The sequence below is a fragment of the Saccopteryx bilineata genome, chromosome 4 (assembly GCF_036850765.1).
Source record: "Saccopteryx bilineata isolate mSacBil1 chromosome 4, mSacBil1_pri_phased_curated, whole genome shotgun sequence".
In the NCBI taxonomy this organism is placed as follows: domain Eukaryota; kingdom Metazoa; phylum Chordata; class Mammalia; order Chiroptera; family Emballonuridae; genus Saccopteryx; species Saccopteryx bilineata.
This window is the reverse complement of record NC_089493.1, coordinates 37,136,389-37,263,565: the sequence shown is the minus strand read 5'-3', so window position 1 is coordinate 37,263,565 and position 127,177 is coordinate 37,136,389. Positions and strand designations below refer to the sequence as shown.

General features: G+C 41.8%; 1 protein-coding gene, 1 non-coding gene and 1 pseudogene across 3 annotated transcripts; 2 read left to right on the top strand and 1 right to left on the bottom strand.

The window, feature by feature from the left end:
* Positions 1-30,763: 30,763 nt before the first annotated feature.
* Positions 30,764-31,279, top strand: LOC136334137 (small ribosomal subunit protein eS25 pseudogene; annotated as a pseudogene).
* Positions 31,280-46,947: 15,668 nt separating this feature from the next.
* Positions 46,948-47,024, top strand: TRNAA-CGC (transfer RNA alanine (anticodon CGC)). Its single transcript has one exon. It is a non-coding gene; the product is annotated as a tRNA-Ala (tRNA).
* An 11,842-nt stretch (positions 47,025-58,866) lies between these two features.
* SGPP1 (sphingosine-1-phosphate phosphatase 1) lies at positions 58,867-114,878 on the bottom strand. Of its 2 annotated transcripts, XM_066274259.1 has the most exons (3): positions 114,031-114,878; positions 75,631-75,720; positions 58,867-61,560 (listed from the first exon to the last, which is right to left on the bottom strand). In XM_066274259.1, the coding sequence occupies exons 1-3, from the start codon at positions 114,724-114,726 to the stop codon at positions 61,009-61,011; spliced, it is 1,338 nt and encodes a 445-aa protein (XP_066130356.1). In that variant the 5' UTR covers positions 114,727-114,878; the 3' UTR covers positions 58,867-61,008. The 2 variants fall into 2 exon arrangements, with proteins under 2 accessions (XP_066130356.1, XP_066130357.1); XM_066274260.1 differs by lacking the exon at positions 75,631-75,720.
* Positions 114,879-127,177: the final 12,299 nt, after the last annotated feature.

Genomic DNA, 127,177 nt, shown 5'->3' with positions numbered 1-127,177 from the left:
GCTGAGGTCGCCGGTTCAAAACCCTGGGCTTGCCTGGTCAAGGCACATATGGGAGTTGATGCTTCCTGCTCCTCCCCCCTTCTCTCTCTCTCTCTCTCTCCTCTCTATAATGAATAAAATAAAAAAAATCTTAAAATATATAAAATTACTGATAATCATTTCCCATCTAAACTTGTGGCATGTAATAATTTTTCCAATAAATCTTCCACATTTAAAAAATTACATTTGAAAATAATTTACTTGACAACTGCTTAGAACAGCATGAGCAGTTCTAAGAAAATGTTTCTTTCAAAAAGCAAAATCAGCTTGACCAGATGGTGGTGCAGTGGATAGGGCATCAGGCTGGGACGCTGAAGACCTAGGTTCAAAACCCTGAGGTCGCTGGCTTGACCCTGGGCTCATCTGGCTTGAGCATAGGCTCACCAGTTTGAGTGCAGGGTCACTGGCTTGAGTGTGGAATCATAGACATGACCCCATGGTCACTGGCTTGACCCCAAAGGTCACTGGCTCATCTACTCCCCCCACCCACCCCCAGTCAAGGCACTTTTGAGAAAGCAATCAGTGAACAACTAAGGTGCTACAACCATGAGTTGATGCTTCTCATCTCTCTTCCTTCCTGTCTGTCTCTCTTGCGTGCGCACAAAAAACAAAAAAGCAAAATCGTAAATAAATTGTACCCTTTGCTCCACCTCTGTGATAATGCTCTGGGTAGGGGAAAAACAATCCTCTTTATTTTCCCCAAATAGAGGCCTTGACTGTTTATTGGATATTGGATAAGGAGAAGCAATCATTTCAGTTTTACTGGGTCTTTCAAACAACAGATGATAGCCTTAAAGGTAGATGATGCTGTAACATGAAATGGTCACTGTTTTGGTAATTGCTTACACCCAGGAGGCCTCTGGGCATGTCTGGGAAAATAGAAGATAAAAAATGAGAAACAGAAACCACTCTGCAAAAATAACAAGTACTACATCTAATTTCATAAAATGTGTTTTATTTAGAAAATGTTTTTCCTTAATATGAATTGATTCATTCATATAACAAATATTTTTGATCACCTATTATGTGCCTGGTATATTTTAGGTCTGGGAGATCAAATGTTAAAGAAAGTCCCTGCTGCCTGACCTGTGGTGGCGCAGTGGATAAAGTTTAGACCTGGAACACTGAGGTCGCCGGTTCAAAACCCTGGCCTTGCCTGGTCAAGGCACAAATGAGAGCTGATACTTCCTGCTCCTCCCCCCCTTTTCTCTCTCTCTACTTTAAAATGAACAAGTAAAAAAAAATCTTTAAAAAAAGTCCCTGCCTTCATACAGCTTACTTTATATTGGCAGATAAACTATTTGTAATTTACATTAAAAAGTATATAAAGTAATTTTAGCTAATGATAAGTACTATACAGGGTGGAATATATATATATTCCAAAAATATATATATATTTTTTATTTTTATAATATATATATATATATATTTTTTTTTTTTTTTTAAGTGAGAGAAGGGTAGAGAGAGAGATAGACTCTCACATGCCTCCCAACCGGGAACCCTTGTCTTGGGACAATGCTTGAATCAACCGAGCTATCCTCAGTGCCTGAGGTTGATGCTTGAACCAACCAAGCTATCCTCAAGTGCCCAGGGCCCACTGGCTGAGAGAAGGGAAGAAAGAGAGAAGGGGAAGAGGGAGGGAAAGAGAAGCAGATGTTCGCTTCTCATGTGTGCCCTGACCCAGGATCAAACCCTAGATGTCCTCACACTGGGCCAATGTTCTATCCACTGAGCCAACTAGCCAAGGCTATAAAAATATTTAACACTGGTATGGCCTGCATAACATCCTTTTTTCTCCTTTGTATTGCTCACTTCAACTTCCTTGACACTGAACTTACCAATAAAGTGTTAGTATGATATATAGGCTTTAGCTTGTGTCTATATTCCCACATCCTTCGCTCCGCCCTACTACCAATCAGAACATAGGCCAGCCTTAGCCTTGCTGTGACTCCCGTTAGTGCCTGTAGTTGTTGGATCATGGGAAGGCCTGGGAGATGATGAGATAACAAGAGCAGAGGATGGATGCAGGGCCTGGGACAGCAGTTATTTACTTACCAGCATAGATATAGGGCATTTCAATATTATTATTATTTTTTTTTACAGGGACAGAGAAAGAGTCAGAGAGAGGGATAGATAGGGACAGACAGACAGGAACGGAGAGAGATGAGAAGCATCAAGCATCAGTTTTTCGCTGGGACTCCTTAGTTGTTCATCGATTGCTTTCTCATATGTGCCTTGACCGTGGGCCTTCAGTAGACCGAGTAACCCCTTTCTCGAGCCAGTGACCTTGGGTCCAAGCTGGTGAGCTTTTTTTGGCTCAAGCCAGGCCAGATGAGCCCGCACTCAAGCTGGCAACCTCGGGGTCTCGAACCTGGGTCCTTCCACATCCCAGTCCGATGCTCTATTCACTGCGCCACCACCTGGTCAGGTGGGCATTTCAATATTAGAGCAACTGATGTAACTATGCCAAAGTATATTGGCTGAAAGTTGGCCCTGGTGCTAGGAAGAAAAATAAAGCTGGCTAAGAGTGAAGAGTGATAGAACAATAACTATATTCTTTCTAAGAAATACTGTATCCTTGGGACACTGTATTCTCTCAGACAAGTGTGTGTTTGTCTGTGTGTGCCTTTGAATGTATGTGCACACATACACACTGTGGATATTTTATTTTATTATTATTTTCACTCACACTGTGGCTATTTTAGACAACAGTTATTTCTTGTATGACCGAAAAGCATCTCTTTACTCCACACTAATGGAGAGACTTTGGTGGGGACAAGAACTAGACACACCAAAGCCAACTTTAAACTCTTCTGATAATGCCTCTGTTGTGTTGTTGTAGACCGAATAATTGATGTTTTAGGATATACATTACAATGAGTTATTGTTTCCTATAGAATGAACTGGGATGTGTGTGTGTGTGAGAGAGAAATATCCTAGTGCAACACAAAAAGCTTGTGGATAGGTGTTTGTGTGTGTGTTTTAAGGGGCATGGGGGTTGCTAGGAGATCCTAAGAGACCCCAGGAGTGCCCTTCTTTCTGAGGTTAACGTTTGTTCATTAACTTGATCGCATGTCCTATGAGGTCGTGAATCATCAATTGTATCCTCACTCTATTTTCAATCTCTTCCTCATATATCTTTTCCTTCTTTCTACAACTATATGTCTTTTTCATTCTATGAAGTGTGGATGGAGCGCAGAGCGCATTCCTAACAGCTGGGCTGATGCAATGCTGTGAGAATACTCCAGCACCTGAAACCCTCCTAGGCACACCCAGGAGGGAGCTCGCCCGCTTTAAGGAAGTGACTCAGCGCTAACCACGCAGCTCCCTGATCTTTTCAGCCATTGGCTTTGAAAAACACGCTGTAACACTCTATATAGGCTGAACCCATGTATATAAGCTAGCTTACTTCCTGAATAAAGCGGATCTGCGTGACTGAACCTGGTCCTCGGAGTAGGGTCTTTGTGTCTCCGTCGTCCTCACCCCTGGCAGGACTTGTCCACAATGAAGAACTTTCCTGTTGCTCTGGCCAGAAAGCTCAGTTGGTTAGAGCATCATTCTGAAGCACAGAGGTTGCCGGTTCGTTCCCTGGCTAGCGCACATAGAGGAACAGATCAATGTTCCTGTTTCTCTCTCTCTCTCCTCTCTTCTCTCTCTAAAATCAATAAAATGAACATTTGAAAAAAAGAAAAGAACTTTTCTGTGACCCTGACTACACATTGATTTATTCCATTTTCTCTAATACCTTATATTCTGCCTCTGTTTCATCATCTCACCATCTCATTCTTCAATCTGCTGGAATATTGCTTTAGTCCCCAGGCTTCCGTGAAAACCGTTCTCTCAAAGGTCACATGCCAACTCTTAATTGCCAAATCCAAGGGCTTTTTCTACTTTTTTCTGACAGGACCTGCCTACACTTGACAACATCGGCCCCACCCCCATCTTGTGAAACACCACTGTCCTCTGGTTCTGTCCTCCCTGTCCTCTTTCAGTCCTTCTGCGACCTCCTAAACCTAAATTCTCCCAAAGTTACACAAAAAATTTCCTCCCTCTCCTGTGCTTTCCTCACCAGTGGTTCCACTGTCCCAGTCAACCACACTGAAAGCCTTAAGGTGATTTTTGACCCTCTTCATTCAGTTGCAAGTTGATAGCTCCTGGGAAGGAAAGAAAATCCCTCGTTTTCATACACTCTTGCCTTCCCCAGCGCTACTACTCTAACTCACGATCTGCTTGGACGTTACAATAGCTTTATACCAACTTTGTTTGCCTCCATTTTCTCCCTACTCCTGCCTCTTCTCTATGAACTCACCAATGTTTTATCTTCTAAAAAGACAAGAAACCCTCTCCTATTTAGACCTTCAGTGGACTTTTGATTTTAAAGGTGGAGTAACCTACAAGTTTCTCTCCGCTTCCTCCCATTTTCTAAAATGATCATACAAGAATGGGGGAAAAGTTCACAGCCCAGAAAGACTAAGCAAACAAAAGAAAGAAAATTGTTAATGGATATATAAAAGTATGAAAATTAAATGGAAGAGTGTTCATTGATTTAGCAGGGTGGAGGAAGTAATAATATAAGGGACAAAAATCAGAAATGTTAAAGAAAAGCATGCTAGTTAGCTCTGAAGACCTCTCTGTGCTGAGCCTTGAAGAGGTTCATTGCCAGTAGGCACCAAGCCGTGGGATGGCATCAGACATGGACCAAAGCCTGTCAGCGGACTCCCAGCTCCCTCTGCCGTCCCACTGAACCTCACCTCTGAAAATGAACTGACAGCCTAAAGTCCCAGATATTGGAGGAAAACCTCCAGCATAAAACAAGTAGGACCTGGGGAAAATAGGGTCAATGTAGGGAAAATGAATGATTATACTCACAAAGAGAAGAATGTGCACATATAATAACAGGTATGTGTGCATATTATACTATACTATACTATATACTATATTATATACTATATTATATTATATTATATTAGTAACAAGCTTTTTCGTTAACATATATATCATACTAATTATGTGTGTAATATATATCAGTTAACAAAGAAGAACTTGACAGATATTATATATAACATATATATTAGTTAACAAGAAAGAGCTCTTAGAAATGCCTGGCCTGTGGTGGCCCAGTGAATAAGAGCATCAGCCTGGAATGCTGAGGTCACTGGTTCGAAACCCAGGCTTGTCCAGTCAAGGCACATAGGGGAGGTGATGCTTCCTGCTCATCCCCCCTTTCTCTCTCTCTCTCTTTCTCTCTCTAAAATAAATAAATAAATAAGAAAGTAAGTAAATAAATAAATAATGAAGTCAACAAAAACTAAAGGTTTCTTATTTAAAAAAAAAAGGAAATATGGCTATAAATTTAGGTAAATAGAAGATTTGAGGACGTGTGCCTCGTGAATAGCATTGGGGGCAGAGCAGGGAACTACTGGGTTTTTTGTTTGTTTTCTCTTCCTTTCCAAGTAAGAGGGGGGAAGATAGAGAGATAGACTCCCTCATGCACCCCAACCAGGATCCACCCAGTAACCCTCTTCTGGGGCCATGCTCACAATGGAGCTATTTTTAGTGCCTGAGGCGAGACTTCATGGAGCCATCCCCAATGCCCCAAGCTGATGCACTCAAACCAATCAAGCCATGGCTGAGGTAAGGGAAGAGAGAGAGAGAGAGAGAGAGAGAGAGAGAGAGAGAGAAGGGTAAAGGGGAGGGGTGGAAAAGCAGATGGTCACTTCTGTGTGCCCTGATCAGGAATTATACCCAGGACACCCACATGCTGGGCCAACACTCTACCACTAAGCAAACTGTCCAGGGCAGGAACTACTGTTTTTAATTGTAAGTCTTGGCCCTGGCTGGTTGGGTCAGTGGATAGAGTGGCATGTAGACGTTTGGGGTTCAATCCCTGGTCAGGGCACACATGAGAAGCAACCATCTGCTTCTCTCCCCATTTCTCTACCCTTCTCTTCCTCTTTCTCTCCTTCAGCCAATGACTCGATTGGTTCAAGCATCGGTCCTGGGCGCTGATGATGGTTCAGTCGGTACAAGTATCAGCCTCAGACGCTGAGGATAGCTCAATTGATTCGAGGATCGGCCTTGGACAGGGGTTTCAGATGAATCCGGTTGGAGGGCACACAGAAGTCGACCTCCCCTCCTCTCACTGGAAAACAAAACAAAACTGTAAGTCTTTTAGTACTATGTTGTTGTTTTTTACAGAGACAGAGAGAGAGTGTCAGAGAGAGGGACAGACAGAGACAGACAGACAGGAACAGAGAGATGAGAGGCATCAATCATTAGTTTTTTGTTGCGCATTGTGACACCTTAATTTTCATTGATTGCTCTCCCATACATGCCTTGACCGCGGGCTTTCAGCAGACCGAGTAACCCCTTGCTGGAGCCAGCGACCTTGGGCTTAAGCTGGCGACCTCAGGGTCTCGAACCTGGGTCCTCTGCATCCCAGTCCGATGCTCTATCCACTGCGCCACCGCCCGGTTAGGCAGTACTATGTCTTTTTAGAACTATAAACATATATTACTTTGGAGAAGAAAGGTAAGCACTATTAGCAGAAAACCTTACTAGCTTCCCTGCTCCCTGTTGCCTACATAATAAGCCTTAAATCTCCACAGCATGCTCTTTAAAATCAGGCCTCACCCTGCCTTCTTTTTTTTAAGACCCTTTATTTTACTTTATTTTCTTAGATTTATTCACTTTTACTGGAGAGAGAGAGAGAGACAGAGAGAGGAAAGAGAGAGAGAGAGAGAGAACAAGGGGAGGAGCAGGAAGCATCAGCTCCCATATGCACCTTGACCAAGCAAGCCCAGGGTTTTGAACCAGCGACCTCAGCATTCCAGGTCTAAGCTTTATTCACTGCACCACCACAGCTCAGGCTCACCTTGCCTTCTTATCTTCTCTATCGCCCTCCCTCCCAGCCTCACACTTCCTGTACACCAGTCAATTATTCCTTTAGGAACATGTATTGTGTTCCTACTGTGAGCTAGTGAATATGGAAAGATGTTTAACCATTTTCACAGAACTGTGTAATGGCAGAAGCAGATGCACAAAAAACTGACACACTCCAGTGAATTTGATGTATAGATGAAAGCATGGACAATGACCTATTCTATGAGAATCCCAAACAGAGCAGAGTGTTGCCCAAATTTGTCTTTCAATGGTGACTCCATGCCCTTGATAATGCTTGTTTGTGTGTCTGGGGCTTTTTGTGTATATACAGAAGGACAACATGGTGCTTTCTCTTTCGAGTCCTGCCCCCCCCCCCCGCCTCCTCCAAGAAACAAAGGCTTTTTCTTCCTTGCTGCCCAGTTACTTTGCCCATTGTGCTCTGGTTTTATTTCAGTCAAAAAGTATTCATTATAAGATATTAAGAACTCCAGCTTTGGTGTCAAGGCACTCCCTAGACAGGTGACAGAGCAGGCTACATATCTGCTTAGCATCCAGTTGCTTCATTTCTTAGATGGACAGTAGAATTACCGGTATAATAGGGTTTGTTTGCAGATTATGTGAAACTGCATTTGAAGTGCTTGGCATGTAGTATTTATTATGGTCATGTCAGTCTCCCCCATCAGATACGTTCCTGAGGGCAACAGGCAGTGTGTTTGATTCAACTTTCCAACTTTCTGTCACCAATGTCTGGCCCAGAGCTTAACCCAGGGGTAGTCAACCTTTTTATACCTACCGCCCACTTTTCTATCTCTGTTAGTAGTAAAATTTTCTAACCGCCCACCGGTTCCACAGTAATGGTGATTTATAAAGTAGGGAAGTAACTTTACTTTATAAAATTTATAAAGCAGAGCTACAGTGAGTTAAAGCATATAATAATAATCACTTACCAAGTACTTTATGTCGGATTTTTGCTAAGTTTGGCAGAATAAGTCTTTATAAAACAACTTACTATAGTTAAATCTATAAATCTATCTTTTAATTTATACTTTGGTTGCTCCGCTACCACCCACCATGGAAGCTGGAATGCCCACTAGTGGGCAGTAGGGACCAGGTTGACTACCACTGGCTTAACACCTACCAAATAGATTGCTGTGATGATGTGAGAAGAGAGAGACTGTGGAATCTTCATGAAGACTACAGGATCTGAACTGGGTTAAAGTATGGATAACATCTGGCCATGTCATGGGCGTGGCCAGTAAACAAAGTGCATCATTGGGAAAGAGCATGTGGTAGCCAGTGAGGCCATCTGTCCTTCTGTGGAGAGGGCGTGTGCTGGGTTAATGGGAGATAAGGTTGGTAGGTGGCATCACATTGTGAGAATGAACACAGGCAGAGGTGTTTATATCTCAGGTGGTAAACAGGGACTCTGTAGGCTCTTGAGCAAGAATAATATGACACTAGCAGAATGCAAGACAATTCCTGACCTGTTTCTTTCCCTCACTCAACACACCAGATGAGTCACCACACTTGGGATGGAGCTAAAGGAATAGCGTGCAACTGAGAAGTTTTGCAATAAAGGAAAAAGAGAGATGAGTCAGCACTACCTATAAAAAGCAGCATAATCAAGCAAAGATGAATTTGAAAAGGAGAGCAGATTTAGAATTAAACTGGGAGAGCAACATTCATTTTTTAATTCAGCAAATACCAAGAAGTACTGTGATGAATGCAGAGAGTTCTTCTCTCTTTACGTAGAGGGAATGATACAGGTATACATATCTCCATGTACAAAAGAAAACATTCGTGCTGGGAGAGAGAAGATGAATGAAGGAGAGAGCATTTTAAAACAGTAATTCTCAAACTTTTAGGTCTCAGCACTTCTCTTTCACTCTTAAAAATTACTGAGGGCCTGACCAGGCGGTGGTGCAGTAGATAGAGTGTCGGACTGGGATGTGGAGGACCCAGGTTCAAGACCCCGAGGTCACCAGCTTGAGCGCGGACTCATCTGGTTTGAGCAAAGCTCAGCAGCTTGGATCTAAGGTCACTGTTTTGAGTAAGGGGTTACTCGGTCTGCTGTAGCCCCACGGACAAGGCACATATGAGAAAGCAATCAATGAACAACTAAAGTGCCACAACAAAAAATTGATGATTGATGCTTCTCATCTCTCTCTGTTCCTGTCTGTCTGTCCCTATCTATTCCTCTCTCTGAATTTCTCTCTGTCTCTGTAAAAAATAAAATAAAAAATTACTGAGGGACTGCCAGACTGGTGGTGATGCAGCAGGTACAGCATCGACCTGGGACGCTGAGGTCCCTGATTCAAAACCCTGAGCTCTTCAGCTTGAGTGCAGGCTTGTTGGCTTGAGTGCAGGGTGGCTAGCTTAAGCCCAAAGGTCACTGGCATGAGCCCAAAGGTCGCTATTCCTCTAACCCTATACAGCACAATGTATTATAAATTATTTTAGGCCCTGGTTAGTAGGTTCAGTGGTAGCGCATCAGCCCAGCATGTGGATTTTCCAGGTTTGATTCACAGTCAGGACACACAGGAGAAGCAACCATCTGCTTCTCCACCCCTTCCTCCCTCTCTCTCTCTCTCTCTCTCTCTCTCTCTCTCTCTCTCTCTTCCTCTCCTACAGCCATGGCTCCATTAAAGCAAGTTGGCCCCAGGCATCGAGGATGACTCCCTGCCCTCTGCCTCAGGCGCTAAGAAGAGCTTGGTTGCTGAGCAATGGAGTAATGCCCCAAATGGGCAGAGCATCACCCTCTAGTGGGCTTACCAGGTGAATTCCAGTCGGAGTGCATGTGGGAATCTGTTTCTGCCTCCCCTCCTCTCCCTGAATAAAAAATAATATAAAATAAAAATAAAAAAATTTAGTTTTGTCATCTCATAAAGTGCTATTGCTTTATAGTTTTTATTTGCATTTCTATTTTTATAAAGTGGTTTCCCTTTCAATGAGCTATTTTATTTCTTGCTTGTTTCCCTATTTGATCATTGGTTTTACTGATTTGTCAAAACTTTTTACATAGGAAAGCAATGCTGAGATGGATTCTGGCAAGCCTGGAGATATATAGTTCATGCTTGGCAAATGTGGGACAGGATGTCCCCATAATGGAAAAAAAAAACAAAACAAAACACTGAAAGGGGCAGTGAAAGGATGTATAAGGACAGCCTTTTCTCTTTCACACATAGTATAGGCCTGTGCTTCCTAATGCAGTGATCTCCAAGATGGAGTTTATAAGGTTCGGGAAGGTTCACTGATGTTTAGGAAGAAAAATATTAGAATTTGTAAATTAAATTTATTTTTTATGTAAAAACAGGAAATTAATTTTTACTAATATTTAAATGTGGAATGCCACTAGCATCTTTACTCAGCCCAAAGGTTAGACAGACAGTCACATAAGGCAGTGGGCATCCAGGAATAAGAATAGGAATTCCACACGTGTCATCTTCATGTATTTGCTCCTTTTCCACACATACTGACACACTGTATAATTGGCAAAGTAAAAGATTTACCAGTTACCTACTTATCTTCTTTTTTTTTTTTTTACAGGGACAGAGAGAGAGAGTCAGAGAGAGGGATAGATAGGGACAGACAGACAGGAACGGAGATGAGAAGCATCAATCATCAGTTTTTCGTTGCAACACCTTAGTTGTTCATTGATTGCTTTCTCATATGTGCCTTGACCATGGGCCTTCAGCAGACCAAGTAACTCCTTGCTCGAGCCAGCGACCTTGTGGTCTTGAACCTGGGTCTTCCACATCCCAGTCCGACGCTCTATCCACTGCGCCACCGCCTGGTCAGGCTACTTATCTAGTCTTAACTGAACTAACCTCTCAAAATGGGTGTTGATACCCTGCCACGCCCCTCCGTACTGGTCACTGTACCCATTCTCCATATGCTGTGAATCTTGGCTGCTAACAGCTCGTAACTGGACCCTTTTGCTTGGGAGAGTAGCTCTTAAGTGGGGGGAGCTACCAAATCAGGGAGGTTATACACTACCGCCACCCTCCCACGCTGACCCCAGGCAGCTGGTAGCCAATGACTGAATGATGAAGGGGTACAAAGCAAAAGGCCTGCCTCTTTTCCTCAAGCTGAGACAAGTCCCGGTGCCATCCACACTCCAGAGCACCTGAGGATAAACTTGAGCAGAAAACCTATCTTAACCATTTCCTTCACCGCCACACAAATTTCATCTGACATCACCCTGTCAGAAAACCACTGGCACAAACATCCTTGTCTCAAGCTGCTTTTTGAGAAACCTGGCCTAAGACAACAACCATATGATTTTAATTTAAAACAGGCATGCAAAAAAGAATTGAAAAGGTCAATAATAAAAGCAAAAGCAGCAACAATAAAATGGCAGAACTAGATTTTCCCAATTTCCATTGCACTCTCTTCTCAGCTAAAATCTGTGATAAAAATGACAGTTTAATGAGATCCAACAAGAAGTCAACTAAAAGTATTAGAAACTATAAAGAAGAACACTTGAAATACGGGTTTCTATCCATTTTTCTAGCAAATGCATCTTGCCGTAGTGGCTTACAAAATTAGCTAATGATAACATTGAAATGCTAGTAGCAAGGTATTTAATAACTATGCACCCAGAATATGAAGCTAAATCTCAACAATCTTTCAGTGATATTTAAAATTATGTGACAGGCAAGCCCTGCCTTAGAAAGATGAAAGAATCAGAGTATTATTTGGTCACACAATGAGCCCTTAAAAGAAATAAAAATATTCCTGACCAGGCGGTGGTGCAGTAGATAGAGCATCGGACTGGGATGAGGAAGGACCCAGGTTCGAGACCCCGAGGTCGCCAGCTTGAGAGCTTGAGTGTGGGCTCATCTGGCTTGAGCAAAAAAAAAAAAAAGAAGAAGAAGCTCACCAGATTGGACCCAAGGTCACTGGCTCGAGCAAGGGGTTACTCGGTCTGCTGAAGACCGGCAGTCAAGGCACATATGAGAAAGCAATCAATGAACAACTAAGGTGTTGCAATGAAGCATTGATGCTTCTCATTTCTCTCCTTTCCTGTCTGTCTATCCCTCTCTCTCTGACTCTCTCTCTGTTCCTGTAAAAATAATAATAATAAAATAAAATAAAATTATGTGACAGGCAAGCCCTGCCAGGCAGCTCACTTGGTTAGAGCATTGTTGGATATTCAGAGGTTGCGGGTTCAAACCCCCCGTCAGGACACATATGGAAACAGGTCAATATTTCTGTCTCTCCCTCTCTCTCTTTCCCTTTCTCTCTCTCTCAAATCAATAAATTTAAAAAAAATTAATTATGTAACATGTACTACTTCATGCAGTTTCACTAAATTAAGTGATAAATATGAAGAGTTGTAAGATTTCTTCTGCAGTTTCTTACTTACCAGTGAAAGACAAAACAAAAGTAACAAAAGATTCCACTGGGGAAAAATTTCTTTCCTGCCACAGTTAAAGTGGCTAAAATAATTTAAAGAATTTTACCAAAGGGACAAACTAAAACACATTCTTTAGAGACTATGCATAGAAAATATTGTGGGAAGTTGAAGAAACAAGTGTTAGAACAAATAATGCTGTGTAGGAGGTTCTGATTAATTTGGATGAAAGTATAGGTGTTTCTAATATGTCTCAGCTTATGCTATTTGTTAAATTCTGGATGGCTTCTTTTTTTTTCTTTTTCTTTCTTTCTTTTTTTTTTTTTTTTTTTTTTGCAGGGACAGAGAGAGTCAGAAAGAGGGACAGACAGACAGGAACGAGAGAGATAAGAAGCATCAATCATCAGTTTCTCATTGCAACACCTTAGTTGTTCATTGATTGCTTTCCCATAGGTGCCTTGACCGCGGGCCTTCAGCAGACCGAGTAACCCCTTGCTCAAGCCAGTGACCCTGGGTCCAAGCTGGTGAGCTTTTTTTACTCAAGCCAGATGAGCTCGCGCTCAAGCCGGCAACCTTAGGGTCTCGAACCTGGGTCTTCCACATCTCAGTCCGACACGCTATCCATTGCTCCACCGCCTGGTCAGGCATCATGGCTTCTTTAATAAAAACTTTTTCAGGGAAAACAAAACTGATTTCATTTTTTAGTGGAGCAACTAAATTTCATGAGAATAAATAAATTTTCTGGAATACCCTTACAGTACTAATAACATAAAATCAGATCACTGAATTCTTTATTGGCAAGTAATAACAAGAAAGTTGAACCAGATTGTACAGACTTCTACAGAATATCATAATAAAATTATAATAAAAGCAAGACTTTAAAATTTTGGTGTAGACTCTTTACAGTACTTTTCAAGTATCTATAGAATAGGCATAAAATTGTTTTCATACAACAGAGAGAAGTTCACTGATATTTTGTGGGAAAATAATTTTAACAGCTGCCAAAGTGAAGATGAGTCACGGATTTTCCTTTTACAAAAAGGAAAGTGTTTCAGATTTCCTGTTCTTTCCTGCACTGACAAGTGGCTCTCTGTTAAATACAATGTTGACAGATATTTTGAGAAACAGAAAAAGGAACACTTTATCTGTTCCTTCAAGGTAACAGTGACCTTTCAATAATGAATGGAAAAGTAATTGCTTATCAAAAGCAACTATAGTTTGAAAACAAGTTTTGAAATGCTTCTATCATTCTGTGATTTTTATTGCTGAAAATGACATAAGTCTCATCTTTAACATTTCAAATATGCTGAAATTTGGAAACAGAATTATCAAATTTGTTTAAAATTTTTCCAGATGAAGAGTACATATAATTTATTAGAGATTGGTGATCAATACTTAAAAATTTTTATGATGAATGTATGATCAACAAAGTTTGGTACTACTGGTTATACTTTAATCAGACTCTTCAAGCTACTACAATTAAATATTTTAATTGCATTCTAAAATAGGCAAAAATCCAATGAAAATTTTTCCATTTTTTTTCTTGGCCGAGCAACCTGAAATTTTACGTGAAGTAACTCAGTGTGTGTAACTCAAACATCATTCCTATAATGGGGGAGTTATGTCAACAGCCTGATGCATGGTGGGTTGGGGTCTGCCATACTTGTTGACTATAGAAAGCCAAAAGAAATGAACAACAGATGAGCCTTGCCCTTTCACACATTAATTCTACCCAGTACAGAAAGGTGATTCAATAGATGCCATATTCTCACCATTTCATCAAACAGACAAATTACTCTTACATTTACAGTGGTAGAGAGAAGACAGCAGCAGCAACCCCCTAGAGTTCCCTAAAGAATGAAAGTTTTGGTTCGATTCCTGGCCAGGGCACACAGGAGAAGCGCCCATTTGCTTCTCCACCCCTCCGCCGCGCTTTCCTCTCTGTCTCTCTCTTCCCCTCCCGCAGCCAAGGCTCCATTGGAGCAAAGATGGCCCGGGCGCTGGGGATGGCTCTGTGGCCTCTGCCCCAGGCGCTAGAGTGGCTCTGGTCGCAACATGGCGACGCCCAGGATGGGCAGAGCATCGCCCCCTGGTGGGCAGAGCGTCGCCCCCTGGTGGGCAGAGCTTTGCCCCTGGTGGGCGTGCCGGGTGGATCCCGGTCGGGCGCATGCGGGAGTCTGTCTGACTGTCTCTCCCTGTTTCCAGCTTCAGAAAAATGAAAAAGAAAAAAAAAAAAAAAAAAAAAAAAAAAAGAAAGTTTTGGCAGACATTTCTAAACTACTGGCTGCACCAAAAATGTACAAAAATGAGAGAATGAGTTCCCTCAAAATCTTTTTCTTTTTTTTTTTAATTTTATTTATTCATTTTTAGAGAGGAGAGAGACAGAGAGAGAGAAGGGAGGAGGAGCTGGAAGCATCAACTCCCATATGTGCCTTGACCAGGCAAGCCCAGGGTTTCGAACCGGCGACCTCAGCATTTCCAGGTCGACGCTTTATCCACTGCGCCACCACAGGTCAGGCAGTTCCCTCAAAATCTTAAAGGCAGTTGGTTAACAAATTTAATTCACAAAGATTAATAGTTTTTCCATAAATGGAAAAGAACCAGTTAGAAAATAAATGAATAAAATATCTCATATACTATTTAAAAGATTATATATTCAGGCCCTGGACAGAAAGCTCAGTTGGTTAGAGCATCATCATGAAGTGTAGTGGTTGTCAGTTCAATCCCCAATCAGGACACATACAGGAACAGATCAATGTTCCTGTCTCTCTTTCTCCCTTCCTCTCTTGCTAAAGTCAATAGATAAGAAAATTTTTAAAAAAGATTGTGTATTCAGAAACAAACCTACGAAATGTGCTGGATCCACATGAAGCCAAATGGATAGTGAAGATGATCTGAGTATAATGTTCCACGGTCAGCTCAGCTGTCACTGCTTCAGGGAACACTGCCCCCCACTCACCTCCCCAGATTATATCAAATCACTTAATATAAGGCCACATATGACCATGTATCTCTCTCTCTCAAAGCTTCACAGTTTTATGTTTATACATACAATTATTTTCCAGCTTTTATTTTTTTAAGTTGATTGATTTCAACGAGAGAAAGGGAATGGAAAGAGACAGAAACATCAATATTTTCTCTTATGTGCCCTGACTGGGGATCGAACCAGCGACTTCTGTTCTTCAGGACAATGTTCTCACCAGTGAAGCTATCTGGCCAGGGCTATATGTACAATGATCAATTATTTGATTAATCTGTATTTCCCCTCCTGTAGTTCACAAAAGCTATGATACCAGATATATTACTTTAGTTACATTTATATCTTCAGTTCCAAGCAGAGTTCCTGGTATAATAGGCACTCAATAGATGTTTCTTGACTGAGTGATGAATGAAAGATAAAATGCATGAATAAGATGGAAAGACATATATTTTGCTTGGTTAGAAAGAGTTAAGATTATAAAAACGTTATTTCAATGTAAATTAATCTATACATCCAATAAAACAACAATTTGATATCAACAGCATTATTTTGGGGAACTTGACAGTGTTAACAGAATTCATCTGGGGCTATTTTATTAACTATTTTATATAGATTCTGGAGATGGGTGGCGGTGATAGCCACACAACAGCATGAATGTGCATAAGAAAACTGTACACTTAACAATGGTTAACCTTGACTGGTGGTGGCCAGTGGATAGAGCATTCTCCTGGGATGTTGAGGTCCCAGGTTCAAAAACCCACAGTTGCTGACTTAAGCGTGGGCTCACTGGCTTGAGTGTGTGGTCGCTAGCTTGAGGATAAGATTATCAACATGACCCCATGGTTACTGGCTTGAGCCCAAGGTCATGGCTTGAGCAAGGGGTCACTGGCTCAGCAGGAGCCCCCAGTCAAGGCATGTATGAGAAGTAATTAATGAACCAAAGTGCTGCAACTATGAGTTGATTCTTCTCATCTTCCTTCCTGTCTGTCTGTCTGTCTGTCTCTTGCTAAAAAAAAAAAGTTAATCAAATAGTTCATCTCAAACATTCTGATTAAGTTTAACATTTAGCTATAATTTGATACACTTTAAAGCAGGGGTCTCAAACTCAACTCAGCATGTGGGCCGCAGAGCAAGATCACAGCCCTTCGGCGGGCCGCACTAGGTCTACAAAAGGCAACTGTTACGCAACACTTTTCTCACTGCAGTTGAAAACAAAAAAAAAATCAGTACAAAATTGTTTGGCGGGCCGCATGCGGCCCGCAGGCCGCAAGTTTGAGACCCCTGCTTTAAAGTATAGATAACATTAAAATTTACAACTTGCCTGACCAGGCGGTGGCACAGTGGATAGAGCATCGAACTGGGATGCGGAAGGACCCAGGTTTGAGACTCCAAGGTCGCCAGCTTGAGCGCGGGTTCATCTGGTTTGAGCAAAAAAGCTCACCAGCTTGGACCCAAGGTCGCTGGTTACTCAGTCTGCTGAAGGCCCGCGGTCAAGGCACATATGAGAAAGCAATCAATGAACAACTAAGGTGTCAAGACAAAAACAAAAAACAAAAAAAACTGATGATTGATGCTTCTCATCTCTCTCCGTTCCTGTCTGTCTGTCCTTATCTGTCCTTCTCTTTGACTCTCTCTCTGACCCTGTAAAAAAGAAAAAAAAAATTTATAACTTAACTCATTGATCTCCAGTTTATTTTACATAATGACATATCAATAAAGTTGACTTGTGTGTGTGACAGAGACAGAGAGAAAGAGAGAGACAGAGAGAGACAGACAGACAGGAAGGAAGAGAGATGAGAAACATCAATTCTTCATTGTGGCACCTTAGTTGTCCATAGATTGCTTTCTTCTATGTGCATTGACCTGGGGGCTACAGCAGAGCCAGTGACCCCTTGCTCAAGCCAGTGACATTGGGCTCAAGTCAGTGACCAGGGGGTCATGTCTATGATCCTACACTTGTTACATCCCAGGAGACAGACCACAGCAAACCCAAAATGAATTTTATAAGTTTTATTGCAAACCTGCGCAGGGACTGCAGGCAACCCACGCAAGGGAACACTGCAGCCCCGAGCTTCTAAAATGGCTCCTTTTTATAGGGTGGCTATCTAGGTTGAGCAAGCAAGCAATGTTTACAATGTTTAGCTGACCTTGTTCTTAGCTAAGTCTCTAGGGTAGGGCTTCCTTGACGTTGGGTACATAGAGTTCTGTGGAAAATATAGAAATGTATCTAACGGTTGTTTATCTTTTTTCCTCCAGCCATGTACTGGATGTACTCAGTTTTCATGGCTGGTGGCCTGCACCGCTTGTCCTAAGATGTCACATTCCCCCATTTTCTTCTTACTAGTTCAAATCATTGAACTTTGGTATTGCTCATCCGAACTGGGTATAATCTGGTAGGGCTGAGCTAAGACCATAAGTCTTATAGTATCTATTCTTTCTCGAACAAATGCTGTGGTGCAACTGCAACAAACTGGAACTGGACCCTAAACTAATGTAATCAATTTGGGTTTTATATACTGACCAGTGATTAGCCTACTACGCCTCTCACAATGGTCAGCGATGAGCTCAGGGGGAGAGGGGTATTTATAGGCAAAACCTACAAGGTTACAATATTTTCAGCATGTTTGTACAATATTTTTGCAAAAGTACACAAGCACACACTGTTTTAAGATAATAAACTACTTTCCTGCAATATCTGCAGGGCTGATACACAAGGAACGTGTCCTGCCTTGTATTTTTCTTCTCTGTACTAACTTCTTACAACTTGCACAAACCTTCTGCAACTTACATAAACCTTTAATTTTTATGCACTTTCTTGTCCAGAAATAACTGGCCTTCATAACAACTTGCTTTTCCTTTTTCTTTCAAAAGTATTTCTATACCTTATAACTTCTATTCTCAAAACCATACAATTCCTTTCTAGTCAGAACTCTTGATTTAAAAATCTTTAACCTTTAGTGACAATTAAGTTGACTTTCTTTTTATCCTAGTTTCCCTTTTCCTAAAGCCTGATTAAAAGAGTCCTTAGTTTTTTTTCTCTAGGCATTAGCCATGCATGGACCAGTTAACTTCTGGTTTGTGGCTGAAGCAGGGCATGCTGTCCTTCTCAGGGTCAGCTTACAAGTGTCGGCGGGGTCAGTCTTCGCTGTCTACAAAGGTGTCTCTGCTGGGACTGCAAGCTTCAGCCGGCTGCAGTGGACCCAGGTGGGTATGCCTTCTCCCTTGGCAGTAGTGGGAGTGGTCAGGATCATGGTGTGTGGACCCGTCTACGTGGGAGTCAGTCCTTGGGTGGTGTACTGCTAGAAGTGCCTCTTGGACAGTCTTTGAACAGTTTGCTGAGTAACCTATAAAACCTGCAAGTACTTAGAAATGTAACTTGGGTGTTACATTTCTACACTTTGCAGTTAGAGTTTAAGTCCTAGTGACTACTGCTTCTAGCTGGAATTAGCAGCAGGTCCCAGTCTATAATAGACATGAGGCATTGAGATAAGAGAAATAAAGGAGATACTAAACATTAAATAAAGCAATAAAATCAGACTGTCAATACCCACAGTAGAGATCTTTGAGGGATAAATAAAACTTAAATATTCAAGCAAGGCATAGTAGATGGACCTTGTGTTTACAAGAAATGAGATTAGATTATCTGCTACTTGGAAGAAATACCTTAGGCTTGTGAACAATGTCCTTGGGCCTTCAGTGGCAATTCCCAGCACGCTGGGCAAGGTCAGGTCACAGGTAGCTGGAGCAGGGCTAGAAGAGACTGAACCCTCCCTCCATGGAGCAAGGGGGCAGTTTACCTTCTCATGTCCCTCTTTCCACAGCACAGGTGTGTCAACCGGTGGGGCCGGGAAGCCTGGCAGGCTTCAGTTCAATGACCTTTCTTTCCACTCTGGAGCAGGGCCTTGATGAAATGCTATGAAGCCCCTTAGGGTGCTGGAGCCAAAAGTTGGTATTTCCTGACTTCTTTTGGGCCTTATTTGCCTTTTCTGTTACTTCCTTGGTCATTATAGACCTTAAAAGCCATGCTCATGGCCTGACCTGTGGTGGCGCAGTGGATAAAGCGTCGACCTGGAAATGCTGAGGTCGCCGGTTCGAAACCCTGGGCTTGCCTGGTCAAGGCACATATGGGAGTTGATGCTTCCAGCTCCTCCCCCATCTCTCTCTCTCTCTCTCTCTCTCTCTCTCTCTCTCTCCTCTCTAAAAATGAATAAATAAAAAAAAAAAAAAAAGAAAGAAAGAAAAAGAAAATAGATGAGTCATTTAATTTAAAAAAAAAAAAAAAAAAAAAAGCCATGCTCAGAAGATCTCACTGAGGGTCTTGACTAAGAGAGTAAAATTGGGAATCCTGTATTTAAAGAAGCCTATTAGACCGAGGAAATAAAAGATTTGATCTGTGGTGGTAAATCAGGTGGAGGTTCAGGATTATGTTTCTAGAGTTCTCCTTTCTACCTATTATGTTAAGAATTCTTCTATTAAGCCAATCAATAGTAATATTTGTTACTCTGGGTTTTGTGACCTAACATTGAACAATTAACAATTACTGAATTATTATATATCCCCTAATATTTAAAATAAAATTTTAACATCACAGGCTATGAAATAGCAAATGAAAAGGAGAATTAACAAAAGACTGTTGAAATAACATATACATTTCTAACATAGAAAATGTTTTTGGGGTTTTTTTTTTTTTTACAACAACAGATCCTTGGTACAAAAAGGAAGTCTTTGTATTTGACAGACTATACAATTCCATATGTTTTACTATTAGTACAAATTTAGTACGATTTACAATAAGAGATTATAAACTATAATTCCTAATGAACTACTGATTTTCAGAGAAAACTAAGGAATGGTCAAAATGTAGTTACTATTTTGTGGCTTCCTAGCTGGCAAAGTGATGCTAACCCTCTTTTTACCTATAGAGCTTTACAACATTAAGTCATTATAAGGGTCGGGGTAGTAAACTAAAAAAAAACCACACAATTTTATAAACTTATTTTCTTAACAGTGGGGTATTCTAGTTTACATAAGGTCCTCAATTTTCTCAGGGACATAGTAACCCTATAATTCCCTAAATCTTCTCCTCTGGTCTGGCTCCACATGGAGGCGGAGATTTCCCAGAGCCAAAGCAGAGGAGGGCAGGGGCTGTAGCAAGGTGATGATAACCTCTAGCTTACTGCACTGTTATCTTTTGCCTGACTAAGCAGTGGCGCAGCCCCTTAGCTCAGAAAGAAGTTTCTTTGTTATACAAAAAAGGGAATCAGGGTGCCTGGGATTCCCAGTGCCCAACAGGGAGAGGCAAGTGCCTGAAACTGTGAGGGAAGCCTGTCACTTCTTCTTTTTTTTTTTTTTCCTTTTCTCTGCCACTTCTCCTGCAGCCAGCCACAGCCTGGCTGCCTTTTCTTTCTCTACCTCTGCTGCTATACTGGGCTGCATACTGACCGTGCCACCTGCCTGCAGGTGGGTGCTGGTGATAGTACGCTAAACTCTCTATGTTTTCTATGGGTCTAGCAATCCTTGGTTTGGCCAGTCTGCTCTTAAGTTGGCCGTTCTAGTTCACAAAGAGTCCGCAACGTGGCAGAATCAACAGGAGTCCCATAGTCTCGTGCCCTGCGAGAGAAATCAGAAAAGTTATCAAGCAAGCACTGAAGAGGCGTTAGGGCAGCAGATTGCCCCTGACCCATGGCCCTTGACTCTCAAAGGAATCCTGTGAGGAAGCAATGGGCGAACAGAGAAACAAACCAAATGTGCACACAAAACAAACAAAACTTCTAAACCAAAACCAAAGGGAGAAGACAGCGTCCTGCATTCCCCTACTGACCGACCGGGTGGGGAGAAATCAGGTGGCGTCCCGCCTGCTCCACTACACCCTTTTCTAACTAGAGCTCTGTTTCCAAATATTCAAAGAGGAAGCTTCCTTATCAAACAGTCTCGAGACTCCAAATGTTTCGAATCAGCCAAATTCAGTTTCCAAATGCCAACTGCCGGAGGCTGGCCAGCTACCAATGTCTGCTGCAGCCCACTCTGTGAGGAGGGGTCTTACACAGCCTATCTCGCTGGGGCCTCCATGTGTTACATCCCAGGAGATAGACCACAGCAAACCCAAAATGAATTTTATAAGTTTTATTGCAAACCTGCGCAGGGACTGCAGGCAACCCATGCAAGGGAACACTGCAGCCCTGAGCTTCTAAAATGGCTCCTTTTTATAGGGTGGCTATCTAGGCTGAGCAAGCAAGCAACGTTTACAAGGGTGGGAGACGTGTGATTAGCTGACCTTGTTCTTAGCTAAATCTCTAGGGTAGGGCTTCCTTGACGCTGGGTACATAGAGTTCTGTGGGAAATATTGCTACATTTCTAACGGTTGTTTCTTTTTTTTCCTCCAGCCATGTACTGGATATACTCAATTTTTATGGCTGGTGGCCTGTACTGCTTGTCCTAAGATGTCACACGCTCAAGGCAGCAACCCATGCTCAAGCTGGTGAGCCCACATTCAAGCTGGATGAGAGCCTGCGCTCAAGCCAGTGACCTCGAGGTTTCAAACCTGGGTCCTCTGCGTCCCAGTCCGACGCTCTATCCACTGTGCCAGGGCCTGGTCTGACATATATATTTTTTTAACAATTTACAATTCACTGCTGATTAGTTTTAGGATTTCTCTATTAAAGACAGTGAAAGTACGTTGTTAATGTTATTTCCTGAATTTGCAAAACTCAAACATATGTTTTGAACAGCTGCAAATAAATAGAGAAGTTCTTTTCTGGAAGAAAAAAACAACAACTACTGTTGCATTTTTCTGTGGTTACACATATTACTAAGTTTTGAAATATAAATGTAATTTTTATTCTAGTGAGAGCATGCTTCTTCATTAGATAAAAATATTGAGACTATAGTATTCTAGAAATGGCATATGCAGAAATATAACAGAACCTTTTTTTTAAAATGCCAACCTATATCACCAGAGTTTATACTGAACAGTTATTTGAAATATTCCCATATTGAAAACCTTGAAAAAGGTAGTTCCCACCAGTATTGCTAATGATATAATATATATTGGTAGGTTTATAATATTGGAAATTACCAACAAAATATTAGTCATGCTTTCTTTTGAACTCAGTAGAGAGGAAGATCTGTGTTAAATCTAAGCCACAAAGATTAATTTCCAATCTGGTAATAATGCATTTTAGCCCTTTCAAGTTTAAACTGGTAGCTGGTAGTTAATTATTAACAGTTGGTAAGTCTTTACCCTTTTGTTATTGATTTATTTCAGACCTAGAAAAACATTCCTCGCCTCTGCTCACTCCTTAATTCTTTATTTTGGAGTCTTAAGCTCCAGTAGCAGAGGAGTTATGTGTTTCTTTCTAGCTGATTTATACCTTTATAATTATTATGGTATTAATTTGTGGTTGTTTTTTTTCCCCCTGCAATAAAAATGTCTTCAAAGTAAAGTATATCAAGTTCAGGACGTTAAGAAATGCTGCATAGCAGAAGAGAAAGTGCTGATTTGAAAATCTGGATAAATTTAGGCAAAAGTCAGAAATTTCAGTTTGTTCAACTTACTCTGGAAGAAACTGAGTTTATTAAATACACAGAAATAAAGACCTAAATATTCACAAGGCAGAAAAGGGAGAACTTAACAAGATAAGCATGCTTTCTAGATGAAGGGCTCTTTCTAAGGGATCTGATGATTTAGAAATGCAGTGTCATATGTATGTAACAGCACTGTAACAGATGTACAGATATACTGTTGGGGGATTAAAGGGGAAGAATTTTTGCAGGGCAAATGTTGTAAATAGATAGTGAGCCAAAATTACACAAAACAGTATGTTGGGCACAAACAAATGAGTTAAAAATTACTGTACAGTTTTGATGTGCTAGGAATTGGCTCTGGCTGCCTGAGACTTCTGAGTTCAAGCCATGGGGAGTTAGGGAGAGGAGAGATTTTCTCACTTGGCTGGATTGCTGGTTCTCGAATGAGTAATCATCTTTCCTCTAGAAATGTGCTGACTGCCTCATTGCCTAATTCCTTTTTCCCCTTAATTCATTATCTGACTATTGCCCTGTAAAGCCAGTAGCCATGGCCACCATCACAGCTGCCTGGCCCATGCAGGTTCGCATTAGATTCGGACAGATGGTCATAAAACAACGGAGCCAAGAACTGGTAGGCCATTACCTTTAATCTTAGCTTGCACCTGGCAGGCAAGAAATACACACACTGGGCTCCAAAACCCACTCATTCAGTGCTCACAAGGCTACTGACTTATCCGAGTTTTCTAGAATCAAAGGTTTCTCACAAAACTTATTGACCTCTGTTCCCCTTCTCCTTCTCTCTGCACAAACTCTGCACAAACTGGCTTCTCCTTCAGCATTCTGCCATCTTGGCTGCTTCTCCTCTCCTCCACATGGCGTTTATCTGCTCTCCTCTCTGCCCTCCTCCTAGAACGTAATCCCTCTTCCCTGGAACAACGTGATCTCTCTTCCTTTTAAAACATTTTGGCATGAAAGCCCTTCCCCCACACACATTAATATAATCATGCCCATCCCAAGCAAGGAGGGCAAATAATATTATCACCTGGGCAACGGGCTTCCACGTGGGCAGCGTCATCTTTAACAAAGTGAACATAATATATTTTATCTGCCCAACATGCCCCTACCAAATATACTAGTGAAATTGCTTTCTTACAGGTTAGCATGAAAACCATGGCTTTTCTCTACCCTCATCCTGAATCTTTCAATTTTTTTTTGTTTTTTTCCCTCCCTCCCTCCCTCCTTTCCTCCTTTCCTTCCTTCCTTCCTTCCTTCCTTCCTTCCTTCCTTCCTTCCTTCCTTCCTTCCTTCCTTTCTTCCCTCCCTCCCTCCCTCCCTCCCCCCTTCCCTCCTTCCTTCCCTCCTTCCTTCCTTCCTTCCTTCCTTCCTTCCTTCCTTCCTTCCATCCTTCCTTCCTTCCTTCCTTCCTTCCTTCCTTCCTTCCTTCCTTCCTTCTTTTTTTCATCCTGAATCTTTCTATTAGCATTTGACACTGTTGATCTCTTTGTTCTTCTGGGAACTCTCTTCCTGTTAGGTCTGGATTTTAAAGGCACTCTTACACCTACTTAGTCTGTCTCTCGTGAACTGGCAAAAAAAAAAAAAAGGGTTGCCAGTAACACAAACCTGGCTTGTTCTGGTAATATGGTGATTTCTAAGATATTAGAGAATTTTAAATCTAGGCTGGAACAAAGAATACATTCTGGATGATAAAAGGAACAACTTCCTCCTTCAGTCTGAGCTATTAAAAACAACAAACTTGTTTTACATTTAAAAATTACTTTAAATGTATTAGGACTCTTTAAATCTCTGTGGGAAAAGGAAATGAAAATAATGTCAGGGAAGAGAACAGGATAGTCTTATTTATTTATCTCTTGTTGGCTCCCTGTTTATATGCAGTCACAGCGATTACCTCAAAGACACAAGAATCTTCAGAGTAGCATTGTTAGAGCAAAAATTAGCAGTGATCTGAAAGTTCATTAATAGGGTAATGGTTAAGTAAACTGTGGTAGGTTTAAGTAATTGTACCATACAGCAGTATAAAATAATAAGGTAGACCCATTTGGTCATTCATAGGACAAATATTTATTGAGTCCCTACTAATTCTAGGTGCTGAGAATAAGCAGAAAATGTGATAAATATGATCCCTGGTATCATGGAACTTCTATGCTAGTGGGGGGGAAATATAAAGGCAAACAAATAAACAAGAACATTTCAATGCTATAAACAAAATACAACAGGATAATTTGACAAAAGAAATCATAGGAGATGGGGGTTCCACTAGATAAGGTGACCAGGGAGCACTTCATTGAGAAGACGCTATTTAAGCTGGGATCTGAATAATAAGGGTAAGTCATCCTTGGGGAGTGTTAGCAAGAAGTGTTCCAAGCAGGGAAGATGGCAAAGGCTCTGATGCTTCAATTATAGAACTAGACCAGTATGACTAGAATGGAGTTTAAGGCAAAGTATCTATTCTAGAGGCCAAATTATATAGCCTTTGATGACATTGTGAAGGCATTTAGATTTAATTTCAGCTACAATGGGAATACACCACAGGGTTTTTAAAAAGTGAGTGGCATAACCTTATTTACATTTTTAAATGTCTCTATGTGCAGAATGAATCACTGGATGGATAAGGAAGCCAATGTGGAAGCAGAAATATCAGTGAACTATTAGGCAGTAGGCTAGGGAAGAGCGGAAGATGATGCTTTAAGCCTTCGTGGAAGGAATGGCAATGAATTGGAGGTATTCAAATTATGCTTTGAAGGTACATGGATTAGTTTGTGAAGGGTAAGAAAAGTGGATAAACGACAATTAGATTTTTAGGTTGGCAGTACCATCCTGCGGACCAGCACGGCTCCTAATAATGGTGTGGAATTAAGGAAACACACTTATTAAGAAAAAATGGGACCGGGAGGACTCTTCAAATGCTGATGGCAATATCCGAGTGCCCCATAGCCCCAGTTTGCTTTATTATATAGCCATATGCAAATCAAGGAAGTCCTTGATACAAAATTACACATCCAAGGCTAAAACAAGAACTCTCCCAAGGCATAAACAGGAATCCCCCCTCCATGCATAAGTGAAATCAACCAACATCTAAACAAAGAGTAAGTTTCAGAAAGGGCATGTAAATTTCTTCCAGCAACTTAAGGAAGCAAGTGAAGTAGGTGCAAATACTCAGCATCATAGCCAATATGGAGGTGAAGTGGGGAGAACTTAGCCTTTTGCTAAGCCTCGAATCTACAATGGCTTTTTGCCATTTATAGTCCACAACAGTACCACTTACTGGGATGAGTAGGATGGGTTAGGAACAGGTTTTTGGAGAAAAATCAAGAGTTCCGCTTTGCATGTGTTAAATCAGGGGTCCCCAAACTACGGCCCGCGGGCCACATGCGGCCCCTTGAGGCCATTTATCCGGCCCTCGCAGCACTTCTGGAAGGGGCACCTCTTTCATTGGTGGTCAGTGAGAGGAGCCTAGTTCCCATGGAAATACTGGTCAGTTTGTTGATTTAAATTTACTTGTTCTTTATTTTAAATATTGTATTTGTTTCCGTTTTGTTTTTTTACTTAAAATAAGATATGTGCAGTGTGCATAGGGATTTGTTCATAGTTTTTTTTTTATAGTCCGGCCCTCCAACGGTCTGAGGGACAGTGAACTGGCCCCCTGTGTAAAAAGTTTGGGGACCCCTGTGTTAGATTCAAGATGCCCACTGGAAATCTAAGTGGAAAGGTCAAACAGACATTGGGATATATGAATTGAAGCTTGGTAGGGAGAAGATTGGAGTTATCCAGAAACTGACAGAAATTACCTAGGGCCAGAACATGGACAGTGAAGGGAAAAGAGTTCAGGAACAAGCTCTGAGGCATTTCAACATCAGAGAGTTGGCAGAGGAGGAACAGTCAGCAGAGGAAACGGAAGGTCAATGAAGAAGAGAATGTGTTATCATAGAAGGTACAAGAAAGTGTTTCATGATGAAAAGGGTGTGGACTGTGAAGAAAGCTGCTGAGAGTTCAGAAAGATGACAAGGTAACATTGGATGTAACAACATGGAGGCTGCTGTTTACATTGATAATGGAATTTCAATGAAACAGTGAGGATGGAGGTCAGATCGGAATGAACTGGGGAGTAAATGATGAAGACAAAAGAAAGTATGAGAAAGAGAAAACATAAAACAAGATGGCAGAAAGGCCCAAATATACCAGTAACTCCAATAAATGTAAATAAACCAGATTCACAGATTAAGAGAGATACCAAGACTCCCAGATTTTATTAAAAATACTAAATCTGAGTATATGTTCTTAAGAGACATACTATAAATAAGACCACATAGAAAATTGTTTATAAAAAAAAGAAAATTTAAGAGAGAAAGAAGAATATGTCATGCTGATAAAAGGAATTATCCATCAAGTTGATATGACATTCATACATATAATATGTACAAGCACTTGACATCATATCTTTGGATCATGTGAAATAAAAACTGACAAAGCTGCCCTGGCCGGTTGGTTCAGTGGTAGAGCGTCGGCCTGGTGTGCAGGAGTCCCGGGTTCAATTCCCGGCCAGGGCACACAGGAGAGGCGCCCATCTGCTTCTCCACCCCTCCCCCTCTACTTCATCTCTGTCTCTTTCTTCCCCTCCCACAGCCAAGGCTCCATTGGAGCAAAGTTGGCCTGGGCGCTGAGGATGGCTCCATGGCCTCTGCATCAGGCACTAAAATGGCTCTGGTCACAACAGAGCAACGCCCCAGATGGGCAGAGCATCGCCCCCCGGTGGGCATGCCGGGTGGATCCTGGTCAGGCGCATGCAGGAGTCTGTCTGACTGCCTCCCCATTTCCAACTTCAGAAAAATACAAAAAAAAAAACCCAAAAAACTGACAAAGGTACAAAAAAATGGATACTTTCATAATCATAATGGTAAAATTTAAGAAATCTCTCTCAGGGCCTTAGACAGGTAGCTCAGTGGATAAAGCTGTGATTCTTTCCACATTACTTTAAAAATTAATGTAACAACAGTGTGGTTTAGGGAACTTAACCAGATTCTGAAGTTCACATGGGAAAATAAAGCAAATGTTTAAGACAATTTTGAAGAACAATGGTGAAAATTCTACCTGACATATAAAATGCTCAAGTAAGAAGTATAGTATTGTAATATATTAATATAAAAAGTATAGTATACTAATGTCAAAAGCAGAGGAAACAAAGAGATTGATGAAACAAAACAGGTTAGAAATTGATCCATGCACCCTGGCCAGTTGGCTCAGTGGTAGAATGTTGACCTGGCATGTGGAAGTCCTGGGTTTGATTCCCGGTCAGAGCACACAGGAGAAGTGCCCATCTGCTTCTCCACCCCTCCCCCTCACCTTCCTCTCTGTCTCTCTCTTCCCCTCCCGCAGCCAAGGCTCCATTGGAGCAAAGTTGGCCCGGGCACTGAGGATGGCTCTATGGCCTTCGCCTCAGGTGCTAGAATGGCTCTGGTTGCAACGGAGCAATGCCCCAGATGGGCAGAGCGTCGCCCCCTAGTGGGCATGTTGGGTGGATCCTGGCTGGAGCACATGCGGGAGTCTGCCTCTCTGCTTCCCCGCTTCTCACTTCAGAAAACTACCAAAAAAAAATTGACCCATGCAAATATCGGAACTTAATTTGTGATATAAGTAACATCACAAATAAGCAGTTCTACAATGAATGATATTAAGATAATTAGGCCTTCATAAAGATAAAACATAGGTCCCATAACTCACATACAAAATACAGATAGGGGCAAAACAACCCAAATTCTATAAATACTAAAGAAAATATGGGAAAATATCCTTATGACCACAAGGTAGGGAAGGCTTTCATAAATAAAACTTTAAAAGCAGAAGCTGTAGAACAAAAGACAAGTTTACTATCATATATTAGAAAACGTCCATGCTGCAAAAGATATGACACACAAAGTTAAAAGACAAATGACATACTAGAGATACTTGCAATTTATATGGACAAATAATAAAGAATTCCTAAAATCAATTTTATAAAGACAATCCACTAGCAAAATGAAGCCAAACACATGAGTAGGCAAGCCACAAAAGGAAACAGGCTAATAGTGGGGAAAGTGCTCAATTGCGCTAAGGAATAGAGACACAAAAGCAATGAGCTCTCATTTCACGCTCATAAGATTGGCAAAAGCTGAAAAGCATAAAACTGGGGTGTATTGGCTATGATGTGAAGGAAAAAGTACTGTTATTGGGAGTGTAAATGGTATACTTGCTTAGGAGAGCAATCTGGTTGTATCTACTAAAATTATAAATGCATAACTCATAACCCAATAATTCCCACTTTGGATATGTACACAAGAGAAACCCTTGTGTGATTCCACAGGGAAATTGGTACAAAGTTGTTTATAGGATCTTCTATTTTTAGCTTTTGTTTTTAAAAAATGTGCAATTCTATGCTGTTTACTCACAAAGTTGTTGCGAGCATCACCACTATCTAATTCTAGAACACTATCACAATCTTCAAAAGAAACTCCATACCCATAAGCGGTTATTCCCAATCTCTCCTCCCTCCAGCATAATTTATCTACTTTCCATTTCTATAGCTTTGCCTATTCCGAACATTCCATATACTGAGTTCATACACTATGTAGTTTTTTATATCTGGCTTCTTTCATTTAGCATAGTATTTTCAAGATCCATCAGTATTTAATCCATTTCTTAACATTTATTTATTGATATTGGAGAGAGAGAGGAAGGAAAAGAGAGAGAATGAGAGAGAGACAGAAATAGCAATCTGTTCCTATATGTGCTCTGACTGGGAATCAAAACTGCAACTTGGTGTATCAGGACGATGCTCTAACTAACTGAAAATCTGGCCAGGGCTTAATTCCTTTTTTTATTTTATTTATTTATTTATTTATTTATTTATTGCATTTTTCTGAAGCTGGAAACAGGGAGAGACAGTCAGACAGACTCCCGCATGCGCCCCACCGGGATCCACCCGGCACGCCCACCATGGGGCGACGCTCTGCCCACCAGGGGGCGATGCTCTGCCCATCCTGGGCATCGCCATGTTGCGACCAGAGCCACTCTAGTGCCTGGGGCAGAGGCCACACAGCCATCCCCAGCGCCCGGGCCATCTTTGCTCCAATGGAGCCTTGGCTGCGGGAGGGGAAGAGAGAGACAGAGAGGAAGGCGCGGTGGAGGGGTGGAGAAGCAAATGGACGCTTCTCCTATGTGCCCTGGCCGGGAATCGAACCCGGGTCCTCCGCACGCTAGGCCGACGCTCTACCGCTGAGCCAACCGGCCAGGGCCTTAATTCCTTTTTTTTTTTTTTTTTTTTTTTTTTTTTTTGAGAGAGAAAGAGAGAGAGAGAAAGAGGAAGAGAGATGAGAGGCATCAATTCTTTGTTGTAGCACTTTAGTTGTTTATTGATTGCTTTTTCATATGTGCCTTGACTGGGGGGGGGGGGTCTGCCGGGGTCCAGCCCTGGGGGGGGATCCAGGGGTCCCACAGGAGGAGACGGCGTCGGCGAAATCGAGTGAGAGAGCCGGATTCTTTTCTTTCTCTTTATTCTCTGGTTAGCATTTACTGCCAGGCATCTCTGCTCAATGCTAGTATAGCTCCCTTTTTATACATACACACTGAGTTACAATTACATGGTGTTAATCATTGCTTCTGTTTCACTATGTTTACAAGTTTCCGGATAACAGTTAATTTATTTCTATAAATTACAAACCAGGTAGCAAATCATTCAAAGTACAAAATAACTTGAATAGTGATAACAACATCGGTTAAGGCTTTTAAGGTATTAGTACTAATAGTTAACTAACTTTACTGCTGTTGTGAGTTAAGGGGCAGAGAGAGATTAGCAGACGAGATTATTAAGGACTAACAATGGACCACCGTTTGCTCAGGTAAATGGCTTTGAGTTTAAGCAGTGTCCTACTTTTTCTCACAAGATTCTAAAAGGCTTGCCTATAAAGAAATTGACATAACATTAAGAATAGCTTTCAGCTTTTTTTTAGTCCGACATCTTATCGAGGCAGCAGTGGTAGTGGCCTGTGTTGGAGTTTCGCCATGCCGCCCAAGGACGACAAGAAGAAGAAAGATGCTGGAAAATCGGCCAAGAAAGACAAAGACCCAGTGAACAAGTCTGGGGGCAAGGCCAAAAAGAAGAAGTGGTCCAAAGGCAAAGTTCGGGACAAGCTCAATAACCTGGTCTTGTTTGACAAAGCAACATATGACAAACTCTGTAAGGAAGTTCCCAACTATAAGCTTATAACCCCAGCTGTTGTCTCTGAGAGACTGAGGATCCGTGGTTCCTTGGCCAGGGCCGCCCTACAGGAGCTCCTTAGTAAAGGACTTATTAAACTCGTTTCAAAGCACAGAGCTCAAGTAATTTACACCAGAAACACCAAAGGTGGGGACGCCCCAGCTGCTGGTGAAGATGCATGAACAGGTCCCACCAACTATACATTTTGAAAAATAAAGCTTTATTAAACCAGAAAAAAAAAAAAAAAGAATAGCTTTCACCCAAAGATATACAGAGTGCACTTGCAAGATAGCCTAGTAGCAACATAAGACATTAATTGTTATTACTTCTATGGATTTCCCTACATTTCTCTCATTATCAAAGAATTTTGGAAAGTATATAAATCTTATGAGAACATCTCATTGAGAAAGCCTAGCAATTGCCTTTAGTCAAAAGACAATTCTCTTAGTAAAACATTCTTTTCTTGCTGACTGCGCTCTCATCCTAGGCCACACAATGGGCCATTCTACTATACCTTACCTAAGATACTATTGTCTAGTCAAATATTACTTATTTATTATATTTAAACACTAGTTAAGTTCTAACTCTATTCTTCTCAGAATGTACCACTATCTGCAGATCAAATAAGCAAGAAGAAAGGAATGTTTATTTACTCTATCACATGAAAAGGCTAGGGAGGAAAAATGTTGAATTAAGTGAAGGCCGAAAGGTGCTCTGTGCACAGCCACTGCCTCCTACCCATTCACAAGTCACAATCTATTCTTTCTAACATGATTAAGAAGGAATTCCCCTACAAACTTAACCCTTTACGAGGGATATCATAGCCAGCCTCTTATGTCTATGAGCCCAGTTCAAGGGGCTTACAGGCTTTTCTGTGGAACTCACACCCTCTGTCTCATTTCCAAAGAAATCACTACGAATCTACAGGGAAAGCACGGTACTATTATCCCTGTGCCATAATTAATAGCACACACCCAGAAAAGGGGGGATATAAGGCCAGATTAATTCAAAAAGTCAAAGGGGGAAGTATCGTTGTGCCTTTCCTTTGCGGTGACTTTGTCACCCCGCAGCCATTGGTCTTCTCTGCTGTGACTTTGTCAATCAGCAGTTTTTGATCTTCTTCTGCTGTGACCTTGTCAGCCAGCAGTTGTGGGTCTTGTTCTGCTATGACCTTGTCAGCCAGCAGTTGTGGGTCTTCTTCTGCTGTGACCTTGTCAGTCAGCAGTTGTTGATCGGCTCCCGACAGGGGTCCATCCGACCCAGTGACCCCTTGCTGAAGCCAGCCACCTTGGGCTTCAAGTCAGTGATGTTGGGCTTCAAAGCAGCGACCTCTGGGCTCAAGCCAGCGACCATGGGGTCATATCTATGATCCCATGCTCAAGATGGGTGACCCCATGCTCAAGCTGGTGAGCCTGCGCTCAACCTGGTGACCTTGGGGTTTCGAACCTGGGTCTTCAGCATCCCAGGCCAATGCTCTGTCCACTGTGCCACTGCCTGGCCAGGCTGTCCATATTTTTTATTATAGTAATATTAGTGTGTGAAGAGATAACTCATTGTGGTTTTGATTTGTAGTTCCCTAATGACTAATGCTGTTGATCACCTTTTCATATGCTTAATGGTTACCTGCATACCTTCTTTGGAGAAATGTTTTCCAAATTTTTTGCCTATTTTAAAAATTGGGTTGTTAATCTTTTTGTTTTGAATTGAGAGGTCTTTATATATCCTGGATATTAAACCTTTATCAGATATGTGATACAAATATTATTCTCCCATTCTGTGGATTACATTTTCCCTTTATTGATGGTATCTGTTGATACACAAAAGTTTTTAATTTTGATGTACACATTTTATCTATTTTTCTTTTCTTGATTGTGCTTGTAGTATCATATATAATAGATTGTTGCTGAATCCAAATAATAAATATTTGTTTTTTCCTTCTAAAAATTTCATAGTTTTAGTTCTTAAATTTAGTCCTTTGATCCATTTTGAGTTCATTAATGTAAATCTATTTTTTTGAGATTATTGCTTTTGTAACTTTAGGTCTATAGAAAACTGAGAAAATACAAAGAGTTTCCATATGTCCTCTAATTCCCTTCCCAACTTCCATTATTATTAATACCTTTCATTAACATGATACATTTGTTATAATCGATGAACCAATATTGGTATGTTATTATTAACTAAAGTCCATAGTTTACATTAGGGCTACTTCTTTGTGTTGTATATTGAAGCACATTATTTTAATATAAAACAGCATATTATTATGTGAAAGAAGCCAATCTGAAAAGGCTACTACTGTATGAGTCCACCTGTATGACATTCTGGAAAATACAAAACTGTGGAGACAATGAAAAGATCAGTGGTTGCCGGGGCTTAGGAGGAGGAGGGAGGAATAAGTAGAGCAGGGGAACTTTTAGGGCAATGAAATTGTTTTGTATGACACTATAATTGTAGATACATGTCATTATTTATTTGTCAAATGTACAACACAAAAAGTGAGCCCTAGGCCCTGGCCAGTTGGCTCAGTGGTAGACCGTCGACCTGGTGTGCAGGAGTACCAGGTTCGATTCCCGGCCAGGGCACACAGGAGAAGCACCCATCTGCTTCTCCACCCCTCCCCCTCTCCTTCCTCTCTGTCTCTCTCTTCCCCTCCCGCAGCCAAGGCTCCATTGGAGCAAAGTTGGCCCAGGCGCTGAGGATGGCTCCATGGCCTCTGCCTCAGGCGCTAGAATGGCTCTGGTTGCAACAGAGCAACGCCCCGATGGGCAGAGCATCGCCCCCTGGTGGGCACGCCGGGTGGATCCTGGTCGGGTGCATGCAGGAATTTGTCTGACTGCCTCCCCGTTTCCAACTTCAGGAAAAGAAAAAAAAAAGTGAGCCCTAATGTAAACTATGGACTTAGGTTGATAATGAGGTGTTACTCCTGGTCCATCTGTTATAACAGACGCACTGTGCTGGTGCAGGGTGCTGGTGGTAGCGGAGGCTTTGTGCCGTGGCGGGGAAGGGATGCAGGAAGAGGTCAGACTTCTCTGTACTTTTCTCTCAGTTTTACTGAGAACCTAAAACTGCTCTAAAAATAAAGTCTACTAATTATTTTTTGCTTTTTCTTTTAAATTTAGTGTCTATTACATTTTTAATGAAAAGAGAATACTCATTGCTGATCACTTGGTTATTTTGAAAGTAAAATAAAATAAAATAAAATTTTACCGAAAAATATTAATAATCTATATTGTCCATTCTATAAGGAATAAATTAATTGTGGCATAATTATATGATGAAATACTATGTACAGCTAACCCTTGTACAACATGGGTTGAACTGCACAGATCTATATATTATACACAGATTTTTTTTAGTAAATACATAGAGTATTGTAAATATATCTTGTCTTCTTTATAATTTTAACATTTTCTTTTCTCTTGCTTACTGTGTTATAAGAATACAATATATAATAATACATATAACATACAAAATATGTGCTAATTGACTGTTCACATTATTGGTAAGGCTTCCAGTAAATGGTAGGCTATTAGTAGTTAAGTTCTGAAAAGTTGAAAGTTATATGCAGATTTTTCAACTGCGGGGAAAGGACAGCACCCCACTTCCTGTGTTGTTCAATGGTCAACTTCAGTAGGTAACATTTTTTTTTTTTTTTCATTTTTCTGAAGCTGGAAACGGAGAGACAGTCAGATAGACTCCCGCATGCGCCCAACCGGGATCCACCCGGCACGCCCACCAGGGGTGATGCTCTGCCCACCAGGGGGCGATGTTCTGCCCATCCTGGGCGTTGCCATGTTGCGACCAGAGCCACTCTAGCGCCTGGGGCAGAGGCCACACAGCCATCCCCAGCGCCCGGGCCATCTTTGCTCCAATGGAGCCTTGGCTGCGGGAGGGGAAGAGAGAGACAGAGAGGAAAGCGCGGCAGAGGGGTGGAGAAGCAAATGGGCGCTTCTCCTGTGTGCCCTGGCCGGGAATTGAACCCGGGTCCTCTGCACGCTAGGCCGACGCTCTACTGCTGAGCCAACCGGCCAGGGCGGTAACATTTTTTTTAAATGATGAAATCACACTAACTTTATTTTCCCTTGAAGGAAACAAAAATCTGTGAACCTCCATGATTTGAAACACTTGGGGGACCTAAGAAATGCAGTGTTTGGAATTGTAAGATAAAAAACAAAAGATCATGAAATGCTTCTAAATGAAGTCATTTATGATCCAAATCAAATTTGCTGAATTTAAGTCATATTCCACTGTTTTTTTGTTTGTTTGTTTTTTCTGAAGTTGGAAACGGGGAGGCAGTCAGACAGACTCCCGCATGTGCCCGACCGGGATCCACCTGGCACGCCCACCAGGGGGCGATGCTCTGCCCATCTTGGGGTGTCCCTCTGCTGCAATCAGAGCCATTCTAGCACCTGAGGCAGAGGCCATAGAGCCATCCTCAGCGTCCGGGCCAACTTTGCTCCAATGGAGCCTTGGCTGCGGGAGGGGAAGAGAGAGACAGAGAGGAAGGAGAGGGGGAGGGGTGGAGAAGCAGATGGGCGCTTCTCCTGTGTGCCCTGGCCGGGAATCGAACCTGGGACTCCCGCATGCCAGGCCGACGCTCTACCACTGAGCCAACCGGCCAGGGCTGTAGGTAACATATTTTTTAAATTTATATTTTATTTATTCATTTTTAGAGAGAGAAGAGAGAAAGAGAGAGAGTGAAGGGGGGAAGAGAGGAGCAGGAAGCATCAACTCTTATATTATGTGCCCCAACCAGGCAAGCCTGGGGTTTTGAACCAGCGACCTCAGTGTCCCAGGTCAACAGGTTGATGCTTTATCCACTGCGTCATCATAGGTCAGGCAGTAGGTAACATATTAATTAAATCTACAAATATACCTGGCCGGTTGGCTCAGCGGTAGAGCGTCGGCCTGGCGTGCGGGGGACCCGAGTTCGATTCCCGGCCAGGGCACATAGGAGAAGCACCCATTTGCTTCTCCACCCCCCACCTCCTCCTTCCTCTCTGTCTCTCTCTTCCCCTCCCACAGCCAAAGCTCCATTGGAGCAAAGATGGCCCGGGTGCTGGGGATGGCTCCTTGGCCTCTGCCCCAGGCGCTAGAGTGGCTCTGGTCGCGGCAGAGCGACCCTCCCGGAGGGGCAGAGCATCGCCCCCTGGTGGGCGTGCCAGGTGGATCCCGGTCGGGCGCATGCGGGAGTCTGTCTGACTGTCTCTCCCCATTTCCAGCTTCAGAAAAATACAAAAAAACAAAAAACAAAACATAAATCTACAAATATACACATGGATATATCTCAAAAACATCATACTGAACTGAAGAAATGCAATCGTTGAATGATTCCATTGATGTAAATTAAAAACAACACAAAAATATTTATATATATTGTTATGGATACACAAATACGTACATGAAAGTATGAAAAATGGACTTGAGGAGTCATGACAACAATTGCCTCTGCAAAGCACAAGAAGAGATGGGAATGTGGCACTGATTAAAAGATGTTTTAGGCTCATCGGTAAATATTTTACTTTTTTAAAAATAGACTTGGTCAAGCACAAGTAGTAGTCATCTGTAGATCACTCTGTAGTTCATGCCACGTGGCCTTGGGCAGGGCACAGGCAGTGGCTGACCTTGTACCTCCTGGAAAGCCCCCGAGCCAGTGCACCCAGTAGACAGCTTCAGACCACACTGGATTACAACCTGACCACCTCCCTGAGCAAAACACTCATGAAACACATTCCACAGGCACCAAAGCCCCACAGAACTGAGTCCTACTTCATGGGACAGCTGCTGCACAGCAGCTCCTTCACTGTAGAACCAGCCAGTCTCTGCAACCGATTGGCATGGGAGATAATCCTTCCCAGTGATGTGTCAGCACAGATCAAGGCTCAACTACAACAGGAGGGTATACACAGCCCACATGGCAGACCTGGAGTGCCCGGCTCAGGTGATCGGGCTAGTTGGACCCTACAGGATAGGGACTACATATGGCCAGTCTACCAATTCCAGAAAATGTAGGAGCTCTACCTAATTGATAGAAACAAATACAGGGAAGCAGCCAAAAAGAGGAGACAAAGAAATAGATCCCAAATGAAAGAACAGGAGAAATCTCCAGAAAAAGAACTAAATGAAATAGAGGCAAGCAAATCACCAGATACAAAGTTTAAAACAATGGTTATAAAGATACTTAGGACCCTGGCTGGTTGGCTCAGTGGTAGAGCATCAGCTTAGTGTGTGGATGTCCCAGATTCAATTCCCAGGGCACACAGGAGAAGTGACCATTTGCTTCTCCACCCGCCCTCTCCCCCTTTTCTCTTTCTTCCCCTCCTACAGCCATGGCCCGATTGGTTCAAGTGCATTGGTTCTAGGTGCTGAGGATGACTCCATGGAGTCTCCGCCTCAGGCATTAAAAATAGCTCAGTTGCAAGCATGGTCCAAGATGGGCAGAACATCAGCCCCAGATGGGGGTTGCCAGGTGGATCCCAGTTGAGGCTCATGCAGAAGTCTATCTCTCTGCCACCCCTCTTCTCAATAATAATAATAATAATAATAATAATAATAAAAGGATATTTATAACTTAAGGAACTTAGTGAGAACCGCAACATCGGGAACTATAAAAAAGAACCAGTCAGAAATTAAAGTTACACTAACTAAAATGAAGAATAAATTACAGGGAAGCAATAGTAGAGCAGATAAAGCAGAGAATCACATCATTGATTTGGAATATAAGGAAGCAGAAAACACCCAATTATGGCCCTGTCTGGTTGGCTCAGCGGAAGAGCATCAGCCAGGCATGTGGAAGTCCCAGGTTTGATTCCCTCCAGGGCACACAGGAGAAGTGCCCATCTGCTTCTCCACCCTTTTCCCTCTCCTTTCTCTCTCTACCTCTCTTCCCCTCCCACAGCCAAGGCTCCATTGGAGCAAAGTTGGCCCGGGCACTGAGGATGGCTCCATGGCCTCCACCTGAGGCGCTAGAATGGCTCCAGTTGCTACAGAGCAGAACCCCAGATAGGCAGAACATCGCCCTCTAGTGGGCTTGCCAGGTGGATCCTGGTCGGACACATGTGGCAGTCTGTCTCTCTGCCTCCTCGCTTCTCACTTCAGAAAAAAAAACACCCAAATCAGAACAGCAAAAGGAATAAAGAATTTAATAAGATGAAGCTAGAATAAGAAGTCTCTAGGTCAGTGATTCTCAACCTTTCTAATGCCGTGACCCCGCAATACAGTTCCTCATGTTGTGGTGACCCCAAACCAAAAAATAATTTTGGTGGCTACTTCATAACTGTAATTTTGCTACAGTTATGATTCGGAATGTAAATATCTGATATGCATTATGTATTCTCATTGACATAATTTAAACATAGTAATTAATCACAAAAACAATATTTAATTATATACTGAGAAATATTTATTACTAATGGACCTCCTTACCTATGGTAAATAGCTGCTTAACTGATGGATCTGTTTTTTCCAGATTAGTGGCAAGTTTTCTATATAGAGCAGTGTGAACTACGACATAGGATACACTGCAGTTTCTGCACAGCATGGTATGTTTCAGGGCTCTTTCACAGTAAAAAGCAGCGGTTTCTTCGGTGGAATCCATATCTCATTTACTTCAATGGGAGACGTGTGGATTCCGCAGAAGAGAGATCCCCTGTATGGCAGAAATGCAGTTCCGACACATTTCTTCCTCTCCTGTTCAAGTCAATGGGAGGCCGCAGCAGATTCCGCTCAAATATAGAGCATGTTGCTTAATTTTTTTCACGCTAGAACTTTTCCTAGAGCAGAAAAATTCCAAAGGTGGAATCCACCCCCCCCAATAGACTTCTATAGGAGGCAGATCTTTTACACTGCAGAATCCGCACAGCAGATTCCTCAGTGTGAGGCCTCTTTCAGTCTATTGGGGGGTGGCGGATTCTACCTTTGGAATTTTTCTGCTCTAGGAAAAGTTCTAGCGTGAAAAAAATTAAGCAACATGCTCTATATTTGAGCGGAATCTGCTGCGGCCTCCCATTGACTTGAACAGGAGAGAAAGAAATGTGTCGGAAACTGTCATTTCTCCACCTCTTATTGAAATCAAAAGAAGGCTGCGCGGATTGTGTGGTAACCCGAGATTCTCAGGAGCTCTCTTCCACAAAATCCTCCGCACTCCCAATGAAATCAATAGGAGGTCGATTCAATGCCGAAACCGCTGGTTTCAGCAGTTTCCTCATTCAGAATATGGAAAAATAGTGGGAGATATGGGAGATAATTATACATTGGGGAACAGTGTGAACTACATCTTATAGTGGTCTCTTATAGTATAAGACTGATGTAGTTCACACTGTGTAAATGTATGGTGCTTTGTGTAAGTGTAAGCTGCTTTGTGTACTGTGTAATGATTACACACAAAGCACCTTACACTTACACAGTATTGTGTGTGTACTGTTTTTACATTAGTAACCTTTTTTACACCAGCAGGCTGTCTCGCAGGCTCTCTTGGCTCTCTGCCTCTTGCCTCTTTGCCTCCTAAGCTTCTGTCCTCCGGCGCTTGCTGCACCCGCCCACTGATGATGTCAGCAAGCGCCGGACACAAGTAATGCGCTGCTATGGACTGTGGAGCGTCCCCCCCCCCACCTCCCCCGCCCCTTAGGCCCTGGACGGATGATGCAATCACGTCTGCGCATGACCACAGGCATTCAGTTTGGAACGCATGCCCATAATGGCGTGCATTCAAGCTGAATACCGCTGCTGCAGACGGTAGCGCGGCTTCTCAGAGGCTAAAGCCATCGGAAATATGTATTTTCCGATTGCTTTAGGCAACCCCTGTGTTTTGGTCGTTCGACCCCCGCCGGGGTCGAAACCCACAGGTTGAGAACCGCTGCTCTAGGTCATCTTCTTCAAACATTCCAACATTCACATCATAGTGGTGCCAGAGAAGAGAAAGAATAAGAAATTAAAAACATTGGGAAAAATAAAGACAGAAAACTTTCCTAACTTGGTGAAAGAAATAGACATACAAGTCCAGAAAGTGCAAAGAGTTACAAACAAGATGGACGTAAAGGGTCCCAAACCAAGACACATAATTAAAATGCTGAAAGTTAAAGACAAAGAGGGAATCTTAAAGCAACAAGGGAAAAGCAGTTAGTTACAAGGAAGCTCCCAGAGGCTGTCAAGTGATTTATCAATATAAACTTTGCAGGCCAGAAAAGATTGGCAAGAAATATTCAAATTTCAAAGTCATGAAAAGCAAGGACCTACCATCAAAATTAGCCTACCCAGCAAAGCTATCATTTAAAATCAAAGGAAAAATAAAGAGCTTCCCAGATAAGAAAAAGTTAAAGGAGTTCATCACCACCAAACCTGTATTACAGGAAATGTTTAAGGGTCTTTTTTAAGAAGAAGGGAACCTCACCTGCAGTGATTGGTGATGCAGTAAACAAAGTATGGACCCGGAATGCTGAGGTCGCTGGTTTGAAACCCCGGGCTTGCCTGGTCAAAGCACCTACGTTATGGGGGGAGGGGGGAAAGGGAGAGGGAAAGGGGGAGGGGGAGGGGCACAAAGAAAACTAGATAGAAGGTGACAGAGGACAATCTGACTTTGGGTGATGGGTATGCAACATAATTGAACGACAAGATAACCTGGACTTGTTATCTTTGAATATATGTATCCTGATTTATTGATGTCGTCCCATTAAAAAAATAAAATTATTTAATTAAAAAAAACAAAAAAAAAACCAAAGCACGTACGTGAAGCAACTACTATGAGTTGATGCTTCCTGCTTCTCCTGCCTTTCTCTCTCTCCTCCCTCTAAAATCAATAAATAAAATCTTAAAATAAAAAAGGGAAAAAGAAAGATCAAAGTGCAACTCACTCTTGAGTTGTCTGTGTCCAAATGGACGGGCACTTTTCACTTCACTCCCAGCGGCGCCCGCAGCCTGGCGGCTTTCTTTTTCTCTGCGGGAATAAAGCTTGCCTGGCTGGAGAGCTCTGTTGGTTAGAGCACTGTCCCAAAACACAGAGGTTGCCAAGTTTGGTCCCTGGTCAGGGCACATGCAGGAACAGATGTTCCTGTCACTCTCCTGCTCTCCCTTCTCTCTAACATCTATAAACATTAAGAAAAACCTTGCTTGCCTGACCTGTGGTGGCGCAGTGGGATAAAGCGTCGACCTGGAACACTGAGGTTGCTGGTTCGAAACCTTGGGCTTGCCCAGTCAAGGCACATATGGGAGTCGAAGCTTCCTGCTCCTCCCCCTTCCTCTCTCTCTGTCTCTCTCTCTCACTCCTCTCTCTCTAAAAAACCAATAAATAAAAAAAAATATTTAAAAAAACAAACAAACAAACAAAAAAAAACCTTGCTTTGTTCTAAAAAATGATAAAAAAATATGAATAATAAAATGGCAATCAATACATATCTATCAACAGTTATTTTAAATGCTTCGATCAAAAGTCATATGGAACAAATCTAGCCTTCTATATGCTCTGTATAAGAGATGCACAACTCAAAAGACACACACAGACTGAGAATAAAGGGGTAGAACCCTTGCCAAGTAATTCAGCTGGTTTGAATTGTCCCAATACACCAAGGCTGTGGGTTTGATCCCCTGTTAGGGTTCATACAAGAATCAATCAATAAGCCTGACCAGTGGGAGTGTAGTGGATAGAGCATAGACCTGAGACACTGAGGTCTCATGTTTGAAACCTCAAGGTTGCTGTCTTGAACATGGGCTCATGTTTTGAGCATAGGCTCACCAGCTTGACTATGTGGTCATAAAAATGAACTCATGGTCCCTGGCTTGAGCCCAAAGATTGCAGGCTTGAAGCCCAAGGTCACTGGCTTGAGCAAGAGGCCATTCACTCAGCTTGAACTCCCTAGTGAAGGCATGTACAAGGAGCAATCAATGAACAACTAAGGCACTGGTTCTCAAACTTTTTGAAGTCGGGGTGCATTTAAAATCCTACAAATAATTGTAGGAGCACTATATACAAATTTCTGAGAAATATGTTATAATAATTAAGTCAACTATTAAAGAAAATAATATAAAGTCCAAGCAAGCTTTTATGGTAATTAAACAATATAAATATGACAAAATTTAATTTATTCTGATATTAAAAAACATTTTTATGTTACTTTTTTTATGTTACGTATGTATGTAACATTTTTTATGTTACATACCTTTATGTTATGCTTTTTATAATTCATAATAAAGGGTTAAAAAATAAAAAAGTTATCTTTTTATAGATATAGATACATTCTTAGTAAGATTTAGTAAATTCGACAGGTCCCAGCGTGAATGTGTTAAGTTTTTTCATTTTTGTGTTTATGAGAAACATGAGCCTGATGTGTTCTAGTGATTTCTTCAATGTTTGGGCATATATTTGAAAAGCAAACTCTCATTTCCTCGTCAATACATTGAAGAGTTCCTTTCTTTATACTCTTAATTGTGTTGAGTGCAGAATACCCCCACCATACATATCATCTTAACTTTACACGAAACAAAGGATAGAAGAAACTTGCCTCCAGTCTTTCCAGGGAACACGGGGGGGGGGGGGGGGGTGTAAACAATCCAGCACCACAGCTTAACAGCCTTTTGCAACCTAATCAGGCAATTGAGATGAGGGGTTGGGAAGACTGTTCAGTTTACAGCCAATTCCCCACACCTCTGTCCTCCAAAAATCTAAACTCCAAAAACCCTGTTGGTTATTTGGTCCCCAACAGGCACATAGTTCTCTGGAATACCATAGGGTGCACCTGGAAATAGGGCACACCAGTGCGCCCTGGCACATACTTTGAGAACCATTGAACTAAGGCGATGCAATTAAGAGTTGATGCTTCTTATCTCTCTCCTTTTTTGTCTTTCTAAAACAGGGGTTGGGAACCTATGGCTTGTGAGCCAGATGTGGCTCTTTTGATGGCTGCATCTGGCTCACATACAAATCTTTAATAAAAAATATAATAACATTAAAAATATAAAACATTCTCTTGTATTACAATCCATTCATTTCCTACTGCTCATGTTTATGGTTGCATGCGGCTGGAGCCAATCACAGTTGTTCTCCAGGACAACACCAAATTTTTATTGGATAATGTGTAATGTACACGGGTTGTTGTATGGCTCTCATGGAATTACATTTTAAAATATGTGGCTTTCATAGCCCTTTATTTATCTATTTATTTTTTTACAGAGATAGTGAGTCAGAAAGAAGGATAGACAGGGACAGACAGACAGGAACGGAGAAATGAGAAGCATCAATCATTAGTTTTTCATTGCGCATTGCGACACTTTAGTTGTTCATGGATTGCTTTCTCATATGTGCCTTGACCGCAGGCCTTCAGCAGACGGAGTAACCCCTTGCTCAAGTCACCGACCTTGAGCTCAAACTGGTGAGCTTTTGCTCAAACCAGATGAGCCCGCGCTCAAGCTGGCTACCTCGGGGTCTCGAACCTAGGTCCTCAGCATCCCAGTCTGATGCTCTATCCACTGTGCCATCACCTGGTCAGGCGCGTTCATGGCTCTTTTAGCCAAAAAGTTTCCCGACCCCTGTTCTAAAAGAAAAAAAAAATCATTGAATACATAAATAAGTGAAACAACAAATGATATTTCTCTCCCCTCCTCTAAAATCAATAAAAATAATTTTAAAAAGGGATGGAAAAATATATTTCACAAAAATAGAAACAGAAAATGTTGGAGTAACAATACTTTTTAAAAATTATTATTGATTTATTTTAGTCAGGAGAGAAAGAGAGAAAAAGGAGGAGGAACAGGAAGGAAGTAACTCCCATATGTGACTTGGCTAGGCAAGCCCAGGGTTTTGCACCTGTGACCTCAGCGTTCCAGTTCAACACCTTATCCACTGTGCCACTACAGGTCAGGTGGAGCAGCAAGCAATACTTATACTAGGCAAAATAGACTTTATCTTTTTTTTTTTTTTTTTTTTTTTTTTTTTTTACAGGAACAGAGAGAGGAATAGGGACAGACAGACAGGAACGGAGAGAGATGAGAAGCATCAATTCTTCATTGTGGCACCTTAGTTGTTCGTTGACCGCTTTCTCATATGTGCCCTGACCGTGGGGCTTCAGCAGACCAAGTAACCCCCTGCACGAGCCAGTGACCCTGGGTCTAAGCTGGTGAGCCTTGCTCAAACCAGATGAGCCCGCACTCAAGCTGGCGACCCCGGGGTCTCGAACCTGGGTCCTCTGCATCCCAGTCCGACACTCTAGCCACTGCGCCACCGCCTGGTCAGGCGGCAAAATAGACTTTAAAACAAAGGTTATAACAAGAGATAAAAAAGGATCCAGCATCTATACTTCTTGATATTTATTCAAAGAAACCCAAACACTAAGTCAAAAAAAATGTACCTCTATATGTTCAGTGAAGCATTATTTATAATAGTCAAGATATGGAAGCAAGCTTTGTGTCCATCAATAAATGAATGGATAAAGAAATGGTACATAGGCCCTGGCCGGTTGGCTCAGTGGTAGAGCATCGGCCTGGCATGCGGGAGTCCCAGGTTCGATTCCCGGCCGGGGCACACAGGAGAGGCACCCATCTGCTTCTTCACCCCTCCCCCTCTCCTTCCTGTCTGTCTCTCTCTTCCCCTCCTGCAGCCAAGGCTCCATTGGAGCAAAGTTGGCCCGGGCGCTGAGGATGGCTCCGTGGCCTCTGCCTCAGGTGCTAGAATGGCTCTGGTTGCAACAGAGCGACGCCCCACAGGGGCAGAGCATTGCCCCCCCCCCGCGGGCATGCCGGGTGGATCCCGGTGGGGCACATGTGGGAGTCTGTCTGACTGCCTCGTTTCCAGCTTCAGAAAAATGCAAAAAAAAAAAAAAAGAAATGGTACACATATACAATGGAATATGATTCAGCCATAAAAATGATAGAAATCTTGCCATCTGCAACAAAATTGTTGAACCTAGAGTGGGGTCCCCAAACTACGGCCTGTGGACCACATGCGGCCCCCTGAGGTCATTTATCCAGCCCCCACCGCATTTCCGGAAAGGGCACCTCTTTCATTGGTGGTCAGTGAGAGGATGCATCCTGTGCTCTTGGAGTACTCTATGTGGCAGCGCGGCAAAGCGCGGCATCGCTCACGTACAGTACTACTTCCGGTGACACGGGATTCATGCGTCACAGCTCCGGAATCACGTCATATCACTTGTTACATCTAGCAATGACAAATATGGAACTGGACATTGACCATCTCATTAGGCAAAAGCAGGCCCATAGTTCCCATTGAAATACTGGTCAGTTTGTTGATTTAAATTTACTTGTTCTTTATTTTAAATATTGTATTTGTTCCTGTTTTGTTTTTTTACTTTAAAATAATACATGTGCAGTGTGCATAGGGATTTGTTCATAGTTTTTTTTTATAGTCCAGCCCTCCAATGGTCTGAGGGACAGTAAACTGGCCCCCTGTGTAAAAAGTTTGGGGACCTCTGACCTAGAGGGTATTATGCTATGTGAAATAAGTCAGACAGAGAAACACAAATGCCAAAATATTTCACATATATGTGGAATCTAAAAACCAAAATAAACAAACAGAATAGAAACAGACTCATAGGTGCAGAGAATATTTTTATTGTTGCCAGATGGAAAAGGGGTGTAGGGGGAATAGGTGAAAAAGGTGAAGGGATTAAGTAGTATTTTTTTTATTTTTTTTTACAGAGACAGAGAGAGTGAGAGAGGGATAGACAGGAACGGAGAGATGAGAAGCATCAATCATTAGTTTTTCGTTGCGCATTGCAACACCTTAGTTGTTCATTGATTGCTTTCTCATACGTGCCTTGACCGCGGGCCATCAGCAGACCGAGTAACCCCTTGCTGGAGCCAGCAACCTTGGGCTCAAGCTGGTGAGCTTTTGCTCAAACCAGATGAGCCCTCACTCAAGCTGGCAACCTCTGGGGTCTCGAACCTGGGTCTTCCGCATTCCAGTCTGATGCTCTATCCACTACGCCACCGCCCAGTCAGGCAGATTAAGTAGTATTAATTGGTAGTTACAGATTAGTCAGGGATGTGACATACAGCAGAGATGATATAGTCAACATTATAATAACTATACATGGTATCAGATGGGAATGAGATTTATTGAGGTGATCACTTTGTGATCTGTATAAATGTCTAATCATAGTATTGCATGCCAACTATAATTTAAAAATAAATTAAAAAGAAAAGGAAAAACAGACTGGCTCACTAATCATCAAATAAATGCAAATCAAAACCACAATGAGAGAGCACCTCTTTTCTATCAGAATGGCTATTATTAAAAGGTCAAAAATAACAAGTGGTAGGAAGGATGTGGAGAAAAGAGAACCTTTGTACATTGTTGGTGGAAATGTAAAATTGGTGGAAAAAAAACCAGTATGGAAGTTCCTCAAAAAATTAAAAATAGAAGTACCAGATATTTCAGTGACTTTTGGGTATTTATCTGAAGAAAATGAAAAACTACCTCACCTGACCAGGTGGTGGCACAGTGGATGGAGAATCAGACTAGAATGCGAAGGACCCAGGTTCGAGACCCCAAGGTCTCCAGCTTGAGTGCGGGCTCATTTGGTTTGAGCAAAGCTCACCAGCTTGGCCCCAAGGTCTCTGGCTTCAGCAAGGGGTTACTCGGTCTGCTGAAGGCCCACGGTCAAGGCATATATGAGAAAGCAATCAATGAACAACTAAGGTGTCGCAATGAAAAACTGGTGATTGATGCTTCTCATCTCTCTTCATTCCAGTCTGTCTGTCCCTGTCTGTCCCTCTCTATGACTCTCTTTCTGTCTCTGTAAAAAACAAAACAAACAAACAAAAAAAACTATCTCAAAAAAGATATCTACACTCCCATGTTCATTGCCGCATTTTTTATGACAGCCAAGATGTGGAAGCAATCTAAGTGTCCATTGATGATGGGTGAATAGGAAAAGAAAATGTGGTTGTTGGGCAGATAAAATATATTATGCGGCCCTGGCCGGTTGGCTCAGCGGTAGAGCGTCAGGCCTCGCGTGCAGGGGACCCAGGTTCGATTCCTGGCCAGGGCACATAGGAGAAGCGCCCATTTGCTTCTCCACCCCCCCCCCTCCTTCCTCTCTGTCTCTCTCTTCCCCTCCCGCAGCCAAGGCTCCATTGGAGCAAAGATAGCCCGGGCGCTGGGGATGGCTCCTTGGCCTCTGCCCCAGGCGCTAAAGTGGCTCTGGTTGCGGCAAAGCGACGCCCCAGAGGGGCAGAGCATCGCCCCCTGGTGGGCAGAGTGTCGCTCCTGGTGGGCGTGCCGGGTGGATCCCGGTCGGGCGCATGCGGGAGACTGTCTGACTGTCTCTCCCCATTTCCAGCTTCAGAAAAATAAAAAAATAAAAAAATAAAAATAAAGGGATTTTGGTTTACCAGTTGCTTTGCAAAGCATGGAAGGTAAACATTTCTATTTAAAAAAAAAATATATATATATATATATATATTATGTATATATATATTGTGCTCACCTGACCTGTGGTGGTGCACTGGGTAAAGCATTGACCTGGAATGCTGAGGTTGCTGGTTCGAAACCCCAGGCTTGCCCGGTCAAGGCACATACGGGAGTTGATGCTTCCTGTTCCTCCCTCTGTTCTCTCTATCTCTTTCCTCTCTCTCTCTCTGATAAAAATGAATAAAAAAATCAATAAATATTAAAAAATATATATATATTATGCTCACTTTGTTAAAGATGGCGCTGTCCACGTGGAAGCCCGTTGCCCAGGTGATTGTATTAGTTGCCCTTCTTGCTTGGGATGGGCGTGATTTATTCATGTGTGTTGGGGGAGGGCTTTCGCACCAAAAGGTTTTAAAAGAAGAGATCACGATGTTCCGGGGGGAAGAGTGATTACGCTCTAGGAGGAGCCCATGCTAGAGGAGAGCAGAGAAAGGCCACGTGGAGGAGATGAGAGGCAGCCAAGATGGTGGAGTGCTGAGGGAGAAGCCAGTTTGTGCAGTTTGTGCAGAGAGAAGGAAATGGAGAACAGAGGTGAATAAGGCTGGTGAGGTAGATACCTTTGATTCTAGGAAAACTCAGATAAGTCAGTGGCTTTGGGAGCCCTGAATGAAAAGGAAAGTGTTTTCCCACTGTGTGTATTTCTTGCCTGCCGGGTGCAAGCTAGGATTAAAGGTTATGGCTCACCAGTTCTTGGCTCCATTGTTTCATTATAATCTGTCTGAATCCAATGTGAACCTGCATGGGCCAGGCAGCTGTGATGGTGTCCGTGGCTACTGGCTTCACAGTGGTATATATAATGAAATATTTTTCAGCCATAAAATGAAGGAAATCTTGTCATTGTAATAACATGAACTGTCAGGCAAAGAAATACAAATACTGAATGGTCTTGCTTATGTGAGAAAGCTAAAAAAAAAAATCAAACTCATAAATACAAAGAACAGATTGGTGGTTGACAGAGGTAAGAATAGGAGGTGGTCAAAATTTGAAGCTGGTGAGAAGGCGCAAACTTCCAGCTATAAAACAAGGCATGGGGATGTAATATACAGCATGGTGACTGTAAAGCCAGGAGCCATGGCCAGGGCCACTATCACAGCAGCCCAGCCCATGCAGGTTCACATTGGATTCGGACAGTTGGTAAAGAAACCATGGAGCCAAAAACTGGTGGGCCATAACCTTTAATCCTAGCTTGCACCCGGCGGGCAAGTAAAAATACACACTGGGCTCCAAAACCCAGTCACATTCAGTGCTCACAAAGCCACTGACTTATCCGAGTTTCCTAGAATCAAAGGTTTCTAGCTCACCAGCCTTATTCTCCTCAGTTCCCCATCTCCTTCCTTATCCCAGATACAAACTCTACACAAACTGGCATCTCACTCAGCACTCCACCATCTTGGCTGCTTCTCCTGGCCTACTCCACGTGGCCTCCTTCTGCTGCTGGCTCTACTTTCTCTGCTCTCTCATGCTAATCTCAGGAACCAAGAGCCCAAACTCCGTTCTGCCCCCATTTTATACTGTAGCTTCACAACCTCTAATCCAATATACAAAATAGGGAAGTCTCCAGTAGAGTCACTTCTCTGAGGCATGATTGGATTGTACCACCCCACATCAAAAAGGGTGGGAAAGGCTTAATCCCAAAACCAAGCCCCAGGCTACAAGAATTCTAAACACACATTAATATCACCTGGGCGACGGCCTCCATCTTTAACAAAGTGAGCATAATACATTTTATCTGCCCAACAGTGACCATAGTTAGTAACACTGTATTGTATATTTGAAAGTTGTTGAGCAGTGTTAAATTTTAGAAATGTTCTAATGAACAAAGGCAGTGATGTTATGTTCTGCTCATTTAAAAAAATTTAACTTGATAATGTGCTCTGCAATTATTCGATGGTCTATCCACTGCGCCACCACCTGGTCAGGCGGAATCTGGTAATTAAAAATAAAACATCGTGCCTGACCAGGCGGTGGTGCAGTGGATAGAGCATTGGACTGGGATGCAAAAGGACCCAGGTTCGGGACCCCGAGGTCGCCAGCTTGAGTGCAGCCTCATCTGGCTTGAGCAAAAAGCTCACCAGCTTGGACCCAAGGTCGCTGGCTTGAGCAAGGGGTTACTTGGTCTGCTGAAGGCCCGCGGTCAAGGCGCATATGAAAGAGCAATCAGTGAACATCTAAGGTGTCGCAACGAAAAACTGATGATTGATGCTTCCCATCTCTCTCTGTTCCTGTCTGTCTGTCTCTATCTATCCCTCTCTCTGTCCTTAAAAAAAAAAAAAAAAAGATAAAAAAAATAAAACATCGTTCAGACTTAAATATAAATAAAACAGAAATAATTTAAGTTATTTATTCTTTCTTTGTGGTCAGGTACCAAATGGCCCTCGGACCGGTATTGGTCTGCGGCCCAGGGGTTGTGGACCACTAGTCTAGAGGATCTATAAAAAGCGTTAAAACTTTCAAGGTAACACAATAGGGATGTTGTTTTACATATCAAAGACATTCATAAATCTTTTAGTGTCTATCTCCCCTCCTTTGCCTAGAGGTATATGTTACTGTCAGGATTCCAGGGAGTGAGAGTTAAAATCAGTGTAGGGTGATATGTAAATTTTGTCTCTTATTTGAAAGGGAAAGGAAGTTCTTCAGATAAACTTAATCCTTTCAGAGAATTATAGTTAAACTACATGACCCAGTCGTCCTTGTAAGTCAGGAAACTCCCATATTCTTCTCCCTCCATTCTCTAAAGCAGGGGTTGGGAATCTTTTTGGCTGAGAGGGCCATGAACACCACATATTTTAAAATGTAATTCTGTGAGAGCCATACAACAACCCGTGTACGTTAGGCATTATCCAATAAAAATTTGGTGTTGTCCTGGAAGACAGTTGTGATTGGCTTCAGCCACCCGCAACCATGAACATGAGCAGTAGGAAATGAATAGATTGTAATACATAAGAATATTTCATTGTTGGGCAGATAAAATATATTATGCTCACTTTGTTAAAGATGGCGTTGCCCACATTGGAAGCCCATCGCCCAGGTGATATTAATGTGTGTTGGGGGCGGGCCCTGGGCAGGCAAGATCCTTGTAGCCTGGGGCTTGGTTTTAGGACTTAGCCTTTCCCACCCTTTTTGATGTGGGGTGGTACAATCCCATCATGCCTCAGATAAAGGACTTTGTATCAGAGACTTCTCTATTTTGTATACTGGATTAAAGGTTTTGATTTCTGCACTATAAAGTTGGGCAGACTGGGAGCTTGCTCTCTCTCGGTTCCTGAGATTAGTATTGGAGCAGAGAGCAGAGAAAGGCCACATAGAGGAGACCAGGAGAAGCAGCCAAGATGGCAGAATGCTGAATGAAAAGCCAGTTTGTGCAGAGTTTGTGCAGGGAGAAGGAAGGAGATGGGGAACAGAGGTGAATAAGTCTGGTGAGCTAGAAATCTTTGATTCTAGGAAACTTGGATAAGTCAGTAGCTTTGTGAGCACTGAATGAGTGGGTTTTGGAGCCCAGTGTGTGTTTTTACTTGCCCACTGGGTGCAAGCTAGGATTAAAGATAATGGCCCACCAGTTCATGGCTGTTGTTTCATTACCATTTATCCGAATCCAATGGGAACCTGCATGTGAATGGCCACAATGGTGGCTCCTGGTCTTACATTTATATTTTTAACATTATTTTTTTTATTAAAGATTTGTCTGCGAGCCAGATGCAGCCATCAAAAGAGCCACATCTGGCTCACAAGCCATAGGTTCCTGACCCCTGCTCTAAAGAAAGGACAGGGAAAGAAACCTTTCTCTCCTAAAATACTAATATTAATTTTTGCAATTCTCTGGTACCTTACCACAATACAAGGGTATTATTTTCTAAAATGTAACATGAATCTTCAACGTTCATAGTGAGATTTATTCTTCAAACTTCTTTATCCAACATTCTTTTTTTTTTTTTGGTTGTTGTTCTGAATGAGATTCCCAAAGGAGATTTTCTTCCTTTTCTCATTTATATATCCATCTCCATTGCTAGTCTCCATTGCTAGCAAGATTTGTTGAATGAATTATGGAATTACTGAGGTCTTTGGGGTCTTCTCTGTCCCTCTCTTAGTTTTTTTGTTTCATTTTGTTTCAAACAAAGAACTATCTGCTTAGGGTGATTTTAGCTCAGAACTATTAGGATAGTAGATTGGATTAGGTAACACCTAGTGATCACTTTAAACCTTGTGATTCAAACAATAGTTATGAAAAAGTCTTATAACTTCTTGTTATTACCCTTCTTTTTTTTTTTTTTTGTATTTTTCCAAAGTTAGAAGCAGGGAGGCAATCAGACAGACTCCCACATGAGCCCAACCAGGATCCACCAGGCAAGCCCATGGGGTGGGGGGGGAGGGTTCTGCCCATTTGGGGTGTTGCTCTGTTTCAGCCAGAGCCATTCCAGCGCCTGAGGCAGAGGCCATGGAGCTGACCTCAGTGCCCGGGCCAACTTTGCTCCAATGGAGCCTTGGCTGCAGGAGGGAAAGAGAGAGATAGAAAGGAGAGGAGGAACGGTGGAGAAGCAGATGGGCACTTCTCCTATGTGCCTTGACTGGAAATCGAACCCGGGGACTTCCACACGCTGGGCTGACGGTCTACCCCTGAGCCAACTGGACAGGGCCTGTTATTACCCTTCTCAAGCAATTAACATTGCTTCTCTTTAGAAAAATGTCTTTCTTAGAGGAATGTATACAAACTTTTTACAGACAGAGCAAGATAGGGTTCTTCAGTAAAACTGGAGCAAAATTCTTTATTTTTTATAGATTTTAGTATCTTAATAAAAATAATAGAAACATTACCTTTGTTTTGCATGCTTGATCTAATACAGTTCATTAAAATTTAATGTTGAAAGTTATCTTAGAGAATATCATGTCCAACTTCTCCATTTTATGTGATGATATTATGTCTCAGGAAGTGGAGCTAGTGCCTAAAAGGGTCTTCTGATTTCATCTGTAACACGCTGGCTTGAATCTATTTATTTTTCTTCTTCTTTTCCAAGTGAGAGAAGGGGAATATATAGACGGACTGACTTGGGTATGTGCCCAGATCGAGATCCACCTGGCAAAGCTTTCTGGGGCCAATACGCTCAAACCAATCTAGCCATGGCTGCGGGAAGAGAAGAGAGAGTCCTAGAGAGAGAGTCCTAGAGAGAGAAGGGGGAGGTAAAGGGTGGAGAAATAGATGGCTGCTTCTCCTGTGTGCCCTGACCTGGAATCAAACCCAGGACATCCACAGGTTGGGTTGATACTCTACCATTGAGTCAACTGGCCAGAGTGGAACTTGCTTTTAAAACCTGCCACCTAGAAATCTGGGGTGGTCTGCCTCTTTCTTTGGTCTCTCCCTGCCCTTCATCGGGAGCCAGTTTCAGATTACACCTGGGAAGTCCCTGAGGAGGTTGCAAACTAACATGTGGGGGAGTACAACTTCACAAAGTTTAAGCCCTCTAGGAGCTTCTCCAACTGCAACTACAGCAGTTACGATTCATGTCACCAAAACTGAAAGCCTTGAGCTGCATCATACAAAATCCAGGAGTATCTGAAATAGTCTTATTTTCCCTCTTAATAGGTAGACAAAACTTGGAGCAAAACACATAATTCTCTTTTATCGCAACTTGAAAAAGAAACAAATACTTAATAATTAAATATCAAACAATAGTTTTGATTACCTTCAAGTTGGGTGTAATTTCATCCACTAGCTAACAAGCAGTAAATAGTGCTGCTGGTCACGAAAGGCAACACTTCAGTATACCCTCTGTTCACTGAACATTTTAACAAACTGGAAGCTTTATATCCTACTTCGCCCTTGCAGGTGCCTTGATGCTCAAGACCAACTGTAACTCATTTGTTTGCCTACCATGTCTAAAATAATCCCATTTCCATGTGTTGGTTAATCCTATTTTTTTTACCAAAAGTGTATCTTCTGCCCCACCACACTGCTCTTACCATCAAAATTTTATTTCGCTTAGAACTGTTCAGGCCCTGGCCGGTTGACTCAGCAGTAGAGTGCTGGCCTGACGTGTGGAAGTCGGGGGTTTGATTCCCAGTCAGGGCACACAGGAGAAGCAACCATCTGCTTTTCCAGCCTTACCCTTTCTTTCTTTCTCACTTCTTCTTGCACAGCATGGCTCAAATGGTTTGATTAAGTTGGCCCCTGGGGTGCTGAGGATGGCTCCATGGCTTCGCCTCAGGTGCTAAAATATTTAATAGCTTGGTTGCCCGAACAACAGAGCAGTGCCTGCAGATGGGCCGAGCATGACCCCTTAGAAGGCTTGCCGGGTGGATCCTGATCGGGTGCACACAGAATCTGTCTGCCTCCCTGCCTCTCACTTAATAAAAAGGAAAGAAAAAAGAACTGTTCAACAATGCATATAGTCTGCCTGATTGAGGAAGAATTTAAATAGATTGCATAGGATTACTGCTAATTATAGATTTATGAATTGGATAAGAAGTTGCCATACGTGAGTTCTAAGACCCCATATACATAAAATATTTATAATTCAGTAATCACCCTTGATGTATACAACAGAGGGAAAACATTATTTATAGAAAAGGTAGAAAATTATTTCAGATGTTATCTTTGGTTTTATAATTAATATTTATAAATTATGTTAATTTAAAAGTTTTATAGCCTGACCTGTGGTGGTGCATTGGTTAAAGCATTGACCTGGAATGCTGAGGTCACTGGTTCAAAGCCCTGTGCTTGCCAGGTCAAGGCACATATGGGAGTTGATGCTTCCTCTCCCCATCTCTTTCTTTCTCCTCTAAAATGAATAAATAAAATTAAAAAATAAAATAAAAGTTTTACAGCTTGTCAATGAATTATTTAAATAAGATTTTGGGAATTACTGCCAAAAGAAATATTTTTAACATTTTTTTGTAAAGCTATTTGAAACATTTGCAGAATATAAAATGTTAAGTATGACTTTTTTTTTTTACTTTTACTATTTTAAAAGCAAATCACAGCATTTCAGTATGAAATGAGTAAAACTAACACTATCTAATAAAGTAAGTTTGGTAGATTTTATCCCCTAATTCAACCCAGGTGGAAAGGGGAGTTCCCTTTAAATACTAGAGGAATTAGAATCCATTTTATTGTCACCAACCTCAACTGAATCCCATAAATCTAGGCCTGGCCGGATGTTGGTGAAGAGAGTTTAAATGTACAAAGTTCCAGTTATAAAATAAGTCTGGGAATGTAATACACAGCATGGTGACTAACTACAGTTAATACTGTATTGCATAACTGAAAGTCGCTGAGAATAGTCCTTATCATAAGAAAAAACAGCCTGACTGGTGGTGGCAACATCACCTGAATAGAACAAGTGGATACAACATCAACCTGGGACACTGAGGTCCCAGGTTTGAAACCCAGAGGTCGCCAGTTTGAGCATGGGCTCATCCAGTGCCAGTTTGAGCCCAAGGTCACTGGCTTGAGCAAGGGGTCACTGCTCAACTAGAGGCCGCACCCAGGTTAAGGCATGTATGAGAAGCAATTAATAAACTAAAGTGATGCAACTATGAGCTGGTGCTTCTCATCTCTCCCTGTCTCTCTCACAATAAAAGAAAAAAAATCAATTTTTATTTATGGATAGGGACAGATGTTAAGTAGAGTTTTACTTTTTAGATTTTATTTATTGATTTTTTGAGAAAGGAGAAAGAGGGAGAGAGAGAGGGGGGAAAAGCGGGAAGCATCAATCATAGTAGTTACTTCCTACATGTTTCTTGACTGGGCAAGCCCAAGGGTTTGAACTGTCGACCTCAGTGTTCCAGCTTATTCACTGCACCACCACAGGTCAAGCCTCGACTGATTTTTTTAAAATTGACTCTAGAAAAAAAAGAGAGAAGAGAGAAACATCAACCTTTTGTTACACCTATTTATATATTAATTGGTTGATTCTTGTATGTGCCCTGACTGGGGATCGAACCTGCAACTTTGGCATTTTGAGATGACACTCCAGCCAAATGAACTACTCAGCAAGAGCCTTAATTATTGTGGTCATTTCACAACATTTACAAATATTAAATCATTATGTTGTATACCTAAAACTAATATAATAACATACTGCTCACAAAATCTAGGAGATATTTCTGCCTGACCTGTGGTGGCGCAGTGGATAAAACATCGACCTGGAATGCTGAGGTCACCAGTTCGAAACCCTGGGCTTGCCTGGTCAAGGCACATACATACAGGAAGCGACTATGAGTTGATGCTTCCTACTCCTCTAACCCACCTCTCCCTCTCTTCCTCCCTCCCTCTCTCTCCTCTAAAAATGAATAAATTAAAATCTTTAAAATAAAAAAAAATTTTAAAAATCTAGGAGATATTTCAAAATGAATATGAACAATAAAACATCCCCTAATTTTTGTGAGCAGTGTATATGTCAATACTTCTGTTTAAAAAATTGTGGGCCTGGAGACCTTGGGACAAGGGGAGCCTTTCAATGTTCTTAAGTGAAAAATTGATATTTAAGCCCAGAATATGTACCATCTACATTTTAATTATAACACATTAAATATAAAATTCACAGATTGTGAAGTAGCTGGTTATACAAAAGATTAAAGATCAATGCTACAAAGTAATATTCTCAAACATATTTATAGATCTTACTACTAAAAACAAGTTATATCCCTATATATAGAGAATAATTCCTTTTCAGGATACTTTTTTTTAGTGAGAGAGACAGAGGCAGACTGGAAGGGAGAGAGATAAGCATTGACTCATAGTTGCAACACTCTCAGTTGTTCATTGGATTGCTTTTCATCGTGCCTTGACCAGAGGGCTCCAGCCGAACCAGCAACCTTGGACTGAAGCCAGCGACCTTTGAGCTCAAGCCAGCGGACCATGTGATCATTTCTATGATCCCATGTTCAAACTGGTGAGCCTGTACTCAAGCCGGATGAGCTGGCACTCAAGTTGGTGATCTTAGGGTTTTGAACCTGGGACTTCAGCATCCCAGGTCAACGCCCTATCCACTGTGCTTCCACTTGGTCAGGCAGATTTGGTTTTAATTCTAAAGAAAGTATCTTAAGTGAAAAAATTCTTGCCAGATAAACTGAAAGCATTTATTTACAACCTAAACTTTAAAATAGCCAAAACAAGAAGTAACATGTAGACTGTTGTATAACTTTAAGCCTTTTTAGAACACTGACTCTGATGAAAGTAACAGAACTTTTCCCCAGAAAAACTCAGGATTCATTCAACATATATTAATGCCTACTGTCTCCCAGGGATCCAGAATAAACAGAGGCACAAGCTACTTTTCTTCCTGGAGCTTACACCACACAGATGAAGACCAAACAATTTAAAAACACACAAGTAAGATGATTACAGGGTTAATATGTGCCACACACAAGTAAGACAATCACAGGGTTAATATGTGCCACAATGGACTTCAGTTATGAGAACCTCTAATTTAGAACAAGTGATAAACCTCAAATCTGAAGAAGTAGTACTATTGCAATTAAAATTTAAAAAAAGAATCCATTTTATAGCTCCTAAGAAAATGTCATTATAGAACAAAGGAAACTTAAAAATATGTATTATATCAAATATTGCAAACCACATAATAGGTAAGTTTAGAAAAATTTTTTTAAATAGTTGGGGCCCTGGCTGGTTGGCTCAATGGATAGTGTTGGCCTGGAGTATGGACATTCCCTTCCTGGTTTGATCTCCAGTCACGGCACACATGAGAAGTGACCATCTGCTTCTCTTCCCCTTCCTCTCCCCCTTCTCTCTCTTTCCCCCTAACACAGCCAGTAAGTAGCTCAACTGGTTCAAGCGTGGGTGCTGAGGATAACTCAGTTGTTCTGAGCCTCAGTCTCAGGCACTAAAACTAACTCAGTTGATTCAAGCATCATCCCTATACAAGATTGCTGGGTGGATCCCGGTGGGGTGCATGCAGAAGTCTATCTCCCTTCCTCTCACTTAAAAAAAAAGTATAATTGGCATACATTATATTGGCTTCAGGTGTACCATAGAGTAATTTGATATTTACATACTTTATGAAACGCTCACCATACTAAGTCTAGTAACCATCTGTTAGTGTGCAAAGTTATCGCAATATTACTGACTATATTTCCCTTCACCTTTCTTTTGACCATCCCCATACTCCCTCCCCTTTGATAACCCAGTTTTGTTTCTGTGAGTCTGTTGATAAATGTATGAACTTTTAAAACCTGAGATAATGGATTTCATGACATTTAAGGACGAAAATAGACCTAATGATGCTGCAAATATCATGCATGATACAATCTGTTTGTATAGGTCATAAAGCAATTTTAAAATTCATTTGGATTTTGGAAAATGGGGGGAAACCCACTTAAAAAACAAGTAGATATTCTGTCATATCCTGCTGTTTGTAGTGCGAAGGCTGGGCATTTTAGACATCCATGGAAATGCAACATACAGGACTAAAGATGATTAAAGGAAAAAGGACAAATTAGGAAATACCAGCTCATTAGTGTTTATTTCCATAGACATTTTTATTTTAAAAAACATTTATTTTTCTTTGAATTTTCCCACCTCTGTCTCACACAGAAGAAATGTTGTATAAGAAGCTGTAGTGGTCTGCTGAACTTAAAAATGTTTTCTCAAACAGCCTTTACACTCAGTGTGTTAGACTTATTTTCATTGTACTATTTACAGCTTATGTAACCACAATTAAAATTCAAGTGTAAAGTTTTTTCTTCTTCATTTATATATACAATAGAAGAAACTGAAAGAACATGACCAAAATCTGACAGAATATCCAGCAGGCTCTGTTCAATTACTCTTTCTCAAACTATTACCTCTTCCCTTTCTCAAAATATCTTCTTAGCAACAACAAAAGCTCCCTTCAGAAAAACAAATTCAACTGTCAAGTTGAATTTTAAAAATTGAACCTACTGATGTCCAGATTAGTTTCATTTTCAAATCTAGACTGAACATTCTTTGTTAACAAGAACTGCTTTGGCAATAAAAAAAAAAAAATCTTTGCCGTACAAAATTGTGATTGTATATTTAAAATGAAAACATTTTAGTATTTACATACTATACTTTACCAAATGTCTTGTGAAAATTTGCCTTTAAGTTATACTCGTATCATTGAATTAATTTTTGTCTTTGAAAGATAATTAAAAACTACTTATAAAGAAATCTAGTAAATAAAATTATGTAAACCTGAAGTAGCACTGGTTGATATTAAGTCTTATAATGAATGAGGCTCTGGAAGACATGATTTTTGCATTTCACATAGCATGGCATTTGAAATTACAAAATGAAATATCCATGTTCATTCTGCTTGAAAAAGTACCTGTTCCTAGTATTATGATTAATTCCTGAAATAATGGATTAGCAGTCAACCACCTACTGCTGGCCACAGATTTTACTGAAACATGTTTTATACAGAAGTTTTTTCAAGAAATATTAAAAAACTTTTTTGACATTGTACTAAAAGTACAATGTCAGAATGTTCATAAATGGAGCCCAAAGTTAGCTTGAGCCTTAAAGAATTTCTTTAGTGTCTTTTATTATTGAAAACAGGATGCTGATTTTGAATAAAATGCTTCAGAGGAAAAGCCTAGTAGAACTGAGAATTCTACACATACATTTTATAATTCTCTACCAGATAATGCAGAGACAAATGCATAGAAAGCAAACAAAACAAAACACCCTGCAATACTGAATTTGGCTTTTATTTTTAAATATATTTAGCATGGAACTATCATTGAACAGAAAATAATAAAACACAAACAGAATTATTTTCAAATAATTTTAAAGCTAGATATAAAAATTAATAAGATAGTATAGCCCCAAATTATAGGAAATAGTCCCTAAAATTTAATTCATTCAACACATTTTGAAAGAAAAGTTCTTTGCACATTTTCCAAAGTACCAATTATGTTCCCAAGTGCCTTGGTTTCTTTTTCAGAGGTAAAGGTTCCAATTTAGTTGCTTCATTAAAATGATCAGATTCAGTACTGGTAAAAATTACCATGTCCCTAAATTCTCAATCAGTATTATAAAAATATGAGCTCAAAGAGTTATACTGCCCAGAATAGAAACATCTGAAGTGATGCTTCTGAATAATAAGACAGATATTGCACTAAAGTAATTCCATACCTGATGCTCATCTATATGGAAAGTTAATTCTCTCCTTTATGAAAAGCTTACTATAAACAAACTCAATGTTAACCTAATTATAGTTACACTTCAAAATATAAAGGCACAGACGAATAAAGAATAGTTTAATAACATACCTAAAATTTCCACTGAAAATAAAAAAATTGAAAAAATAATAGGATCTGAATACTGATATTTTTAGATTTTATAATTTACCTTAAGTGGCTAATAAGTGGGTTTTGAAGGGTAGCTGCTAAACCAAATCCTTTCCAAATAAACTTAGAAAAACAGTTTACACAGGAAGCTTGTGCATTGTCCCATCTATAAATTTCAATTACTCTTCCATTAACTGGAAACATCTATCTGCAGTATAAACAATCAAGACAATGTACAAAAAATATATCTTGTTCCTATAACTTACAATGCACAGAAAAATACCTACAAAAATGGAAATACTTATCCATTTAGTTTCCCAATAAATAAGTGAGAAAGTTTAGCCCATTCCACATTTCTTTCTAAACAAAGGCTAAAGAATTGAGGTGTTGTAACTTCTAGCCCTGTTAGCTTGACAGATTTTAAAAACATTTGCCCGATTATATGTAAGTTAAGTTAGCATATTATTTTTATATCACAGTATACATGGCATTTCTTAATACAGCAACAGAAAGGCACAATTAGCAAGAAATAAAATTCAGTACCTGAATTATTAAACTGATGTCCAGAACAACTACGAATAAATTACATTCAACATAGTATACAGAACTAGAAAAAAAAATGGATGCAAAAAGTAATTTCTGAAAATTTGGTCCATTAAAAATGCCTCCCATGTTCAACATCATGGGTAACATGATGGCAGTGTAAAATGAGGCATAAATCAGTATATGGTAGCATATGAATTCAGGTCTAGTAATTATGCATTTTAATTAGGAAATGGCTCCCATAGTAAATAAACATTAAATATATCTGTTAATAACAACATGCCTGTATTAAGTTCAAATATACAGACACAACTGTTGCATATTACTGATTTTATAATACACCCCCCAGTTAAAAAAATTAGCTATATTATTTCATATAACATATATTAGATACATAATTATATTATGTACCTTAATATATATTATATATCTTGAATCCATAACTGCACAAAACTTCCCAAATATTACATCAGGGGTCTCAAACTCGGGCCCGCGGGCTGCGAGTTTGAGACCCCTGTATTACATGAACAGTCTAAATGAATACTTAATCATTTTCTCAGTGTTGAAATAGCTCAGCTCACCTAAAACAGTATCTGGTTGTGCAATGGTATAAAATGCACTGACTCTATAATTTATTTAATCATTTAAGTTAAATTTCTGCAAAAGCCTAACTGATTTGGCTTTTAAGTAGAATATATTTTTAGATATCAGTAACTGAAACTTTTCTTTCTTGTCATAACAACATTTTTCCATCAAGAGAAACCAATAAAGAAAAATAGGTAAGGAACCAAAAATGTGATGGAGAAACCAACCATTCCATAGGTAAGGTACCGATAAGGAAGTTCCACTTCCATGTGCTGTCTTGCTCTTCGAACATCATCACATGGTATACTGAAGATTTTACAGGCTAATGGAATTGTGATCCTTTTCATTATATCTCTGACTATTAGTACAAATACCATCCCTATAAGGATCCGCAACATGGCTTTTCCAAACAGAGTCACAGTAATGGGGGGCCTAACTAAAGGTAACATATCCAGAGAAGGATCTAACTTTAGACCCATGTAATAAGCAACATGAGATCCACATGCAATTCCAGCACCACTTCCTAGAATCTCAGCTGTGTCTCCTCGGGAGGTACTCCAGGTGTCAAGAGTAAAAGAAAAGATCCCCAAGGCTAAATGAAGCCCAATGATGATTAATGGAGCGTATTTGTGAGTCTGGTTGAAGTTGTCAATCTGGTCCACCCATGGATAGAAGATAGTTAAGATTAAAATGGTATACAGGAACCCAGCAACAATATCCTGGGAAAAGAGAAAAGTAGAGTTGTTTAGTATAATACAATTTTTGGTATTAAAATATATATATATATTTCATATCTCAAATGTTAATAGATACAAATTTAAAAATATGTCACATTCTCAAAGTAAACTGTACTAACTGGCCATATAATAAGGACTAAAAACTGTTTTAATGATAAAAAATATTTATTAATAATTAACTGTTTTCATATTCTATCCTTTTAGAAACGAATTTACAATGTAAGTTAAAAGTTTATATAAGTAAAAAAAAGTTTATATAAGTAAATATATATTATATATATATATATAACTACACACAGATTTATATTCAAATCCTGAACAATTAAAAATGCTTAAATTGTGTAGTTTTGATTTATGGGAAAAAGAATATACTTAATTTTCAAAGATACAGTCTTTATTTTTATAATCCATAATTAAAGAGGATACAAAGTGTGGGTAGTTTTCTCATTCATTTGTACATTCATTCATTCACTGAACAAATATTTATTGAGTACCTACATGTGCCTGGCATTATTTTCGGAACTGAGGATACATTGCCTAAAAAATTACAAGAATCCTGCTGTCATAGAGCTTACATTATAGTGGGAAAGACTGATAATAACCCTGTAATTACGTAAAAAAATAGATAAACATTACAATTTTAGATAGTTATACGTGTTAGGAAGAAAACTAAAACAGGACAGTGGGACAGTCTGATGAAAGACCCTATTAGAGTGATTATGGAAACCTGACTGAGGAGGTGACACTCGAGCAGAGGACACGTGATTCCGAAAAGGAGTCAGCCCTAACTTTAGATCTAAGGAAAAGCATTCGAGGTAGAGGGAATACTAAGTGTTAAGAGCTTGAGGCAGAAAAGAGCCTCGTGAGTTCAAGGAACTGAGAGAAATCCTGCGTGACTCGTGAGTTCAAGGAACTGAGAGAAATCCTGTGTGACTCGTAGTGAGCAAAGGAAAGAGATGTGGTGTGAAGTCAGAGATAAGCAGAGGCCAAGTCCTGCAGGGCCTTTATAGACTAGGTAGGAAGTTTAAATTTTATTTCAAAAGTGATAAGGAGCTACCGAAATAAGAATGCACCACTCCATCTGCTATGTAGCAGATGTATCGTAGAGGAAGAGACAGGAGACCACTGGAGACACTGGGGGGAGGCTACTGCAGTGGTTCACTCTAGACAGGGTTCATATCTACATGAAGAAAAGCACACAGATGGATTTAATAAACTATTTTAACGTTTAGGTCGACAACATCAACTTGGTGACAGATTGTAGGAAAGAAGCAAAAGAGAAAGGGATCAAAGATGACTCTTAGTTTTAGGCAAGAAAATTTGGGTAGCCTGACCAGGCGGTGGCACAGTGGATAGAGCATCAGACTGGGATGCGGAAGACCCAGGTTTGAGACCCCAAGGTTGCCAGTTTTAGTGCGGGCTCATCTGGCTTGAGCAAAAAGCTTGCCAGCTGGACTCAAGGTCACTGGTTCGAGCAAGGGGCTACTCGGTCTGCTGAAGGCCCACGGTCAAGGCACATATGAGAAAGCAATCAATGAACAACTAAGGTGTTGCGCAATGCGCAACGAAAAACTAATGATTGATGCTTCTCGTCTCTCCGTTCCTGTCTGTCTGTCCCTGTCTATCCCTCACTCTGACTCTCTCTCTGTCTCTGTAAAAAAAAAAAAAAAGAAAGAAAAGAAAATTTGGGTAGGTAAAGAAAATGATTTACTGGAGAAAACAAAGCTATTATTATAAGAACGTTTGTTTCTGGATTATTCAGACATGAACAAAACTTTCAGAATTTCCACCTTAAAACAAAATGAAACTCCTGGGATCTACTCTCTATAACTGAAAAAAAATTTTTTTTCCATTTTTCCAAAGCTGGAAACGGGAAGGCAGTCAGACAGACTCCCGCATGCACCCGACCGGGATCCACCCAGCATGCCCACCAAGGGGCGATGTTCTGCCCCTCTGGGGCGTCGCTCTGTTGCATCCAGAGCCATTCTAGCGCCTGAGGCAGAGGCCACAGAGCCGTCCCCAGCACTTGGGCCATCTTTGCTCCAATGGAGCCTCGGCTACAGGAGGGGAAGAGAGAGACAGAGAGGAAGGAGAGGGGGAGGGGTGGAGAAGCATGGGCGCTTCTCCTGTGTGCCCTGGCCGGGAGTCGAACCCAGGACTCCTGCACGCCAGGCCGCCACTCTACCGCTGAGCCAACCAGCCAGGGCCTATAACTGAAAATTTTATCAAGAGTTGTTTATATCACTGCCTCTCATTCCTCAGTTCCTGTTTTTTCTAAATTCATCACTACACTGAAACCACTCTTTTCATACTAGTTATCTTTAGTAAGATGACTAATCGTCCTCCTTTAGGGAGGACAGTCCTTCTTTTGTAAGTTCCGTCCTCCCTCAAAAAGTGTCCTCGTTTTTTATATTGGAAGACTAATCTGTAAATGTCCGTGTTCAATCGATGCATAGTCAATCCATTGCATGTGATGTGATATATCTGTATCTAAATGAGTACTTTTTTCTTAGTTATTAAAAATTAATAGGCATGTAAGCGTAATGACAATGTAAAATATTACAAATGTTTTTATTATGCATTTATCATATTATAGTGTATTATTGTTGCAATGAATAAAATGTTTCTTTTATTTACAATACTGTTTTCTTCAATTTATTTTTGTCCTCCTTTTCATGGTAAAGAAGTTGGTAACCGCCTGACCAGGCGGAGGCGCAGTGGATAGAGTGTTGGACTGGGATGAGGAGGACCCAGGTTCGAGACCCCGGGGTTGTCAGCTTGAGTGCGGGCTCATCTGGTTTGAGCAAAGCTCACCAGCTTGGACCCAAGGTCGCTGGCTCAAGCAAGGGGTTACTCGGTCTGCTGTAGCCCCACAGTCAAGGCACATATGAGAAAGCAATCAATGCACAACTATGGTGTTGCAACAAAAAGCTAATGATTGATGCTTCTCATCTCTCTCCATTCCTGTCTGTCTGTCCCTCTCTCTCTCTGTAAAAAAAAAAAAAAAAAAAAAAAAGAGTTGGTAACCTTACTTTATGCAACCCATAACAATGGTCAGTCAACATCATTCAACACAGTAAAGCAGACTAGTTTCTTAATGTTTTTCTCTTATAATTCATATTATGTGATACTTGATACATAAAGATATATGGAGTGTATATGAACTTAAAAGTTATATCTATGAAATCAATGCCCTCCAAAAGAACTATAATATTACTTTATAACAGCACGTTAAATCCACTGGTATGCCATCTCCCAATTCTATCACTGCATCCTTCCTAGAGACCATTATAACCCTAAGTTTCAACTAAATAAACACGTTTTTAAAAACTGTTTTACTACATATCTTCAAACAAAATATTATCTAGTTTTGCTTCTTTCTGAGCTTTATAAAAATGTCATAAGAGTATGCAGTATCCTTTGATTTTCATTTAACACTAAATATGTATATTAAGTTTTAAGATTCATTCATTGTATGTAGTTGTCGGTTATTCACTTTCACAACTGTGTAATATTTTTTTGTGTGATTATACAATTTATCCATTTTGCCACTGAGGATCATGTAGGTTCTTTACAGGTTTTGGATTAGTTCATTGGTTATGGTTGAACTTGAATACTTAATTGGTTATGTATTCTTAAGTATTAATTAATTGGTATATATTAATTGGTATGTATTCTTAATTGATATGTATTCTTAAGTATTATAAACAATGCTATTATTTTTCTTTTGATGTTCCCTGGTGTGGGTCTGCAAGTGTTTCTCTAGGATATAGGCCTAGGAATAGAATGGCAGAATCTTAGAATAGTGCCTGCTCAATTTTAGAAGATAGTAAATGTTTGCAGAAATTTATATTCCACATATCACTGCATTTTCCTGATTGTTATTTTTTCCTAAGTCTATAGGCTATTCCTTTTCTATACAATGTATATATTTGTGTCTTTTGGGCAAGTGTTCCTTTGAAGTTTCTTCTTGCTGATTTACATAGTTTCTTTATATAGTTTTCATATAAACCCTCTATTAATAAAATCTATCAATAATATGTGTTGTAAACATCTTTTTGGAATTTGTGGCTTGCCTTTTCATTTTCTTTATGGCATCTTTTGATGAACATAAGTTCTAATTTTAATGTCATATTTATCAGTGTTCTTGTTTAAGAAAGCCTTCCCTGATGCAAAATCATAAAACAGTGCTATTCAGAAAGTTTGGCCCTGGCTGGTCTGCTCTGTGGGTAAAGCACTGGCCTAGCATGTGGATGTCCTGGGTTTGATCCCCGGTCAGGACACACATGAGAAATGACCATCTGCTTGCTTCTCTTCCCCTCCCTCTCCCCCTTCTCTCTGTCTTCCCCTCTTGCAGCCAGTGGCTCAACTGGTTTCAGCATTGGCCCCAGGCACTGATGACAGATAGCTTAGTTGATCTGAGCAGCAGTCCCAGACAGTGGTTGCCAGGTGGACCCTGGTCAGGGTACATGTGGAGTCTGTCTCTGTATCTCCCCTCTTCACTTAAGAACAGCTATAGAAATACAGACAATTACTAAACAGACTAAGAATTTGATATTCAATTAACATTTTTTGAGGAAATAGACTATATTTTGTTCATCAAAACTGTATTTAGTACCTACAAGTAGCTTAGTATATTGTAGATATTCAAATATTTGTATAATGAATGAAAGAATGAATCCTTTACTGGAATTTGTTTAATCTATTTTAACAAAATTCAGTAAGTTACTTATAGATGAATAATCTTTACTGTTTTTCAACAATTATTGTATTATACATATTAGAAAAATATTTCTATACAAAACAAGTTCTCACTGATATTTTCCTATTCTACAATATGAAGGTAATTAAAAATTTTAATTATTTCATATAAGTGACTCCTTTATTTATTTATTTATTTAATTTTTTTTACAGAGACATAGTGAGTCAGAGAGAGGGATAGACAGGGACAGACAGACAGGAACGGAGAGAGATGAGAAGCATCGATCATTAGTTTTTCATTGCGCGTTGCAACACCTTAGTTGTTCATTGATTGCTTTCTCATACGTGCCTTGACCACGGCCTTCAGCAGACCAAGCAACCCCTTGCTGGAGCCAGCAACCTTGGGTTCAAGCTGGTGGGCTTTTGCTCAAATCAGATGAGCCCGCGTTCAAGCTGGCGACCTCGGGGTCTCGAACCTGGGTCCTCTGCATCCCAGTCTAACGCTCTACCCACTGTGCCACCACCTGGTCAGGCAAGTGACTCCTTTTATAGTAGGTCCAGGAAAGACATAATCAATTAACAAAATGTTTCTGAAAGTGTCAACTAAGGCAATAAATACCACTGGTGTATTCAAAGTTCTTAAAAGGACACATAAAGTTGTTCATATCTAGCTTCTGCCTATCATGAAGCTTCAATTCCAGATCCCAGATTCCATAATAAATGTATAGACTCAATTTTCTCTTCTTTTGGAATTACCTTTTCCACCTATATTTTAGGCAAACTATTAAATATCCTTTGAGATTCTGCCCAGGCATCTATTTCCTCCATAAACACTCCCCTCCTACTCTATAATAATAAACTTCTGCTTCTCTGCTTCCTTAGCATCTTCTATATACCTGCTACAGCAGTTAACACATTGTTTTCCTTTTCTTTGCTTGCTTATTTCTCCCAGAGAACCGAAGGTTCACAACTCTTGCTGCCCATTAAAATCACTCAGGGAACATATCAAAAATATTGTTGCCTGGGCCAATCCTCAGAGATTCTGATTTACTTGAATTGAAGTGGGAATGGGGCATCAGTATTTTCAAAAGCTCCCCAGTAATCCTGCCTGACCAGGCGGTGGCGCAGTGAATAAAGCATCAGACTAGGATGCAGAGGACCCAGGTTCGAAACCCCGAGGTTGCCAGCTTGAGCGCGGGCTCATCTGGTTTGAGCAGGCTCACCAGGTTGAGCCCAAGGTCCCTGGCTTGAGCAAGGGGTTACTCAGCTGTAGCTCCCCGGTCAAGGCTCATATGAGAAAGCAATCAATGAACAATTAAGGTGCCACAATGAAGAATTGATGCTTCTCATCTCTCTCCCTTCCTGTCTATCTGTCCCTATCTGTCCCTCTCTCTGTCTCTGTCACAAAAAAAAAAGCTCCCCAGTAATTCTATAGTGTAGTCCCACTTGACAATTGCTGCATTATATATTTATATTACATATTAGTATTTAGACTGTGATTTCTCAAAAGCAAAGACTTTATATTACTTATACATATATATCCAGTGTCTGGCACACAGTAAGCATGCAATGAATACTTGGTTAAAGTAATTCTTTAGACCCATTACATTTTGCCTGACAACTCTGTAAGAAATAGATCAACAAATTCCTTTTTGTTTTTAGGATTTTTATTTATTCATTTTGTAGAGAGAGGACAGAGAGATAGAAAAGAGGGGAGGAGCAGGAAGCATCAACTCCCATATATGCCTTGACCAGGCAAGCCCAGGGGTTTGAACTAGTAACCCTAGCATTCTAGGTCAACGTTTTTATCTACTGTGCTACCACAGGTCAGGCCAAACATAATTTCTGACACTTAGGCTAAAGACATTTTCAGGGAATAATGATATTTTCTGTACTAAAAACATTGTTGTAATAATTAACATTTAATCCTCACAACCACTGTGATATGGCGAAAAAAAAGGAATATTCTCAGAATTAGGTATTAAATACTGAGAGTAAAAAGAAATTAAATTTTCAACTCATTTTCTTTTAACATGAGGTCTTGCATGAAAAGTTCCTAAAACACACTAATAGTTACCAAAAAATTCTGGTTAACTTAATTTTAATGCAATTACTCAGATTCCACTAGGAAACCAAACTCTGACCATACTTTAGAATATGGAGATCTCTAATTATATGACTGTCAAACTCTATTCTTCACTTTTCAAAAAACTCCTAATTGCCAAATAATTTCACTTTTATGAGATTATGTTCCTTTGTTTGCTATCATGTGCTTTCTTCCCTAATTTGCAATTAAAGGCAGAGGTCTCTTGCCTAACTGGAGGTGGGTGCAGTGGATTGAGCGTCAGCCTGGGACACTGAGAGCCATAGTTTGAACCCTGAGGTCACCAGCAAGAGCGCAGGCTTGTTGCCTTGAGCAGGGGGCTTGTCAGCTTGAGTGTGGGGTTGCTGGCTTCAGCATGGGATCATTGAGCAAGGGTTCAATGGCTCCCTCCCCCAAGGTACATATGAAAACCAATCAATGAACAATTAAAGTGAAGCTACTATGAGTTGATGTTTCTCATCTCTCTCCTACCTTCCTCAAATAGAGATAGAAAGAAAGAGAGAGAGAGAAAGAAAAAGAGAGAAAGAGAGAAGAAGGAAAGGAAGGAAGGAGGGAGGGAGGGAGGGAGGGAGGGAGGGAGGGAGGGAGGGAGGGAGGGGAAAGAAAGGGGAAGGGGAAGGGGAAGGGGAAGGGAAGGAAGAAAGAGGCCCTGGCCAGTTGGCTCAGTGGTAGAGCATCGGCCTGGCGTGCAGAAGTCCCGGGTTCGATTCCCGGCCAGGGAACACAGGAGAAGTGCCCATCTGCTTCTCCACCCCTCCCCCTCTCCTTCCTCTCTGTCTCTCTCTTCCCCTCCCGCAGCCAAGGCTCCATTGGAGCAAAGATGGCCCGGGCGCTAGGAATGGCTCCTTGGCCTCTGCCCCAGGCGCTAGAGTGGCTCTGGTCACAACAGAGCGACGCCCCGGAGGGGCAGAGCATCGCCCCCTGGTGGGCAGAGCGTTGCCCCTGGTGGGCGTGCCGGGTGGATCCCGGTCGGGCGCATGGGGGAGTCTGTCTGACTGTCTCTCCCTGTTTCTAGCTTCAGAGAAATACAAAAAAAAAGAGAGAGAGAGAGAGAGAGAGAGAGAGAGAGAGAGAGAGAAAGAAAGAAAGAAAGAAAGAAAGAAAGAAAGAAAGAAAGAAAGAAAGAAAGAAAGAAAGAAAGAAAGAGGAAGAAAAGAAAAAAGAATAGAAAAGAGAAGGAAAGGCAGGCAGGCAGAAATCTCAAGGAGCAACCACAGGATTTTTGCTCCCCAGGACAAAATTTTAAGTTATATACTATTGTGAAAATGTTTTGAGCCTTATAATTCTCATCACCATATGTACCAAGTTATATGTTTTAAGAAAATGACTGATAAGTTATTTACATAAAACCATATATATTTACTCTAAGGATATGTGAAAGAAGGGTTGATAGCTCTAAAGGTAGCTATTTTTTTTAAATTAGAGTTATTTTCATACTATAGATATAAATACATGTTCACTTCTGTAACTTTTTTTATAATACCTTAAAAATGAAAAAATTAATCAATTATATTTTAAGCCATTTTGTTTAACTTTTACATTAAGAATTCTTTAAAATAACACATCAATTATATTTTTAGAATATATTTCAATATGACATAAAACATCTAATATTTCTTGTACTCTATTTTTTTGTGTATCTCCATGAATATTAAACTTAGAATTCTGTAAGACTTAATATAAATCTGTTTCCCTTTTTTTTCCCCAAGTGAGAGGAGAGGAGATAGACGCCACATGCACCCTGACTGGCATCCACCCAGTAACCCCAGTCTGGGGCTGACCTTGGGACTGAGCCATCCTCAGCACCTCGGGCCTACACTCCAGCCAGTAAAGCTACTGAGAAGAGGGAAAGGAGGAGAGAGAATGAGAGAGAAACAGATGGTCACTTTTCCTGTGTTCCCTGACAGGGAAGTGAACCTGGGACATCCATACACTGGGTTCACACTCTATTTACAGAGTCAACCGGTTCTTCCTTCTCTGATTCAGTTATTGTTTATGATATTACCCTGGACAGTAAGGGCATAGTAAACTTCCATGCAACAAAACCAGAAGAAATGACTGATCAAGTTCAACACATAAAAACAGTGGCTACCATTGGGATATTTAATGTATAAATTAAAATGTATAATTAAGTGCTTTTAAGCACTATAGTACAATGTGCAATAAAAAATATACAGTGTTGGCCCAGTGTGTGGAAGTCCCAAGTTCGATTCCCAGCCAGGGCACACAGGAGAAGCGCCCATCTACTTCTCCACCCTCCCTCCTTTCCTTCCTCTCTGTCTCTCTCTTCCCTTCTGCAGCCAAGGCTCCACTGGAGCAAAGTTGGCCTGGGTGCTGAGGATGGCTCTATGGCCTCCACCTCAGATGCTAGAAAGGCTCCATCCCCAACAGAGCATCTCCCCCTGGTGGGCATGCCAGGTGGATCCCAGTTGGGCACAGGCGGGAGTCTGTCTGACTGCCTCCCCGCTTCTAACTTGGGAAAAATACCAAAAAAAAAAACAACCCACAAAAAAAGATTATTAATGCTAAAGGTAACAAAGAACTCAAAGTAGCAAATTTTTCTTAAAAAAATTTAGCAAATAATTTTAGGTACTTATTAATTAAAATTTTTATGCTCTGGAACATTCAGGGTTATCATCAAACTTATGGTAGAAGATACCAAATGCCATGAATTCAATAAAGATTTATTATGTAATTAAATCTGAAATTTTCTCCTTTATATTTTTCCTGATGAAGAAATAGAACAAGAGAGACTGGTCATTAGCCAGGACTATAATTTAGAACTCTAGTTGTCCTCTAGTGGTATTTTTCTCTTAATTATAATATGATATATTTCAGGTGTATGGCTTCTAATTTTAATATGCCAGTGATACAAACAGGGTTTGCAATAAAATGTATTGTTGAAATGGACTGTTTGATTTTCTTTAAGATAAAATTTTCAAAATCTATCCTTAATAATAAAATTCCAACTTAATACATGCTCACTATAGAAAACTTAAGATAATACAGATAAACAGTAACAAATAGTTATTATCCAGGAATAACCACTGTTAAAACTCACCTCTATTAAAACTCTTAGTGTTTACTGTCCTAGATCTTTCTCTATGAAATGTTTTCATGGTATTTTTAGTTAGGTTGATTTTATTTTAATTTCTTGTTATAAAAATGGGTTAGAGCCCTGGCCGGTTGGCTCAGCGGTAGAGCGTCGGCCTGGCGTGCGGGGGACCCGCGTTCGATTCCCGGCCAGGGCACATAGGAGAAGCGCCCATTTGCTTCTCCACCTCCCCCCCTCCTTCCTCTCTGTCTCTCTCTTCCCCTCCCGCAGCCAAGGCTCCATTGGAGCAAAGATGGCCCGGGCGCTGGGGATGGCTCCTTGGCCTCTGCCCCAGGTGCTAGAGTGGCTCTGGTCGCGACAGAGCGATGCCCCGGAGGGGCAGAGCATCGCCCCCTGGTGGGCAGAGCATCGCCCCTGGTGGGTGTGCCGGGTGGATCCCGGTCGGGCGCATGCGGGAGTCTGACTGTCTCTCCCCATTTCCAGCTTCAGAAAATACAAAAAAAAAAAAAAAAAAACGGGTTAGAGGTGCAGACTATTTTATAATCTCACAATCCCTTTCTAAAAAGCATTTCCATATATAGACATACAAACTTTTAGTATAATTATGGGTAGATGTAATTACAACATATTCATAATTTTATTAATATAGAAACAAAAGTAATTTGACAAGTATTCAGTCTAGTAACTTGAAAATAGCTTGTGTTTAAAGAAATTAAATTTTGAGAGCTAGGTTTGATAACAAATACAGGAAGAAAATGGATGTAGTAACTTTCCTCTACTTTCCTAGGGATAAAGAAAACTAATTTAGGAAAGTAGGTGTATACTAAAAATAAATAAAGCTGTTACTCTCCGTGTTGCAACGATAACAAAGCATATGGTAAATACTGAATAAAGTGTTCATTATAAATTATTTAGAACACATTAGAATTCTCTTCTTAATGATGATACCTGCTTAGATAATATGGTATCTAAGCACCTATTAGCAACTTCTAGGGTGCACTCTGCCTATAGTTCCATACCAACTTCACAATAAACAGTGAAGAAACAAACTATGATTAAGAAAATAGTTCAAGGCCCTGGCCAGTGGTTCAGTGGATAGAGTGTCGGCCAGGGGAATAGATGTCCCAGGTTTGATTCCTGGTCAGTCTGGGCACACAGGAGAAGAAACTATCTGCTTCTCTTTCCCTCCCTCCCAGCTTGAATGAACTAAACTCAGCTTGAATATTTGACCAATCCACTACAATCCACTAAATATTTCTTTTTGTTTTAAGAGCAGCATCTTTGAGATTATATATTAACTATAATCAGATTCTTATTACTTCTTGTATGATGATAATGAAGCTAGATATAGATAAAATTATTTCATATCGTTTCCTTCAAGAAATATTAAGGATTCTTTTTTTTTATTACTCAAATATGCATAACCATTTGAAAGTTTTGTTTTTTTATAATTTTTTAAAAGCATTTTAATTTTATTTATTTATTTATTTTGTGACAGAGAGAGTCAGAGAGAGGGACAGACAGGAAGGGAGAGAGATGCATCAGTTCTTCATTGTGGCACCTTAGCTATTCATTGATTGCTTTCTCATGTGCCTTGACAGGGCGGCGGGGGGGGGGGGGGGGGCTACAGCAGACTGAGTGACCCTTTGCTCAAGCGAGCGACCTTGGGCTCAAGCTGGTGAGCCTTGCTCAAACCAGATGAGCCCATGCTCAAGCTGGCTACTTTGGGGTCTCAAACCTGGGTCCTCCGCATCCCAGTCAGACACTCTATCCACTGCGCCACTGCCCGGTCAGGCTGAAAGTTTTTTAAAGTAATATTGCTAACTTTTTTTTGATGAGAGACAGAGAGAGAGTGAGAGAGAGGAAGGAGGAGAGATGAAAAGCATCATCTCATAGTTGCTTCACTTTAGTTGTTCATTGATTGCTTTTCAATGTGCCTTGATGGAGGGCTCATGCCCGCATCCTTGGGCTTTAAGACAGCAATATCTCTCTCTCTCTCTTTTTACAGGGACAGAGAGAGAGTCAGAGAAAGGAATAGACAGGGACAGACAGGAACGGAGAGAGATGAGAAGCATCAATTATCAGTTTTTTGTTGCGACACCTTAGTTGTTCATTGATTGCTTTCTCATATGTGACTTGACCGCGGGCCTTCAGCAGACCGAGTAACCCCTTGCTCGAACCAGCGACCTTGGGCTCAAGCTGGTGAGCTTTTTCTGCTCAAACCAGACGAGCCCACGCTCAAGCTGGTGACCTTGGGGTCTTGAACCTGGGTCCTCCGCATCCCAGTCCAACACTCTATCCACTGCGCCACTGCCTGGTCAAGCTAAGGCAGCAATCTTGACCTTGGGATCACGTTGATGATGTTGCACTCAAATCAGTGAGCTCAGGGTTTTGAACCAGGGCCCTCTGAGTCCCAGCTCAATGCTGTATCCACTGTGCCACCACCGGTCAGGCAATATCACTAACTTCTGGTAGTAGAAGGGAGTAACTCTAACAGGGCACAGAAATGGATAAAAAAACATTTTCTTGTGACAAATATTATATTTGATATAGGACTGTGATACTTAGCCTCATTATAAAGTTACTAGAGATTAATACAAAAGAATTGTATATAAATTCACAACTTGTATTAATATAAATAATTATAAAAAGTCAAACAAATAATTTGCTTATTAAAGTCATATTTGGAACCTCTGAAAGTTTACTTGTGAAGTGGTAGCTGCTGAAAGCAAACAATCTAAGTAAGAAATAGGAAGCCCGTATTCCTACAGCAAGGACAAAAGCTAATGAGATGTTTTTATGAGTAGAAAATTCTAAAAGAGAAAGTTGTTAAGGACAAGAAAAATCCAATGTAATTCATTAGAAAATTTTGGAATCTGTGAATTAGCTCATATATCTCCACCTTTTTTCTGACCTTTTACCTATAATATAATATATAATGTGTTCACAGAATGTCTTATTAGATGTAAGGGATAGAGAGAGAAAACATAGTTACTTTTTTCATGTTATTTATTGTCTAGTGGAGGGTTCCAGATAAGAAAAAAAAAGCATTTTTAGTTTAGGATAAGTGCTATGCCAGAATTATGCTCAAAAGGCTCTGGGAGCCCTGGCCAGATAGCTGGTTCAGAGGATCATCCTGAAGCACAGAGGTTGTTGGTTTGATCCCGGGTCAGGGCACATACAGGAACAGATGGATGTTCCTGTCTCTCTCTCTCTCTTTCTTTCTCTCTCTCTCTCTCCCTGCTGATTCAGCAGGTCTGGGAGGGACACCCCCACTTTCATATTTAAAAAAGGGGGGGGGCTCTGGGAGAAGGGTTACCCAGTTTTAAGGAAGGAAAGGTGGGAAAGATAAGGCTTTTAGGAGAGGACTTTTTTTAATCTTGAAGAATGGATAGGTTAGGTAGGCTAAGACAAGTAAAGGGCATTTCATGCAGAGGTTATAGCAATACTAAAAGTATGGAGGTAAGAAACACCCTTTGCGTTTGAGGAAATGTAAAGTCATTCAGCACGGCATCATAGTTTGTTGTGAGAAGTATACTATAATGAGAGACTGAACTCAGCATGGAACGGTGTCAGACCGGAAAGAGGACTACCTATGAAGAAGCTGTTGCAGTAATCTGGTTAGAGATGACTAAGGGAATGTCAATAGGGATAAAGGAAGGGAAGTGAGATGTAGCTGAAAGAAAGCACGGTCCCTCTGTTGCTGCTTTTGAAGTGGAATTGCTTTCTTAAAATAAAACATCTTCTGTGAGCCCAAAAACACTGTTGGGAAAGAGAAGAAAACTCGAGTTTAATATGTAAGTACAAGAGGTATCAAAATAGTTTAAGTGCTTTTCAGTTTCTAGTTAATGGGTCTTCTTTAATCAGTAGAGCTCTCCCTGGCTTCTGTGTTCACATTTGGGTTTTGACTCACTGTTAGAAGAGGCATGGAAGAGTGAGAAGAAAAATAAAACCGAGACTGAAAGAAGGGAGCAGTGTTATTCAGAGCGTAACACCTGGTTACTGGGATGCTGACAACACTTTTTATGAACTACACGATTAGTATGTTAAAACTTTACAAAGTATCATGTTGACATTTTTGCAAAATACATCTCATTTAGGTTTCATGTAAGTTTACAAATGATTAAAAATTATTAAATTGCCTGTTACTTTCAGGGGAAAAAAAGCACTATAAACACAACAGTTTTCTTACCAGAATGGAGTGCATGCCCATGTAAATTCTACTTAGGCAAACTAGGGAACTCCAGCAGGGAATAAGAATCAGTCCATATATAAGAGGATACTAAAGGGGAAAGAAGGTAAAATTAAATAATTAGGCTTAATAGAAATAAGCAAATTAAAAACAAATCACTGTAAAATTCCCGCCAAAAACCCAAGAGCTATGGCTTTTATTCCCCAATGCAGTCCCAGCACTAACCCTAAACATGGCCCACAGCAGAGACATTCAAGAAATACTTTTACATGAAATGAACAAGTGAATGAACTCTTATGTTTCCACACTCTTGATTGTGGGAACTGACCCATTTTTCTTCTACAGTAAAGATTCAATCACCCACATGCTACAGAGGAAAAAAACAAAACAGGTAGACAACATACTTTTAATATGGCTACGAAATGAAAGTTCCCCTGGAATAGTACCTGAATCTGGGTCTTCACTTCCCTGGGGAGGCACATAGAGCATTACCTTCCTCTCACTTCCATTAGTACCCACTATCCGCAATTCTTATTGATATTTCCCCATTTTGTATTCAATATCTAACACCTTGTAATTTGTTTTCCACTTCTGCTCCACCACTAAAATTTCAAATGGTAACCTTATTGAGAAAAATTTTGGTGGAATACTGGGAGTAGTAGGCCATGAAAAAGAAAAACAAAATGTAGGTAAGTCTTGGTATCATTGGCATCAGTTTATGAGTTGGCTTTGAATCTTCTGACATTAGAGAAAGAAAGGGTGGACAGGCGCAGTGGTAAATTTATAAAGAAAAGGGGGACATATTTGAGGCAGTTTGTACCTCACTTCATATTTCTCAAGAATTTGAAGCCAAGGTAGTTCAACAAAAAGTGTGGTGCTGAAAAAAGGAAGTTGAATAGGGTTGTAAGAATAAGGCAAAGATTTAGTACAGTTATTTTCATTTGACTTTTCTATTGCACTTAACATGGCCCACCACTCCCCTGATTTTTATAACATCACACTCTCCTGGTTCCCTTTCAACCATCTATTTTTTCCTGTTTCCCACAAGAGTGTTATCTGCTGCTTGTTCCTTAAACTTTGGTATAAATAAGAACTCATCCCTTAGTACAGCGGTTCTCAACCTGTGGGTCACGACCCCAGCAGGGTCGCTAAAGCCATCGGAAAATACATAATGCACATCAGGTATTTACATTCCGAATCATAACTGTAGCAAAATTACAGTTATGAAGTAGCCACCAAAATTATTTTTTGGTTTGAGGTCACCGCAACATGAGGAACTGTATTGTGGGGTCACGGCATTAGAAAGGTTGAGAACCACTGCGTTAGTAGTTATTTGCAGCCTCACTTTATCTTATTTTTTAACCTTTACTTACCACGCTTTCCCCACAACCGCCTCAAGATCTCTATAGAGTTAAACTAACAATACCTCAAGCTGAACTCATCCTTCTAGCCAATCCTCTCACATCCCCTATTTCATTCCAAAACATCATAATACAACAATCTAAATCAGGGGTCTCAAACTCAACTCAGCATGTGGGCCGCAGAGCAAGATCACAGCCGTTCCGCGGGCCGCACTAGGTCTACAAAAGGCAACTGTTACGCAACACTTTTCTCACTGCAGTTGAAAACAAAAAAAAAATCAGTACAACAAGCACAATCGTACATGCAGTTTACTCAGTGTCACAAAATGACCAGAAACTGTAGTTCGCATCACAACTGCTGTTAACTAAGCTAATATCTAGCTAGGATGCTAGAGAAATGAAAAATACAAGTAGGCCCCTTAGGCTTACTTAATTTTATCCAAAATATTTTGAACTTCGTGGATTAGTCTGCGGGCCGCACAAAATTGTTCGGCGGGCAGCGAGTTTGAGACCCCTGATCTAAATGATAAACATAAATTATCTTTGACTCCTTTCTCATCCCTCGTATGCAACCAATAACCAAGTTTGGCTGATTTTACCTTCTTAATATTTCTTGATCCTGTCATCTCTTCTCCATCATACTAATACTGCCCTTGTTCAGATCCTCATAGTTTCTTTTCTAAGTTGTACCTAGTTTTCCAGCTATTTTCCCATGTTCATGAGGAACTTGGTTAATGGCGCAAACAAAATGTAACTATATAATGAGGAGCATACTAAAAGGAATGGGGATTTAACTTAGTTTAAGGATGCTAACACAGCCTCCCCGATTAAGCAAGATTCAGGATGCCCTGAAAGATAAGTGGAGTTAGTCTTTAGAGAAAAGAAGGAATAAGTACAGGACAAAAAGGTGGAGGATACTACAAATATCAGGAACACCATAAGCAATGGCTGTGTACAAGACATTGTAAGTAGTGTTGTTTTCTAGTAGTGATATGGGGAACTCAAGAGTTAAAATTTTAGCTTGAGCCTGACCAGGCAGTGGCGCAGTGGATAGAGCGTCGGACTGAGATGCAGACGACCCAGGTTCGAGACTCCGAGGTCGCCAGCTTGAGCGCGGGCTCATCTGGGTTTAAGCAAAAAAAGCCCACCAGCTTGAACCCAAGGTCACTGGCTCCAGCAAGGAGTTACTCGGTCTGCTGAAGGCCTGCGGTCAAGGCACGTATGAGAAAGCAATCAATGAACAACTAAGGTGTTGCAACGTGCGATGAAAAACTAATGATTGATGCTTCTCATCTCTCTCTGTTCCTGTCTGTCTGTCCCTGTTTATCCCTCTCTGACTGTCTCTGTAAAAATAAATAAATAAATAAAAATTAAATTAAAAAAAAATTTTTAGCTTGAGTGGCTTTAGTTATAATCAATAAGCTTAATGGTTAGCAAAAGTAAAAGCTTTGGCCCTGGCAAGTTAGCACAGTAGTACAGTGTTGGCCCAGTGTGTTGATGTCCAAGGATCAATTCCCAGTCAGGGCACATAGGAGAAGAAACCATCTGCTTCTCCATCCCTTATCCTCTCTCTCTCTCTCTCTCTCTCTCTCTCTCTCTCTCTCTCTCCCCCTCCTGCAGCCATGGCTAGATAGGAGCAAGTTGGCCCCGGCTGCTGAGGATGACTCCATGGCCTCACCTCAGGCACTGAAATAGCTTGGTTGCTGAGCAATAGTGCAGCAGCCCCAGATGGGCAGAGCATCATCCTGTAGGGGGCTTAGTGGGTGGATCCCGATCAGGCACATGTGGGAGTCTGTCTCTCTGTCTCTAAGTATTAATAAAAGAAAGTAAAAGCTTTGTTCCAGGAACCAGGATACATGAATGGGCCTACAGGACTTAACCAGATCTGCAAGCAATCTACCTTTGTGCCCCAGGGACTGCAAGTAATCCACTTTTGTGCCCCAGGAGATCTGCAAATATCCCTTGTGCTCCAAGGATGAACACCCCCTGACTGTGATCCAATTCAATTTGACCATGATGTAATTAACTATCCCTTGAAATTCCAAAACCCTTACATACCCCTTTCCTTCCCTTATAAAAAGGTTGCTCAAGACAGGAGGTTGAGACACCTGGTAGGATATATAACTCCCACCTCCTCAGATTGCTGGCCTTCTGAATAAAGTGCCCATAAGGAGTCAATCATTGTCTCTATTATTTGGTTGAAGTGGTGACAGACAGCATGAACGCCGATAATTCAGCAGAATAACCTTACATTCTTGCTGTGGGGAAGGTACTAAATAGTACACATAAAAATATGTAATATATATACATACATGATATATAAATTTTACAAACATAGTAAGTACTATGGAGAAATAAAAGAAGATGTGGGGTGGTCGGTAATGGGACAGTCACGTGAGGAACCCAGGCCCAGGAACTTAGCTAGAACCACCTACAGCCAAGCGCATCAAAAGAAACTTCCCAGGAGTCCTTGGGAAAAAGCGATTGTCCATCAGCCAGTGAGATTTCACCACGTCATATTAGCTTGACCACCCTAGATGGGACTCTTTAAATATCCCTCACGTGGGTCACTCCATGCGACTTCCCTGGCCTCTCTGTCCCCAGGGCCAGGGAACCTCATCAGGCGTGAAGCGCTCTGTACTCAATAAAGCCTTTTATTATTCCTCACTTCGTGGCTCCAGCCCCTTCCTTCTTCCTCGGAGGGGAAAAAATACCTTACAGAAGAAACATTAAATGTTCATCAAATATTCCTTATGCTCCTCCGACATTTTAAGGTTCACCTAAAGTTAGATTGGGAACCAAGTGACTACTTTTGGCCAGTGAGCAGGGAAAATGTGACTTATGCCACTTTCAATCAGTGTATGAACTCTTTTCCCTACAGATGTGACCCTAGAAGCCACGTGCATGACAACGGAACCAGGAGATGCATCACAAGATGGACAAACTTCCATCAGCCTGTGTTCTTGAGATTCTAAGTAGAACAGAGCTGTTTTCTAACCCATAATGAAGTTGCAGCACAAATGAGAAATAAGTTTTGTTGGAGCACTGAGATTTGGGGGTTAAGTCATTCCCAGAGCACAATCAAGCCTCATAATTAAAACAGTAACAGAAATAGAATCAAGAGTTTGGGAGTGTGCATGGGCAGGGTAAAACAGTCCAATGCAGACTTTATTGAGGAGCTGAGATTTGAAGCAAGGTTAAATAGAGATGAGATAATTAGTCAAAGAAATATCCAAGGGGAGAACATATGCCAGGCAAGGGGATCAAGTAAAACAAAGTCTCTAATGAGGAAATGTGACTGGCAAGGCGGCTAGTGTGGCCAGATCATAGAAAGCAAGTGGGAGGAGAGGTGAGAGAGGTAATGGGGCTACAGTAAGCAGAGGCCTAGAGGCTAATGTAAGAAATGTGACCTTCATTGTGAATTAAATGGAGAGCTATTACAGGGTTTTGAGCAGAGCAGTGTCATGATGGCTGTCATGTTGTAATTAGCAATAAGGGATCAAGGGTGGAAACAGGAAGACCAGTTAGAAGGCTGTTGGTATAATCTAGGTCAGAGAGAACAGTGGGTTCTCTCTCTGTATCAGGCAGTCAGGCCTGTTTAATTTTTCTGTTAATTTTTAATAAAACTGCTAATAGCAAAGCAGAGCAAAAGAAGTAAGCAACAACAACCCAGAAACTCCCCTATGCTAGCCTCTTTTTTCTCTTTTTTAACTTAGACCCAATAAGGAAGAAAAATGTACAAAGTTATTGATGGAAATTATTTGTATACAAAAGAGTGAAGAAAAAATCATTTATAAAGTCTCAAAAGCTAGAGCTGAAGATAGGGGAAAAGGAGAATTTTGGGGTAGGGACAATAAAACTGAATTTAACAACTCAATCCACATTAATTCAGGTTTAGTGGTTAAAGGTGTTTAAATGGGAGAGCTGGTAATTCAATCAAACTAGGTACCGAGGCTAAGGAAGAAACGACAAGCTTTCTTATTGCCCTTTCCCCTATTCCAGAGCACCTTTAGACTCCACTGGGGTAAGGTGCCTAGTTGAGAAAAAGAATGAGTCTTTTATTCTTACTGATTGATGTTTTTCAGCTATTAGTCTGTACAGACTATTTCTCTAGTTCAGTGGTGGTTCTCAACCTGTGGATTGCGACCCCGGCGGGGGTCGAACGACCAAAACACAGGGGTCGCCAGGTTGAGAACCGCTGCTCTAGTTGTTTTCTTTTTCTTTAAAGAAGCATATTTGGAGGTATATCTAGTCCAATTCTGTCTACATGACTCATATTTACTCCACATTGAATAACAGAATTCTGAATCACAAAGTACCAAAGCTAAGAGAATATTATTTAATTCTAAGCAGAGTAAGAAAAAAAAGACCATAAATTTAATGACTACAGGAAATAAAAACTAGATAAACTAGATAAAATAATGCAAAAGTGGGATCATATAGGGTGGGGAGAATTATACTTAACAGATTCATGTACAGAGATGTTACAGAATTGGGCTACTGAAACCTGTATAATTATGGTAACCAGTGTAACCCCAATAAATTCAATTAAAAAATAATGACCTCACCTGTCACATTTGTTGCTACAGGATGAGGCAAAAATAAGCTTACAGTTGTTTGTATGGAAAATAATAGTTAATAAATAATAATACAAGAATAAACTTTCGTGTACCTACAACTGTACACGTACCTTTGCCCCCCTTGTATTTAAGAATATTCAAATTGTATCTACTTTTAATTTTATATTAAACTGTCTCTAAAAACAAATTTAGAATCACTACCCTCATTTAGATATAACTGGAAGGAAAACAGATATATGCAGAATCTCTCAAAATATTATAATTTATGCAGAATCCCAAGGATATGTAATTTATCCTTTCCCAAGAAATACTATAATTTATCAACAATATAGAAAATACACACAGACCACTCCATTTAGTTATCTTTTGTTAGTTCCCTTTTTCTTCACAAAATACTCAGTATTATTGTGCCCCAGGGCTTAGTTCTAAGGAGACTTCATTTCTCAATCTATACTCACTTCCTTAATGATCTCAGGAATTACATATAATCCACATGTCCATAACTCAAATTCCTGTCTCTAGCCAGAATCTCTACTAAATTCCAGATTTGTATACCTAACTATCAATTTGCTGATTCCACTTAAATGCCTTATAGGCATCTTAAATGTAACATGACCAAATCTGAACTCCTGATCTCTCTTCCATCCCCTCATCTGACCAGCTACTCCTATAGATACCTCTTTCCCAGTAAGTGACTTCTCTATTGTTCCATTCATCATGCTGTTATCTTTGACTTCCTTAAATCATGTGTATCATCCAATCCATTAACTGTATCAACTATACCTTCAAAATATACCTCAATTTCAATTGTAATCAGCACAGCAGTCACAAAGAAAGTGTCAAAAATAGAGCATCATTCAATTCCCTGTCAGGGCACATACAAGAATCAACCAATGGATGCATAAATAAGTGGAACTGATAGATATATGAATTTACCAGAAAATTCCAACTGCCCTTTTGTTGTCCCACCTGGCTGCCTGACCTCACCCTTACTTACTGGATAATCGCCCCTGAGGCAGAAGAGTTCCAGGAAGCTGGTCACCCTGCCCCAAGAAGGAGCATTCCAGAAAGCTGAAATCCTAAAACCGTAAAAGGGAACATAGCAAAACTTTTGACTCAGTACCCCCTCAGGCTCTCCAAAGTACTATAAAATTCACCTCTAATCTGTAACCGGTGCCCTTCTCCCGGAGAAGTGCCCGGCAGGTCTTTTTCCTCTAATAAAGCCTGCACATCTGGTATTCGAGCGCTGTCTCATTCTTACATCTGGTGCTGAAATCCGGGATAGGGTACTAACTGCCTGGATGATCCCTCTTCGCCGTCCCAAACTTACAACCAAGGAAGCAGTAGGCAACAGCAGCTCGTCCTGGGCTTACTCCCTGATTCTGTTTGGATGTATTAGTAGGTTGGCCAGCGAGTTGTCCCTGTCCCGAACCCCTGCCGGACCAGAGAAAGGTAAGGAGTTTCCCCCTTCCCTCTCCCGGTTGGCTTTAATTCGACCCATAAATCCCTAACCCATCATCGGACAGCTTTCTCCGGTCAGCCTCACATTTTGAGGGGTATGCCATTTTTCTGTCTCAGGAGACAGCACATTCCAAAAGTCTAAGCGCTTAGCCAAATCCCCCCACATTCTCTTTGAGCTCCTTCTTGGGCGGTGATGACCCCTAAGTAGGACGACTCCACATTCCCAGGAGAGCTTTCTCCTTTGCGATTGTGATTGGAGGCGGGGACGCCCTCTCTAGATCACTGATCTCCACAATGGGCTCTTCGGAGTCAAAGCCGTCTGACCAAACCCCACTGAGCTGTCTTCTAAAAATCTTACTAAATTAGGTCTCTCTGACCTCAAGCCAAAGAAATTCATTTTCCTTTGCAACACAGCCTGGCCTCACTATAGGCTCGACAATTACTTACATTGGCCTGAAAACGGGACCTTTGATCTCAACATACTGAGAGATCTAGATATTTTTTGCTACTGGATGGGAAAGGCTTCTGAAATCCCTTACATGCAGGCCTTCTTCTATCTCCAATCTAGACCTTCTCTTTGCTCTTCATGTTCTACCTCTCAAGTTCTTCTGGCCAGAACTTCTTCCTCACAATCTACTCACTCTCCTCTCTCTAACTCTCCATCTGATACCTTTGACCCTCAAGACCACTCTGCTATCCCTTCCGCACCTGCTTCTCCATCTCCCTCTCCAACCACCCCTCCACCTTATCAGACAAAATCAGCAGAAAATACCCCTCTCCCTCCCTCCCCCGACAGTACTCCTCCAATTTCTCCCCCTCACCTACGCCCGCAGAAGCCACCCCAGCCAGGCTTGTACCCTCTCCGAGAAGTTGCAGGAGCTGAGGGAATCTCCCTCTCTGACCTTGCCCAAATTGAGCGTCGCCTAGGGTCATTCTCCTCAGACTCGGACACTTACATAAAAGAATTCAAATACCTTACCCACTCCTATGATTTAACCTGGCACGATTTAAGCATTACTCTCACCTCCTCTCTGTCGGCCAGTGTCAAGGATCGTATAGGGACCGCTGCCCAACAAATTGCAGATGAGGCAAACAGTAGGAACAACAACCTCCCCATGGGTCGTCTAGCAGCTCCCTCGGACGATCCCAATTGGCATTATCAGGTCAATCATGCCGATCAAAAATTAAGGGATCAAATGATTGATTACCTACAACAGGCCTTCAGCAAACTTGCCAATAAGGCTGTTAATTATGACAAAATTAAGGAAATCATTCAAAGGCCTCAAGAGAACCCTGGAAAATTCCTAGAACGCCTTTCACAGGCCTTCCAAAGGTACACTCGCCTGGATCCAACAACTCCAGCAGGGACCGCCCTCCTACAACTCCCACTTCATCTCACAATCTGCTCCAGACATCAGGCGCAAGCTTAAGAAGCTTGAGAACGGGCCTGAGACTCCCCAAAAGGACCTTTTAAATCTAGCCTTCAAGGTCTTCAATAATCAGGAGGACACAGAGGAGGAGGAACAACAAAGGCATCAACAGGAGAATTACCTAATGCTAGTGAAGACCCTGCAAGGGAACCCTACTAGGGGCTCAAAGGCCAGACCCTTCTGGGGTCAGTCTTCTAAATCCAGACCCTTGCTACCGGTGTAAGCAACCAGGACACTGGGCTAACCAATGCCCTAGTCCCCGTCCTCCACCAGGACCTTGTCCACATTGCCATCAGGAGGGGCACTGGGGAGTCGATTGCCCCAGTCACCAAAGAAGGATTGGGTCAAACCTCCCCGCTAATACCCAGTCAGTAACTGACTTCTTAGGCCTGGCAACGGAGGACTGAAGAGGCCCTGGGACACCAGCCCCAGTACACAGCACCAACAGTGAGCCTAGTGCAATACTTCGTGTAGCGGGTAAGGTTATCTCCTTCCTCATTGACACCGGGGCCACCTACTCCACCCTCCCTGAATTCGGAGGACCTGAGTCCATCTAATACTTTCATAGTCGGAGTCTCAGGTGTACGCACTAGCCCTCTTATAACTCCACCACTTACTTGTATACTAGATCAGACATCACTCACACATCAGTTCCTAGTGATTACACAATGTCCCACTCCGCTACTAGGACGGGACATCCTAACTAAATTCAATACTACACTCCAATTATTTCGATTTAATTCTACTCAAACATTACAACAAACTTCCAATATTCTCCTTTTGCTGGCTAGTGGTTCATCACCCCAACATACCAACTCTTAGTTTCCTTCTCCTCCCCTTCCTTCCTCTCTGGTAAACCCGTCAGTTTGGAACATTCAACACCCGTCCATAACTAGACATCATATTCCCGTCCAGATTTCCCTCAAGGATCCCTCTCTCTTTCCTAACGTACCCCAATATCCCATTTCCCACAAACACCTCCTAGGACTAAAACCACTTATTACTAAATTTCTTAATGCAGGACTTCTTATCCCTACCAGTTCGCCATACAACACTCCTATTCTTCCAGTGGTTAAACCCAATGACACTTATAGGCTAGTGCAAGACTTACGAGCCATTAACTCGGCAGTTCTTCCCACCACTCCCGTAGTCCCTAACCCCTACACTATCCTATCTACCATACCCGCCAATACTACACACTTTACAGTATTAGACCTTAAGGATGCCTTTTTTACTATTCCCTTACACCCAAATTGTCAAAACCTCTTCGCATTTACCTGGACCTATCCAGACACTTGACATTCACAAAAACTAACCTGGACGGTCCTACCTCAGGGCTTCTGGGACAGCCCCCACTTTTTTGGACAGGCATTAACTACTGACCTCAAATCACTAACTCTGTCCCAGAGCAGCATCGTACAATATGTTGATGACCTCCTTCTCTGCAGTCCGTCCTTAGAGACTTCCCAGTCAAGGCACCATTCAACTACTCAATTTCTTAGCTTATTTAGGCTACTGGGTAGCTCCTACTAAGGTGCAGCTCTCCTTATCACAGGCCACATATTTAGGACTGCAGATGACCTTTTGCAGGACAAAACGCCATCACCGCTGAGAGGAAACATCTAATATCCTCCATACCAACACCCTTTACCAAAGAGGAGTTTCTCTCCTTTCTCGGAATTGCGGTTTCCTCAGATCATGGATCCCTAATTGCAGTCTGTTAGCAAAACCTCTCTATGAGGCCACTAAAGGGGACCTCATCGAACCCCTAGATCCTAAATTTCCAATACAAACACCCTTCACCAAACTCCAACAGGCTCTTCTCCAAGCACTTGCCCTACACCTCCCAGGCTTAAAAACTCAGAATTCATACTCTGTTACAGGAAACAAGGGCTTGCCCTTGGGGTTCTTGGACATCAAAAGGGACTCTCCTTCGCACCAGTCGCTTTTCTCTCTAAACAGCTAGACCCCACTTGCAAGGGATGGGTATGCTTCCCTGCTTCAGAGCTTTGGCAGCTGTGGTCCTGTTAGCCCTTGAGAGCAAAAAGCTCTCATTAGGACAAAAGGTCATCATCAGGTCTCCCCATAACCTACAGGACCTTGTTACTCATAAGGCCTTAGCCCATTTATCACCCTCTTGATTACAAGTTCGTATCATTTTTCTTGAAAATCCCGAATTTTCTTCCCAGCCCTGTTCTAGTCTAAATCCAGCTACACTCCTCCCTACCTCCTCCTCACCCCCAGCTCATTGTTGCATTGAAACTCTCACACGTTTCGCTACCCCCTTCCCTCACCTCTCTTCTACACCTCTTCCCATTCCAGACCTCACCCTCTTCTTTGATGGGAGCGCACTTAAGACCAGACAACAGTCCACTCAGGCAGGCTATGGAATCAGCACCGACCAACACCTCATCCTCGAGGCTCAACCCCTACCACAGGGTACTACCTCACAACAGGCTGAGCTTACAGCTCTTATAAGAGCACTGACTCTCAGTTCTAACAAAATGGCTAAAATTTACATGGACTCAAAATATTGTTATCATATTCTTCACTCAGCTGCAGCTATTTGGAGGGGAGCGTGGATTCCTTACTACCAAAGGCGATCCCCTCCAAAACCACACATACATACAAAATCTTTTAAATGCAGCTCTACTTCCCAAGCAAGCAGCCATTATTCATTGCAAGGGACATCAAATAAGCACCTCTCCTATATCCATTGGAAATGACTTAGCCGATCAGGTAGCCAGGAAGGTTGCGACCCAGTCTCCTGACTCACAAATTTACTTCCTCACCACACTTACTCCACAGTATTCCACTAAGGAGAAAACTACTCCTCTCTCCCACAAAAGGAGGAATGGTTTCTCAAGGATGGTAAACTCCTCCTCTGCAATCCCAGACTCAGACCATCTTACAGTCCATACACGAGTCTTTCCACGTAGGCTACCAACCTCTTCTAATCTACACCTCCTCCTTCCCCATGGGCAACAGTATTTCTGCCACCCTTAAACGCATAACCTTGTCCTGTCCTATCTGTACCTCTTGCACGTCACAGGGAGGAATACACCCCAAATCTTTCCCTGCCCACCGGGCTCGGGGACAACTACCAGCCCAAAATTGGCAAACAGACTTCACACATATGCCTAAACATAAGGGATTCAAATACCTCCTCACCGTAGTAGATACCTTTTCGGGATGGACTGAGGCATTCCCCACTAAACAGGAAGATGCTGGCACTGTTGCCACTGTCTTAACTGAGCACATTATTCCCTGATTTGGTCTCCCTTCTACACTTCAATCAGATAACGGTCCTGCCTTCATTTCTCACATCACCCAATCTCTCTCCTCTTACCTAGTACTCAAATGACTGTTACACATTCCATACCATCCTCAATCCTCAGGGAAGGTCAAACGAGCAAACCAGGTTCTCAAAAATCATCTCAAAACTCATCCTAGAACTACACCTACCTTGGCCCCAGCTCCTTCCCTTAGCCCTCATGAGAATTCGAGCTATGCCCAGGAAACCATTAAACCTAAGCCCCTTTGAGATTATGTATGGTAAACTCTTCGTCTTAGACCCCAGTCCCCTATACCCTCTGATCCGGCTATAGGGTCCTACTTTCCTGCCCTGGCTCACATGCGAGCCAACCTACACGCTGAGGTCAACAAGCTGCTACCCCAACCCTTTCCAACAACTAAAACACACTTTTCCCTCCTACCAGGAGACCAGGTATACAAGAGGACCTGAGGAAAAACACCACTCCAACCAGTTTGGACGGGACCCCACACAGTCATCCTGAGTACTCCCACAGCTGTTAAAATAGAAGGAGATACCCACTGGATTCACCTTTCTCATATCAAACCCTACATTAGCAAACCTCCTAAATCCTATCTGTCCATCCCTACAGGACAGGACCCTTAACCCTCAAGCTCTCCTCTATTCCAGAAGAATGAGCCCACTTCTGTGCCAGGTCGGCTTAACTTCCCACATTATGTTTTCTCTTATATTTCTTATCATTTTTTAGCTCCCAATCCTATGGCCAACAGCATGTCTGGAGATTTTTTGTTGAGGAAACTACGGGGCCTTTCAAAAAGCCGGACAAGCCTAACACTCTGAGCGCGGCAGATTGCTCTCCAACAGGTTGTAAAGCTCCAGTCACTCTCGTCATCGAGTTAAAAAATATGAAAACTCTCCAATCTGCTTTAACAGGCAGGTGGCCTACCTCTAACCCAGCCCTCTGCTTTCCACATATGCAGACAAACCTAAACTGCCAAAGATATACAGCCGCAGGAGGTTGCCCTGGGGCCCCTCATCAGTAATAGCTAGATGTAGGTACCTCCGCATTTATTACCCTAACCCTTGGACAATAATACCTACTGAAAGTCCATTTGGGAGATAGGATACTCAGCCGCGGTCTACCCAGCTTTATCCGAAGTCCACCCTACCAGGCACCTCAAAATTTACCGCAAATGGGTCAGGGTAAAATCCACCAAAGTTCTCGAAGAACTCACTAATTCTATCCTTACCCATGAGGATAAACTTAAGACACAAGCATCTAACTCCTACTCCCGACCTTTCTCATGGCTAGGACTCATCAAGCAGGGCATCCAAGTCCTCAACCTCACTTCTGTATACAACACTTCTTGCTGCTTTCTCTGTGCCTTTTTAAACAAGTCTCCCATCACCGCAGTCCTTTACCATACCCACTCAATACCACCAAAATTCAAGACCCTTTTTCTCTCTCTGGAGTTCCTCTCTTCCAAAAAGACCCCACCTTGTACGTCTGCTACACCAATCGGCCTACCCCATCATGTAAAAATACTATCCAGGTTCAAACTTCTCTAACCAGCCCCAATGGAACTATTCTGAAAACCTTAAACGCCTCTTCCCCCCTCCCTTGTGTCCCAGTAATAATTGCACCACAATTAATATATTATGGAGAGGAAGAATTCTCAGCCCAGCTGAGGAAAGACAGGAATAAATGGGCTGCCTTCCTCCCAGTCCTCCCTGGCCTTACCCTTGCCACTTCTATAGCGGCTATAGGAATAGGTGGGGCTGCCTCAGGCCATAGTAAAGGACTACTAACCAACTAAAGGCAGACCTGGAACAGGCCCTTGATAATTCAGCTATCTCTCTAGCCTCCCTCCAAAGACAACTGACCTCCCTACCTCAGGTCACCCTACAAAACTGAAGGGTTTTAGATCTACTAATAGCCGAGAAAGGCGGTACTTGGTCTCTTTTTACAGGAACAGTGTTGCTATTACATCGAGTCTGGCCTGGTCGAGGAAAATATCAACTCTCTCCGAAAATTTTAGGAATGAATCCTCAGTGGTCAAGCTGGTACCAACCCTACTCCGAACAATGGTGGAAAAATCCCTTGTTCTCCATGCTAGCACCAATTATAGGACCAATCCTAATTCTGTGCCTAATATTAATGCTTAACCCCTTCTTTATCAAGTTCCTGCAGGCCCGAATGAGAGAAATCTCCAGGATTACCTACAATCAAATGCTTTTACAACCCCTACTCCAACTACCCCAAAGGGGGGTTCACAAAGGAGGCCCCCAGTAGGGATAACAGCAGGAAGTAGCTTCAGAGATGGCTGGTCCGAGACAAACCTCCTTCCTGAACCCATACCCTCTCCTTCCCCTCACCTCTTTTCCTTTGTATCATACCACAGAGTTTAGAAATGATAGATACATGAGTTTACCAGAAAATTCCAACTGCCCTTTTGTTGTCCCACCTGGCTGCCTGACCTCAACCTTTCTTACTAGATAATTGCCCCTGAGGCAGAAGAGTTCCAGGAAGCTGGTCACCCTGCCCCAAGACGGAGCATTCCAGAAAGCTGAAATTATAAACTGTAAAAGGTAACATACCAGAACTTCTGACTCAGTACCCCCTCAGGTTCTCCAAAGCCCTATAAAATTTGCCCCTAGTCTGTAACCAGTGCCCTTCTCCCGGAGAAGTGCCCAGCAGGTGTTTCTGCTCTAATGAAGCCTGCACATCTGGTGTTCGAGTGTCGTCTCATTCTTACAGGAACAACTAATAATCTCTCTTTCTCTTTCTCTCTCTCTCTCTCTCTCCCTTTCCCTAAAATCAATTTTAAAAATGAATATATATATTAAAAATATACACAAAAGGAAAAATGAGAAGAGAATCAAATGCTATACTACAAAAAAATCAATTAAACACACAAAGAAACAGTAATGTAGAAAATGGGAAACAAAATATGAGTAAGACACATAGATAACAAATAGAAAAATGGCAGAAGTCATTCCTTATCAGTGATTACTTTAAATGGAAATGGTTTAAATCAGTGGTCCCCAACCTTTTTTGGGCCACGGACCGGTTTAATGTCAGAAAATATTTTCACAGACCGCCTTTAAGGTGGGATGGATAAATGTATCACATGGCCAAGACAAGCATCAAGAGTGAGTCTTAGATGGATGTAACAGAGGGAATCTAGTCATTTTTAAAAAATTAAACATCGTTCAGGCTTAAATATAAATAAAACAGAAATAATGTAAGTTATTTATTCTTTCTCTGCGGACCGGTACCAAATGGCCCATGGACCAGTACCGTGGCCATTTAAATTACCCAGTCAAAAGGCAAAGATTTGCAGAAAGAATAAGTATTCTGGACCCAACTATATGCTGCCTAAAGAGACTTACTTTGGATCCAAGGAAACAAATTAGTTAAAAGTAAACAACCAAAAATACATATTCCACGTAAAGGATAACCAAAAGAGAGAGCTAGGTGGCTATACAATATCAGAGAAAATAGATCTTAAGGCAAAAACTGTTGTAAATGACACAAGAACAGTATATATTGATAAAAGGTCAGTTCATTAAGGAAATATAACTATAAACAGAGGCCACAAAATAAATAATGCAAACACTGACAGAACTGAAGAAATAGGCAGTAGAAAAGACAGTTGCGCCAGCATTAAAAAACTGCTCTTCCATATAGTCCTTTTAGTATGAAACAGTTAACAGATATTTTAAAGTTCTCCTGCAGCCTCTTGATTTTGCCTCAAGATTATTGCAAGTTTAACAGTTTTCATACCTTTTAAAAGTGCAAGCCAACGCTACCTTAGAGAGTTTAATACTTTATTTGGAGTAACATGACTTTAAATTTCCTTGTCTTTTAGCCTAAAATAATGCTGTTCACTATGCTTTCTTTTTCTTTTTTTTAAAATTTATTTTATTAATTCATTTTTAGAGAGAGAGTAGAGAGAAAGAGAGAGAGAAGGGGAGGAGCAGGAAGCTTCAACTCCCATATGTGCCTTGACCAGGGAAGCCCAGGGTTTTGAACCAGCAACCTCAGTGTTCCAGGTTGATGCTTTATCCACTGCGCCACCACAGGTCAGGCTCTTTCTTTTTCAATTGATTGTCATCTCACAAATCCACAAATCTGGCCACTTTTCCATCTTTTCCATAACTTCATCATATACTTCAGGTACTACTTTAGCATTTTCCTTACATACATGTCAGTGGATTTCCTTTTTCTAGATGCACTGAATTACTGATTCATTATATGGCCAACAGATCTATATCTGATGCCTGAATAAATTTTATCTAACACATGTATATTTTCTTTGTAAAGAACAGCACACCTTTCTTGTGTTAGGAAGACTAGACACCATTGTAGCATTGTGCTTGAGTACCATTTTAAACCGCAAAATCACCTACAAAAAACACAAAAACATAAAAAACATGGACTCTTGAGCTGAAACAAGAAAGTAAAGCAATGCCTTGTTCAACTTCAGTTGGGAATATGTATGCTAGGTGACAGACTTTTTGCCATTCTGCACATCTGTGAATATACTAAGCAGGTAAATTTACAAACATGCAATCCATGAATAATGAGTATCAATTGTTTGTAGAAATTAAACTACTCTTTTTTAAAAAAATTAAACTACTCTTAAGTAATCATAGGCCAAAGAAGAAATCACAACAGAAATTATAAACTACTTAGAGATGAATGAAAAAACCACAACATACCAAAAATTAAATAATGCAGTCAAAATAGCACTCAGAGGGAAATGTATAGTAGTAGAGGCTTACATTAGTACATTGGTATATTTACACAATGGAATACTCCTCAGCCCTAAAAAAGGAGATTTTACCTTTTGCAACAGCATGTATGGACCTAGAGATTATTATGCTAAGTAAAATAAACCAGTCAGAGAAAGACAAGTACCATATGATTTCACTTACACATGGAATCTAATAAACAAAATAAACTAAATAGAAACAGACTCATAGATACAGAGAACAGACTGACAGCTATCAGCGGGGAAAGGGTTTGGGGGCTGGGTGAAGGGATTAAGCAAAGGAAAAAATGCTCAAAGATGAGACAACAATGTGGTGATACGGGAGGGTAAGGGGGTGGATGAGGAAGAAGAGGGTAGAGGGGGGACACGGCGATGGAAGGGGACCTGACTTGGGTGGTGAGTGTGTGGTGCAGTGTACAGCTGATTAGTATGTAGTGGTACACCATTTGTTATTTTATTACACCCTTTGTAATTTTATTAACCAATATCACTTCAATAAATTCAATTTTAAAAAGTAAATAATAAAATATAAACAGCACTCAGAGGAAAATGTTTAGCTCTAGAGGCCTACATTAAAAGAAAGATCTCAAATCAGTCACAACTCTAACCTTAGGGACTAAAAAAGAAAAACATACTGAATGCAAAGGAAGCAGTAGCAGGGAAATAAAATTAGAGTGAAAAAAACCCAGAAATTAGGAAAACAATAAAAAACATAAGATATTTCTTTGAAAGGATCAGCAAAATTGACAAACCTTTAGCCTCGCTGACAAAAAAAGAAAAAAAAGAAAATACAAATAACTAATTTCAGAGATGAAAGTGGGGAATTACTATTCATCAGAAGGATTATAAGAGACAACTGCAAACTGTATGCCAACAAATTAGATAACCTAGATGAAATGGAGAAATTCCTAGAAACATACAAATTACCAAAACTGACTCAAGAAGAATCAGAAAGTCTAAACAGAGCTATTTCAAAAAATTTTTTAAGCAAAACAGAGAGACAGAAAGAGGGAAAGATGAGAAGCATCAAGTCGTAGTTGTGTCACTTTAGTTGTTCATTGACTGCCTCTCATATGTACCTTGACTAGGGTAGGGGAGCTTCTTGCTCAAACCAGTGACCAGACTGGGCTAAAAGCTAGTGACCATGTAAATGATCCCACGCTCAAACCAGCAATCCCATACTCTAGCTCAGGGGTCCCCAAACTTTTTACACAGGGGGCCAGTTCACTGTCCCGCAGACCGTTGGAGGGCCGGACTATAAAAAAAACTATGAACAAATTCCTATGCACACTGCACATATCTTATTTTAAAGTAAAAAAACAAAACGGGAACAAATACAATATTTAAAATAAAGAACAAGTAAATTTAAATCAACAAACTGACCAATATTTCAATGGGAACTATGCTCCTCTCACTGACCACCAATGAAAGAGGTGCCTTCCCAGAAGTGCGGCAGGGGCCGGATAAATGGCCTCAGGGGGCCGCATGTGGCCCGCGGGCCGTAGTTTGGGGACCCCTGCTCTAGCTGGTGAGCCTGCACTTAAGCCGGATAAGCCTGTACTCAAGCTGGTGACGTGGGGGTTTCAAACCAGGGATCTCAGCGTCCCAGGTTGACGCCCCATCCACTGCGCCACCATCAGTCAGGCCAGACCTATAACAATTTTTAAAATTTCATCAGGAATTCAAAACCTCACAAAGAAAGGCCCAGGTATAGATGGTTTCGCTGGTGAATTCCACCTAACATTTAAAGAAGATTTAACATCAATTTTTCTAAAACTCTTCAAAAAAAACAGAAGAGGAAGGAACACCTTCAGACTCATTACATGACATCATTATTATGCTAATAACAAAAACAGACAAAGACATCACAGGAAGAAACTACAGAGGAATATTCCTTGTGAATACTAATTAAAAATCTTCTAGAACAGTATTAGCAAATTAAATCCAAAAGTACATTGTTAAGTATTATACACTGTGACTTAGTGAGATTTATCCCAGAAAAGTATTGTGGTTCAACAAAGAAAAATCAATCAGTGTAATATATACCACATTAATAGAATGAAGTAAAACATATACACACATACACACACACCGACACACACACAGTGGTCCCTCATCTGTCATGGGGGTTAGGTTCCAGAACCCCAATAGGCGAAAATCTGCGCATAGCGACCTTTTATTTATTTTATTATTTATATATATTTTAAGGCTTTATAAACCCTCCCCACACTCTTATAAACCTTTCCCACACTCTTATAAACACTTCCTATGCTCTTAAAAACTTTCTAAATAATTAAAATAATATATAAAAATACCTATATACTGCAAAATCCCGCAATATAGCAAAAGATCCATGATACAAAATTAGATATATACAATTTAAAAATCCGTGATACAAGTGAGACTGCAAAGTGAACCACAATACGGCGAAGGATGGCTGTATACAAATGATCATCTAGTACTCAAATAAACTAAGAATAGAAGGGAACCTCCTTAACACAATAACAGGCATTTATGAAATATTTACAGATAACATTATACTCAATGGTGAAAGATTGAAAGGTTTCTCCCCAAGATTAAGAACAAGATGAAGATGTCCACCATTTACCACTGCTATCTAACATTCTATATACCGGCAGTCTCCAGGTTACAAATGAAATAGTTCTGTAGGTTTGTTCCTAAGTTGAATTTGTATGTAAGTTGGAACAGGTCCATTTACCTATTAAATGCAACTTGGGACAGATGTTTGTCATAACATAGTATTTATTTTACCTTCCTGTGCATATAAATACTTAAACATTTTCAAACCTACAGAACTTATCACATTTATAACCCACGGACTGCCTGTAGTAAGTTCTAGCCAGGGCAATTAGGCAAAAAGAAATAAGACATATAAATTAGAAAGGAAGAAGTAAAATTTTATTCAGAGATGACATAATCAGAAAAATAGAAAATCTCAAAGAATCCATATTAATTTATCCATTCTTACTAGAGTGGTTAATAAATGAATTCAGCAAAACTTCAGGGTTCAAGATCAACACACAAAAGCTGTGTTTCTATAAACCAGCAATGAAAAATCAGAAAAGGAAATGAATATAACAATTCAATTACAATAGCATCCAAAAGAATAAAATACCTAGGACTAAATTTAAACAAGTAAACGAAAGACTGGTACACTGAAAACTACAAACCATTACTGAAGGAAATTAAAGAACTTATCTTTGACATAAGATATATTTATGCATTTGGATATATTTTATATATGTTCTTATGTGTACATATATAATATATCCTTATATATAATATTATTTAGATTATCTCTGTCCTCAAAAATTAAAGTCCCATTGGAGCAAGGGACTTAAGTCTGTTTTGTTCACTGTTATGTTACCAGTGACTACAACAGTGTCTGCACAAAGTCAGCAGTCAATAAACACTTGTTCAGTGAAGTAAACATAAGCCTTCAGCCACTAAGGATATCAATCTGAGAGTATCACATTCATGATAACTTGGGGTTACCAATGATCTCATAGTATCATTCAGTTACTGACCTCAAACCTGGGCTGTGTTAACCTTTAGTTCTAGGAGCATCTCTGGAGTCCACCATAATAAACTGCGATCTGAAAATCCCATTGAATAAATTTAGGAAAGGGAATTTCCAATGCCTTTTCAATAAATAATGTTTTAGAATAAACATTATTAGGCACAGATCAGAAACTAATATACACTTTTTTTTTTTAAGTGAGAGTAAGGGAGATAGAGACAACTCTCACATGTGCCTGGACCAGGATCCACCAGGTAACCCCTGCCTGGAGCCGATGCTATCTTGGGCCATTGTCAACCAAGCTATTTTTAGTGCCTGAGGTGGAGGCTCCACACCCAGCCATCCTCAGAGCCCAGGCCAATGCACTTGAATCAACTGAGCCATGGCTATGCATGGCTATGGGAGGGAAAAAGAGAAAGAGAGAGAGAGAGAGAGAGAGAGAGAGAAGGGGGGGAGAGGTGGAGAAGCAGTTGGTCACCTCTCCTGTGTGCCCTGACCAGGAATCAAACCTGGGACTTCTACATGTTGGGTGGATGCTCTACCACTGAGCAAACCAGCCAACACCTAATATACTTTCTAAAACAAAGCTGGATAGAAATATAAAACTACTTCATAGGATAGCACACATTATGAACTATATTAAAAGTAAAAACCAACCAACTTAATCAAAATAGCATGTTTTCCTTCATGGTACTTTCCACACTGGTATGCTAATGTAGAGTATTATACGGGTTCAAATAGATAAAACAAAAAGTGACCTATATACCAGTCAATTAATGTACATATTAATGATAAAAATGTGAACTGAAACATTTTCAACTCAATCTACTGTTTTGACCTATTCACATCTGATGTCTTCTTACTGTTTCTCTTTTTAACTCAAATCACAAAGTGTCAGTTTAACAACAGAACTCATCACATAAATATTAATTATGACTTTAAATATATTTTATATTACAAACCATAATAAGGAAAGCAGTACTTCTTACCATACTAATTGATGGTATGTTAACAAAACAGGATCCATTTCTCAATTCCTATTATAAGAACAGGATTTGTGAGGAAAGAGAGAGAAGGGCTATGTGTTATAGCTTGTATCATTTTAGAACTGCAGGCAGACCAAGGCTTCCCAGATAGTTATGAACAAGACATTCCTGACTGTATCTGCAGAAACCGGGAAAGAAAGAAACAAACAAAATCCATTCTTCCAGGCAGTTTCCAATCATTAATTCATTCCAATTCTAACCTATCAAATAATTTTTTATCTGTCTCTTAGATAACCCAGCCCTATTTGTTACAAGGCCCCAGAAAACTCCTCTAGTGTCTAGTGCGGATTCTGTGGTGATTTATTTAAAAATCTCTATTCAAATCTCCTGGGTTGGAAGCAAATCTAGTTTGGGGTGACAACAGCTCTTCGGAAGCTGTATGGGCACTTTGGGAGAGTAAATAGAGTAGCGGTAATTAAGTAATTTCCAAAATGCAAAGGCATTGTAATAGAACACTCAAATTCTGTCTTTTCCACATTGACACATTTGGCAATTCTGTAAGAACACCAATTTCTATTTTTTAAAAAGTCAGACTAGGAAGGACTACCTCTTCCCCCTTTACCTCTGCCACAGCAATCTGACCAACTTCTCTCTCGCTCGGATACACATCTGTTGAATAGTCCTCCACTTTCACTCTCTATTTCTATTCCTACCTAATTCAATCCTTTATTTCTGATAAACTGGCTGGATTTCTTAAAACCAAAATTCAATTCTAGGCAGATGTTAAAAGAAATGAATTTGGATTTGTTCTTTACTGGAACATTAATAGATGATACAACTTTACTTAACATACAATTTACTATATACCAGGCACTAATTCTAAGAGCTTTACAATTTTACAAATAGAGCTCATTTAATCATTAGAACAACCCTATGGGGTAGGTATTCTCATTTAAATTAAACTGAGGCGAAGAGAGGCCCGAGATCAAAGAGATATGTATTAAGTTACAGAGCTGAGATTCAAACACTGAAAGTCTGATTAAGGAGTCTGAGCTCTTAACCACTATGTTAAGCTGCCCTTCATGTATAGATTGTATTGTTTGTATCCCTAAGATCAAGCAGATGATCACTCGGTTATTTTTAATTAGGTTTTTCTTATAATGGAAGCTAAGTACAAATTTCACTTAATTCGAGGTGTAAGAGATCTTAGAGGTATTAATTCCATATTCCTCTCTGAACAGATAAAGAAACAGATCCAGGAAATGCTAAATAACATTTAGCATTATATATTAGAAGTCTATTGTGATGTCTTTTACAATTTATCATGCTTGTTACTTTACATTTTACACTTTTATCACTACACAAATAGGTATTAATTTTATGTTTGGTAGGAGTTGCTAGTTTCTTTTTCTTGGATAGTGTTGACCTTTACTTGCTGAATGTATGTCTCCTCTAATAAGGCTTTTACATAAATTCAATCTTTAGATCTTATTTTTTTAAATGAAAGAAAAATTTACAAGTCCTTGTATTATTTTCAAATTAATAAAAGTTTACCAAATCCAAAACAGTTCACAGGACCTCCTAGATGCCTTTAATTTCCTACCGCCACCTAATCTTTTCATTGCACATCCTACCACAGGAACACTTATCTAAACAGTTCCTTCAGTTGTTCTAGTGAACGGTTTTATTCTTACTGATATGCTTTCCTCAACTATTTATCACACTTAATCAGGATTACTTTTTTATATTATGGCATTTATCATTCACATTCATGGAAGTATGTAAAAGAATTCAATAAAATTACGTGCAATTAAAGCAACTGCAAAAACTATCTTTAATAGAATTAAAAACTTTCAGAGTAATGTAAATATAGGACAAAGGCAGATACCAGAAACAATTACATACACACACACACACATACACAAATAACTTTTTATTTACTGATTTTAGCAAGAGAGGAAGTGGGGAGAGAGAGAGAAAGACAAGAACATTGAACTGCTCCTGTATGTGCCCTGACCAGGGATGGAATCTGCAACCTCTGCTCTTTGGGACAATGCTCTAATCAACCAATCTATCCAACCAAGGCAAAAAAGCATTATATTTTGCCCTGGCCGGTTGGCTCAGTGGTAGAGCGTCGGCCTGGTGTGCAGAAGTCCCAGGTACGATTCCCGGCCAGGGCACACAGGAGAAGCACCCATCTGCTTCTCCACCCCTCCCCCTCTCCTTCCTCTCTGTCTCTCTCTTCCCCTCCTGCAGCCAAGGCTCCACTGGAGCAAAGTTGGCACGAGTGCTGAGGATGGCTCCATGGCCTCTGCCTCAGGTGCTAGAATGGCTCTGGTTGCAACAGAGCAATGCCCCAGATGAGCAGAGCATCGCCCCCTGGTGGGCATGCTGGGTGGATCCTGGTCGGGCACATGCTGGAGTCTGTCTGACTGCCTCCCCGTTTCCAACTTCAGAAAAATACAAAAATACAAAAAAAAAAAAAAGAATTATATTTTGAATTTGAGGAACTGATAGTGTATATGTAAACAACATTTGACATAACACATTAATGATACAAGTCTTGTTCTTATACACTGCTAGTGTAATGAAAATTGATGCAACCTTGGAAAGCTTTTTTTTGTGACAGAGACAAAGAGAGGCAGAGAGAGGGACAGAGAGGGACGTCTAGACAGGCAGGAAGGGAGAGAGATAAGCAGCATCAATTCTTCACTGCAGCACCTTAGTTGTTCATTGACTGCTTTCTCATATGGGCCTTGACCTGGGGACTACAGCAGACTGAGTGACCCCTTGCTCAAGCCAGGGACCTTGGGCTCAAGCCAGTGACCTTGGGCTTCAAGCCAGTGACCTTTGGGCTCAGGCCAGCGACAATGCGGTCATGTCAATGATCCCACACTCAAGCCAGCGACCCTGCGCTCAAGCCTGCGACCTCAGGGTTTTGAACCTGGGTCCTCCGAGTCCCAGTCCAACACTCTATCCACTGTGCCACTACATATAAAAAAGTTCTAAATGTTCTAAATATATACACATTGACCTAGTAATCTCTCCTAGAATTTTATACTAAGGAGATAAAAAATATATATATAACGAAACAATAAATAAGTCAATATTTATTGATCATAATGTTGAAGTTTAAAATATGGGCTTTTGGCCCTGGCCGGTTGGCTCAGTGGTAGAGCGTCGGCCTGGCGTGCAGAAGTCCCAGGTTCGATTCCGGCCAGGGCACACAGGAGAAGCGCCCATCTGCTTCTCCACCCCTCCCCCTCTCCTTCCTCTCTCTTCCCCTCCCGCAGCCGAGGCTCCACTGGAGCAAAGATGGCCCGGGCGCTGGGGATGGCTCCTTGGTCTCTGTCCCAGGCGCTAGAGTGGCTCTGGTTACGACAGAGCGACGGCCTGGAGGGGCAGAGCGTCGCCCCCTGGTGGGCGTGCTGGGTGGATCCCGGTCGGGCGCATGCGGGAGTCTGTCTGACTGTCTATCCCCGTTTCCAGCTTCAGAAAAAGAAAAAAGAAAAAAAAAAAAAAGATTAAAATATGGGCTTTTAGAACTCGACAAACCTAGCTTTAGCCATTTACAACATACACTTACAGGGACTCTAAATAAAAATGTAAATAATATAAATCAATTTAAATTATCTTGAGAGAAAAAAATGTATTTTAAGGATTCAAAGTATCTCACAGAACCCTACAGCCAAATGAGGCTAAGCTTCAAGAAGCAGCTACAACTATAAACTGGACAGTCACAGGGCCATTTCTTTTTATATATTCACTTCATTCTTCATCTCCAGACCAACTTCTCTGCTCTTCAGTCCACAAGGTAGGTGATGGTTTCTGAATTTACTTCTTCATTGGGAAAACCTGCCCAATCTCAGCAACTATTCTCAATTTCTGGTGGACAAGATCATGTAGAAAAAACATCGTTGCCCTATAGCTGAGGGAACTTATTGAGGGCTGTCAGTGAGGCAGAAAAAGGTGCCTACTTCTACAGGTGTGGAACCACCGGCTAGTTTCATAATCTCTTGGCATCTCAATTTCCTCATCTATCTACAATAATAACACCCTATAGTGTAAAAACTATTTTGTAGCAATATAAAAATATTTCATTCATTAAGAATGTTTTCCAGCCTGACAGGTGGTGGTACAGTGAATAGAGCGTCAACCTAGGATGCTGAGGACCCAGGTTCAAATCCCTGAGGTTGCTAGTTTGAGCACAGGCTCACCAACTTGAACACCGAGTCAATGGCTTGGCTGAAGCCCCCCAGTCATGGCATGTATGAGAAGCAATCAATGAACAACTAAAGTGATGCAACCATGAGTGGACGCTTCTCATCACTCTCTAGTTTAAAAAAAAATGTTTTCTAGGAATTTTTACTGATTGGGAAATGTATGGCATTTATTAGAGTTCTCCAGAGAAACAGAACTATTGAAGTTAGTAAAAGTCAATAAAATGACTTGCAATTAACTTTACTAGCTTAAATAGGATGTTTATATACATAGAAAGTTATAAGAAATTGGCTTTATTGTTGGATTTATTTTAGAACTGTGGGCGCTGGCAAATCCAGTATCTGCAGGGTAGGCCAGCAAGCTGGAGACCCAGGGAAGAGTCGATGTTGTAAAAGGCAAATCTGCTAGCAGAATCTCCTTCCTGGGCAGAACAGTCCTTTTTCTCTTAAGGCATTCAAATGATTGTGGGAAATAATTCCACCCACATTATGGAAGATAATCTATTTTACTCAGTCTACTGATCTAAATGTTATTGTCATGTAAAAAATACCTTTACAGAAACTTCTAGAATAGTGTTTGACCAAAAATCTGGGTACTGTAGCTTAGCCAAATTAACAAAATTAACCATTACACACAATATTGCATAAAAAAATAAATGTCATATACTACAGTGGTCCCCAACCTTTCTTGGGCCATGGACCAGTTTAATGTCAGAAAATATTTTCACAGACTGGCCTTTAGGGTGGGATGGATAAATGCACAAAATAAAATTATGCGACTGGTGTAAAAACTGTGGTATTTTTAAATATAATTGTCAAACTTACGAGACAAGCGTCAAGAATGAGACTTAGACAGATGTAACAGAGGGAATCTGGTCATTTTTAAAAATAAAACATTGTTCAGACTTAAATATAAATAAAACAGAAATAATGTAAGTTATTTTTTCTTTCTCTGCAGACCGGTACCGAATGGCCCACGGACCGGTACTGGTCTGCGGCCCAGGGGTTGGGGACCACTGATATACTATACTGCTCACAAATATTATGGGATATTTCAAAATAAATATGAAGCTATAAAATATCCCTATTTTTTGTGAGCAGTGTATATGGTCTCAATTATTTTCAAATTGTAAGAAAAAAGTTAGCACTATATTTTTTCTACTATCATATTTTTTATATTCCAAGTCTTCTGTAAGTTTCAGTACTTATCCTGCTTGTCCTCTAGAATTTAATAATATTAACTATTTTCTTTTTTAGGAACTCCCTCTTTTCTTCCTCTTGTAGTTTCCCTTAATAGTATATTCTTTTTATGATATTGTCCAATCTACATCCCTCCCCACTTAGACCCAGGAGTGTGGCCCTAGAAACATGCCCATATTGTGTGATCTGTCACTCTCTTGACCACAGCTATTGAATTATCAGGCATAAATATTTGACCCTAGGGAAGCAAATCCATTGGCTGGACTGAGTTGATTCGATTTTTCCCCAGCAGTAATTTGAACAAAAGTCAGAAAGAAAGTCAGTCAGTGTCTGTTATGTGCTTGAATTTAGAAATACTGCAGACTAGGGGTTAGACATATACACATGCCAAAGCAGAGAGAGGAGAAGAAAGAAGAAATGAAAGACCATGAACTTAAAAAACAAAGATGGATGGTATGCCTTTGTTCTGACAGCATTCCAGAGCCTGGCTCCACGCCTTCAAAAGACCTGAAAGCACTTTCTTCTCCTTGACTTCCCTGAGATATTCCCTCTAATCTTCAAATAAACCTCCCCTTTTTGTTTATTTGCTTAATCTAGTTCAAACAAGTTACTAGAAGCCCTACACACACACACACACACACACACACACACACACACACACACACCTCCCTCTCAAACTGCTACTTGTCAGATTCTGTTTCAGGTTCTTTTTACTCTATCCATGCAAGGCTTTCCTAGACCCTCTGTTCTCCTAGACCCTCTGTTGTTCTCCCAGTGTATACATTCCCAGGGCAATCTCATCGTCTCTCATCACTTCATTCCACACAAATATGCCGATGACACAAAACATGTGCAGGTCTCTTTCACGTATACAACTGCCTCGTGACAGCTCCAGACAGCTGTCTTATAGGCATCTCTAACTCAACGTAAATCTAAAACAGAATTCATCTCCTCTATGCTCTTGCTCCTTTCCTCCAAATCTGACCTGCTTTTAACATTTTCTATCTCTATAAATCAAACTACTATTTCTTAGCTTTCCAAATAGAAAATCTAGGAATAATCCTTAACTCCTGTCTTTCCTCCTAACTGCCAAATCCACGTAATCATTATGTCTTGTCAGTTTTAACTCTTTTTTTTTTTAATTTATTTATTAATTTTTAGAGAGGAGAGTGAAAGAGAGAGAGAGAGAGAGAGAGAAGGGGGGAGGAGCAGGAAGCATCAACTCCCATATGTGCCTTGACCAGGCAAGCCCAGGGTTTTGAACCGGCGACCTCAGCATTCCAGGTCGAAGCTTTATCCACTGTGCCACCACAGGTCAGGCGTCAGTTTTAACTCTTGATAGCTCTCAAATTCATCCATTTCTCGCTACTGTCACTGACACTGTCTAGAACAGGTGCCGGCAAACTTTTTCTGTAAAGAGCCAGACAGTAACCATCTTGGGCTTTATGGACTATATAATTAATGAATATCACAGTTACTCAACTCTTCTGTTGGAGCACAAAAGCACCACAGGCAATATATAAATAAATGGATATGGCTATGTTTCAATAAAGCTTTCAATATAGCCACTAAATTTCTCAATTTCATATTTACATATGTCAGAAAAAATTCTTCTTTCAACTTTTTTCAACTATTTAAAAACATAAAAGCCATTCATATAAAAGTATATGAAATTAGGCAGCAGGCCGTTGTTTGCAGTCTCCTGGTCTAGATCCCCGTCCTCTCTCCCTAGGGACTGGCCCAGTGACCTCTTATCCGGTCTGGTCTCCTGCCTCCGTCCTGCTGTCTCTCCATTTCCCATACCATAGACATAAAAGTCTTTCTAAAACACCAATCTCATCTCCTCGAGAAAAAGGATTTTATTTGTTTTATTCTCCCTGATATCTGTAGGGCTTATGATACTGCCTGGTTCTTACTAGAAATGAAAAGATTATATTCGTGGAATTCAGCATCATCACCTTGATTAAAGTTTTTTCACTCAGCAAGAGAAAAATGTATAATTTAACAGAAGTCTTTGTCATTATTCTCAGTTACCATTATTTTCTCTATAGAGAACAGACAGAATATACATACATTATTAAATTAATGGAGAGTTGTATAATGCTGTTATACATACAATCAATGTATAAAAATCAAGTGTATTTGATTATTCCAGCCACAAAAAGTTAGAATATTTGAATTTTAACAAGATATTATTTACAACAGTTAACAAAAAATATAAACTAGAAATAAATCTAACAAAAGATATGCTTGATCCGTATGGAGAAAATTATAAAACTTCATTGAAATACATTTTTAAAAACCTAAATAAGATTTACCATATTCACAGATAAGAAGAATCAATACTGTAAGACTATCAATTCTCTCTACATTAATTATAAATTCATTGTAATTTCAGTAAAAGTCCAGAAAGAAAGGGCTTTTCATGGAAATTAAAGATTTAAAAATGTATATACTGAGCCTGACCAGGCGGTAGCGCAGTGGATAGAGCATCAGACTGGGATGTGGAGGACCTAGGTTCAAAACCCTGAGGTAGCCTGACCATGCGGAGGACCCAGGTTTGAGACCCCAAGGTCACCAGCTTGAGCGAGGGTTCACTGGCTTGAGTGTGGGATCGTAGACACGACCCCATGGTCGCTGGCTTAAGCCCAAAGGTCACTGGCAAGATTGCTAGTTTGAGCCCAAGGTCACTGGCTCGAGCAAGGGGTTACTAGGTCTGCTGAAGGCCCGTGGTCAAGGCACATATGTGAAAGCAATCAATGAACAACTAAGGTGTCAAAATGAAAAACTGATGATTGATGCTTCTCATCTCTCTCCGTTCCTGTCTGTCCCTATCTATCCCTCTCTCTGACTCTATCTCTGTCCCTGTATAAAAACACAAACAAACAAAAAAACCCTGAGGTCACCGGCTTGAGTGCGGGCTCATCCGGCTTGAGAACCAGCTCACCAGCTTGAGCGAGGGGTCACTGGCTTGAGTGTGGGATCGAAGACATGACCCCATGGTCGCTGGCTTACGCCCAAAGGTCACTGGCAAGATTGCTAGTTTGAGCCCAAGGTCACTGGCTTGAGCAAGGGGTCACTAGCTCTGCTGTATACCGCCCCCCCCCCCACCAAGGTCAAGGCACATATGGGAAAGCAATCACTGAACAACTACGGAGATGCAATGAATCTCTCTCCCTTCCTGTCTGCCTGTCTGTCCCTATCTGTCCCTCTCTCTGACTCTATGTCAAAAAAAAAATGTATACTGACAGCAAATATTCAAAAACAGCCAAAACAATATTGAAGAACATGGTAGAGAACTTTCATGAACAGTACTCAACACTTATTCTAAAGCAAATAAAAGGTAAGACAATGATATTGATACACAGACAAAGAGAGCCGTGAAACAGAATAGAGAACCCAGAATCAGACCTATGTATGTGGGAACTTGACATATAACAAGTGGCATTACAGAAATGGAGAAAGGATAACTACTCAAAAATGTGATTAGGTTGAGCCTTGGCTGGGTAGTTCAGTTGGTTAGAACACTGTCCCGAGCCTGACCTGTGATGGCGCAGTGGATAGAGTGTCAACCTGGAAATGCTGAGGTTGCTGGTTCAAAAGCCTGGGCTTACCTGGTCAAGGCACATATGGGAGTTGATGCTTCCTACTCCTCCCCCCCTTCTCTCTCTCTCTATCTCTCCTCTCTATAATGAATAAATAAAATCTTTAAAAAAAAAAAGAACACTGTCCTGACATGCTAAGGTTGTGGGTTCAATCCCCTGGTCAGAACACATACAAAGATCAACCAATAAATGCCTAAGGGGAACAATAACTTGATGTTTCTCTCCCTTCCTCTGTTTAATTTTTCTTTTTTCATTTTTCCGAAGCTGGAAACGGGGAGGCAGTCAGACAGACTCCTGCATGCACCTGACCGGGATCCACCTGGCATGCCCACCAGGGGGTGATGCTTTGCCCCTCTGGGGCGTCACTCTGTTGCGTCCAGAGCCATTCTAGCGCCTGAGGCAGAGGCCACAGAGCCATCCCCAGGGCCCCGGCCATCTTTGCTCCAATGGAGCCTCACTGCGGGAGGGGAAGAGAGAGACAGAGAGGAAGGAGAGGGGGAGAGGTGGAGAAGCAAAATGGGTGCCTCTCTTGTGTGCCCTGGCCAGGAATCGAACCCAGGACTCTTGCACGCCAGGCCGACGCTCTACCGCTGAGCCAACCGGCCAGGTCCCCTTCCTCTTTTTAAAATCAATAATTTTTTTTTTTAAATGGTACTAGGTCAATAATTATCTATTTGAAAAAAATTACATCAGATCCATCCTCACAACATACACACAACCAATTAAAGGTAAATTAAAGTCTTAAATGAGAAATGACTTTAATTTTCCAATAAAAAAAGTAACAATAAATAAAGTTTACAGCCTGACCAGGCGGTGGCGCAGTGGATAGAGCATCGGACTGGGATGCCGAGGACCCAGGTTCGAGACCCCGAGGTCGCCAGTTTGAGTGCGGGCTCATCTGGTTTGAGCAAAAGCTCACCAGCTTGGACCCAAGGTCACTGGCTCAAGCAAGGGGTCATTCAGTCTGCTAAAGGCCCATGGTCAAGGCACATATGAGAAAGCAATCAATGAACAACTAAGGTGTCACAATGCACAATGAAAAACAAATGATTGATGCTTCTCATCTCTCCGTTCCTATCTGTCTGTCCCTGTCTATCCCTCTCTCTGACTCTCTGTATCTGTAAAAAAAAAAAAAGTTTACAAAAAAGACAAACAAAATCTAAAGTACATATTCTAAAATAAACATGTACAGTGGAGGTGGTGGCTGTGCTGTAGACCATGGGGCAGTGGTGGTTGGGTGGGTGGCCATGGAAGATCAGGGGTTTCACCAGCCAACTCTGGAACTGGGAAATCTAAGTAGGAGAGAATACTTGACTAACAGTTCCCTGAAGTGTGGAAGGCTGGAACACTGCCCAAGCAAAATCTTATCAAGTTTGCCAAGAAGCAAATGATGATAATACAAAAAGCTAAATCAAAATGTACAGATTTGGCCTGACAGGTGGTGGCACAGTGGATAGATCCTGGAGCTAGGATGCTGACATCCCAGCTCAGAACCCAGCTTGAGTGTGGGTTCATCCAACCTGAGTACAGGCTCACCAGCTTGAGCATGGAGTTGCCAGCTTGAGCATCAGATCAAAACCACAATCCTACGGTTGCTTGCTTAAGCCCAAGGTCACTGGCTTAAGCAAGGGGTGGCTGGCTCTGCTAGACTCCCCAACACCCCATTAAGGCATGTATGAGAAGCCATCAATGAACAAGTAAGGGATGCAACTACGTGTTGATGCTTCTCATCTCTCTCCCTGTCTCTGTCTCTCTCTCATCTTCAAATAAAGTAGAAAGTTAAAATTTTCAATGTGCCTCCTCTCTCACTCTCCCTCTTTCTCTAGAACAGGGGTAGTCTACCTTTTTATACCTACCGCCCACTTTTGTATCTCTGTTAGTAGTAAAATTTTCTAACTGCCCACTGGTTCCATAGTAATGGTGATTTATAAAGTAGGGAAGTAACTTTACTTTATAAAATTTATAAAGCAGCCTGACCAGACAGTGGCGCAGTGGATAGAGCGTCGGACTGGTATGCAGAGGACCCGGGGTTCAAGACCCAGAGGTTGCCAGCTTGAGAGCAGGCTCATCTGGTTTGAGGAAAAGCCCACCAGCTTGAACCCAAGATCGCTGGCTCCAGCAAGAGGTTACTCGGTCTGCTGAAGGCCCACGGTCAAGGCACATATGAGAAAGCAATCAATGAACAACTAAGGTGTTGCAAAGCGCAATGAAAAACTAATGATCTCTCCATTCCTGTCTGTCTGTTCCTGTCTATCCCTCTCTCTGACTCTCTGTATCTGAAAAAAATAAAAAAATATTTAAATTGCAAATGTATGGTAATAAAGAATTAAAGTTTTGTTCTTTTTCAGTTTCAAAAGAACAAGGTTTTTCCTGTTTTTATTGTCCTACTCCAGATAAATATAGTAGAGGCCTGACCTGTGATGGCGCAGAGGATAAAGCGTCAACCTGGAAATGCTGAGGTCGCCGGTTTGAAACCCTGGGCTTGCCTGGTCAAGGCACATATGGGAGTTGATGCTTCCAGCTCCTCCCCCTTCTCTCTCTCTGTCTCTCTCTCCTTGCTCTCTCTCTCCCTCTCCTCTCTAAAAAAAAGAAGAAAAAAAAAGAATAAATAAAATTTAAAAAAAATATATAGTAGAAAAAATTTTCTAACTAGAAAGCAAAGTTTCTACATTTTATTAAAATAGTTATGTCATATGGTGTTAATCAGGTACTTAACTTAAGAAAACCATCTTTGGCCTTGGCCAGTTGGCTCAGTTGTACAGCGTCGGCCCAGTGTGTGGATGATGGGTTTGATTCCTGGTCAGGGCACACAGGAGAAGCGCCCATCTGCTTCTCCACCCCTCCCCCTCTTGCTTCTCTCTCTCATCTCCTCCCCTCTAGCCAAGGCTCAGATTAGAGAGAGGTGGCTCTGAGAGCTGAGGATGGCTCCATGACCTCCTCCTCAGGTGCTAAAAAATGGCACTGGTTGCAACGGAGCAAGGGCCGCAGATGGACAGAGCACCGCTCCCTAGTGGGTTTGCCAAAGGGGGGCAGGGCACATACGGGAATCTCTCTCTGCCTCTCCTCCTCTCATTAAAAAATTTTAAAAAGCCCTGGCCAGTTGGCTCAGCAGTAGAGCGTTGGCCCAGTGTGTGGAAGTCCCAGGTTCAATTTCTGATCAGGGCACACAGGAGAAGCACCCATAGGCTTCTCCACCCTTCTCCCTCTCCTTCCTCTCTCTCTCTCTTCCCCTCCCGCAGCATAGGCTCTATTAAAGCAAAGTTGGCCTAGTGGCTGAGGACAGCTCCATGGCCTCTGCCTCAGGCACTAGAATGACTCCGATTGCAGCTGGGTGACACCCCTCATGGGCAGCGCTTCGCTCCCTAGTGGGCATGCCGGGTGGATCCTGGTGGGACGCATGCTGGAGTCTGTCTCTCTGCCTCCCTGCTTCTCACTTCAGAAAAATACAAAAAAAAAAAGAAGAAGAAAACCATCTCTCTCAAGCCTAAGAACTAAAGTTTAACTAGCTTGTGTTCATGTTTAATACCTTTTACTGTCACTTTGGGTAAATAACAATATTATTTCATAATAATATACTCTTTTAGTCAAGAATGTTTGACAGACCTTCTGAGGCTGAAAATTTTAAGACATTTTTTTTTATTGATTTTAGAAAGAGGAAAGAGAGAGAGAGAGAAGGAAGCTAGAGAGGGAGAGGTGGAAAAGCAGATGGGCGCTTCTCCTGTGTGCCCTGACCCGCACTCAAACCCAGGACTTCAACACACTGGGCCAACATTCTGCCACTGAGCCAACCGGTCAGGGCTTGGTTTTCTTTTTTTTTAAGATTTTATTTATTGATTTTTAGAGAGAGGGGAGAGAAAAAAAAAAAAAAAGAAAGAAAGGGGAATAGGACCAGGAAGAATCAACTCATAGTAGTTCTTCTCATATGTACCTTGACCAGGCAAGCCCAGGGTTTGAAACCGGTGACATCAGCATTCCATGTCAATGCTTTATCCACTTTCTACCACAGGTCAGACTAGAATGTCATGTTTGAGAGAGAGACAGGTATAGACTGGATGTCACCAGAAAGCTCTAAGGAATTAAGAGTGACTTTGGAAGCCAATAAAAACCCCTTGGAACAACCACCTGGTAGCCTGCTTCATGGCAGTCTTTCCAAGTGAAAAACAAAGGTTGCTCTCCTGGGAGATGGCAAAGGAAGGATCTCAAGGCTTTTGAGGGGAACTTCAAGAACTTGAGGAATTCATCGAAATCTATGAGTATTGCAGGCAAAGTCTGATGGCAACTATGTAGTTTGGCTTCTTTGCCTTGAGAGGCTAAAGTTCAATCTGGAGATTCCTTAGGAAAATCCAGCAAAGCAGATTTAAGAGAGCCTATATGATCAATTGCTATTCTTGTTGAATTTTTGCAAATTAGCCTAATTTATTGAAACTAGACTTATGTAGTAAACAGTCTTAAGTTGACCATCTCTGAGAAAAATGGGGGTGATTTTAGAGAGGGAAATTGTGTTTTCATAGAATCTACAGGGTGAGGCAAATGTAGGTTTACAGTTGTTCATACAGAAAGTAATACAATAATAAATAATAATTATAAACTGTTTTGCATGCTCATAACTGTAAACCTACTTTGGCCATATTTTGTGTAATATATAGTTGTGAATATTAGACTATAGTTCAGTTAATTGTCTTTAAATTTTTATTTTTCACCTATATACTGAACTGGATCCTAAATTCTTCTTTTTTTAATTTATTTATTCATTTTTAGAGAGAGAGGAGAGAGAGAAGGGGGAGGAGCAGGAAGCATCAACTCCCATCTGTGCCTTGACCAGGCAAGCCCAGGGTTTCAAACCAGCGACCTCAGCGTACCAGTTCGACACTTTATCCACTGCGCCACCACAGGTCAGGCCATTTCTTCTAGTTTTCTTACACATTTGGCTGTAACCCTCTGAATTAATGTTTCATTTTTCTCCCATCTTTTGATTTGGAAATTTACTAAGAAGTAAAATTTTTCTGAGCCTTGCAATTGCCAAGTGGCAGCTTAAAGGACATCCATAACATAAACTTCAGAAAAACTGCTACAACAGCTCATACTTAAACATTCTCAGTCACTAATAATGTTCTGTAAGCTGTGCAGAATTTACCAGAGCACCGAAGGACATCATCAAAGACATTCAAATAGCAGACAAGGAAGATCTATCAGTCACTGCCTACCTTCATTCCAGCAAAAGAAACTTTGAGCTTTATATTCAGAAATCTTCTCGACTGACAGCTTTACACACTCAGAAACTGATTTAGAATTTGCTCTGATCATTACCCTTTTTGTTCCCTTCTGTATTCATGGACATACTCCTTATTAAAGACCTGACTGCTTACATACAGTACAGGCCTCACTTTGGGAGACCATGTGCACACAGCCTCCTAAAATGAGACTCAACACATTTAACTGAATTATTTTCAGAACTGAATGATTGAATCAGTGAAATATGGAGCAATCTACCAATTTAGCTTGAAATGTAAAAGTTTATTATTTAAAGTTTCAAAGGAGAGACTAAAGTGACAAAAATCATGCCAACTTGAAGCAGCTTTTTTGGGATACTGACTTGAACTATTTATTATATTAAGAAACAAAAACTCAGAACCTCCCCCCAACCCCACCCCACTTCCTGCCTAAGAGATACAGAGAAAAACCGGCTTCAGGAAGGAGATTTTTAAGATGTTGCCTTAGCATAATTTGAATTAAGCATGGTAAACTAAACGGATTCAGGCACGTGCCTGTTGCCTGGAGATACCCCAAGTGTCCCCTTGTTTCTGAGTCACCTAGGGGAATTTTCCTGCCAACTGTTTTCTGCTCTTTTTCAACTACCTGTAAGTGGCCCGTTCTCATTTCTTAACTACCCCTTTCCCTTTGTTTAAATAACTGTATATACCCAGTGTTGCCACACTGTCTTAGAGAATGTTCATGGATTTTTCATGTCTATGTGAATTCCCCATGAGCATGTATTAAACTTTTATTTTCTCCTATTAAAAAAAAGGCATTTTGGTTTTTGTACTGAATTATTACAATCAAATATCTGTAAAATAGAACTTTTATATAAAAAAGAACTTTCTTTCAAAACAACTAACCAAAAGATAACATCACTCAAATTTAAAAGAGTATACAAATTTATAGAGAAAAATGTAAAATAAGAAATTTAAACTGATTATGTAAGATGACAGTTTGAAACTAGGACATTTCCAAATCCTGTCTAGCTCAAATTCTCAAATTGTATGATATACAAATTCCTAAAACTTTGAATTAAATAACTAGGTTGTTCAAAAACTGTAAGATAAGCTTACTTTGATAATTCATACACCTGTGAAATGTTAGAATACTGATAGCTGCATCCTGTAAACAACCTATCAGTACTGTTTTCAGACTTCCTCTTAGCATGTGTTCTGAATGAATGATAAGCAATAAATATTTTCTCTTACTTGGACTGCTAATATTAATAGTATGCAATATGGCTACTCTTTGAAAAGGAATTATAAAAGGCCCTATAATTATAGAATCCTCAAGTCTCATGAACATAAGAGAAACATCATTAATTAACCAGTGAATATCATGCCAAACATAACAATGAATACCCTAAATTCTGAGATATTTAGATTAATTAAATAAAATTGGAGATATTTATCTATACTCAAAACAGGCAGCACTACTTCATAATTCAAATATCGCTGTCAATCTCCTTTGGTTCAATAGAGGGAAAACCTGTCCATCTGGTACTCTTCCTTCGTAATTAATTGTCGTTCTTGTTACATACATTAGGTATTTTCTGTGAACTGTAAGAGAGATGCACTGCATAGAAGTGTCCATGGGAACAAGATTTTATCTATACTGAACTAAATCTGGGAGAATCAGGCTCATCATAAAGGGTTTTTACACACAATGTGCATTTTTTTCAATATAAGATGATTTTATGCTGTAACAGGAAAAACACTGATAAGAGTCTGATTCCTTGCATCCTCCATAATTATTTACTTTATTCTTAAATTAAGGGACTGGTCTCTCCTTACAATTTAAAACACAGATAAAACTAACAGCAGTCTAAGAATAAGATTTGTATCTGTGAGAAAGTTTTTAAACCAAATTTATGAACCATGAAAAACTGAAAAATGGGAAGCCATAATATAAAACGCTTACCACTAAATATTCATCCCAAATCGTCAGGGTGACTCTATTGTCATACTTGCCATTTTTGTAAACTCACTAATCCGACCAAGAACCCTAATTTTAATTGTAAAGCCATGCATTTTTAAAGCTAACACAACAATCATAATTCAGTAGTAGCTCAACAACTGATACTACAGGTTAGTGATCCAGAAGATAAATTTTGTGTCTATCAGCAAATTAGCAACCACACCCCTGAAAAAAAGAGAACTCAGGCTCTTCTCCATTAACTTCCTTAAAGGGTGGCTCTTGTTTAAAATTCATTACTTCATTGCCTCGCCCCACCATGTTTGTTTTGGAATTACACTACTGTATAAACACTGTCTCAGAATAAAGCAAAAGACTTGACCTCCGCCTCAAACTATCAGTTTGGGGGAAGGCACCATATACTACGGGAAAATCGAGTTTTAAAGTTACCTAACAATTCCTTCTAAAGACATTATAACTAATCATAATTGTATTCTGTGCATCACAAGAACTAAAACTGTTTAAAAACTAAACCAAAGCCCAATGACAACATACTACTTTACAAACAGTGTTTCCTCTAGGTTCTAAGAAAGGCATTACTATTAAAATATGGTCTGATAGCTAAGTGTCTAGGTTTCCCCGACCATTTAAGTTTTTAAACCTAGAAAGGTGCCTGTTTGCGGGCCCAGTGAAAAGCTGCGTTAAGATGTTTGGGAGGGGAACCAACAGTCAAATTAAAATAACCGTGGCGAGTTAACTCCCCGAGGCTGAGCGGGGCGAGGAGGGAACCTTACCTGCCAGCGGCCGTAGGTGAGGAGGACCATGGAAATAGGGATGGCGGTGCCGGACATGGCATGGGTGGAGGGCATGCTGTACTCCGAGTTGTAGAAGACCTCCAACTTGACCACGGGCGGCGAGGCGGGCCGCGGCCAGCGGATGATGTCCTTGGTGCACTGGCCCAGGTACATGACCAGCACCCAGATGACCACGAGCCTCCGGCCCACCAGGGCATCCAGGTTCCAGATCCAGAAGGGGAAGAACAGGATGTAAAACAGTTCGTTGCCCAGCTCCGTGCCGAAGCAGAACAGGTAGTAGAGCGGCCAGTTGCTCACGTGGGCCAGCTCGCCCTCCTCGCCCGTCAACGAGTTTCGCCGCAGGGCGCCCGCTCGCCGCGGCGAGGCCGGGCCCAGCTCGGTGGCCAGCCCGTTCCGCACGCCGTTCGGGGCGCCGCCGCCGCCTGGCTTGGCGGGACACTGATTGCAGTCGTCCCCGGGGGGCTGGGGGGCTGCGCGCGCCCCCGGCTGCCGCTCCCGGCACCGGGAGTCTCCGGAGAGGGGCGCCCCCGCTTTCTCATCTTCCCTCGGGTCGGCGGCGGCCGCGGCGGAGCGGCTCGGCGGCGCTTCCACCCCGCACAGCCGCTGGAAGCGGGCCACTTTCTGCGGGTCCTGCAGACGGCCAGCCAGCAGAGCCAGGCGCTGCCTCAGCGACATGATAACGGGACCCGTGGGGCCCTCGCACGGGAGGACGGCGGCAGACGGGCGGGCCGGCCCCCGGCGCAGCCCCGAATCGCGCGCCTGGCCAGTGGCAGCAACAGTAACAGCAGCAGCAGCAGCAGTGCCCCGCTCAACCCGCTGGGTTCTGCCAGCTGACGGCGCCACAGGCCGCAGCGACGGCCCCGCGCCCCTCCTTCGCCGGCGCGCGCTCCGCTACCGCCCGCGGCCTCCACGCGCCGGCGCGCGCCGAGCCCCGCCCCGCCCTCATCGCGGCTGGGGCGGGAGTCGCGCCGCGCGCGTCCGCTGGAGCGCGTCCGCCGGAGCGCGTCCCGCGGCGTCTAGGTGCTGGGGCTCGGCCCCGCGGCGGCCCTCAGGTTCGCCTTAAATACCCACCAGGCGTCGCGGCACTCGGCGCGCGGGACGTTGGGCGTCCTCCCTCCCCAACTTGAGCCCTTCGCAAGCTGTCGCCGTGGAACATTGGCTCAGAGGGGCGCCTACCCTGGTGTCAGCTTCGTTGGAGTTCGTGGCCAAACATCCGGATATCCTGCTGGCACAGGTGAATGGTGAATGAAGGCGAACTAACCTCCACGCGCCCGGAACCATTCGACCAAATCGTCACAAGTAATTATAGAGCTGTCTTAGCAGATTGATGTCCTGAAAGCCACGTGCCGATTGACAGTGGTGGCAACGCTAGACGTAGGTCCCAGGACAATGCTGTGTCACCAAATATTGTGGTGTAAGTTAAAGAGATCTCAGGTATTTCTGAGTTACATGTAGCATCATTACCTTTTAGTAAATTCTAATTATCTACAGGGCTTGCACAGAAATTAATTGGTGGCTGAGTGCAGTGTATAGATTTTTGAGTTGGATAAAGTCGATTTAGTGCCTCACAAGTTACAGACTTGACTTCTAGAAAGAATAGTTTTTATTAGAAGGTCTCAGAACTCTAAGTTCAGGAAGTTATTTTGGTTGAGCTTAATGCCTATAATTAAAGAATTTGAACCTCTTCCAAGAAACAGGCTGGAAAATTCTGCCTTTATGTCATTAGAAATATTTTCTGCTTTCCCAGGGAGTTATTCTCCTTCCACTCCACTTGTCAGGCCGTCCCTCTCCCTCTCCCTAAGATGTTCACAGTATAAATGGGAGACAGAGCTAGGCTCACCTCTAGAGTACAGAGAGAAGTACTGAAATAGAGACCTAAACAGCATGTTCCGGAAGAAGAAACAAGTTCACTGTGATAGCATGAAAGGTGTTAACAGGTGATCCTGTTCAGATGGATTTATTATAATTAAAGAGCAAGATACCAATAGGTAGAGAAGCCCATCTTAGGAAGAGAGAAAATTAATAAAGAGGGTATGGAAATATATATGTAAAGATGTATTTTGCAAACAATAGCCCATAGAGTAAAGAGTAGGAACGTAAGTGATGGGAATGAAATTAGAGAAAGGAAGTATAGGACCAAATTGTCAAGCCTTGAATGGCAAGCTGGGGATTATATTTTATAGGCAGTGGAGAGTCATGCAAAGCTAAGCAAGGAAGTGACATTAGAACTGTGCTTTAGAAAGATAACTGGGAAGAAAATCAAAGGTAAGTTGCCAGCTGTCAGAGACCAAAGGCCAGGTAAATAATTAGATGATTGTAGTTAATAGGTGAGAGAATGAGGGCTGGAACTAGGCTGTTGGTCAGACAAGTATGTTACAAGTGTGTTAGGTTTGCTCGCTTGCACTTTGCCTGATTGGTGCGTGAACACGGGGCAGTTCTTCGTGTGTATAGTCTATGTAAGGCTGGGGGTGCTTGCCCTCAGGGTGGCTGTAAAGCCAGTAGCCACAGCCATCACAGCCACCTGGCCCATACAGGTTTGCATTAGATTCGGACAGACGGTAATGAAACAATGGAGCCAAGAACTGGTGGGCTATTACCTTTAATCCTAGCTTGCACCCAGCGGGCAAGTAAAAACACACACTGGGCTCCAAAACCCACTCCTTCAGTGCTCACAAAGCTACTGACTTATTCGAGTTTCCTAGAATCAAAGGTTTCTAGCTCACTAGACTTATTCTGTTCCCTATCTCCTTCTCTCTGCACAAACTGGCTTCTCTTTCAGCACTCCACCATCTTGGCTGCTTCTCCTGGCCTCCTCCACATGGCCTTTCTCTGCTCTCCTCTCTAATGCTAATCTCAGGAACTGAGAGAGAGCAAGCTCCTGGTCTGCCCCACTTTATAGTGCAGAAATTAAAACCTTTAATCCAATATACAAATAAGGAAGTCTCTGATACAAAGTCACTTATCTGAGGCATAATGGGATTCCTCATGAGAGTGCACCACCCTCACATCATAAAGGGTGGAAAGGCTTAGTCCTAAAACCAAACCCCAGGCTACAAGGATCCTGTCTGCCCCCAACACACATTAATATAATCATGCCCATCCCAAGCAAGAAGGGCAGCTAGTATCACCTGGGCGATGGGCTTCCATGTGGGCAGTGCTATCTTTAACAAAGTGAGCATGATATATTTTATCTGCCCAACAGTGGCAGATTGTAAATTGCAGATTGCTTGCTGCCATGGGGTTGGAGGGGGCATTGTTTGCTGGTGAAGGGGTTTTTGCCCTCGTCTGTTTTGCTTGTGAGTCCTAAGAGCGAGGGAGAAGTAGTTTTCTCTGCCTGCTTGCTCGTCTGTCGTTGGGAGACTCTAATAAACGGAATGGCCCACCATTTTCCAGCTCCACAGTTTCCTTACCATCTGCCCAAATCCAGTGTGAACCTGCATGGCCACGGCCACCAGCCTTACAGCTATGATTCTGGGAATTGGAAGAAAAGGGATCAATTTGAACAGGATTTTGGAAGTAGCAAAAAAATTAAAGCATTTCATTTCAATTCATAGGTCTGTTGGCAAATAGGTTTGCAATATATACCTATCAAATCATTATGTTGAACATCTGAAACTAATACAATGTACTATGTCAGTTGTACTCTACAAAACTGTGGGGGGGGGACTGTTACTTAATAAAAAATATTTAACTGAATATTCACTGATGTCAGTTTATTTTCTTTTGATTATCTGGACCTAACTTAATTTCTTGTTTGTTAAACTATAAAATTTGTATATTGCAAACTACTTATGATAAATTATTGCTATTACTAGAATATTTTTGACATGTAGGTATCAGTACGAAGCACATTATCAACATCAACAAATGGTGATTATGAATTTGTTATTTTTAAAAGATTAAACTTGTTGATTAAATTCTTATGTATACACCTAATGGTTGTATCCTCCATCTTTGATTAGTTTGTTTTTAAGTGAAAGGAGGGGAGATAGACAGACTCCTGCATGCATCACGACTGGGATCCATCCAGCAATCCCTGTGGGGCTGATGCTCTGCCCATCTGGGGCCATGCTCACAACCAAGATATTTTAGCTCCTGAGGTAAAGGCCCTATGGAGCCATCCTCAGGACCCGGGGTGATGTGCTCATTGAGCCATGGCTACAAGAGGGGGAGAGAGAGAGAAAAGGGGAGGGGAAGGAGTGGAGGAGCTGATGGGCACTTCTCCTGTGTGCCCTAACTGGGAATCGAACCTGGGACATCCACATGCCAGGCGATGCTCTACCACTGAGCCAACTGTCTGGGGCTATAGATTGATTTTCTTAGAGAAAGGATGAGAGAGAGGGGAGGGGAGGGGGAGGGGAAGAATTCACTTCTTTTACTCAGTTGTGCATTCATTGGTTGCTTCTCGTTTGTGCCCTGACCAGGGATCCAATTTGCAACCCTGTCATTTTGGGACAACACTCTAACCAATTGAGCAAACCAGCCAGGGTCCTACTTTTCTTTTTCTTTTAATTTTTATTTATTGATTTTAGAGACAGGAAAGGAGAGAGAGAGAGAGAAATATTGATTTGTTCCACTTATTCATGCATTCACTGGTTGATGCTTTTTTTAATGTTTATTTTATTGATTTTAGAGAAAGGTAGGGAAAGAGAGAGACAGGAATATCCATCTGTTTCTGTATGTACCCTGACCAGGGATTGAACTGGCAACCTCTGTGCTTCAGCACTCTATCTAACCAAACTATCCAGCCAGGGTGCTGGTTGATTCTTGTTTGTTCCCTGACCAGGGGTTGAACCCATAACCCTACCAGTGGTCGGCAAACTCATTAGTCAATAGAGCCAAATATCAACAGTACAACGATTGAAATTTCTTTTGACAGCCAAATTTTTTAAACTTAAACTATATAGGTAGGTACATTCCTTATCAAGGTAGCACCCGCACGTGGTATTTTGTGGAAGAGCCACACTCAAGGGGCCAAAGAGCCGCATGTGGCTTGCGAGTCGCAGTTCGCCAACCAGGGCCCTAGCCTTTGAGACAATGCTAACTAACAGCTTCCTGACCAGGGCTCACTTTTATTCTTAAAATCTGACTCATGGCTTTTTTTTTTTTTTTTTTTACAGTAATGATTGGAAATACAGGAGTATACCCAATACAAAAGATTATTTTTTTAAGTTTAAGTCTTGAAATCTCCAAGCACACCTGCCCATCATTCATCATTGTAGACATTTTGGTAGGTGTTGATTTGTCCCTAATGATTTTATGTTTGCAATATACTACATAAATTCTCCATTAATCAGAGTGGTTAATTAAATTTTCTAAAGAATATACAGTGTTTTATATACTTTAGCTCTTGGTGAAAATATTTTCAAAATGTATATTTTTTGGGCCCTGGCTGGTTGGCTCAGCGGTAGAGCCTCGGCCTAGCGTGCGGAGGACCCGGGTTCGATTCCCGGCCAGGGCACACAGGAGAAGCGCCCATTTGCTTCTCCACCCCTCCGCCGCGCTTTCCTCTCTGTCTCTCTCTTCCCCTCCCGCAGCCAAGGCTCCATTGGAGCAAAGATGGCCCGGGCGCTGGGGATGGCTCTGTGGCCTCTGCCTCAGGCGCTAGAGTGGCTCTGGTCGCAACATGGCGATGCCCAGGATGGGCAGAGCATCGTCCCCTGGTGGGCAGAGCATCGCCGCATGGTGGGCGTGCCGGGTGGATCCCGGTCGGGCGCATGCGGGAGTCTGTCTGACTGTCTCTCCCTGTTTCCAGCTTCAGAAAAAATGCAAAAAAAAAAAATGTATATTTTTTGAAAGTACAGTAAAACAAGCAACATCCTTTTGGGGGGGCATTTTTATTGTCAAAAATATGTAACGGCCCTGGCCGATTGGCTCAGTGGTAGAGCATCGGCCTGGCGTTCAGAAGTCCCGGGTTCGATTCCCAGCCAGGGCACACAGGAGAAGCGCCCATCTGCTTCTCCACCCCTCCCCCTCTTCTTCCTCTCTGTCTCTCTCTTCCTCTCCCGCAGCTGAGGCTCTATTGGAGCAAAGATGGCCCGGGCGCTGGGGATGGCTCCTTGGCCTCTGCCCCAGGCGCTAGAGTGGCTCTGGTCACAACAGAGCGACGCCCGGGAGGGGCAGAGCGTCGCCCCTGGTGGGCGTGCCGGGTGGATCCCGGTCAGGCGCATGCGGGAGTCTGTCTGACTGTCTCTCCCCGTTTCCAGCTTCAGAAAAATACAAAAAAAAAAAAATATATATATATATGTAACATAAAATTCACCATCTTAACCTTTTTGAAAAACCTATCTTTTTTGTGTGTGGTTATTTGAGAACTTTGAAGACTTAAGATCTGGACTTAGAAATGAAGATGGAGCCCTGGCCTGGTAGCCCAGTTGGTTAGAGTAGTGGTCCCCAACTTCCGGGCCACGGACCAGTACCAGTCTATGGGCCATTTGGTACTGGTCCGCAGAGAAAGAATAAATAACTTACATTATTTCTGTTTTATTTATATTTAAGTCTGAACGATGTTTTATTTTTTTTAAATGACCAGATTCCGCCTGACCAGGTGGTGGCGCAGTGGATAGAGCGTTGGACTGGGATGCGGAGGACCCAGGTTCAAGACCCCAGGGTCGCCAGCTTGAGCGCCAGCTCATCTGGTTTGAGCAAAGCTCACCAGCTTGGACCCAAGGTCGCTGGATTGAGCAAGGGGTTACTCGGTCTGCTGAAAGGCCCTGGTCAAGGCATATATGAGAAAGCAATCAATGAACAACTAAGGTGTCGCAATGCGCAACGAAAAACTAATGATTGATGCTTCTCATCTCTCCATTCCTGTCTGTCTGTCCCTGTCTATCCCTCTCTCTGACTCCCTCTCTGTCTCTGAAATAAATAAATAAATAGAGTTTAAAATAAATAGAGTTTAAATGACCAGATTCCCTCTGTTACATCTGTCTAAGACTCACTCTTGATGCTTGTCTCAGTCACGTGATACATTTATCCGTCCCACCCTAAAGGCCGGTCCGTGAAAATATTTTCTGACATTAAACTGGTCCGTGGCCCCAAAAAGGTTGGGGACCACTGGGTTAGAGCATTGTCCTGACACACCAAGTGTATGGCAAGGAGCCGCCATCATGGCCATTCACATGCAGGTTCCCATTGGATTCCGGCAGATGGTAAAGAAATGGCGGAGTGGAGGATAGTGGGCCATTCTGTTTATTGGTGTCTCACCAAGACAGGCAAGCCACAAGAGAAGACAAAGGAAAAGCAGAAAACCTGCTTTTCTCGTGAAGGGCAAGTGATCAGGGAGGCCCCTGCAATGGTGATAGCAGGAACCAAGAGAGACCAAGCTCTTCGTCTGCCCCACTTTATAGTATAGAAATCAAAACCTTTAATTTAATATATGAACAAGGAAGTCTCTGATACAAAATCACTTATCTGAGGCATAATGGGATTCCTCATGAGAGTGTACCACCCCACATTATGCAATCAGTCAAGGGTGTGGGGAAAGGCTTAGTCTTAAAACTAAGCCTTAGGCTATAATGACCGGGCCTACTTATAGCCTATCCCCCACACCCAATATAAACTATAAGCAAGCAAACATATATATCATATTTATAAACTTATTTGACCAACATTCCACCCCTTTTGCTTGCTTCACAATCTAAACCATAGGGATCTTCCATGATGGTGCAAGGAGTGGGATACATTGCTACAACAGAAACAGTACCAACTACAGCAATAGGATTAACAAATCAAAAGCTATGGGTGAAATGAGAGAGCTGTCAGCAGCTCCAAGAGAGGCAAATCTTTTCCCTCTGGCAGAATACAGGCCAGAGTTTTGTCTGCAGACAGCACCGTAGCTGGTACCAGAGGCCGCCCTGCTGGTTCTATGTGTAGTAAAATAGGAGAACTCATTATTGGCCATAAAGAAATTACAAAGGTGCCATTCATAGTGCTGTCCCCCTGAGCACTCAACGGATAATACACTTCTACCTTAGGTGGCCAGGTGCTGGTTGCCCAAGGAGTTAACTGGAGGTCCACCTCTAACCCCTTTCCCCATGGTGCCAACAAGGCCACCCATCTCAGATGGGGGGCCTGTACAGTCCAGGGCCAAGTCCATCAAAGCCATTGGCCTTTAAGAAGGGCTTTTGGGGCAGGCAAGAGCACGTTGCCCTGCTGTCCAAAACCTGGCTTGAGTAAAATGTCCTTGGTGCATATCTGCAACTGAATGGGGGCAGCTGCCCGATGCAGGAGGGCCTCTACTGAAGCTAGGCTCCCCCGTCGAGGTCTCTCATTCAAAATCCGGAGTACTGTCCAGAAGCGGTGTGTCCATCCAATAAGGGAGCCGGTGCCCCCCTCCTGTCACAGTCCCTGCTTTAAGAGTCCATTATACCGCTCAATGATACCAGCAGCCTGGGGGTGGTAGGGAACATGGTACTTCCAGTGCACCCCCAGCTTTTGAGCCCATTACCTCACCGTTGAACCAGTGAAGTGGGTGCCTTTGTCACTTTCAAGGACCAGCGGTCGCCCGTATGCAGCACTCAGGCGGTCCAGAGCCTGTATGACTGCCCTCTGGTCAGGGTTACGAGCGGGGTAAGCAGCAAGCAGACCAGTGGCAGTATCTACACAGGTGACTGCATACTGGTACCCTTCTGACTTTGGTAAGGGTCCAATGATGTCTATATGCCATCGTGTCAGTGGAACATGACCCCTCTGGACCTGTCCAGGTGACACCAGTGGTCTCCGAGGGTGTTTCTTAGAATATACTACACATTGCTCACAGGCTGCAAGTACCTCTGCATAGGACACAGGCAAGTTCCACACCTTAACCGTAGCCCACATAGTTTTCTGTCCCGCATGGAGCAGGTGCCAGTGGAGCCACTGTGCCACATCACCTGCAGGCGCAGTCTCCAACCATCGCACCCTTGCCAATGTATCTGCCTCATCATTCCCAGGATGGGCTAGAGGGGCATGCCCCGTGACATGATATTCTGTCACCTGCTTCTAGTGTCCTATTTCCCATAAGTCCTGCCACATGGCCTGAACCCATAGTGGACGGTGCATTACCATCCACTGGTTAATGTGCCAAGTAGCAATCCAAAGGGTCAATCCATGATAGACAGCCCAGCCGTCAGTACAGACCACCAGAGGTGAAGGTTCATTATGGGCAACTAGCCAAACAGCTCTTAATTCTGCCCATTGGCTGCTTTGACCTGGACTCATGTCCATCCAAATAGTCTCAGTGGCCGGATGGAAGACTATAGCCATTCATTTGGCAGGTTGGCCCCTGCTGGAACCATCAGTATACCAGGCATCCTCGGGGATGGGCACCCGCCCCTCCTGGTAGGGACTGACCTCAGGTTCTGCCTCCTGAGCCCCAGTTGCACCTGACTCTAAGGTCACATAGGTGACTGGACCCAAGACTTCCTGCAGTTCTGCCCTCAATGGGCTGGTGCTAAGAGCACAGCATTGTTGCAGGTAGGCACCCCACTTGGCCAGGGTGGAGGTTTGGGCCATACCACTACATGGTTTGGTTGCTCAATCTCTCACCCATGCTGCAATAGGGTATGTTATCTTGACTCTAACTGGTGTTGTGGTTGTAATACTAGTTACAACCTGTCCTCTCAGTGGCCAGGAGGGCAGCATACATAGCTGCCAGCTGCTTCTCCACTAATGAGTAAGGAGCTTCAGCACCTTTCCACAATTGGGACCAAAACCCAATAGGTTGCCGTAAGTGCTCTTCCACAAGCCCCATCCAAACCCCTTTGAGGTTACATGAACATTGTTGGGCAGATAAAATATATTATGCTCACTTTGTTAAAGATGGTGCTGTCCACATGGAAGCTCATCGCCCAGGTGATATTAATGTGTGTTGGGGGCGGGCTGTGGGCAGGCAGGATCCTTGTAGCCTGAGGCTTGGTTTTAGGACTAAGCCTTTCCCACCCTTTTTGATGTGAGGTGGTACAATCCCATCATGCCTCAGATAAGTGACTTTGTGTTAGAGACTTCCCAATTTTGTATATTGGATTAAAGGTTTTGATTTCTACACTATAAAATGAGGCAGAACAGGAGCTTGTGCTCTTGGTTCCTGAGATTAATATTAGAGAAGAGAGCAGAGAGGAGAGCAGAGAAAGGCCACGTGGAGGAGGCCAGGAGAAGCAGTCAAGATGGCGGAGTGCTGAGTGAGAAGCCAGTTTGTGCAGAGTTTGTGCAGGGAGAAGGAAGGAGATGGGGAACAGAGGTGAATAAGTCTGGTGAGCCAGAAACCTTTGATTCTAGAAAACTCGGATAACTCAGTAGCTTTGTGAGCACTGAATGTGAGTGGGTTTTGGAGCCCAGTGTGTGTTTTTACTTGCCTGCTGGGTGCAAGCTAGGATTAAAGATGACAGCCCATTGTAAAGCCAGGAGCCAAGGCCAGGGCCACTATCACAGCAGCCACCTGGCCCATGCAGGTTCACATTGGATTCGGACAGTCGGTAAAGAAACAATGGAGCCAAGAACTGGTGGGCCATAGTCTTTAATCCTAGCTTGCACCCGGCGGGCAAGTAAAAAATACACACTGGGCTCCAAAAGCCACTCACATTCAGTGCTCACAAAGCCACTGACTTATCCGAGTTTCCTAGTATCAAAGGTTTCTAGCTCACCAGCCTTATTCTCCTCAGTTCCCCATCTCCTTCCTTATCCCAGATACAAACTCTACACAAACTGGCATCTCACTCAGCACTCCGCCATCTTGGCTGCTTCTCCTGGCCTACTCCACGTGGCCTCCTTCTGCTGCTGGCTCTACTCTCTCCTCTAATGATAATCTCAGGAACCAAGAGTGCAAACTCCCGCTCCATCCCCATTTTATAGTGTAGAAATCCAAACCCTTAATCCAATATACAAAATAGGGACGTCTCTAATACAAAGTCACTTTCTGAGGCATAATTGGATTGTACCACCCCACATCAAAAAGGGTAGGAAAGGCTTAATCCCAAAACCAAGCCCCAGGCTACAAGGATTCTGCCTGCCTTTAGCCCACCCCAACACACATTAATATCACCTGGGCGATGGCCTCCTCGTGTTATCTTTAACAAAGTGAGCATAATATATTTTATCTGCCCAACAATCATCAGTTTTTGGCTCCATTCTTTCTTTACCGACTGTCTGAATCCAATGCAAACCTGCATGGGCCAAGCGGCTGTCATGGTGGCCGTGGCTACTGGCTTTACAAACATCCAGCTCACAGGGCCTGGCAGGATCAAACACATTCTAGGTGTTGTAAGGTACAAAAAGCTGAAAAATTGATATTGATATTCTGGGAGGAAAGGTCAGGCTTTCCTGTCCCGTCCCTCCTTTAGGAAGGGGAAGGAGAAGAATGTAGAAGTTTCTGGCTTGCAAGAACAATGGATCATTCAGTTTCAAATTTAAAATAAAGGTTAACCTAGAAACTTCCACTCTTTCAATAGGAGGCAGCATTTATATACCACCTTGCATTGATTGTAGTTCCTCCCCTTCCTGGAATCTTGAGGGTAAAACACCTCTAGGCTAGTGAGGGAAGATGAACCCTGAAAGATTTGTAAGCATCTTTGATTGTGTTACCTTAAAAGTCTTAATGTTCCTGTGTACCTGTTGGTCAAATAAGTTTGTAAACATGATATATATGTTTGCTCGCTTGTGACTTATATTGGGTGTGGGGGACAGGCTATAAGCAGGCCAGGTCGTTGTAGCCTAAGGTTTGGTTTTGGGACTGGGCTTTTCCCCACACCCTTGACTGATTGTATGATCTGGGTAGTGCACTCTCATGAGGAATCCAATTATGCCTTGGATAGGTGACTTTGTATCAGGGACTTCCTTGTTTGTATATTGGATTAAGGGATTTTGGGTTTCTACACTATAAAGTGGGACAAACCAGGAGCTTGGACACACAGTTCCTGCTATCACAATTGCAGGGGCTTCCCTGATCCCTTGCCCTTCATGGGAAGAGCTGGTTTTCTGCTTTTCCCTTGTCTTCTTTTGTGGTTTGCCTGTCTTGGTGAGACACCAATAAATAGGATGGCCCCTCCATCCTCTGACTCCACCATTTCTTTATCGTCTGCCCGAATCCAATGGGAACCTGCACGTGAATGGCCATGATGGCGGCTCCTGGCCTTACAGTACCCCCTAAACAAATGTTGCCCGTTTGTACCATGAAGTCATGCACTCCCCCATCCGTGTGTGAACAAGGGTATATAGCAGCCCCTGAACTATTTTTGGGACTGCATGATTTGGGCTTGCAGATGCCCTGTGTCAGCCATATGTGGCTGGCATATTAATAAATCTCCTCCTCTAATAAAACTCTTCAAAGTTCATCTGGACTGAGTGTCTCTATGTGAACTTGATGAAATGAGATACAGTGCCTTTCAGAATCTGGGGTGCAGTACTTCATAACATAGGCCTGTGCCACCTTGACAGCTCTCTTAGCTGCTGCAAGTGAACCTTGTGCGCCTGCTCAGTCCAATCCCAACAAACCGCCTTCTGAATAAGGTTGTACAAGGGGCGTAGTAACTGAGCTAAATGGGGTATAAATGCTCACCAGTACCCCAAAAAACCTAAGAATTCCTGTAACTGTTTTACAGGAATTATACCTGCCGCAGGGATAACTGCGGCAAGGATAACTTTTGTCTTACCCAACCAAACAACTCCCAAGAATTTAACAGATAACCCAAGTCCTTATAATTTGTTCTCGTTGACTGCCCACCCACATGCTTTCAACTGGGATAGCAGGGTAGTGTTGGAATCCATGGGAGTCCGAAAGACCAGAGTCACAGGCTTTATTGAAAGGAAGAAAGGAACTCTGCCGGGCACTCCTCCTGGGGGAGAAGAGCACCGGTTACAGACTAGGGGCGAGTTATATAGTGTTTGGGAGAGCCTGAGGGGATACTGAGGCAAAAGTCCTGGTATGTCCGGAATGCTCCTCCTTGGGGGGCTTCGAGCATGTGAGTGTTGAATCAAAAGCCGTGGTGTGTCCGGAGCCCCTCCTTGGGGCGGGTTGTCAACTTTTTGGAATTCCTTTGTCTCAGGGGCAATAGTCCAGTAAGGGTGAGGTCTGACAGATAAGCGGAACAGCAAGAGGGCAGTTTGGAATTCACGTATCTATCAGGTAGGGACTGCCTTCTCCAATTCTGGA

Coding starts and splice junctions, on each gene's coding strand:
- SGPP1 (XM_066274259.1), bottom strand. CDS start 114,726: ATGTCGCTGAGGCAGCGCCTGGCTCTGCTGGCTGGCCGTCTGCAGGAC. Junction 75,721..114,030: donor TCACCTACGGCCGCTGGCAG/GTAAGGTTCCCT, acceptor TTTCCCCTTTAG/TATCCTCTTATATATGGACT. Junction 61,561..75,630: donor TGGGCATGCACTCCATTCTG/GTAAGAAAACTG, acceptor CTCTTTTCCCAG/GATATTGTTGCTGGGTTCCT.